The sequence below is a fragment of the Phalacrocorax aristotelis genome, chromosome 9, assembly GCF_949628215.1.
Source record: "Phalacrocorax aristotelis chromosome 9, bGulAri2.1, whole genome shotgun sequence".
Classification (NCBI taxonomy): Eukaryota; Metazoa; Chordata; class Aves; order Suliformes; family Phalacrocoracidae; genus Phalacrocorax; species Phalacrocorax aristotelis.
The window spans coordinates 30593140-30696412 of NC_134284.1; the positions used below are offsets into that span (position 1 = coordinate 30593140).

Genomic DNA, 103273 nt, shown 5'->3' on the forward strand with positions numbered 1-103273 from the left:
GGACCTGGCTCAGTGTATCTGTGTTCAAAGCCTGGTCAGCCACAATAAAGGGCAGAAAAGGAAGAAACATAAAGACCCTTAAATGCTTTCCACATTAGTCATATGTGGATCCCATTGAAATTTTCCATTGTCTTCATGAGAACTGAAATGAAGCCAACATACAGCATCTTTGAAAATCCCACCCTAAAATTATAGTTAGAAGCAGCAGGCAAACACTACATTAAGGTCTGCACATTCTGGAAGGAGGTGGGAATCATGCTCAAAGTTATTTTTGTTAACATATTTTCAAAGTTAAAGAGTTTTTCACCATTGACCACAGTTCATATGACTTCTGCTTGTCACTCAGTGATATATGGGTTTTTGAGCTCATTTTCCTCTTACAATAAGGTTCTGACTCTTTTTGCTGTTTGGGTGGGGTTCCTGAAGCTGCCCAGGAAAAACAGATTCTTGTTTACATGTTTCTGAAAGCTTTAACTGAAACCAAGAAAAGAGAATTTTAAGATTTTTTCCATCCTAGTTATGGATGTCCCCTTAACATCTTAAAATGATATTTAAGTTTTAGGAACAAACTGACTAATTGTGGCTTTGGGCCCTGATTTTGCAGCTCTCCCCCAAAGAAGAAGTAGGTGCTATTCTATTGCATTCATTACTTCTAATCAGTGTTTTTGTCCCAGCTTTTCAATGCAAAAATATTTCTATTCATGTTTTGTTTTGATAGGTGAAGATGGCTGAGATCACAAGTCACTACCGAAATCAGTGGGAGGCTTTTTCCTGCTTTCAGAGGGTCTTTATTCACTGGCAGGAAAATAACCATTAATAGTAGAGATTTGTTTTCATTTTTATGCAGAGCTCAAATGTGTCTAGAAGTTATCTGACGTAGGTCGCTCCATGCTCACCTCCTGTCACAGCAGATGCTCCTCCAGTCCTATAGAGTTGTGAACCAAGAAAATGTTCTGTTATTTCCAGATACGTGTTTTTTTTTTTAATATAGGATAAAACACATTACACATCCACTTCAGGGAAAAGGAAAATACAGGGGGAAAGGCACGTGCAGCCAGATTCCTGTATTCTACCTGTTTATTGAACAAATGGTCCCTCAGCCAACATAAGCATATGTTGATTGCTTTGGTGGAGAAGACAAATGTGCTTTTAAACAAGCCTGGCTTTCTACAGATTGATGCCACTGCAATTCATTTTTAATCCAGATGAAGTTTCAGTATGGTGAATCAAGAGGTGTTTGCTGGGCCACTTGGGAAAAAAACCTACGCAGAAGGTCATGGACTGTAAGCAAGCTATGTAAGCAAAAGGGCATCTTTCATGCCTGAATTAAGGAGACATTTTTGTAAGGTCATGGGAGCTTGCATGGTGAAGACACCTGCTAGACACATATTATTTGTGTAATTGGCCACTGTATCTCTACGGCTGTCTATGAGGTTGGGTGTGATGAGGGGAGGCAGCAATACAAATTGTTTACAAAGACTTCTGCAACCTTTTCCAAGCTCCTGTACAGGGTTCTCAGGCTGGATCTCTGGAGTCTTGGGACAATATCCTGGATGGGATCCTGACAGCTTGCTGTTGATGGGAAGCGAAGCCCATGCATCCTTGTCAACAGACATTCACCGGTAGTGAAATGTTGGTTCCCTGTTGCTCTGTTTGCTACAGCGATTTTCCCACCCTTTGGGTTGGTTTTTAGCCACTTGCCTAGAGTTGCATTGCAAAGATCATTTCTGGGGGAGTTCTGCTTGGTTTGTGTAGTGACACACCCAGGGCTTATCTCCTTTCCCATCGCATTTCTTTGTTCTTCTCTACCGTGCTTCCTTGGAGGTGGCAGATACCAGACAGATAGTGGTGCTGAGCATGATGGAACACCAGGTGATTTGTACTGTGGGTGAGGAATGGGCAATCACTGCTTTTTGGGGAACACAGGCCACCAACACTAGATCAGCTAGAAGAGATTTTGTTATATGTTAACCACAAGGGCAGGTTACCAATGGCCATGTTCAGCCTCCCTCATTTACATGAGCAGTATCACTGGGATTGAATGAGACATGAGGAAGTTGGAGACAATTCCTTGTGAAGTAGGATGCTCTTCAGTATGAGGAAGACTGCCAAAATCCCTCCCCTTAATAAAAATATTTAGAATAACTTTATTGTGTATTAAGATGCAATGCTATATTTCATTCTGTGTTTATTTTGAACTGAAGCAGTGCTTTGAGAAAAGATAAAAGGTGAGAAATACCAATGAGAGCTGCTGAAATGATTGTTTTGATTGTCATGCTGGACTCAGAGTGAATTCTGCAGTTCCAACCAGCAAGAAGAATATTTGCAACAGGACCAGCACCTGTGGGAGTCAAGGGAAAGATTCACATCATGCCTAATTCAAGGCAATGTGAGGCAAGAGATTGTAGTTGGTTGCTCTTCATAAGCTACATACTACTGTAACAGGAGATATTCACAGGGCAGAGAGAGGTGGTCTGTGAGCATTTGGCACATAGGAGAACCAGGGGGGAGCTCATCTTGAGAACTGCTGCCCACCACTCCTGGAGGATACAAGCATATGGGACTTATACCTGGTTAAACAAATGCTCCTGGATGGACCGTCATGGGGTTGGAGCCTTTTTTCTGCATTGTTTTCAACTTTTCTGAGGTCTGGGAGGCACAGAACAAACTGTGGAAATCTTTGTGGGACCTCCTTCAGGTCATGCTAGAAGTGGTGATACAGCACAGGATTGCCCCACTTCCACTGGCCTGGTGTTATAGCAGCACTCTGAGGGGCAGAGGCATCTGAAGGTTGTTTTAATGTAATAATGTCTTGAGAGATCTCTCTAATATCACATACCTCTGATATCTTCTTGCAAGAGTTTGCATGAAAACCCTTTGGGAACTCTGTTTGAAATTACAACTTCAGGTTAACAACTCCTGGTAGAACATTAAGGTTTTAGAAGAGGCCAAAGGAGATGGGTTTTACAGGATCTAGCAGATTTCTTGTAAGTTGTGAGTGCTTTTGAAATGATAGCACACTATTAGCAAAGGCAGCTCTGTCAGGAAAGGTTTTGACATCAGTTGCATTAAGAGGACATTGTCAAGTAGGTTCCTGGGATGGTTTATAGCCTTTATGACTCCCCTAACCATGTTCCTTTGAAGGTGAAATTGGGGTCTGATTTCCAGCTCATCTTGGGTGAGAAACCCCATCTCCTTTCACTTGGCAATCCTTTATTGATTTTCTTTTCTTGTTACTAATGGTGCTTGAAAATAACTCTAAGTTTATAGCCGTTGCCCCTTATGCCTGTGCTTGCACTGCGTCTGGTGTTTTGATGTTTCTGAAAATAAGATTTGCTGCCTGTTCACACACCATCTGTTGGCTTTTAGAAAAGGTATTAGGTATGACTTGCCAGATAGTCAATGAGTCTCCTTACATCTGCCTACAATCACTTTCTAAAGCCTGTACTATTAGTGCCTCCCCAAAATAATAGTGTAACAGGGCAGATCCTTGATTAATTAAGTGCCACATTGCATGGATAAGTGTGTATACATAACCTAACATAAGAATAACGATTATGGGACCTGCATTAACCATGGCTATTTTTAAAACAAATGGAGAGCAGAGGCCATTTCTCAGCAGATTGTGACCACCCTCCCTCCCTTGCAGCTCCCAGATGTCAAATTTTGGTCACAATCAGCTTGGAAAATTTGAAATTTTACAGCCTCGCAAACTTGATGTGCTTGGTTTTGTAAGTTCAAATAAAACCCTTGCTAGTCTTAACGGTTTTTTGTATGCATATTAATACTTTTCCTTCTGCTTTCGCTGCTATGCAATGATTTGTGTAGGGTGCTGCAGTTTAATGCATTAAGGCAGTCGCATTTTGGTTTCTACATCACCATGTTTTTCAGTTAATTTTCCTCAAACCACTGCAGTTATGTTAATGCTACAACTTCCTATTTGACTTTTGGTTTTATATGCCTGTCCGATGCCATCCCATTAGTATTAATAGATACCCCTGATACTCGGTGACACACAAATATACCATCTGATTATTTGAGTCTTTCTCTGATACATGCCAGGAATGCTGTATTGCGCTTTTCCAGTGTGCTCATTATTTTATGATAAGCTCAGCTGTCAGTCTGGATTTCTATTTCCTCTGTATTTTGTGAAGCTCTAAGAATATCTGGCAGCTCCAACCTGAGTGTTCGCATTGCGCTTCAGCTAAAACAGACTTCACTTACTTTAACCAGAGACTTGTATATAGGCTAGCGCTCTACAGCAACCTACTTGAGCTAAAACAAAATAATCATCTATTTTATTTCCACTGAAGTAAATGGCAGCACAGTGAAGATCTAATTTTCACTGAAATCCATTGAAAGTTTTTTTTTGTTTTGTTTCAGTGGATTTCTAGTCATGTTGTAGGCCAACAAATATTACCTAAATATTTATTTATTTAATCCATTCCTAGTTTTCCTCATAGTCCCCTAATATCTCTTTACACATTATAGTTCAGCTGATTGCCAGTGTCCCAGCTGTGTGAATACTCACTGCTACGTATGGGGTTGGCAACACAGCCTCTGCTGCACGACATGTACTCCTTCACTAGGCTTCAGCACTGCCCTCGCTCTGAGCTGTGAGTTATCGGCCAGTCCATTTGAAGGAAATGGCTGGGACATTATAAAACCAGATATAAAATATGTGTAAAGAATGCCAGCAGTGAAGAAATCTTTCTTTTGTCTGTCTTTGATTTAGCACAACTCTGTTTTCGTCCATGCTTGTGTGTAGTCGGAAAGAGATGCTGAGTGAAAGCCTGCTGGGTAACAGTAACACGGCATTTGTCTTGAATTTTATCATGTTTGGCAGAGCGAGCTGTTGATTTCTACCTGGAAATATGTTGGGGTGTCAGATCTGGTTTCTATGAGTGTCTGTGGCAAACAGAATTTGTGCCAAAGGAGGAGCTTGGATCCATGAGCCTCAATGACTGCAGGATGGGGCACTGCATCATGCTCGTCCCCTTCTCTGCACCAATGGCACAGTTCCTGTGCTCCCGCTGAAGCCGCTAATTGCTCTGAGTAACACCGCATCTATAATTCCGCACTAATCACGAGGGTTTTTCTGGTTGCATGTGTGTACTCAGCCATGCTACAGTGCTTCTGGAGAGGAGTGGGCTGGAAGTCCCCTGGCGTGGGGTGTGGGGGGCGCAGGGCATGTGTCCCTGGGCTGGGAGGGTGCACTGCTGTTACTTGCTTATTCCTAGCACTCCTGGAAACGCTGACTACTGACACTGCTTTTGTAAGGAGTTACATCAGAGGTCTTGAAATCTATATTTGCTGGCACTGTGATTTTCTGCTTGGGGAATGAAATCCATAACAAGACAGTCTCATCGCATTGCCAGGGTACCCGAAGGCAGATGCAAGTAACAAGATGCCCTTTGAGTTCACCTCTGAGCATTTGTATTGCTGTGATGTGCAAAAGTACAGGCTCCCTGGAGAGGCTTTAGTGAAAAGGCATGCTTTCTTCAACAGCAAAGAGAGCAAACAGGCAGCTTCCTTTCCCTTCTCTGTGCTATCAGCTGCAGCCCATCATCTGTGACTCGTGTGAAAGTTCACTGCTAAGGACTGCAACCATGCTGCAACTTAAACAGCACTCACAGTAATGAAGGTGGGAAAACAGGAGCAAAGAAAGAAGTAATGAACGGGAGGAGGGAGATTACAATAAATCGACAGGTTTACAACTCCACTTCGATGAGTTTCTTTACATGAGATACTCCATTAAAAAAAAACCTTAAGGCAATTGGATCACCTTAAAGCACTTAAAGTCAGTGTGACCTTTGGCTTTTTGGTTTTTGCTCTTTTGATCTGCTGGGTGAGATGTAGATATCCAGCTGATCTATAAGGTAAATTTTCAGTTGCCATGGCAATGTGTCTCATTCATGTTCTCAGTCTGGAAGAGAGATTGCTCCACTCCGCTGCTTCATGTTTAGGGCAATAATCTTTGGTGGCAGATTTTCTTTGTTTCAGTACATTGATGCTACAACTCTGTTCTTCCTTTCCCAGCTTATGGAAACATGGCTCAGCCTGAACATTCCCTTGTTAAAACACAGTTATTTGCATTTTTTTGTTGTAAGAACATTCCTTAAGTCTGGAGGTAAATGTTGATCCATTTTGATAGCTTGGGTGCAGCAACATACTGACGCTGTGAAGTTCCAATGTTAAGTGAAAACGAACTGGAATCACTCCACCTTTGCTTCCATGTAGTTTGAACAAAGTAAAGTATATCCTGAACTAGCGAGTCTTATAAAAGAAATGTAATTTAAAAGTACATCCTACCTATAGTGTATATCTTACATATTAGATTTCTACAGATCTCCATGTGCTTTCAGTCAGTTCAGATTCAATTCCTAAGTACTGCAAACTCCTAATTTTGATCAATTCTTGCTTAAGGCCACAAATGGAGTTTCTCTTGTTTCTTTTACCACCTTTAGTTCTTTGTTTTTTTTTACACACCACCTTCACCTTATTCCTAAGGTGAAGAGTCAAGCAGGAGCAGGCTTCCTGGTTTCTGTTGGCTCAGTGCAGTCTGCAGTAGTGGGAACAGGCTGCATACAACTCTGGAGGATTAGGAAAGCACATAGACATGGGTTGGCCTAGCATGATACAGCTTGGAGGTTTCACAGAATGGAGGGCTCCTATATTTGGGAAAGAAGGACCCCTTTCTGGTCATGTTCCCCATTTCAGTTGCATGTGACCTTCAGAGCCTTTCTAACCTGCTTGGTTTCATTGAACTCATCTCGTTTTTCTTTCCAAGTGACTTCACACAAGGGTGCAGCAGCTGTGGCACTTTGCACAACGCTTCTTCTTCTTCTTGGGGTGGAAAATGGTCAGGATTGCCTCATCAAAGACAGTCTTAAGGCCTTTCTGCGTGAGGGCTGAGCACTCCAGGTAGCACTGTGCTCCAATCTAAGAGAGAAGAGGGAAAATGTGAGTGCCCGCTGTTGGGAGATACAGAGCGACCCTGTTCCAGCATCCTTCTACGCACATATGTGTCCAGTGACGAAGGGAAGCCCAGAGGTTTAGAAAGGGGATCAGGTTGTTGCTCTGTTTTGTATCTGGCTGCCTATGGGATTAAGGGACGAGCTCAGGTGGTCATCCTCAGTGAGGGATCATGGATGAGCATCAACACCAGTATCCCACCACAGTGGGTTAACGGGCAGCAGTAATTCCCTGCAGAGAGGGAGGGAGGCTGCACCTGTGTATGAGAGCTGGATGAGCAGCTTGACCTTTGTGCCACTGAAGGGTTTCAAGGAAATGCTGGGTCATCAGCTGAGCCCCTTCATATACTTGGCTCTTTTCCCCTGACCTGTCACCCCTGTGTCCTGCTTCTTCATCCTGAGATGGGACTCTCCTGAGGTTGCTGGTATGACACAAACACACAGTGGCCTGGGAAAGCAGCCTCAGTTTATTCAGCAACCTTGTTGCTTATTCAGCTTATTCTGCAAATGGGTGCTTAAACTGGCCTTTGAGGATCAGGGCCTGTGATAGCATTTGCATCATATAAGTGGAAAAGGCTGGGTCTAGATGCCTGCATTTCAGGGTTTGGGAAGGGCTTTTATCCCCCTCCCTTCCCAGGAGAAGGGTGCAATAGCACAGAAACCCTGGGAGCTCTTTCTCTGCTGCTTGAAGTGCAATGTGTAAGTGAGGATCAAGTTGTCTGTGTTTTTGTAAGGGATAGGGATGAGTCTGGCAGGAAGTGCCTGCAGGGAGGGGTTTGCCACACATACCTCCTGGCAGAAGCCTGAACGAGAAACACTTGATTTAGGTAAAGTAGGCAGTAAAATCTGTTTTGCTGCCCATTTGCCACCTGCTGCCCTGTGTACCTTGCTGCTTTGCTTAGAGCTCCATTGGGTATCGCAGCAGAACAGCAGGCGCGGGAGCCGCAATCTGTGTCTGAGTCCAGCCTGTTTGAACAGAGGCTTTAATCTCTGGCTGGAACGAACCAACATGCCTTGGAGGAGCTCACCTTGAATGAAACAAACCCAGTGAAAGCTGTGACCAATCGATTTCATGGGACCTCAGGAAATGCTATTACCTCCTTTGCTAGCTTCACTCCGTGCTCGTAGGTGAGTGGTTTCTCCTTCATGTAAAGCAGCCGCGCCAAAGTTTTGGGATCATCCCGGAGATCAATCTAGTAGAAAATACACAAACCCTCTGCTCAGTACTGCCTTACTGCCTTGCTGTAAATCTTGAGACAGATATTCATAGCTTTACAAACTCAGTTATGTCCTTGCATAAGAGCATCTGTCCTCCTCACCTCAGATGATACTTCAGAAATGAATTGCACATGTGTTTTCCTTTTTTTTCCCTTTTTTTTCTTTTCTTTTTTTCTGTTTAACATGAATTAGTTCTCTTTGGCAAGTTATAGGGCCACAGCTCAGATAGCTGAGGTACAGTAAAGCTGTGGTTCTCGACGGCTCTCACAATGCATCTTGGAAAATGTCGGTGGAATCCTGAGCCACATTGGAAGGGGAGGCTGCTGCGAACCTGCAAAAAACACCCTGACAGGCCAGACAGATGCAGCTCAGCCTGACTGACTTGAAACAAAATCTTTTATTTCCATGGAAAACATCAAAGTCAAGCATTCTGGCATTTCAAACCCATCCAGAGTGTGTTATCCAAAGGGTAATACTTTTATTTTAAAATGGGTGGTTTAGATTATTTCAGTGTGGAAAACAAAGCCAGTGTTTGAATGACTGGACATTCCTATGGCATGAAGATTTCGGTTTTGACCAGAATTTGATCTGTTTCTCTAACTTGGCTTAGGTTACTGTCCGGTGTTCGGACATTTTCCAGACAGTCATATCCCTACTTCTCACAGTCTCTAGCCACTCTGTGTCTTGGAAGCAAACCCATATTTAAGGCATTTTTATTTCATTGACAGATTCTTAGATTTTAAGGTCAAAATACAGTGGTTTGATCGTTTAGTCTAACATCCACTATAAAACAAGCAGGATGGTGATCACTAATTTCAATGTTGATGTAAAAGGGTTAAAGGAGGCTATCTTTCCAGTGTCTCTAAGTAATTTGGTTAATTATTCCCATTCTTAAAATTTAGTTTGAAGTTTAGCTTCTGCTTCTGACTGTAGACTTTGATGAGTTTATTCCCCTCACTAAAGGTCTATCAGAAATCTTTTCTCCCTATAGGAATTTATGTCTTTATACTACATTAATATTCATTTGAATAAAAAATGGGATGAGTTTTGCCAGTTGTGACTAGCCTGATGGGTCAACTGCATGTTGGTTTCCATTCCCAGTCCCTGAGTTTTCCTCCAATGGTGAAGTCTGGCTGCATTTCACATAAGAAGATAATAGGAAACCTTTCCAGAGAGCTCAGCCTCCAGCCACCCCTGGGAGGAGTAGGAGCCCCCTCACTCTGAAGACCCCCACGATGGCCGGTGGTGTCCTGGAGGACGGTTACCTGTGTTCCTATGAGGACATAAGGTACGTTGGGCATGCAGACTTTCAGCTCGGGCACCCATTCCTCCTGGACGTTGTGGTATGAGGCGGGGTTCACCACTGAGAAGCAGATCAGGAACACGTCCGTGTTGGGGTAGGACAGGGGTCTCAGCTGGTTGTAGTCCTCCTGCCAGGGGGGAAAACAGCAAGTGTGTTATGGGGTGGGAGGTAACTGCAGATGGGGGTATCACGTTGGCTCTGGATGAACTGCTCAACACTTTCCCTCCATGCTCATGCGCTCTCATAACCTCTGGGGAGCTGCTGAGCAGAGTCACATCTCGAGGGCCAGGGCTGCTCTTTTGGCAGCACCTTTACCCAAAAGTGCTAACACATTCTGTTTGTGTGTGTATTATCTGTGGTGATGCTCATGTAGAGGGTAATGCTAAACAGCAGCCATCTCTGGTGGTATAATAAAAATTGACCTTGAGGCTGCGTGTACTGGCCTCAGCCCTCCTGCAATATGCTACCATCCTGGGAAGTATTATTTGACTGTCATTGCTAGCTAATATTTGCTGATGACACACAGCTCTAGGGCTTTCCTTTTAATATTATGGACTTTCTATTCCCTAGCAGGCATTATAGACATGACCATATACAACAAACATGGGTCTCTGGGCTACCTGGTGCCATCACAGTCATGTATGGTAAGCAATGTGTCAGTCAGCAGAAGACACTTGAAAGCACAAAGCAGATCAAATCCATCCTGCAGCGGCTGGGTAAATCACTGGAGGTGATTTAGTATTTCCACAGGCCCTGGACTGGGGAAGGAGAGATGTCTTCTCTTTGTGCTAGTTGTGAAGAGGATGAATTTTCAAACAGCTCAAAGCACAGCTGTGTCATGTCATGAGCTGGATTTGATAGCTGAATTTCAAGGAAGAATGTGGGTCTGTTTTCAAGCTTGAGATGTTGAGAGTGAGCAAAGGTTCTGCAAGTTGTATAAAAGGGATAGAGTGGCTCTTTCTGATAGTGAGAGTGACTGTAGCTGTGCCTGGTTGGTATTTTTCAATGAAACCTGTTAGAAAATTTCAGTACAATGAAACAGATGCTTTTAGAGTGGATATACTTGTTCTGAAGACTTATTTTTGGGAAAGGAACACAATGGTGGGGCGTGGGAAATGATAAAACATTGCTGTCAAGCCTGACTGAGACCTAGGTCTTTAGTTCACAGTTTCTGCACTTTGGGCAAGCCTCAAGTCTCTGCAGTATGGTCTTTTTTGGTTGTAACTGTCTGAAATTTCAAGCGGTGCAGTCCTGCTTTGCAGATACTAAAATAGTTAATAACTCTATGAAAATGGAAAAAGAAAAAAAAAAGAAGATATCCAGGTGCTGTTGCTCAGACTTGAGAACAATTATTTGAGGTAAGGAAAACCCACATTAGGGGCATAGCAATGCAACTATTGTCTGTCCTGCAGGAGAAACTGATGCAGGACTGTATCACTGTGTGCCCAGATTAGATGGTGTCTTAATTCAGTCTTTCTCCGTCTTGCTTTGGTTGGGTTGTGGTGGGGTGACCTTGGCTGGACACCAGGTGCCACCAAACCACTCTATCACTCCTGTCCTCAGCAGGACAGGGCAGGGAGAAAATGAGATGGAAAAAAAAGACCTCGTGGGTCAAGATAAGGGCAGGGAGAGATCATTCACCAATTACTGTCACAGGCAAAACAGAGTGGACTTGGGAATATTAGCTTAATTATTAGCAATCAAATCAGAGTAAAGTAATAAGAAAATAAAAACTAAATCTTAGAACACCTTCCCCTCACCCCTCCCTTCTTCTCAGGCTCCCCTTCACTCCCAATTTCTCTACCTCCTCTCCCCTCAGCGGTGCAGGGGGACAGGGAATGGGGGTTGCGGTCAGTTCATCACACATTCTCTGGCACTCCTTCTTCCCCGGGGGGGGACTCCTCACATTCTTCCTCTGCTCCAGCGTGGGGTCCCTCCCACAGCAGACAGTCCTCCACAAACTGCTCCAACGTGAGTCCTTCCCACGGGCTGCAGTTCTTCCTGAACTGCTCCAGCGTGGGTCCCTTCCCCGGGGTGCTGCAGCCCTTCAGGAACAGACTGCTCCAGCGTGGGTCCCCCACGGTGTCACAAGTCCTGTCAGAAAACCTGTTCCAGCATGGGCTCCTCTGCATCCCAAGTGTCCACAGGTCCTGCCAGGAGCCTGCTCCAGCATGAGCTTCCCATGGGGTCACAGCCTCCTTGGGGAGCATCTGCCTCCTCTGGCGTGGGGCCCTCCACGGGCTGCAGGTGGATCTCTGCTCCACCGTTAACCTCCATGGGCTGCCGGGGGACAGCCTGCCTCACCATGGTCTTCACCATGGCCTGCAGGGGAATCTCTGCTCCAGTGCCTGGAGCACCTCCTCCCCTCTTTCTTCACTGACCTGGGTGTCTGCAGAGTGTTTCCACCCACATATTATTTCTCCTCTCTCCAGCTGAAGTTGCTGTTGTGCAGGGCTTTTTTGCCCTTTCTTAAACATGTTACCCCTGAGTCGCTGCCACCATCGCTGATGGGCTCGGCCTTGGCCAGCAGCGGGTCCATCTTGGAGCTGGCTGGCACTGGCTCTGTTGGACATGGGGGAAGTTTCTAGCAGCTTCTCACAGAAGCCACCCCTGTAGCCCCCCACTACCAAAACATTGCCACGCAAACGCTGTATGTGGGTCAACAAATAAGAGGGCTTAGTAATGAGTTGAGACTGGTAAATCTCCTTTCCGAAGTCTTTTTTTCACTGAGTATGCAGTGATAAGATGACCCAGCTTACTTCTGAATCAACACTAGTTTCCAAAAAACACTAACAGATTACGTAAAAACAGTCTGCTCCAACCTTTTCTAAAAAAAACCCAACCCTCAATTATTTATTCTGAAAGGAAGTATAAGGCCAAATTTAGCTCCATCTCATTAAAAAGAAGTTTAAAGAAACATCCTCAACCACAAACAAAATGTTTTGTTTTGTCGAACTGAATGTTCATTGTCCCAAACCCACTTCAGTAGGAAGCGTAAATTCCCAGTTAGCACCCCCAGCCCCACAGCCACAGTATTTGGGGTAAACCCAGATTATTTGTCAGCTGACTTATGTCTTTCCAGTATCATAGAAAGTATTGATCTGAAGAAGGATTTATATGGCAAGAGGAGGTGTTTGGACATATCAGTCAAAGAAAGAGTGGATTCTCCACGTTCAAGGAATGGCAGGAAAGAAAACTCAGAGACATTTGTGGGAACATCAGCGATAGAGGTCACGAAGAAGCCAAGTCATTGGGAGGAGATTTATACGAGACTCTGGAGATGATACCTAGCTCCCACAGATGAGTTGCTAGAGGCAAAGTGGATGCCAACGCGATGGGAGCAAAGGAGCAATTGCATTACTGAAACCATTTTATGTGGATGCTGTGGGTGAGGGAGGCCTGGCCTGATGCCTGCCTGATTATGGGACATTATCTTAGCCCAGAACGTCAAACCTGATCACTTCTCCAAGATTGTGCCACAGTGAACATGGGCTGATACTAATTGCTTGGCAAAGGCAGTTTCTGTGTTTTCACTTTAATTGCTGCAAATCAGCCTCCTAAAACACCCACGTGGTGGCAGCAAGCCCTCGAGGAATCGTGATTTAGGATTTTTGGAAAGAAATTGGCTAAATATAACCAGTTTCAATATTCAGACGTGCATATTTAGAGGGGCTGGAACTTACTGTACCATTAAAATTACAAACTAAAAGCCACGAGCTCTCTGCCTGGCAGTGACAGCTACAGCCGTGTGCATTTCATTTTATTTTGCTAGTTCCTTCAGAACCCCTAGAAAATCCTTTTTCAGGAGGAGTATTCCCGATTCATGTTAGCAGCACAGAGCATTATATAAACCATAAGGAGGGACAGCCATGCATCACATAGCAGAGGTCTCATCTGTCAGGGCACATGGAAGCTTGCACGGACGTGTTAAAGCACAAGCACAAACATTATGGGTAAGAGTCGATAAAAGCTCCCGTATTTCCCTGTCTTTGCGGGCTGGCAAGAGCCTCCAGACCACATCAGACAAAGACCCTGTCTCTGTTCATACCTGCTCTCTAGGAGAAGGCTATAAGACCTTGCAACGGACCATTATGAGATACAGCACGTCGGGTTAATTTCTCATTCAGAGACAGTTGGTTGTTGAAGTCAAGCAAATAAATAGAGTAAAAAAAAAAGGACTGGACATTTACATGGGTATGGGGCATATCCAGAGGTGCTGCAGCTAGTGAGTGTGGTGTTTGGGAAGTGATGTGAGTCCCCATGGGGTTGGGGTGTAGCCAATCATTAATTTGTTTCCCTGGCTCATGTTTGATTTTGCTGTCTATTATTTAGGCAGTGAAAGGCTTCCCAGTTACCCTGCCTGGCCACTGGTTTGGCATGGAGATGCCAGCACCAGACCTGGCCTTGCTGAATTACCTACCTATGTAATAGCACATAATTATGTAATTAAGGCCCCCTTGATTTGCATCAACTGGTGTTGGTCCCTCCCTGCTCTCTGATTGCCAGCAGCCTTGCAGTGCTTGGGCTCAGAAAGTACAGCAAAACTTGCTTTTTTAATGTTGCTACTGTGCTGATCTCACATACGGTCCCTGCCATGTCAGCCCATTAAAGCACTCCACACCTGAGTCCAACCTGGGGAAACAAGACCACTGTTTTTTTTCTCCTAGGACTATCTGTGCCAGGGATGCAGAAAACCAGATACCCCAGATCTGGGGTCTCTGCCAGCTCTCCCTTCAAGCTGACAGAGGGTCCTGCTGCAGGAGTACATTTTCCAATTGTTTTTTCATTAGCATATGTTTTATAGCACCATAATGTCAAGTGCTATTTTTGGCTATGACTTCACACCAATGCTTTTGGAAAGCCACACAGCACAAGGAGAAGGAGGGAGGAAACAACCCAGATGATCTGTTGTTATAGCTTGAGCATGTGGGAAGCATCATCCTCTCAGCCTCCATGGTGCTTGGAGGCAGGTGGTGCTCTGGCTAGTTTGAAGCAGAAAATGGCAAAATGATTGTGGAGGAATGGATGGAGGGGTGAAGTTTGTCAAAGAGACGGCTTAGTGTTTCTTCTGGCTCAGGAGGACAAATAAGAGGATGTGTTGCTGAGGAAATGTGTGGCAGGTGGAACTATCAGCCCTACAAAACAAGTAGAAATATTAAGGCACTGGGTAAAATCTGACTGAGAACTGGATCATGAAAATGAGATTATCCGGTCTTGAAAAGTTCTCAAAAGGAGAATTCCAGTCTCATTTGCAAAGGCTTGCAGTGCTGCCGGAGCACGACAGACATGCTCCGGGCTCTGTGTTTGTGAGCACAGAATAGAGAATTGAACATGCATTGAACATGGGACAAGGACTTGGGTTATATTTTGGGACTGGCTTTTGGATCATCTGTTTGCACCATGTAAATAGAAAGGAGGGGTGGCTCTAAGTAACACCAAGCTAGCTTTGAAGTGGCCATTGCTTCCTACAGACATGTGATAGGAATAAAATTTTAAAAAGCAAAACCCAAAGCATAAAAGCCCCAGTGTTGCTGAGTGCAGGTTTTTCTGGAAGTGGCAGTCTGTCCTGATATGGTTTTTGACCTCTCTGCGTACTGCTGCAAAGTATGTGCTGTAATAAGTGGCCTTCTGCAGACAGGAGGGTCCCCTTCTGCATTGTTCATGCATTTCATAGCAGTCAGTTATAGCCAAAAAAAAAGCACAGCCAAGAAGTGCTCCTGAAAGCAAAGCCCAGAATCCAGAGCTGCTGGGTCCCAGAGGCTGAAGCAGGCTCCCAAATCTGCTTTCCTCTCCTGCTGCCTCCAGTGCCAGCTCTGACTGGAGGAGCTGGTGGATGTGGGTTCCAGCCCTCCCAGGGTGGGAGGGACACAGGACCTGCTCCCTCTCTTCTTGGCAGGTGATTTTCTGCAAAGTTTCTGTGGGGATGGCGGTCCCTTAATCTGCCAGTTGCTGGCAGCTGGAGGTAGGAGAGGGAAATTTCACCATGAAAATGTGTTGCTCCCTGTACCCTTTTCTGCCCTTCTACTGGCAGAGCAAGGCCGTGAGAAGTACCCTCTCCTCCTCTCCAGGGGGTGAAATCAGCCCATAGACCAGAGCTCTTCGGCAAACTTTTAGTATAAGCACACTGTATCAGACTGTGGACAGTGGAAGAAAAAGTAAAAGCATTATATATGTAAGTAAGCATGGGGTACAGACTCTCCTGTAATGAACACCCTTGTCCTGGGAGACGGATGCACAGATGGGTGCCAATCTGGCTGGGTTATCATTTAAAATGTCAACAGCTGGTGACTGATAGGCTGATGCTGTATTAGATTAGTTTTCTCATCTTGGAAATGGGAATTATTCTCTGTATCTTCAATGCCACCATGTGGTAAATGTAAGAAAACACTGACTTTACATGAAACGTCATATTTGCAGTAGGAGGTGGATATATGGGAGGCTGAACAGCCTACTCAGGCTTTAGTTTTTTGCTTAGACAAAACGCAGTCTTAGGGATGAGTGTATTTGTGTGTTTTGTTACTGAATCAGAACAAAATCTCTATGTAGAAAATAAAAAGGAGAAGCTCAGCAGTTCAACCACTACAACTCACAACTGGTTGTTAACATTTGTAAACTCCCCCTCCCCCCGCAAACAGCATGAACTACAAGCTCCATTAGATGGTAATAATAAACAAACCATAGAAAAGGAAACTTATACATGTTTTGCAGTAATTTACCTGTCCTGCAGTGTCATAAAGTCCCAGCAAGTGTTGTTGTCCTCCCACAGTCACAGTTACTGGAAGAGAGAAACAAAAGATGTTATTTAGGCACAAGCCAGTGGCCTTGTTTTTGTGTGTTTTAATCCTAAAATGCCAATACACCCCTGTGCTAGACCCATTGGCATGTTCATCCTAAACCGAGCACATAGATTCAACCCAAATGGAAGGCAGCCTAAAGTCGCAACAGAAGCAAATATTTTATGCCAAGCTCTTATTTCTTCACAGACAGAAGAGCCACGCACCTTGCTGCTATCAGGGACCCAGAGACCAGTGTGCATTTGCTACTGCCTCTGCAGCCGCCCGCAGCCCCCAGGAGGTGCTAGGAGTTGAACGCACAGGATTCCTGCCTCTCCGCCATAAGCTTTGTGTAGGTTTGTCAGGGCAACCTGTCCTCTCCTGTGCTGTGCAACGGCAGGTGGCAGTGCTTAACATATGGGGCTGTGTGGTGGATGCTTTGAAGGATGGGAAGGAAGAGGAGCACTAATATTTGTGGGGATGTTGAACAGATTCTGTTGCAAATGAAGGAAAGCATGGCTTAGTTTATTGATCACACTCATCATGTTTACTCCGTTAGTACAATTCACTTTGAACTTCATTTTGAGCCCACTGACACTGATGGAAATGTTTTCTCATTGCCTTTGGATGAACCTTGTTATTAGCTGATCTTTGTAATCAGTGCTGTTTTGTGTAAAGGGTATGATCTGTGTTAATGACATTTAGTTAACCAGTTGATCTGCTTAAATCATTACTACTCAACTGGAAAGAGTGGGAGGGAATCCAGTTCTACTCATTAGTCAACACGAAGACCTTAAACATTCGTCAGGAAAGTTTCTCAAAATAATGGTATTCTCACAGCCCGTGGACTATTATTTGTTTTAAAGCATGAGGGCAAATGGCTGGAATGAACATAGAGCTGTGGCTGGGGTGGAGCGGGGCTAATACTGGTGCCCATCGGCTGATCACAACTTGCCACTAATGAGGGCTGGAAAGATTAATAGTTACTTTTGGCAAAGAGGAGGCTTGAAAACATCACACAGGTTCTTCCTGATTTTTTTGAAAGTGACAAGACTTTTGTAGGAGAAAAGCACCCACCAGTTTATAGAAGTTAATAGCTCCTGCACTGGGGAACAATGTCCTGTTTGGAACCTCTTAGACTTGAAGTCTCTGTTAGTGTGGCTGGACAGACTGATTATTCAGCAGCTTTACTTGCTTGCAAAGCGACACGGTAATTTTGCTAGCATATAAACAGAACAAAACTGACATCCTGAAGGTACAGAGGCACAGCATGGACCAGACTTGCTGATGAGAGCCGGACGGGCAGCACTCAGTGGCTGGTGGGGCTGCCTTGTGATGTGCAGGGGAAAGAGAAGTTGGGAAAGGGGGCGAGAGGCCTCCTCCCGCTCCTCAGTTCAGGAGGTAGCTCGTACACAGTGCAGCTCCCAGGGGAACTCAAGATGGGGTTGGCTGTTGAGCATGGATGTCCGGGGTGGAAGAGCCCAGGAAAGAGCAACCGGGGTGGGTACCAGATGGGTACCAACGCAGACAGGAGAGAGTTCAGCTGCCCCATCCCTTTCCTTCAACCTGACTTGAATAAACAAATTTAAAAAAACCTCCCCAGAGCCCTGGTTTTCAGCTCTTTGTGGTGTAGGGAGTCTCAAAATGTCCCAAGAGTGGTATGAACTGTATAAGTCTACTGACAATACACTTGCTTTTCTTAGCTCCCTTCTCAGAAGCAATGGGGCCACAGGTGGCCCTGCACAGCTTATGGGAGGCAGCCGGGAGGTGTGAGGTTTTTTCTAGTTGCAACCCTGCCCAGCCTTCAACCTGCCCACATGCCAAGAAGTGCAGGAGCCAGACCTGTTCTGCTGATTTTTCTCTGCTCAGAAACTGACTGAGGGAAGATGTACCCTTCAGCTGAAGGCAATTTTTGAGCTGCAATGCATTAGCTATGCAGTGCTCAGCTGGCCAAGGTGGTCTTTGGGACTGCACAAGAGCATCAGTCCCACTGTCAGTCCTTGGCTGGATTTGTGTGGAGTCTGTAGAGCACCTCCAAAACAGGATGCTCAGATGGCAACTGTGTGGCCATGGGGTGCACGGAGGTGCAAATGATGTAATGTGTACGATGAATATGGAAAGACTTTTGCCATATGTCAGTACTGACAGTTATCCAGCTTTGCCTCTCATGCTGGCTAACTCTGAGTGCAAGCAAACTGAGCTGGGCCCTGCTTGCAGAAGATCAGCTCAGGTATTCAGTGTTTTAAAAACTCAGAAGTCACACTGAAATTTACTCTGTCCAGGCTCAGGCTGCTGTGAAGCTTTGCTGGCCCATCTCTTGGTGGCACCTGACTGACTGAGCTACACTAGCAAAAAGCCCTGGTGCAGATGCAAATTGCTGTCTTGTTCCAGTAGTTAATAGGGTTTGGAGATAATCTGTTTGGCTAGAGGTCCAGTCTGATACAGATGCGCTATGCTTTGCTAGAAAGATCTGCTGCAGCAGCTCCTGAACTATTACCTGTGCTCTGTGGGCCATGAAGTTAAGGTGGATATTTTGCAACAAGCCTGTGGAGCCACACACTGAAATTATTGATAGTTTGTACTGTTCAGTTTGGCTTTTGGTGACCTCTGGGAGATGCTGAGGAGGAATAAAGAGGCTGGCGGTGTCCTACCATTACTCTTCACATACACAAGGGCTAGGAAATGCAAGAGCTTTTGGAAAAATACACACTGAGTCTACCCAGCTTGCACATCACATTGTAATTCTTACAGCATCCTGCCTCTCATGGGTCCTGCTGTGAATTTCTACATGGCACCAGTCTTTTTTTTTTTTCTTCCTTTTTTGTGTTTTTTTTTTCTTTTTTGTTTGTTTGTTTGTGTGTTTTTTTTTGTTTTTGTTCTTCTTTTCTTATTTTTCTTCGTCTTTTTCTTCTTTTTCTTTTTCTTTTTCTTTTTCTTTTTCTTTTTCTTTTTCTTTTTCTTTTTCTTTTTCTTTTTCTTTTTCTTTTTCTTTTTCTTTTTCTTTTTCTTTTTCTTTTTCCTCATCAACCTCTGTATTCTTTCTTCTTGTGATTCTTTGAAACTATCTCATCATCAGAAGATATCCTTCCTGTCCACATCACCTCTTGAAGTTTACAGGTACCACCCAGGGAAAACTGTCTTGTTGGCTAAACTTCAGCAACAGGCAAAGTGCTGTCTTTGGATTCCTGGCTCTGAATGCAGTGGCTCACACTGACAATTCAAATAATCACTGGTTCTTGAAACAGCAATGTCTAGATTAATGTATTGGTGCTGAAATTTCCACCACACTCATATGCAGGCAAAACAGATGTCAAAATAAATGGCTCTTGGATGTGAAAACATCACGGTATTTTTATACTAAAGGTTTATCAGTCCACCTCTGTCAGGCAAAAGGCTGTTTGGCATGTCCACTTGGTAGGTGGTATTTATGAGCTGAGACTGCTCTGCTAGTTTTGTAGGCCTTACTTTTGGCTTTATCTCAGTTTACTTTTACTTACTGTCTTACTTATCTTTTCCTGTTCTCTCAGTGGCCAAGCCTATGGGAAGCCAACACGGAGTTCCTTCCCAGTTACTGGGGGTAATGCAGGCTCCTTTACAGGCTTGTGAACTCTGCTTTATGATCAGTCTTAGAGTAACAAGATAAATATGAAATCTCCTTGCCATTTATTGGCCATATTGATATACCGATTAAGCACTGAAATGACATGGCCTTTAACACCAAGTGCAGTGGGGACTGCAGTAAAATGTGGCTGAATACTTGCACAGCCCTGGTTCTCATTTGGCTCCAGTCTGGGTTGCATCAGACTATGCGAGGGGGCAGATGTTTTCCTCATTTCACTAGGTGGTTTTAACCAAGTGCAGGATGTGTAAAACACTGCTTTAAAAATGTTAGTTAGATCATAAATTAGCTGGGTATTGCTTGCTAGAATTTGAGTAACTATTTTGGGTCACCTCCAGGGCTTTGCCGCAGGTCTGTGTGCCTGGGGGTTTTGCTAGTGGGCTTCAACACAGAGCTCTGAAACACGCTGTCCCGCTTGAAGGCCACAGCAGAAAAGCAAGGTGCTAGGTGGAGTTATTGTGTGGGCTGGATTTGGGGTGTGGACTATAAACCGGTCTGAGCCGGGAGTTCTGTTTTTAAATAAGTGATTAGTTTGTGTTCCTGGGGACAATATGACAATTTTTGTTGATATTCTTGTTGCACAGGTTGCCCTAGATCCACCTGTCAATGATCAATCTTTGCCAAACTCTTGCCCCATTGCATTTCATTTGCTCATAGCAAAGCCCTGGTAACTCTGTGGGACTGAATTTTCCCTTGGAAGAGCCCTTCAGCCTCACAACAGCAACATTCATGGCCTGCACTGACAGAAATAAATTATCTGCTCCTCTGTGAGATCCTCTTATCATTGATTAATAGTACAAAGCAACATGTAAGTCTCCAGTATGACACCAGACTAGGATGCAATAGCTCAGATGCACTTAGCCGTTGTACAGGAGCGTGGATATGCACATCATGGGGAATTTTTCCATGCCTGTGAAGAAGTGCTTGCAGAACCAAATGACTGTGAAACCATTAGCCAGAATACACAGAATAGCTTAGGCAATGTTTAATGTGATACCACATGGGAGAAGTCATCCATTTATTCCAGTGCCTTTCTGCTAACAAATTAAGGTCCAGCTATTTTGGAGAGAGATGCCAGGAGTGTGACAGCAAGCAGAGATGGTAGCACCTCCCTGGATGCAAAGGCTTTCTCTTTTTTTTTGGTCACATTAGTCTGTATCAAGCCTCAAACTTTCACAAGGGCCATCTTCTGCCCTTGTCAGCAAGCTCTGCGAAGTTTGTGCATTCGTCTGTTCGCTATGATTACATGTTCCAGATGCATGTTACTTAACACAGAGGAATGGCCACCAATATAAGAACAACTGCAATTCTGGTTTACCTGCTGGCTGTAGAAATGCCAGAATCTGTTTCTTTTTTAGCTGGAAAAAGGGTAAAATCAGAAGATGCACAAAAGAGCAGTTTTTGGCCAGCTGCAGTGGAGGTTAGATGCCAGCTTTGGGTTCTTACTTCTTTAAGGGATGGGTAGATGCTTGACCAAATTTTTCATTTCTAGGTAGAAAGCTCTTTACATGTGTGCCTTACAGATTTCCTTTCACTTACAAAGGTACTTGTTCATACAGGCCTCACTTAAGATGGGACAATACTGGTTTAAACTCCTGGCTTCAGCTTGTGCCCAGTTCTACAACGTTACTTCAAACCAAAATTCTTTGCTCCTGCATGTATTTGTTGGGTGCTTTACATGAGACTATAACTGGTTCTGATCAGTGTTAAATACAGATCTGCTACTAAGGAGGGAGGATAGTAATGAGAAATAAGCTAAGCAGTGTTTTTGTCTTTAAAATATGTTGTGCACGCGCGCACACAGAGGAAGGTGATATCCCTTCTCCCTTGTGAATATGGCCAAAATCTGCTGCAATACCAACCTATAAGATCAGAACATTTTCAGCAATGCCTGAACAACTTGTTCCCAGTTTCCTCCATGTTCTTTACCAGAATAATTGTCAAGTCATTCATATAGAGTCCGCCTGCAATTAAGAGGGTTTTTTTTGTGTGTTTTCCTTGGCATAGACTTGAGGTTTAATTTGAAGTCCTCAGGAGGATGCAATGGTCAATGATTTCCCCAGGGGGTTTTACTCCTTCTCTGATAGGGTAATCATCTTTGCGAGGCACGACTCAAGTCCAGACTGTATCTTCAAGAACAAATGCATTGTCTGTGGACTGCAGCAAATGCCAGGGCATCTCACGGGCCTCGGGTTCCTTCCTCTGGCACCTTTCAGAGCGATTTCTGTGAAGTGACGTTTTCAGTATGCTGAATGTGGTGTGTTCGCCAGTAGCTGATATCCCTGGAGATTCTGACGATATGTTTGCTTGCTGGGTAACATTTTCCTTCCTTCCTGAATATAGTTCTGTGAAAGCTTTCATAATAAACTTGGAATCCCCCTCCTCTTTGCAGATGCCTGCTGCTCTCTGGGGCTTACCCCAGGCAGGACAAGAGTGTTTTTGTAGGAGTTTGTTTGAAGAAGAACAATTTTAAAAAATCTTCTTTATAAATTGTTCTCTTTTTGTACCGCATAGGGTCTCTGTGGCTGAAATGTAAGGATCCCTGTTATGTTCCATCTACGGACTGAAACTCAGACATGCCTCAGAGACATTTAGGTCTCTAATTCCCTTTTGTTCCCCTAACAGTCAGGCATCTAAGTAACTGAACTGGAACTATGTATGCCAGGCTTTAAGAAAGAGCAGCTTTGAATATTCAACAGGAAAGTAAAGCAAATGTGGGCAGTGCATTTTTGTAGCACCTTCTAAGTGCTCCAGGTGATTTATGAATCCTACTTTGGGTCATATTTGTGTTCAGAAATATCTTTCTTTGGTTGCTCCAGGTGAAGAAAATAGGGATAGGGCTGCCAGGGATTAATCTCTCACATGCTGCTTTGATTCTGGTTGGGTCAGTGTCTGGGGAACTTTATTTTAGCTGCTGTGGACCTGTCTTCGTGAGATGTTACATGGCTGCAGCTGAAGCTGGGAATGCTCAGGAAACTTGCAAATGCGTAGTGATATGGCAATTTGGCACGCACCAAAGGAAGCTGGTCCAAAATAAAAAGTAAGAAAGACCTTAATGACATGTCCCCATCATTCAGACCAGGAGTGACAATCAATTCAGTTGAGCTCTAATGACTGTTTGCTCCTTTAGCTAGAAGACTATCCCTGAAGTGTTTCTCCTTGGAAATATTCCCTTTGCTTTGACTAAATGCAATGCTACATCATGTGGTCAGCACTCCCAGGGCCAATAAAAGCTGGTATTATAGGACCCTTGGCTCAACCAGGATCTGCAAGTGCCCTGTGACTCAAGCCTGGGCTGTTCTTCACTTCCACACATGAGGGTCATCCCCAGGAAACTGAGTGAGTCACACGTTGCTCATGGCATGTTCCTCCATTTCCTCCTTCATGACAAACAAGATTTGATTACAGCCAAATTGATTTGCTACGTCAGACTTATCCTGCAGCTTAACTATATTCTTTCTGAAAGAAAAAACAAAAATGTGCTATTTTGCCCTGTAATTGGCCTAAATATGTAACTTTAGATTTAAATTGTGCTAAATTCCTTTCTTTAATTGGTCCTGTAATCATCTACCGCTAGCTCGTACAGGCCTCTGATAGCCAGCATTTTTCAAAGGAAGGGCTCTGTGTAAACCTCACCATTTTCTGCCACCTCATCAATGGATGAGATCTATGTTCTGCTGAGCAAATACTTTTGCCCATCTGATACTTACAATATCTGAAAAACATTTCCAGTCTGCTCCCCACGGTGGGAGCAGAGAGGCCTCCGGGGCCTGGATTCAGCTGATTTCACTCAGTGTAGCTCTTGGTCTAATGAGGTGGTGAGGAATTTGCTGCTTTGTCTTTAGGCCACAGACATTTAGTGATTTTAAAGCCAGATAGGATTCATAGCATCATTTATTCTGCTCTAAATAGCTTATCTAGTGTCTTCCTACAAGGCATATTTTCTTGTTCTTAGATCATTCTTGTACCTCTTTTCCAAACTCTTTCAAGCAGTTGCTAGGACTAGACAGAGAGGTCTAGAAATGGTTTCACTAATGATCTAGCCAGAGGTAACATGATTTTCCTATTTCTACCTGTCATCCCTCAACAGCTGTTCTAAAGCTTGCATTTGTTGATTGTTCTCATTATTTAATGAGTCTTCCAGTAATTCATGCTTTTCTTAAGTCAAGTCATTCTTGCCTTTTGTATTTGTAAGCCTTTTTATTATAGTCTTTTTAACTTTACGGTTGCATGGAAAACATGGAGACTGTAACTCAAATGCTCACTGAAGGTATCTCACATAAGGGGAGACGACTAGTCATGCTCATGCAGCACCCTCATGGTATGGAAGTCAATGTTAAAGACTTTTGGAAGTCTGGGATTGACTATGCAGAGACAAGCTTTTGAAGCAGGGCATTTCAGGTACTTTTGGAAGCATCAGAGAACTCTTTTCAATGTCTCCTTTCCAGAAACTCTCCATCGCTTATAGGGATTGCTCTTCACCTTGGACTCTTATTTCTCATGTGTGGCAAGGGCAAGGGGCACCCCCTCCCCTCTGCCTCATCCGTACAGGTTTGAGGATTCCAGTGGAATTGGTGGGAAAATGCCAACCTGACTTGCGTTGCAGCCGTGTTGGGGAAGCAGGCTGACAAAAGATGACAGCTCTATAGTCCCATTCTGCAACAGGAATAGATTCATCTAGACAGTGTCATCCTATAGGAAGATTCATGACTTGTACTATGTGGGTTTTTTAGCATCTTGAGAGCAAAAAGGCTACAGCTCTTCACAGCTGCGTATTTGCTATGCAGAGACAGCAAACAGAAGAGATGTACTAGTCCACCAGTCCTGTTTATTCAAGCAGCTGATACGAAATGCTGTAAATCTTTCAAAATGCATTGAGAGGTCAGACTTCAGCATTGGCCAGCTTACATGACAAAGAACACAAAAACAGTGGAGGTGGATTAGGAAGATCAAGCAGAATAAATCTGGTCCAGAAATGGATGAAAGAGAATGGAAATTCCCAAAGCTTTCAGAACAAGCGCAACAGTAAAACATGAGCCAGCTTCTTCCCAGCCTGGGACATTACTTATTTATAGAGAGCATGAATGAAGTTGATTTATCAGAATCATTGACCTCATTGTTTGTAAAATCAGCACTGGAGGATTTCCCCTGCTTCTTTGTGAGTTACTGCTGTGCTAATCAATCCTTGAACAAATTCAGCTTCGCTGATAGCAAAGTCCGAGGAACCTTGGGGTCTCTGTTTGCAAGGAAAGCTCTGCCCAGTTTCTCCAGTAATACAGTCCTGAGGGAGCTCTTGGGACCTTAACGCTGTGCAAAGCTGTGCTAGATGGAAAAGGCTAACATGATTATAGTGCTTGGGGAATTGAAGGACAATTGACATTGTGTCCAAGACAGTGCTTTGTTAGATTTCATTCTGTCTTAAATAGAGGGCTGTGCACTGCAGCAGACTGGGAGGTGCTTCCTGAGAGTTTCAGCTCACTGTGCACCATCAGCTGTCACCATGGAAGGCAGTTCTGCTCCTGAGGTAGAAATTAATAATAGCTGCCTAGGTAAATGCATTAAATTTGCAGGCAAATAGACTCTGCTGTGTGCATTTCAATAATACTCTAACTGAGGGTATTTTTACTGAAAGTAATAGCACTAAATCCAAGAAAATGTTAGACAGAGGAACAAATGTAGCACTAATACAGATAGATAGAACCTGAACTTATTATTAAAAACATTATGGTTGTTCCTAAACAATGAACACTATTAGATATCTTCTTAACCCCAATGGAAGGGAAGTGCCATTCCTGAGACCACGTGATTGTTTGTGGCATTGAGATGCATGAAAGAACAAAACTTTGGCTGTGACTGCAATGTAAGCCTATCCAAAAAATGAAAGGTAGAATGTGGATTATTATTTATATCTATATTTTTAGCTCTTCTAAATATTTTTAAAGCTTCCATCACCATAGCAGAATGTCTAGGAATATGTTCATCTAAAGCTGGGCTCAAGTCAATAGCAAAGGTGGTAGGTCTTTGAGATTATTAGAGAGTAACTGATAATTGGAGTGTTTTAACTATCTATGTCGACCTGCAAAAGACCAGATGCTACGGCATTTTCAGTTTATTTTAAGACAGACAAAGTCAGTCAAGGCTCTTTAAATCAACTGATTACTGAAACCCAATTATGTGAAAGATGCTTTTAGAATCTTCTAACAGTGATGCTGGGGTCATGCTAAGCAGATCAAGGAGTGTGAATTTTACTCCACGGAGAAAAACTGGGAATAAAGGGAGCTTTTGACCATTTGCCTAGCCCATCTCTTCTGCCCGTGTAAGGCAACAAGTCATTCCTCCAACTGCAACCGGGTGCTGGGGAAAAGACTATCTCCAAAGTTATGTCAAGCATCTGGTTATCAAGGGAACACGAGACTTGGTAAATAGCATCAGAATAATTGGAAGATTAGTCACAAAATGAGATAAATCTCACTGAAATATGTCCAGGCAATCCGCAGGGCGTTTCACAAAATAAGTCCAGAGCGTGGGAGGACAATGCTTGCTGCATGGTTGATGGGAATTAAGGCAGCTCCCCCCTACTTCTCTCCTTGCACTGCTCAAGGGTCAGAGCTAGGTTTTGGGATTTTTTGCCTTGAAGGGAGAGGAAAGCAGTCTGGAGCAGCATTGCTGCCTAAGAGCACGGGCTCTTCACTGTAACAGTGTCTTCCTAAAAACTCTGGTGATCGCCTTGGTCTGGGTTAGATGGTGGTGGGAACAGATAATGTTGATGGAAAGGCACGGAAGCTCTGCTCTGCAGTGGACAGGTTGTCCTCACTGCAGGCTGGATCTTCAGATGATGGAGTAGCTGTAGTGTAGTGGCTTATACTGGCAGAAGACCCTATGCTTTGAACTTGACAGAGGTCCCAGGTGCTTGGTGAGAAAGAGACCTCAGCAAAAGCATTTTAATCTTCAGCAGCTATGACTTTAGTGGCTTGAATTCTCCGAGGACTTTGAGGCTGACAAATTGGGGACATTTTGTTTCTTGTGTTCCTGAAGAGTTCCTGGCTAAGAGTGGCTAAGGGGTCTCTTGGGCAGATGGTCTGTGCTGGCCATGCTGGTTCTCAGTATCGCCCCACATTAATCAGCATTGGTAATTGTGGTAGAACAGCCATGGAGTGAGGGACACGGAGCTAAGATAAACCTGTCCTGGAGGCTGCGTCAGAGTGGGGGAGGGATGTTACCCCAGCAGCATCACTGGTGCTACAGCTGTCAGGGTACTACGGCACATCCTGCTGCCGCTGGACGTGATTTAGGGGAAAAACAGCTTCTCTGTTTGCCAGCATGTTCTACAGAAAGTACAGATGCCAAAGCTAGAAAGGAAGAAAAATTTATCTATAATGTACACAGAAGGGGACAGGAGTGTGTTTTCCATAACAGCCTGATATTAGGGGAAATATAATTGACGTGCAGGAATATAAACCAGGAAGTAGCCACTAGTAGCTACCGTCTGTGCAAAAAGCCTGGGTTTCCTATTCCTTACATTCAGGTGCCAGGCAAGCTGACCGAATCTGCCCTCAGCTAGCTGCTCTACCTAATGCAAATATGTGGCTAGTGATGGGCCGAGGTGTTTTGGGTGGCACATTTTGTACGTGTGTGTCCCCCCCAGGCACTGCCATGTGCATTTGAGCAAGCCACCTGCAGTTGGACCTGCTCTCCTGCTCAGAGAGCAGGATGGTGCCTCGGGTTTAAGTTACGTGTAGAGTAGCTTCAAATAGCATCTGATCTGCTGAACTGTGAACTGCTGGGGCAGGGGCACATTTGGCACACTGAACTCAATCTAGCTGTCTCCAGTGTGATGCATTCCATGGCATGCTAAGGTAAGTGTGAGAACTCAGGAGCATTAGGTTTGCCCAAACTCCAGTGCTTCCGTATCTGACATTTTACGTACCGTCAATCCTGTTTTGGGTAGGGGAAAGATTAAATGACATTTTGAGGCCCATTCCAACATCAGCCTCTCTGATGCTTTGTCTGCATCTTGTTTAGGTTTGACCTAATGCTGTCTTTTTTTGTGTGTGTTTCGCCATGAGGCATTGCTTGAAAGGGCTTTAAAAGAAAAGTACCTGTTCCTGAACCCAAGGAGGACCAGGACAGAAATTCTGCTTCTGCTTTGCGTTTCCCAGAAACAGAATCAGGCCTGTTGTACTTAGCACCAGGACCAAACTTCAGCTGCTATTTACCCTGCACCTTGCAGGGATTAGCCAAACATTTGTGCAGCAGCTCTAAACCTATATGACTTAGGAAGCAGAAATGTTAAACACCGCAAACAAAAATCTTGGAAATATTTAAAGTTTTTGATAAGAAAATCTGAAGTTAGGAATTTTTTTTTCTTGGCTGCCATCAAAGCACTCTTAATGCTTTCTCTACGTCCTGCTGAGAAGCCTTCCACTTTCCTCTCCAGTGTGGCAGCCGCTGCAGACAATGAAGTGATTGTAATGTTGAAAAAGCAACAGATGCAGATGGATGAAATGCCTGGTCTTAACCCTCTGCGTGTTTCTGTGTGGGCATGTGAAAGGGAGAGATGGTGAGTGCAAACCTGAGCATGGGATACCCTTCTCCTTTATTCAAGCATGATCATGCAACAGCATGATCTGGAACCCATGATCTAAGAAGGGTGTTTTCTACCACCATGGATGATTTGGTGGCCTTTTCAGCACAGACTGGGTCTTGCAGGAGAGCAAAAAGCTGCACGTGGGCTTCAGCCCAGCCCTGGATGTGCAGGAGAGGTACTGAAATGCTTTGAACAGAAAAAATAAATCCAATTTTCGGCTAGAAAACATGAGATTTCTACAGATTCAGAAGATACCATGGGAAGCTGTCACTTTCAACAGAAGAGTTCAGAAGTTTCCACTGGGAGAAATTAAGTGAAATGATGTGAAATAACTGACCCTGGCCTGAACTGTTCCCTTTGTTGAAAAGACCTGAACCAGTTTATGTAAAGCTGTTTCCCTGCCATAACGGTAACACGTGCTGAGAGGGGTGACTCCTGCCCTGGGAGGAGTAACCCCTGAGGGGAATCCAGCCCCACAGACCCAGGACACCAGGGGGGCACCGTGGGCAGCGCGGCAGGCGGTGGCTTGCTGGGCAATGGGCAGTGCAGCCTGGATGGGGAGTGTGGCAAAACACGAGTACCTGGACCCACCTGTCAGCTGCTATGGAGTGCTTTTCATAATGGTGAAAATGGCATTTAATATAGAGTCCAACATTTTCAGGTTGTTTCAAATGCATTAAAACTAAGGCTGCCACAGCTAGGTGTGACCACCACTTTGATTTAAAAATTTTGGAGTGAAATATTTGATTCTTTTTTCAGTGGATCTATTTATTTACTATTTTATTCACAGGAAGTTAGCCTTTATGAAAATGTTATAATTTTTAAACTTTCACCTTCATGTACAATGAAAATTAATTTTGAAATGTGAGCTTTTCCAACTGACAGGAATTCATAATGACTTTGTGCTCTAACCAAAGCTCTTTAAGTTTCTAACTCTTAAGTTAGCATTAATTAAACTTTTCTGTTAATCATTCCATGCTTGAACACAATTTTTTGAATCAAATCTAATGCTTTAATTCATTCTGAATCTCCTGAATGTCTTGCACTCCCTGTTAGCTGTAACTCCATTTAGACTGTATTTACTCTTGAAAAGATTTATTAGATTTCATTCACCTTTTCTTCCACCTTGTGAACATCAGAGGCAGCTCTGCTGAGCTCAGAGGAATTACTTTTTGTTGGGAGAAACACAAATCATAATATCTTGTAGCTGGAAAAAGAAGTGAACTCATTTTGAAACAAGCAGTATATATTTTAATGTAAATTGCTGTTAAAATGTTTTGATCTTATAAAGCAATGGTCACTAGCCACAGAAGAGCAGAAATTTATGATGAAATGATTATTTTTATAACATTTCCTTTCTTCCCTTAACAAGAAAGGAACATAATCAGCAAAATACAGGATAACAGCATATACCTCAATTAAAAATCAAAATATTAGGCAATATGAAATTTGGCATCTCTGCAAATTATTCTTTTATCTGGCAGAAATCTTATTTATTTTCCACCTAGCTTTATTTAAGCTTGTATCTGCTTAATGATTGACTGAGATACACAGCTCTTAAAAGAGGAATTCTGAGAGACCATTTTAAACATCATGCCTGGTAATTTTCTCTATTTCACACTGCTCTCCAGAGAGCAGATCAGTTCATTCCCCCTTGTTTTCTGGAGCTTTAATCTGTATTAGAAAATCTTGACACATTTCTTTAGCTACATGAAAGTGCCATTAATGGGGATCACATCTGACTTCAGAGGAAAGGGACTTTGAAGAAAAATCACAGAATGATGCAAATAAAGGAGAAATGAATTGAAGTAGAAAATCCACAGCTACATCCTGCAAATGATTACCAAGTCTGATTTGAATTGCGCCTTTGATTTGAATTACTGGTTAGCAGAGTAAACGGATTTTAAGCAGCATATTTTACACAACCAGAGACATGAAAAGCCTTGTTTTTAAGAAGGACATTGTTCTCTGTTTCTATTTTTACAACGGCAACACCTCGGATTACGACTCCATTGTATTAGGCCGGTGCAAACAGGCGGGCAGAGGCCAGCCCGGCTCTGCAGAGCAAACACGCCAACAATGAAGGTGGAGAAAGAAAATTTCCTGTCTTGCGGTAAGGGAAACAAGGTGCACAGAGGGGACGTGGCTCTTTGGGGCCACACCAGGCAGCGGGGGGCAGCTGGGGAACAAAACCCTGACCCTTAGTCTGTGGCTTTGTCTCAAAATGAAGACGTCTTTGGGTTTGGCCATCGTTGCAGGCAGCGCATGCCCCTGGGTGATGCTCAGAGCCTGGCTGTCGTGTTCTGCTCATCCCTGTGGGACCGTCCTGGGTCCTTTGCTCTTGCAGGTGCGTGGAACAACAGAGCACAGGGCATGTTGCCCACACATGCTTTTGGAAAGCAACAGCGCCTGCAATATTTTATTTGAGCTGATTTCCCTGACAACAAGATTAGAGTTGCTAAACATCGCTGCTGCTGGAAATGGATTTCGAACATCAGCAGGGCAAGTGCTTACCTCGGCCACAGCTGCTTGACAGGGATTGCTTCTCTTTAGTGGCTGGGACATTGCTGACTTTTCAGGCATGCTGTAATTTTATATTGAATTTTAATGAAACAGTGTTGATGCTTGTATAAAGAGGCACCTCGGGGTCTTGTGCTGACTTTGTCCAGAGCTGAACTCATCAGGTAACATTTTTCCCTGGTTCCTGACCTGTCAGAGTAACGTGTCTGACAGACTCCCAGAAATTAATTCAGAAAGTATATCCACAAAGAAATCAGATTTCCAGATTAAGTAAAACAGATATTAACTCAGACACCTCTAAGCTTGGCTGAAGCAGACTCTTTCACATGGAGAAAAGCTGAGTCGTGGAAAACATTCTTCCTTGCACATTTTTGGCAGTTTAAAAGGTGTTTGAGTGTTTCTGTGCATTATTATAGTGACAAATTGAGAAAACACTGAGAAACCCTCAGCTTTGGTTCCACAGAAAATGGAGCAAACAAAATAGCATGCAGTGTTTCAAACAAGTCCAGCAAAGAACCAGTGGTAGTTTGAAGGGCAGCAGCAAACCAGGCTGGCTTATGGCTGAGCAAGCACAGATCCATAAGGTCATTTCCCTATAGCAGTGGATGAGCACTCTATTACCTGACCCTAAATGTCCTCATGGTAAAAGAATAAAAAAAAAAAGGGTGGTAAAAGCAAGCTGTGAGATTCTTGGGTGGGTTTAGCCATTTAGCACTGCACCTCTTGCTCATGCCAGCATGCACCAGCAAGCTCTGGGGCTGAGCGCTCGTTCAGCAGAGCTGTAAGGGAGGGAGCGCATGGCTGCATGGATCATAGCAGTGCCAGGGCTCTCCTGTACGAACCCTAGCCCTGATTTCTGAGGTCTTTGCTGCTCCACAGACTGGCGTTATTAAGGGTATCTCTTTGGCTGCTTTCAAATCCATCCATATAAGGAAAGCTGCCACCAAGCTGCATCAGGAGAGAAATGCAAGGAGGAGGTTGGTGCTGGTCCTAAACCCTTTCTGACGCTGCCTGCGGGAGGTGGAGGAAGCATCCTGTACCTCTGGGATGTGTAAATCTGTCTGCCCAGCTGCCTGCTAAGGCTCTGATGCAATGGGGAGATCTGCTCTGCAATTAGTGACCACATCGTGTGCTCAATTATGGCTTGTGGCAAAACACAGTGGAAGGAAAGAGGAAGCAAATGTGGACCACAGAGCTTTGTCCAAAAACCTGAAAACACTGCTAAAAAAAAAAAACAACCAAGCACAATTTTTGTTTTAATTGCTGATATTTTTAGTGCTTTGAGCAAAGCACCTTTTCTCTTTTCCTTCTATGTTTTTCTGTTCTTGTTTCAATCCAATGTCTGTCACAGGGAGGCTGGGTGGAGATCTTCACTTTACAAAATGCCGAAGGTAGAATAAACTCAGCTGTTTTCACCTAGTGCACTTTCTCTGTCTTTCTGTCTTTTTCTTTGATCTCAGGGTTATCCAGAGCTCCTGCAATCATAGCAGAAGCAGGACAAAACCAATGCATAAAACGGTGTCTTCATTTTGGTTGCAGGTTTTACGCAACCAGGCAGGGAGCAGATGCAAAGAAAGGGTTGTGCAACCTTGACTGCATGGGAACAGGGAGCAGGAGGATGAGGAAGGTGCTGCTTGGTGCATTTATTACAGGGTCAGGTAAACAATCTCTGCCCGTACCTGAACTGACCCAGCGCTGCCTGACAATGAACCCTTTACACAGCCCCTTCATGAGGCCACCAGGCAGAGCAGACTGGAGAAGACCCTCTCCTGGAGCAGCTTGCCAGCAGCAAGCTCTGTGTGCACGCACGCAGAATTTGCTTTTGTGTGATGTGCTCCTTTGCCAAGTGACATTTTCCACAGATGCTGGCTGAGATCAGTCTGCACCTGCACATTTGTGTGTAACTGAGGCTGTGATTAGCCCGTTTGTTTGAACAACTGTGGTTTCAGCCCTAAGCTCTTTTTTATTTTTGCCCGTATGCTTACAGGTCCCATTTCTAATAATTTGATCCCCTGCATATACCAACTATATGCAATAGTTGCACTGCAATTACTGCCCTCTCCTACTGTACAAACCAAACTTGCTGTTCACCTCTTTCCCCTCTAGCATCCAGACACTTTGTTTGTTTTCAAAGCATTTATCACCATAGCCAAAAAGTAAGCTGTAGTATCTGGATGCTATACCTTCATTATTAAATAATGCTGAGAATACTCATGGAGAGCAGGGCTCTCTCTGGCTTGACACACATACCTTTATACAAGTGACAGGGTTGAATTTCATTTTATTATGGTTCTTAGAGGGATGCTAGAGCAAATGGACAGCTCTTTCAGTGAATATAAATATGACAAGATCAAAACACTTCCTGGTCTTCCTGGAGAATGACCATTTGGAGACAGAAGTCTGGGAGTGACTTCCTGGGTTATTTCATCCTGGAGTCAACTTAGATTGGAGCTAGAGGTGGTCATGTAAAGTAATTGATTAAGTGACTGTTGAGATATGTAAGGATTAGGGATCCTTTGTAAATCAGAACCAGGATTTGGAGGAGGATGGAAAAGAGAAAGCACAGGTGGGATTGCAGCCTTCTTGCATTTCAGAATCTCCCCCTGCCAGCTGACATAACTGCATTGCTTTAAAACCAGTGCAAGAAGCGTGAATCACAAGCAGTGGTGGAAATCCCTCTGCCCCAATCCAATAGAGGCAGCAACTACGTGGCAGAGGTACGTGACAGAGCAGCCTGGCATGGGAGTGGGATGGATCGCGTTGTCTCGCTAGCCGAGATGCACAGTGCTGTTTTTGGCAATTTAACTGCATGGTCAGTGGTGAGCCTGGTCTGATGCAAACTGGCACGCTTCACTGCTGAGGCTCATATGGCAAACGCTGCTGTCTGGTGTATATTCTTGACTCGTTTCCCTCTTAACTTGCCATACTTCTGTCTTTGCTAGCTGTTTTTAATCCTGTCCACATGCAGTGAGATGTCTGCAAGGCAGTGCTGCCAGTACCACTGGGAAGGAACAACACTTCACCCTAGATATTGAAATATCGGTACATCTCCTGCCATCCTAAAGAGTTACGCAGCAGTTCAGCCTCAAAAGCAGGAGCCTGCTGCTAGTCTGTGTGTCTGGGCAGGCTGGCAAGGTATTCTGGTCCTGGTTTCTACACTATTTTTAGGAAACTCCTGCTGTGGTGTCTTTCTCCCTGCCTAATATAAAAAGGTAACGCACCTCTAATCTGGTTATTAGAAGATCATGCAGCTCCACAGGTCAATGAAGAGTCAAAAGCATCATTTAATACTTGAACTTTGCTGCTGGCCCCTGACTGTGGCTGGTGCTTGCAGGGAATCCAAAGCAGCTGTGTGGAGAGTAGCTGTGATGTGTCTGCGTGAAAGGCAGCCGAGGGCCAGAGGCCAATTGTTTCTCTGAGTCGGTTGCATTTTTTTCTTCCAGGAATTTTGCTGCGTTGTGAATTAAAGGTCATCTTTCTCTTGGCCAGGGAAAGAGGCTGACCCTGATCCCACTACTGCTCTGGGGTCTTCGCTCAAAGGGACTGATCTTATGATATGGGTACAGAGAAGGAGAGGGGGACACTTCCACTGGATTCATTCCCAGTTCAAAACATTACCAAGAAAGGCCTGATAAACCCCTCCTCAAATGCTGGTGTGTCATTTCCCCCATCAAATTCCCCACAGGGTTATCATTGGCGTTAATCTTGCTCTGGTGGTTCACGCTGCCCTGGCCCGCATCCCTCCCCGCTGGGGAGAGACTTCCTGCGTCTGAGTCAGTCCGGCAGCGGGACTGGAGTGAGCAGATGGAAACAGAAATGGGCTCTGCTCACGCATTGCACCCTCCCTGCACGCACCGACACAGAGCAAAGCTCTGCCCTGCTCCGCCACAGCAACGCAGCCTTTTTCAAACACCGCTGCTCCATGGTGGCTTGCAGCACCGAGGCTTGTGTTTAGGGAATGGCAGGCTAACTTCCAGCATGGGGATCTGCAGGACTCATATTACAGTGCTTAGGAAATACCCATAAAATATCAGGTCATTAGGCACACTTGGTAATGGAGGTACATCAACAATGAGTCAGATTTGCTGTTTGTCATTGCAGCTTGCGGTTGAAGCACTCTGAATAATGGCATGACTTCCTCAGCTGCCTGTGTCCAATGGGAAGAGGGAAACAGGGAGGTGGTTAATGTGCTTATGGCTAGGTCTAATGCGGTCCACTTCAAGCAACATATCTTCTGAAGTCCCTCCGACCAACAAGGTTCCCAGAGCACCGAAACTAACTCAGCAAATGAATACTGAAAAAATTCTTCCCGTGTCTTATGCGGGCTTTTTATAACATGTTCTTTTAAAAGAATGGCCATTTCCTAAGAAATTTCCTTTTAAATGAAAGCCTATAAAAGTGAATGTTGTATTTGAAAGGTGAAATGCGTTCCTTTTCTCTAAAGATAGACAAAGGAGGAGTTTTAGGTGTTTCTTTGGAAAATAATGAATGGCTACAATTATAGGGGGGGGGGGAAAGGAAGCCTGGTTTTAATCAGCTCTGTTGAGAGTTGCAGCTAGCTTAATTTCTTTTATCCATGCCTCTGAAGGAAGGAAGAACATCTTTTGGTCCTGGCTGGAAGATATTTGATGCAGTCCAAATCTCATTCATCAGCAAACTGCTTCTATGGGCATAAACTTTAAAACTGGTCATACGAAGGTTATGACACATGGGGACTTGCAAACAGCTGATGCTTTTGCTGACAGGAGAGTTAAAAGACAGTGAAATGTATCTGACAGGCGCATGCTTTCCTTGCACAAGACTGAAGAGATGATAGCATTTATCCAAGTGGATATGGTGCTTGTGTCTCTGGATTCACATGGTTACACTACAGTCTTCACAGTTGTGTGACTGACCGTGGTGCACTGTCTGTAAAAGATCTTTTGTCCCTTTAAATGTCACTTACTATCAAATTGCAGAAAAGCCTAGAAGTGAGTGTTGACATTCATGCAAACAGATCTAAATAAATTTCTAGTAAGGTTCCACTGATAAACACTTTGGCCCTAATGTTGTGGTTGGATGTGTGTGGGCAGATGCGTGTGTTCCTGCGGAGCCTCTCTGACTGCTGGGAGAGGACACATGTGTTTTTAAGTCAGCTATTTGTCTTGAGTTTTTGCTGGACAGGGTCTTAGTGAGGGATTTGGAAAGGCAGCTGAATGACTGAAGAGCACAAAGTCACCGATTCTCACTGGGAATTGTACTTCATAAGTGGCTTGGGCTCTTTTGAAACTCTAACATCACTTTATTATTTAAGAAGTATTGACTAAGTCTTTCTAATTTTCCATTTCTCCCCCCCAAACATTTACACTCTTCCATATCACTAAATCCTACCTTGTTACCAGTCATGGGGGCCTGAATTTTGCTGTCAGCTACTTATGTAACCCCCCAACTTCAATCAAGTAGACACCAAGAAGTTGAGGGATTAGTCTTGCATGGGAATACACAGATCCATAGGGTTTGCATAAGCATGTTGCATATGCAGTGAATCTTGGAGGATCCAAAAGTGAATAAATTACCTAAAAATAATAGTATGTCTAACCGAATCTTGATTTTGACTCAAATCTTTTTAATGGCAAGCCAGGCATTAAAATAGTAGTTGAACACTTAGTTTCAGATACTAGGACTCATGTGTGTGTGCACTCAAGTTTTTTTTCTTGGCAGTAATGAGAACTGAGTGAACACAGTTCCTGTAACATGTGTGACAGTGAATTTTAAGTGACAACACACTAATTCTGTCTTTCTTAAAGACACTGCTTCTAGAAAATGCCTTAGAAGTTTGTCCTGCCAAAAAGGCTGTTTGTCCTTCTGTCAGCTATACACGTAGGAGCTGTGCGCTCAAGAGACGTCTGTTCCTAAAAATCTCTTCCCTTTCAGGCTTTCCAAGGTCATGCTTCAACACGAGACTTGAAAATCTTAAATGTCAGCAAACAGTAGGACAATCTGTTAAGCACGCTCAGAGTCTAAGTAAATTGTCTTTTTTTCCATGGCTGTGTAAGCTTAGAAATGTAGAGAAATTCCATCAACTTTGCTACCAAATTTAGTGTTATCCAGCCTGCTCTTCTCCTGTTGCAATGACTTCTGCATATACACGAAGATCACCCAGCCTATCACTCCAGTTATGTTTTCTGTACTTTGGTGTTTCAGCATTTCTGAAGCCTGTCTTGGGTTGAATCCCAGTGAGTCAATGGAAAGGTCCTATTGGCTCTACTGGAAGCAGGAACTGGCTTTTAAGACTCTTTTCCTAGTCTGCAGTTGACACTAACTGTAACTCACAACATATGCAACTAGAAGGGTAATAACAGCCCAGTAATGAGGGTTAACTGTCACCCTTAAAAGTGAAATTAGTGTGCAAAGTGGGTATGTGTGCACATCCCCTCTGTACTCCATTAATCTCTGGTTTCAGAGACCCTTTAGGACAGTAATGATACTTTGCCCAGAAGGTTTAAGAGCTGCTACTTTGAGTATGAAAAAAATATCATAAGCCTTGTCGGATGGTTTAAACCAGTGTTCAAGGTCAGCCAAACCAGAAGAAAATTATCATCTGGAGTCCAGTCTTGTTAATAAATTATGGCAGCTTCGCACTCATTAGGTACTTGCTTGATATGGGCTGATGCAGCTTCTGTGGCTGTATACAGATCACCTCTCAAGTAGCACATGGCTGGTGTGATCCAACACCAAATGACAGCCAAAGTTTAGGGCACTGCTTTGAACTCTCAGATCACCAGGGCAGAGTTTGCCCTTGCTCTGAAGGCAAGCTCACAGTCTGCACGTAATGATGAATAAAGATGATTGTGACTAATCTTGCTGGCTAGGATACTCTCCTGGCTTCAGCCCAGGCACAAGAGATGTTGCTCATCTCATATACATGGTTGAAGAAAGTAGGGGAAAGGAAAAAAATATGCTTCAGGAAGATTTCAGAAGTACTAAGTGCTGGAGAAAGTGAAGATTCATTTTCACTTCAGAAACGACGCAAATCCTGACCATATGCTGTATACAGATGTGTGCATACTGCATCTGGAATATAATGGAGACTCCATCTGCTGAGAATAGCGAGGGTGAACTTTGCATGACGTGAGGGCCAGCCAATGCCTCCACTGTATACAACATAGGAAAATAGCTCTGTTGTACCCAGATTTCCATATTTAATAAAAAAAGACTGCATTGTCCTTTCCAGGCGCAGTCTGAATGCAAATTCGTAAATACGGTTAACGTGGCTGTCTTGCTTCCACAAGTATTTTCTTACAGTCCCTACTTACTAAAATGTTACTTCCTTAACTGAAATTCCACCTCCAGTGGAACAGCCCTCCATCAGCTGTCCCCGGGAAAACAGAGTGAGCGATGACAGCAAAAGCATTGTGATGAGCTTTTCTATGCTCTCCTGGTGTTTTTTTGAAAATTTTCCATTATTTTGGCCAAGAGGTCAATGCTGCTCTGGAAACTCAGTTGTGCTTTTGATTCTCCATGATCAAGCAAAACATAACATCATTTAAAACAACTACCAAAATCAGAAACCAGTCCTTGGATAGCTTGGGAAGGGCCTGTTTTAATAATATTTTTTTTTTCAATGATTCTGTGACTCAAGCAGCAATGTGTTACCATGCCCATCTGGCCATATATTTAGATATAAATTGTTTTCACAGAGGAGAAGATTTGCACATAATTTTACAAGAAGGGGAGGAGGCTGTTGAGTTTACTTGCCCTCCTCTCTCCCCCCTCCCTGTCTCTTTAGATTTAGTTACTATTTTTTGTCCTTGTTCCTTTGACTAATAACCTTTAAAAGAAAGCAAATGCCTTTGGTGTTGAACTGAGGAAGCTCTCAGCTTGCACAATGTACTTCTCTAAATAGAACAATGTGAGGCTGGAAGATAACTTCAGGTATGTCCATGAGAAAGGGTAGAGTAGAAACAGGGTCCCAGGAAGGTTCCTGACTGCATCTTTACCTGCCAGTTCAGGGCAAGCCATCGGAAACAGGAAAATGGTAGATGGGAGGAAAAAGCCAGACGGCAGATATCTCCCAGATGTGTTGACAAGTAGTTCAGGGTCTAACAGTTGGCACACATATAACGTCTTGTGAAGATATGAATGCCTGTTGTATTTCCTCCTCAATGTGGCAAAACAGAATCTGCCATAGAATCTACCATGGATCTGGTTAACCTTGTATTTGTTAGTGTATTTATGGGACTCATTTGCACCAATAATTAGTATTCTAAAATTCCTGGGTTTTTAATAGGCGCATATTTATATACACACACACACTCACATGCACATATAGAAAGACTTTCAGACAGACTTGGCAGATTTACAGCACTCTCTTCTTGTGTTCCCCAGCATCGTTAACAGTGCTTTCCCGTGCTCGCTGCCGTTACTGGCCTTAGTCACCAAGACACTTGCCCTAAGCTGACTTTGACCCCTTCTCTGACTGTGAGACTCTGTCACCATTTGAAGAGACCCACCTCCCCCAGGTTTGACTTTGGTGGAATTGCTCTTGGTTTCCACAGTTTGAGGCAGGCAGTGATATTTTATAGTTCTGAAATTGATTGGGGCGAGGAGGAGGAGGAGAGAGGAAGAAAACACAAACGCAGAGGGGGAGGAGGTAGGCAATACAGCAGACAATGTGGACTGTTTCCTAGCATCATTTAACGGCTTCTTTGAATGGCCGAGAAATGACACCAGAAGTTTTACAAAGGCAGAATATGTGTTTCAATGTATAATTATATGGTTACAATGTAGTGATATGGATAATTATCACAATTTTAAAAAACCCTTTAATCGTCTCTCACTTCTTTATTTTTTCTTTTTGGTATTACAGCTATTTCATGGATCATAAAGTATTATCCACTACAGGGTTTGGAAATTACTTGTTTTGTTTTGCTGTAGTTTTTTTTTATTATTTTCTATTTTGCATCAGTCTCTACAGGTTGCCACTGTATATGCGTTGAGAGCAAGTACTTACTCGCAAATAATATAGCTGAAGATCAGAACAGCTCTACACCAAATCCTGATGTACATACTGGCCACAAAGACAAATGCACCCGCAGCCCCAGGACAGGCAAATGCTGGCCCACATGGCTAAGGCTGTCAGGGTCTGGCCCGGAGCGCAGCATTTCTTTCAATGAGTGGCAATCTCTCATCTGATCCATGAGGACATTTTGTGAAGCAAAGTCCTAAATTTCAAGCCTTGTAACCTGCACATATGCTCCTGCAACCCACCAGGGACTAGTAGGATTCCAGTTTGAACAGGCACTCTTGATTTTGCTTGCCTTGTACTGGGAGATCTATGAGCGTGCTTGTTTATGTGAGATCTGGGAGAACAAAGGCCAATTAAATCCCACCCTTCCAATAGGATATATATTTTTTCAACCCTGAAGCAAATTTGCTATGTCTGTGTGTTTTGGCTTTTAAACTTAGTAACCTGCAGGCATCTGCCACACCAGCAAAGAAATGGAAAGCTCATTATTACAGTTTAAGAAGGTTTAAAACTTACAACCAGAGGCTATAACAACAGCAAATGCGGCATCAAAGACGTGCCCTTCTACTTGAGCTTTTCACTGAATTCAGGCTGGAGGGATGCTGTGAAGGTTGTTTTACTGTGCCTGTGCACTCTCCAAACATCACAGTATGTTGAGGGTATAATGGCTTTTTTTTGATATTATTGTAGATTCTTATTCGACCAGAGAAACAGAACAAAAACAGATAGTATGATTTTTGGAGGTGAAGACGTGCTGCTGGGCCCTGCCCAGCCTTGCTCTGAACAGTGTATCTGCAGTGACTGTGCCACATGAATTTCACAGGGCAGTTTATTCCATTTTACAACTGGCCCACAGATTACAGTATGCATTTTATTAAAGAACTATTAAATTTAGGGCTATTGGAGGTCATTTAGGCTATTGTGTATGTGTGACCTCCTTAAACAAAAGGCTCCCTTCTGCCCTGATCTTCCTATTCTCTGTTCCTCACTGGTCCCTCTGGACTGTTACCTTGCTGCTCTGTATTTTTTTTTCACACAATCTCCAGCCTTGATGTTTGCAATACTGGAAGTTTTTTCCTACAGACCTTATTTTCTAAATCTTGTATTATTTTTGTGACCTTCTGGGATACTTCCCATTTCAAGAACATTCGTTGGAAGTCTGATTTGATACAAAGTGAAATAATTCCAATCCGATCTTACAGGACATGTGTTTCCACCCTGATGCCCTGTCTTCTTACCCCTGCAGTATCCTTCCCCATGCTCACACAGGTACTGTGTGCGGCCCTGGTCTGCGTGGTGCTTTCTCAGAGGTATGCAGGTCGGTCGCAGGGTCATGGGGAGTGCTGTTTCTGGACTAGTGAGGATGCTGCCACCAAAAGCGAAATGCCTGACTGCCATCAACTGTTTCTGCGTAAGCAACAGTTCTAAGGCTTTATCTGCACATGTATTCTCTGAAGGAAGTCTCGTGTATCCCACACAGTTGGTTTCCTAAGAGGAAAAAAACCTGCTTGGAGCAGATCTTTTGGGGGATTCAAAGTTCCCTCGAGGAATGCAGCCCTGAGCCAAAAGTGTCAGGTGCAGCTAATCCAGTAAAGCTCAGAGCTTACAAGGGGCTGAGTCGGTTGAGGAGGTTGGAAGGATTTCTGGCCAGGAGCCAGGCCAAGGCAGGCTGGCGGCTTATGGCACTGTCCTATCTGCACTGATTTCCTTGATGTGTAATGGTCGCTGATGTGTGCGGAGGGTAGTCGAGGGCTTTGGTGGTTAAACACAAACCGCAGGTATAAAATCTGAATTGCAGAAGGGGAACATTTTCAGCTGCTGGGCCTGGATATACCGGAACCACCAACATTCTGCATGGTTTCTGTGTGCTCCAGACAAGTATACTGATGCTATCCCTTAAAAGCCAAACCCTAGAAAGCATGGCTGGCCAGCGTGGCTCCCATAGCCCTGCTACTTTAGCATTTTGCTTCTCACAAGTGAAAAACATGGTTGGTGCTTAGGACACTTCTAGAGTAAACATCAGCAACAGCCCATGTGCCTTTGATTTTGAGACGTGGCAGTTGTATTTAGAAATGCCTCAGTCCTAGTGAGAGAGGCTGTGGGTCAAGGTACTGTTTCCCAGGGTTTGTTTCTAACCCTGCGGATGTCTTTTAGGAATTGCCGTGTGCCCTCCTGAAGTTCCCAGTTTAGGTCTGATGGGGCCAGCCATGCTAGCTGGTGTCTGAGCCTACACAGAGGGTACAACGCTGGATTGTTACAAATTAAACTTGCTGGTACCAAACAGCACAGGGATTTTGCATCATCTGTTAAATACCAGGAATTAATTTTCTTTTTACTTCCACCCACCACTGAAAGAAACTTATATCTAAACCTTCAGCCCATGGTAGTCTTGGTGGGCAAACCATGTATAATTCATGAAAAACCAAAGAGGGAGGATGATCATTTCCAATCCCTGTAGGCTGGCAAACAAAAAGGTTTGGATTGCTTTAATAGGCCCTGATGAGAGACAAGAACAGCATCATTTCATCTGTGGCTGAGTGCTTCAGCACAGACACAACATTGAATTGATGGCAAAAGTGTGTGGCAGCAATTACTGCCATGAGAGTTGCTCTGGAAGGAAACACAAAAAATTCATTTAACTCCCTTACTCACCACTGTAAGTTAATTCGGACGTGCTATATTCCCAGCACAGTTAGAAATTTAAAAATAAGCGCATCCAGGGCTGTAGCTGAAGAGGGACTGGATGGCGTAACAGATCAAAATGTGCTCCAGAATATACTGGAGTGTAGTTTACAAAAAGCTGCCTTTTAAATCTTATGCCCACAATCTATTTCTTTCTGGAACAAAATATGGTGCTTCCAGCCTACAATATGAAGTGAGTCATAATATCGCCATTCTGCTCCCAGCACAATTGGAGCATACCTATGGTATGAAGTGGGAGAAATATTTGGCCAAGAAGAAAGCTCCAGAATTTTTTATGTACTGTCAAGACATGCTTAATAAATGGAGAGTATTATTTTCATATTGCGTAATTCAGACTTTCCTCATTCTGGGGTTGTTTCAGCAAAACACGCAAGTGTGTGCTTATCTGGAATTAGTGTTTAAGGCCAGATGTCTGTTAACATACTTATAGGAAGGATTTTCCTAAGGATTGGGCTTCCTGACAGGCATGGAGGGAAACACATGCTTACACCTGCATGGGGGCTGAACGAAGCCTTGCAGGTAGATATGGAGGGCAAGTATTAGTGGCAGAAAGCGTGTGAGCTTGCAGTGGTCTGTGCTCTGTTATCCTGCATTTCTGCTCTTTCCCTCAGGACAGATTTCAGTGGTCTCCAACATCACTCGTGGGCACAGACTCAGCCAGGCTGTGAGAAACAACCTGAAGCGGAGTAAACAGAAAGCCTGGCTGCCCAGCTGGAAAGGCTTTGGGACAGAGGATGAAATCCCCTTCCCGGCCATGACAACAGGCATGTTGCCTTGAGCAGAGTGGGTTTTAATCCGTGTCTATGAGCAGATGCTGAAACCTTGTATATGGCTGGCTGGGAAGTGTTTTGGCAAAGGAAACAGCTTAAACATTGAACTCTTCCAGGTGAAAAATAAAGGCAGGATCAACTTGTGTGCACACAGGATGGTGGGGGGGTGGATTGTGGGTAAAGCTTTGGCCCATGACACTGATGATTTGGCCATGATTCCTGGCCCTGCAGCTCTGTGACCCTCCCAGTGCCAGTGTTTCCCTCCTAATAAACACAACCATGCTTTTATATAAAACCCTTTAGCTCTCATATTACTATGCTTATACTAGATACTGTTTATGGGTTGAACTTAATGTTTACTTAATATACCCTTTTCCTTGATATTAAATACTGTTACTATTAACTGCTGTGATGCCTGCTGCCCACAGAGCTTTAATGATCAAGATCATCTAAAACAACAGTGGTTCATTTTATTTTTAAGCATTCAACAGTGTGCAATGGATCGTTTAACATTAGGCAGTGTATGCATTATTATGCTGTGCTTATATATGAAGTGTGTTTTTTTGACCAAACAGCCCAGAAATCTCTCTTGCTCTTGGTAATGCAAGCACACAGAATCAGAGAGCTGATGAACATTTGAACCCTCCAGAGTGTGAAATAATAATGTCCAGCTGGTGCCATTTCAGATGGGAAAGCAATGAGCAAATGGCAAAGATGTGAGACGTAAATCTTGTTCATACCACACCACTGAGGACCACTAAGAAACTGTTTTGGATTGGCTTTAAGAGGATTTCAGAACAAAGAGGTTTCTCAGAATCTCTGTCCTTTCTGAACAGCAACTTTCCTCTCTACATGCAGGATCTTCGGACTTGGAGTTTGGGAGCAGATTCTGGAAAACAGATGCATCTACCGCTGCTGAGGCCCTCTGGAGAAATTAACATGAGAAAACCATCAGGAAATGTATGCCTATATAGGTCTTCAAACTCCTTTCCTTCTGTTAAAATGTGAAGTTGTTACTATGTTCATAAGTATTCCGCCAAGTAACAAGCGACAGGGCGAGAGGAGATGGCCTCAAGTTGTGCCAGGGGAGGTGTAGATTGGATATTAGGAAAAATTTATTTATCAAAAGGGTTGTAAAGCATTGGAACAGGCTGCCCTGGTTGACTCACCGTGCCTGGAGGTATTTAAAAGACGTGTAGATGTGGTGCTTAGGGACATGGTTTAGTGGTGGGCTTGGCAGTGCTGGGTTAGCAGTTGGACTTGATCTTAAAGGTCTTTTCCAACCTAAATGATTCTGTGATTCTATAAGGCATCCTGGGGTATCTGAGCAGACTCCCTGTTGTTTAACAAAGAGATTGATAAATTAGAGACTTTGCAGGATATACCTGGTCAATGACAGATTACTATCCAGAAAGCTAGTGCTAAAGTAATCTGGGGGCTAGTTATGGAGAAAGTATATGTCTTCTTGTAATCAAGGATAACACTGGGGACAAGTTAATTTGATCCTACATATCATTCCAGCTTCATAATCTTACTATTTCTTTTGTAATTCTTCAATAAGGTGAAACAATATTTTCAAGAATAGTCTCAGGGCCATATCCTTTTGAGCAGTCCTTCAGCTGGTGTTTCCATGTACGCCTACGTCCACGCAGTTCCAAAATGCTATTTTCTTACTGGATGGTATGTGGATGATGGCAAACTGCAATGACAGTGAGTTTTTTTCTAGCAATTTTGCTTTTCCTCATAAGCATTTTTCTCTGGAGTTTCTCCCACCTCTGTTCCTTCAGACATATTGATCTCCGTAGGCTTACTTCTTCCTGTTTTAAGATCTGTTTTCTTTTAAGCCAGCTACATGTCTGGGAAATATACACTCTGGTGTTCCAAGAGGGCAAAGGGAGATATTTCTAGAAATAGCAAGATGACAAACAAATAGAGAGAAATTCTGGTCTTGGCTACCTTACTATAACGTCAGCTCATAGATCTTTTTTTTCAGAACTGAGGTTTCCCATCTGTCAATGGGTGGATATAAACCCCAGCAGATGTTGAAGAGACATCTGGAGTGTATCCATTGCACTCCCAGTGTCAGTGATCATCAACCAGTTACCGTATTTTTTTGCTGAGCTAAGGGAATTTGTGGTCTTCCCTCCAGATCAGTGATTGCAAAAATTGTGATATGTCTAACATCCTCTTCTACAGCTACTAAAAGTCTACGACACCAAGACCCAAGACTCCTGCTTAATGCTTGTGTTTCCATAGCCAAAGGTTTAATGAGCATCTAAACAAACCATTTTTATAAACTAATGGAGTGGGTGCTGTGAGATGGTCTTGCTGCCATCCTGCAGACAAGACCATGTCATCTGTGATAGGACTGCTGGCCTTGGAGGAACTGGGAGCCTTCAGTAGCTCAAGACTCTGAATGAGGGGATTTGAACCTCTTGGGAATCAAAACGAGAGGAGGAGATTTTCCAAGCAACCCAAAATGCTTATTTTCAAATTGAATTTGAATGGGGTCCCCAGCTCTACAAGGTAGCTTCGAAAACCCCAACCTAAGTTTTCTTAAGAGAGAGGGATGAAAGATTTTCCATCCTCTCACATCTGGCCTGAGCCCAAGGTGCCCAGACAAGACAGAAAATTCTTCCAGTCAGCTACACTTTCTGCCCCAAAAGCAAGTCCGTTGTACAGCATGAATGCCAGGGTCCAGGTTCCTTCTGGGCTTTCTGTGTTTTTGAAGTTGGTGTTTATCTTTCCTGATCTGCCCTGACTTTCTAGTTCCTGTTACTGTTCTCTCCTGTTGTTGCTGGTGAACTCTGGCCTGTCCTGTGATTACGGTGAAGTTGCCTTTTATAGGAGGTATAAAGCAGATTTACCAATAGTGGAGTGCCAGGAGAAAAGCAGGGGCAGCACTGTTTTGCTTTTCCATCCCGGCCTACCCCTCATCTCCCGCTCCCTCTGCTCTGGGCTGTGTTTCACTGGCAGCTGTCCTCGCACTTGTGGTCGCTCTTTGCCCATTATTTCACGCTGGGGCATGGAGCAGCCAGGCCCCTGCCCCATATAGAGGTGGCATAGGTATTCCTTTGCTGATCAATGCCTTTTTCTTCTGTATGTGCAATTAAAAAACATGGCAAGAAATAAAGCTCATTTACTTGCCCCTGTAATTAACAGGAGTTGCAGCTGTGAAATGGTGAGTGGCATTAGGACACTCATCTTTGCTTCACAGAAGGCATCTGTGCAAATGATTTGGAGGAAAATTCCATCAGTTAGAAACTATAGGCACTTCCCTAACTGCTTATATAAATTAATATAGCAAAGAAAGAAATTTGGGAAAAAAAATCCCCAAACATACATCTTCTTTGTAATCTAATAAGTCTTTCTTTGACAAAAAAAAAATCATGTAGTTATTAATATATAAACATTTCCTTGAATGTCCTGCAAATATATAAGGGGAAAACTGATATATGATTCTTGAGAAATTATCTTTTGTGTGCAATAAATATCTTCATTCTGATTTCCTGGAAGCTTAGCAGTTTGCACAGCAATGCATTAAGGAAATTATCTGCTTCTTCCACTTATTTTATTCATCTACTTGTTGGACTTCTATTATATGCCACACATTCCTTCACTTCAAGAGTTTCCTGACTTAGATTTGCTTGGCCCCAGTTCTGTGAATCTTCCAAAGCCAGATGAACCCAGCAGTTTGTGTGAGCAGAGCTAACCTTCAAAAGGATTTCCTGAAAATCTATTATTTCATCAGTTTTCAGTATCAAAATGTATTTAACATGATTTTCTCATACTGAAGATCACCAGAGTAAAAGCTATGTATTACGGCAATAGGCATAAATATTTACAACTAATAGAGACTGTATCTAATTTTAGGCACCCACACCCACCATGCTCACTAGGAAATGAAACCACTCTCTTTCAGGTTATGCTTCCCGCTTTTCTAAGGAAGAAAATCCATTAGGCGCTGTTGGTAGTGCCTTCTCATTACCTCTGATGGCTCTGTTTTTATTCTTGCCTGGCAGCTCACAGCAGGAACACATTAAAAAGGGTTGCCCATATAGGAAATCTGAAATTCAGTGGTCCTCAGACATCCCAAATGAACTTCCTTAGGTCAGATGTAATTCATACTAAGACAGGATTATGAGCCCTCTGCTGAGAAACTCCTGGGAAGGACAGACTGTTTTAGCTTCTGGCTTATGGAATTAATTCTTTCTATCAAATAGCAGTGTCTTGGTTTGTTAACATGACAGATAATAGAAGTGCAGCTATTTGGAGGGGATCCTGAAAGTGACCCAACAGTAAGTGATCTCAGAAGCTGGAATATATGTTGAATTTCAAGTTCAAACTGATTACACAACCCTAACCACGATGGCATCCTTCCTAACTTAACATGGTGTGAGCTCCCAGTCAGGTCCTTTATTGTATATTTTCTCCATAATCTACAAACAGCATTACTAAAATGTGGCCACAGACACTTCCCTCCATGTCCGCTGGGTATCACAGCTGAAGTCCTTGTTCCAGTGTCACTAACTTGGGGACTCCTCCTCACTGGTGCAAGATCGTGTCTGGCAGATGGCAGAGGTACTTCGAAAACCTTTGACAGCACTTGGGCTAACTTCCTTCTTTGGAAATCAAACCTCTGTGGTCTTTATTAATTACAAATATGAATTTATTAGACAGTAATATGATGCCAAAAGTCATCAAAGGAGAAGAGAAGATGAAAACACTCTGCAGGTAGCCTATACCAGAGAGATTAAAGACATGATGAGTGACACTGTTCAAAGACTCTTCTCTTAAGTGCTTGCCTGGTCCTGCCGTTAGGTTTGCCAAGGCATGCAAGGATAGCCAACCTCTCCCTGCAACTGTTACAGCTCTTCATATTGAGAGAGACTAAAACCACACCTGAGCTCATGCTATTTGAGGCATTTTCCTTGGAAATTTTTGTCTTTGTTACATAAACATTTCTTTTAGAGGAAGTGGGAGTAAGCCTGCCCTTAGATAATAGTGATTACAGTACAGTAACTGGAAAGTGGATAATAACAGTAACCAACTCGAACTGGCCAGGGGGATGATAATTCAGCTTTGCGACAACTTCTGAGGTTTTACAATTTGTTTTCATTTTACAATGGAATGAAAACAAAACCTTCAGATATTATGTTTTCAATTTAGGTCTTTCTTGCTGCACTGTCAGAAATAACCAGAGGGCCCTGGACCTCAAGACTTTGTTCTTCCAAGTATTTAAAAAATGCTTCAACTTCCATGAATCAGCATTTTCTCCCGGTGGGATAGTTCATCAAAAATGCTCTGGCCAGAACTTTTGCTAACCCCAAAAGTTCAAAATCATGAGTCAAATCCCTCAAAACATAGTTGCTGCAAATCACTGGTTTTATGATTTATGGATTGTTTCTGGACTGTCTTCTCTTAAACACACCTTTCCCCTCCATCCTCTAAGGATGTGCATTTCTTTCCCACCCTCCTCCGTTTCTTCTCTTCTGTTATCTTGGGCTTTCTTTTGTTTCTCATGCAGCTCCTTGGCTCTTTGGCCTTCCCTAGCTTATGCACAAGAAGAAATGCTGAGATAATGTTTTTATGGTATGCTGTGGCAGGGGTTTGTCAGGAAATACATGGCTGCTGGATGGTCTCTGCAATGGATAGTGGTCTCTGCAGGGTGGTCCCACTACATTCCGCAAAGTCCTCTCTGGCTGCTTGTTGGTTTTCACTCATCTCAGATGGCATTTTCCATTGAGCAGAGCTGACATCTGTCAGAAGGTAAGAACATCTGCTCTCATGCCCTGGCTGGCTGCAGCCCTTACCAGCTCAGCAGCGTTTGAGGAAATCAGAAGGGACACATGGTAATAATTATCACTCAGTGCTTGTGGGACAGCCACTGTGTGTGCAATGTCTGTGGTTTGATTTTGGACCCAGATGGCTCAGAGATCACAGAATCACAGGTTGGAAGGGGCCTCAGGCATCATCTAGTCCAACCCTTCTCGATGGCTCTGCAGGACCCATATCTAGTTCTGGCCAGCTCCATGACCCATGCAGCACCTAGGCATGTTTTGGAAAGACAAACTGTCTTTCTTTTTTTCTAACATTTTTGGTGAGAAGACCATATTTGTTGAGAAAAAAGCAACATGGAAAATAAATACTTAGAAAGATGAAGGAAACAGCAGAAAGGGGATCAAGACCTGTAAGGACTTAACATGATGGAAGATATGAGATGCTCTCTAGCCAGGTGGTCTTTGTATGAATTGTCTCATGCACCTCACCATGACAACGTACTGTGAATGTACTCAGCAAGGGATGAGGTTCCCTTGTGTCCTCAGGGTTTTCCAGCCTGTTTGATCCAGTCTCAAAATCCTGTTTTCCTTTTTTCCTTGCAAAATTGTCGCAAGACTTGCATTTTTGGTGTGTGGTGGTTTTTTTTTGTTTGTTTTTTGTTGTGTGTGTGGTTTTTTTGGTGTTTTTTTGTTGTTGTTGTTGTTTTTTTTTTAAATCTCTCATGTTCATACATTTAGATAGAGGGCAGGGGGAGAGAAACCCAGTTGGGAGCACCATATGGAGACAACACAAGTTATTCTTGTTCCACCATTTTTTTGGCATAGATTTCCTCTGTCAAACATTAATTCAGATTGGGGACCTCATTCTGCATTCACACTCCCCATTGCTTCTTCCTTCCATGGAAGCATCAGGAGGGACTTATGGTATTGCTACAAGCAGCTTTTTACAGGAAAATAAATAAATTGGGCAATATGCTTCAAATAATGGAAGAATGAATTATTTCACCATTTTAGCAGTTTCCCAGGAGGCAGAGTAGAGGGAGAAAATGCACTTAACACTCTAAAATATTAAAATAACAAGAGCCACAGCAACCTCACCCCTCTGGACTTGAACCAGACTGAATGGTTTAGGTAAATTCGCAGCAGATCTCTGAGTGGCACACTCCATCAGAGACTATTACTATGCATGGCAAGGAAAATTCTCCGTATTAATGATATAACGAACTGGCTCAGCTGATTTGGAGTTCTTCTGTAAGGCTTGGATTCTGGCAGGTTAGCTGAATAGTTTCTGGAATATGAGCTCCTCTTTTAATACTGAGCTTAATCCTGTTTTCATGTTTCCTGGAAAATTAATTTCTTAAAGCTGTATTTCACTTATATATTTTAATGAGCTATGTTACTCCCTTGTATTTCTGGAACAGGCTTAAAATATTGCAAACAGTAAATAGAAGGCAACAAGTTGAAGGGAATTGTACTTGATTTTTGAGATATACTGGTTACATACACAGAACAAAGCAGCACTGTGAAAGTAAAGGGTCTTTCTAAGAGCTTAAATAAGTGCACACAAATGCCCTGCTAGATTTTTTCATGCTTTTGCTGAGAATTTTAATGGCAAGTTTTCAGAGATCAAAAATGGAGTTAAACTAGAAAAAAAATTACAAGCAATTCTATAGTATCCTTTGTGTTTTAATACAGCGGAGAAGGTCTATGTGTAGCTATAGCTAACCAAAGATAAAGACACAAAATCTGTATGTAGCTAGACCCTGAGCCCTCACTGAAGTTTGTGTGCCTGTATGGAGCCATTAGGGAAGTGGGATCAGACAACCCAACCTGTCAACAGCAGCTTTGTCATCCAAGCTTGAATGGACAAAACAAGTCCTGGGCATTAGTTCCATGTCTCAGAGGACATTTTCAATGTGAGTTTGTTCAGAGCTGAGGTCCCTGATGGAAATGCTTCACCTTTTAAATGAAAAATCTGGTCTCTGCATTTCTACTGCTCATGGACAGGGTCTCAAGCAAGTGGGCCTCCAAAATTAGAAAAAAGACATTGACTCTATGCCTAGTTATAGGAGGAAAACACACCAATGTAATCTAACTGGTTTGAAATGGAGCTGAGGAGATTGCTCAGGAACCGAGAGTGTCTGAGACAGGGAGGGTCTGGCCTTTAAGGACAGAGCTGCTCACAGCAGCTGGATGGCTGCCTGCTCTGGAGCTGGAGCATGAGACACTTTGTGAACTTAAAACACATTTTCCAATCTTATGGGATTTTCCTTATGCTCTGTTCTCAGCAAAGCAGCATTATTATCGTAAATAGATTCTCTTTTTGTCCCACCTCCCAGGGGATAAAAATTGATGTTATATTTGAACATTTATGTTTTCCCACTCATTGCTGAAGCTGTTCTTTTCCTTAAAGACTGCAGAAAGCTAACCATTAGCAAATGCTGTTAATATCATTACTTCAAAGTTATAGCTGGATGTCTGTGCCAGAGTCTTTAATAAGAGACGTGGCCTCCGTCCCCTCAGAATTGCAGGGGTTGGAAAGTAGTTTTAGTGAGTCATCTCAGGCATCCTCCTGCACTGTGGCAGGCCCTTTCTGTCCAGCCCCTCTGCACAGTCCTCTTTAACTCTTTCAGATGCCTAAGTGCTGGCTCCTGTGCTCATCACCGGGACTGCGATTTCCATGATACACTTCCATACTGTCCTGAATGAGGGGTGAGGATCCTGGTATAGAGCTGTGCTGCTCTTCTGCTCCCAAGCCATCACCCTCCTGACTGTGCCTACTGTGCCACTGTGCTTGGGAATGTTTTTACAGCTGTCCACCTCCCTCCATTGGGAGTTTTCTTTTTTCTTTTTTCCCCCAGCGCTTCTCCTGTCAGTGAATGGTTTTTCCAGCCTTCTCTTTCCCTGAGGCTGGTTGGCATGTTTCATGTTTATGGATTCATTGCTGTGCCAGTCCCTGAGGCAGAAAGGCAACCCTGGGACAACCCCATCGCTGGATTTGCTGGTGCACTGGACCCACACCAAGTGTGGGGAACTGTGCTAGCTGAAATACCAAGCTCTCATGCCTTCCCCTTCCCTGGGATCCCAAATACACCACTTTGGCTATGGGGATTAGCTGGGACACCACTTCCCAGCCAGTGCCACAGGGTGCAAATGGTGCCGTGTCCCCCAGGACCCTTCTGAGCCATCTTTCCTACTATGATGACTTTTCATGTCCACAATGATATCTGCTTAAGAAGAGGGTTTTGGTCTTAGTCATAAAGCTATGACTATGTATGCTAAGAAAAAATATTAAGGAAAAGCCCCCACTGCATAACGAGATCTGCATCTGTTTCAGCCAAAGGTGGTAGCAACCACACGGCTGGATTTTATCTTTGGTCCTCCCTCATGTTATACCCACCTGGCTGTGTCCTCACTGCTGAGACATGATGGATGGTGCTTTGGATTGCAGTGAGGTGTAATGATTCATTCTCAGATCTGGAAGAGCTTTCCTGTCCACCTGGGTACATGGGAAAGTCATTGGATGATGAATGGTGCTTGAGCATTTTAGCACATGTAGAAGTTGCATGTAAGGTCTAGTCCCCACATTCAGCCAAGGCTGCTGATACCATGGCTTGTCTTGGGTGAGAGATTTCTGAGTTTGAACGTGAATAATACTTGGCAATAAATAGGGTAAATTAACTTATTTTTTTTAAGCTTTTAATTATTAGACATTATTTTAAAACCCATTTCCCCTGATTCTATTTGGGGAAAAAAGAGAGATGAATATCAGTTCATCAATCTAGTCTAGAATTCATTCATTCAGTGCCTCTTGGGATAAAACTTGGGGTGACAATTCATAAAGCTTTCATTCTTCAGTAACTTGTTCCCTGACTTAGCTGTAAGACCTATAGCTTAGAATACAAGAGCAATATATCTGACAGGAGACTGGTGAGTGATCACTCTTTAAACCAGACTAGAAATATAACTTGGATTTTTTCATTGCAAAGATAAATAATAATTTGACAGGAGATGTCATTACTGTTTAATGACTTTGTCTGACAGAACAATTGAAGGAAATATGTTTGCTCTTCCTCATCCCTTGCCATTTCCATGATGTCATTAGGTCTGGCCATAACAACTGGAAAGTTAGAACATAGGAAAAGCACTGCCTGCAGGCAAAATATACACAGCAATGCACGGCAGCAATGATGTGTATCACTAGTACAGGCATTAAGTATCAAGTTTTGTCAAGACAACAGAAAACGAGAAGGAAGTGGAGGCCTTTTGCATTGACTTAATTAGTTAACTAAGCCGTCGTAACAGTGACTTAGTGAAAACACTGTCACATCCTTTAGAAATGAAGAAGTTTGTACATGTCTAGGAATTTTGGTTGCTTAGACTTCTTTGCTAAGTTTTTGTTTTTATTTCCTACATGTGAAGCATCTGCTGTTGAAAAGCATCTGCCTGGCTGTCAACATGTACCTGGTCTGGCACCACCTGTAAGTGGTTTTGCTCCTGGGCTGGCTGGCTGGCCACATGGACTGAGTCAATTATTTATTTGAAGATAGTGGCTATTATTGTTAGTTCAAGTTGTAGAGATTGCCTTTCAAGAGCCAGAGGCCACAGTTTCAGGTTTGGTTTCCTCAGCTGATGTCACCTCCTGCAATGTCACGATGATTAGAAGAGGAGGGAAAGGCTCAGACTGACTGTCTTGGAGTAGTGGAGGAGAAAAGGGTCATTTTCTCATCGCTTCCCCGTTAGCCCTTTTAGTGCTCCAAACAAATCCCACCCTGTCTTTTCTTAGCAGTCCATTGCAATATAAGCAAAATTTGAATATCTGTTTGCCCATCCATGTAGCAGAAGAATAATTCCAAAAAATCCCTTTCTACAACACCATCTGAGTACAAGAGTGCTGGATTGGGCCAAACTCATAACCCATGGAGTCAAGTCTTCATTTCTGATGTAGCAGTGAGCAGATTTAACATAATGTGCCATTTGACAGACCACATTTAGGTCTTATCTTGGCCTCTAACAGAAGGTGGTGTCAGCTCACATCTTATTATGTCTTGCAGAAGTCTTTTTCATTAGCTTATGATAGCACTCAATATCCCTGATATCTAGTCCAACCTCCCTTTTTGCAAACCTTGTTAAAATTTTGTCCTCAGTAACTTCTGTACAGTGATAAGTTCCTTGGTTTAATCACATACCGTGCAAAGAAATATTTCTTTTTAAGACATTTGACTTTCTCATCTTTCTAACCAATTCCCTCAGGACTGTGGCTGACCTTAAAAATTACCCATAATTCTACATCCGAACAACCAATACACATTCAAATGGTCTAACTCCTCACTTAGTATTCTCTGTGTTTCCTATCGCCTTTCAAACACCACACAGCTAAAACAAAACAGTAGACAGAGGGGCTTAAGTGGAATTTAGGGTGAATAAGTCTGGTAAAGTAACATGGCTACTTCATCTACTCCTCTAATTCCTGGCACTATCCTTCCTGACGTGCATTGTAATTTGCTTATCCTCTACCTCTAGTTTTTAGACTGTAAATGTCATTCATGTTGCAGCGTTGTCCCCTGCTATGCTTGACTCACAAGGACATCCATTGACTGCTGTTACTGGATGAAGAAATCAAGTCTCTGTATTGGGCTGCAGCAGCTTCTGGACTGTGAGTTGAGCCCTGGGTGATCAGCAAGATGCCAGTGGGTATGGGAGGGATTGGTGCAGAGGTCTTTTGTCTCTCTTTGTAGCATAAAGCTTTTGTCAGTGTAAAATCAAACCAGGAATGGCAACAGTACAAAGAGAAGCTGTATAACAGAGCCAGAGGCAAAGGTAGGAAGCAGCTCAGGTGCTGCAGGCTCCTCCCCAGCCACAGCTGCATTTCAGTAGTGCCAGGGGACAATGGCGACTGTCACCACAGCGCCCAGAGCACTGCTGCAGAAATGATCCGCCCTGAGTAAATAGGATCACAAGGCATGCACACACCTCTGTCTCATGGGTTTCAAATGGCTTGTGCACCCACAGGACAATACAGGGATGTGTGTGAGGAAGAGAGATATGAGCGATAGTTATCTCAAGTCTTCACATACCGTAAAACACCTTCAGAAGGAAAAGCGTCTTAAGACGTGCTTGTGGGTGTATATGGTGCCTGTTTCATCTGAGTGTGGAATAACCATGGTGATTCAGGCAAAAAGCACCTTTTCAGTACAAAGACTGACTAGGCTTCCTGGGTGTGAAAAAGCCTGAGGATCACTAGATCTCTTCTGGTTTATGTGACACAGGACACAGAATTAAACCTTTTGTGGGGAGCCTAGAATTAGTAATTTTGTAAAACTTATCTTAAAAAAAAAAACCAGCCATGAAAACCTTTGAATTTGAATTGTGGGTTTCTGTTGTGTCATACCTTTAATGCTTTATTGAGATCCCTCGTTTATTCTGGATCATACCAGGAAGATTGGCAGAGAAGTCCTTCTAGCTCCTGAGAGGAAAAATGAACATATCTGTTCTGTGGCTGCTAATCTAAAGAGCCAGATCTTAAAAGAGTCAATGCTTTCTTGTCCAAAGGATAAAGTTCAAATCTGTATGATCAAAATTGGATGAACATTAAAAGGAAAAAAAACCCACTGCAAACATCCACGCAAATAAACATCACAGCTCTCTTTCAGTGCTATTAATAGCTCTTTCAGTTTAATGACCCCAAACATTGCATGAAGGGTTTCTCTAATGTGCTACCAAGACTGTATATAGGAGACAACTGTCTCAGGAATGTGGTAGTGTGAAGACTCCCACAGCAGCACCCATGCAGAAATTGCAATTCTTCTTGGGCAGTCTCTTCCTATCTAATAAATTTTCAATGGGAAAAAAAGTCATGATATGGGGCTTAAGTCATTGCTTACACACCATGGCAAGCAGAGGTGGGTTGAGACCAGTGTGCATTAGCAATCAATTAAAAATAACTAGCACATGTAAAGTGTCCCTGTAGCTGGAGAAATTTGGGATGTTACAGCTTCCATCTTCTTTCTATCATGTCTTGTCTGGTGGTTCCTCCTGCATGGGAGCACTGAGCAAAGCTGCTTGGTGCGTGCCCGTCAGCAGTGTCAAGGCAGTCCCAGTCTCCCTTGGGTGCTCCTGCCTGCCCCAGGACTGAGAGTGGCCAGCCATGGGCAGCCTCATGATCAGTGACAGCCCACTTCCAACCACTCTTTTTTGTGGGAGGACAACAGGAGCAGGGATTTGAGTCAGTGCTGTGGCGTATGGGCAGGATTGAAGAGATTTTTGGATTTGCAAGGTACAAGGTGGCTGCTTTGGGCAAGAGCAGTAGTACCGCTTCTATGCTAATAACAATGACAGAGCAGAAGACTCTCCCTTCCCACATGGCTTCCTTGGCCTGCAAGGTTAGGACCACTGTTCTGTGAGACTGGTGAGTGCTCCAGCCCACTTCAGTGTGAAGTCAGATAGATCAGATTGAATCATCACTAAAGAACAAAAGATGTGTCTCCTAACAGTAATTAACGTCTGTCTTCTTCTCTATTGCTTTTAATCTACAGAGCTTCAGTCATGGCTGAACTATTGTGTATGCTATTCATTAGCTGATCACATGCCACTGCTAATTTTTTTCAAATGGATTCACTATTTATAAATGTTCACCAGTTTGTGCCGACACATGAAGGGAGGGAGGGACATATTTATGCCATCTACTTTATGTCTTTAGTGCAGATGCTTTGCAGTTCTCCTTTGGAGGGACTCTTGTTTACCAAAGATGAAACTGTGGCTCCTAAAGCTATTTGTTTGTATGACATTCATCTATGTCCTATGCCTGAACAAGACAGTTTAAGACTCACCACCCTCTTCTCCTTAGACTTCAATCGTCTGAGGCCATTCACCTTTGTCTGCACAGTGGGCCAAGTTAGTTGCGTGGCATTGGTACTGCTCCTCAGTCATTAAGGTTTATTACGTTAAAAAAATGCACTTTAGAATAGAATAGAATAGTTCCAGTTGGAAGAGACCTACGATGATCATCCCGTCCAAATGCCTGACCACTTCAGGGCTGACCAAATATTAAAGTATATTATTAAGGGCATTGTCCAAATACCTCTTAAACACTGACAGGCTTGGGGCATCGACTACCTCTCTAGGAAGCCTGAATATAAATTTTAGGGTGTATAAATTTAATGTTAAAAATTGCTGGGTTTTTTAGGGTTCATGAATATCAAATGGGATGTTTGGTGGCTGCCTAAGTAACAAATAACACACATCTCCCTTTTGTATTTCACAGAGTAAGACAGTTAATTTTGGTACTATTAAACCAACTCTGGTAGTAGTTGAATTGATTTTTTTGCTGGTACAACCTCAGCCCTTATTAAACATTTATGACCTCTCATAGCTAGACACAATACAAGTCACTCTGGCTGAGAGACCTTTGCTCATGGAAAATCATCATTTGATGTTCGAAAGATGGAATGGAACCAGCATGTTAAAGCATCTACTCACTATCCAAACAGTCCCTATTGTTACGGTTATTGCCAGTAATATCCTGTTTGTCACTGCGATAGCACTTTGGTTCGCCTGCCCTAGAAATAGCCATTTACCTTGTGGCTAAACACTTTCAGAATGCAACTTGGAATTTCACCAAAGGTAAGGAAACCTACTCAGGGCTCTGGCCTCCAGCAAAACCTCTTCAAAATGCCTTGAGAAATTAGCAGACTCATAAACTTCCACACACCCGACAAAAGAACCCAGATTCATCTCCAAATAACAAATTTGCCTTCCCCATCTGTCTGGCATCACTGCTACTTTACATCCATCACATCCCAACTGTGGCAACAGGCCCTGAACAAATTCATTTTTTGTGGACTGTGGGTGAAATCTGTGGCAGCATATTACTAGTCTGGTGCTAATAACTGGTTTGGATTTTTGTACAGCGCAGCTGCACACATGGTGAAACACCAACAGCCTTTCATCCCAGGCATCACTGTATCTCAGTTGTAAATGCTGTGTGAGTTGTCTGCAGGAAGCCTGTTCCTTCCCTGGGTGAAATCCATGTATTGCCTTTGATTTTCTTAAAGGCAGGTTGGACCCAATTTTTATAACGTGGTTTGAAGCCCTTTATGTGAAAGGCACTGCATAAGAAACATACAGATCTAACACTGATGGAGCTCAGCCCTCTGAAAGGGCTTCCTCTGAGCCACCCTTCTCAGTATGTTCACCCATTTCACCTGTGCCTTTCAAACCTGCCCCAGGTAGGCAGCTAAAAAGATGTAATGCAGCAGAAAAAGTAAACATAGCTGGTGCTGCGGGGCCATGAATGGTTAACGCCTTGGCCACAGCAGTGCTGCATCTGGAGCTTTTCCCAATGCTGGGCTGGATAGCATCACTGTCTCCCCTGAGTCGCTGGAGTTGAGGCAGTGAGAAGCTGCTCTGACATCACCACTGGAATCCTTGATTTTAATGCTTCCCCCCCCCCCCGCCCCAGCTTTTTCCATTAGAAAGAAGGAAATTGGTAAATGCCCTGGGACTCACAACCAGGTTGTGACCCAGTGAGGCAAGAGGAAGCGCTTGCTAACACACCGCTGCTGGTAATAATGCCTGGATGAAAACCTTCAATGGAAAGTGCAGCTTTGCAAAAATCTGCAGCAATTAATTGCTTTTGAGCATTTCCAGCACAGAAGACCTGAATCAAATGGTTTCAGCTTGTTTGGGAAAGTTGAAACTGTTGGTTTTGGCAGGGGCAAGGGCAGGGGCAGAAAAACCAGTTCCCTAGGGTAAATTCAAATGTGATTTTCCAGAGCCTCAACCACCCTGCATCTGCCCATGTGTGAAGCATCCCTGTGTGCTGTGGTGCCAGCAGCATCACCATGTCCATGGTACACTGTGCACATGGTACAGCCATGCCGTCTCTCCTCTTGACCACGGGCTGCCAGGCAGATAGATGGGGAAGGGACTGTTGCAACAGAATATCCTAAAGTCTGTAAGCTCAGGGGTAAGGTTGCCCCAAGTGGGCTCTTTTCTCTTTCAATACTCACAGTATTTTAAATAGGTTATGTTAGACTTTACGCCATGTAGTATTTTTATGTTTTATGAGTGGGATTTTTTCCAGCGCTGTGCTCCAGAAGTCATTTCCACTCCTCAATTCTGTGTGCAGTTTTGTAGTGAAATTGGTTTAAAAAATGATGGGGTTTCTGAAAAGACTGAAAGTCCATTTTTGACTAATGCTAGTTTTGACCACTGTTGCTGGACAGGGTTTGTCTCAGAATAGCATATTAATATACAGAGCTATTTTTTCCCTTATCTTTCTGAACTTTCTCATTGAAAACGTTCTTTGTTTATATTTATGTTCTATAATAGTTAAGAAGCCAAATAAGAATAGATGGAGATATTTTAGAGGTCTAAATCTTCAAACCCTGAAAATGTAGCTTGATTTAACCATGCACGCACACTGCTTTTGCCTGGCAGCCTAAGAAAATAAGGATTATACAGTGACACTCTTTATCTTCCCATCCTTCTCTCAGCCCTCCTTTCCCTCAGGAACTTTTGAGGCCACTGACAATTTCTACCACTTATGACAGAGAAGAAATTAAATTAAAGCAAGTCGCTGAGAGTAACCTGCAGCTGGGTAGGGAAGAGAAACTCAGAATGGTGCCCCCACCGGGTGCCAGCCTGCCATCAGCACCTACGGGTGTGCACACACGCGTGCCCCCTCGCTAACACCAAAACCAGCCAGCCCGCGTGATGATGCATATGTGGTTTGGTACCGGCTACCATATGGGTTTTTCCATATGCAGAGGTATTTGCAGGGCATGGGAGAGAGTGAAGGGCAGCAGATGTTGCAACCCGCGTATTGCTGGGAGGCGAGGCTGTTAGGGACAAGCAGATCTCAGCTTATCATGGGAAAGTGGGTGCTGTTGCAATATAAGACATAAATTCATGCAGCCAGGCTTCCTTAGGGTTTTTTGCTCATGGAAGTACCTTTTTCCACCATGCAATATTCTTATATCTTGTCTGGGTAAAGGCTTTTTTCTAAAATCTTCATTTAATCTGTCTGGTGGGAAGGGTAGAGGAAAGAGAGCGTTGCTTGCATTAGAAGTGATGCTGCCCACTCTGGTGGAGGAAAAGGTCTTCACATTTCCATGGATCAGATTCTGCAATTACACAGCTTTCTTGTTTGGCCAGTTCATCTGCTAAACCTGACACGAAGCCAGAATGAAAACAGAGATTTTTCCCATTACAGAATACCAAATCTATGATAAGCCACGCCATGAAAATTCATTTTTTAAGGAGGTGGGGAGAGAAAGAGGGAAACTCCAACTGCTGCTGCAAGATAAGCAATGAGTTTTGCAGTGCTTCTAGAACCTGTTTTTCAGGGATCTCATAAACAACAACAACATCCATAAGCCAGAGGAGCAGTGAGAAAAGAAAAACAGCAGAATTTTGCATAGGAAAACCTAAGCAGAGGTTTAAGCAACAGTTTTAGCCTATCACACTACCTGTGTGATAACTTTGGACACAGCTGGGTAAAGTAAGTAATTGCTACAGAAAGAGGCCTGTGAATATTGTACTTAATCTGTGGGTCTCTTTTGCACAGCGATGCAGTGAACATCATCGATGATCTTGTTTATGTTCGTATCTTTTTCTTATGCTACAAATTCCCTCGCTATAAAGTACTCAAACCACTTCTGCTTTCCCTACCACCAATTATAGTATTAAAATGTATTTATAGAAGGAGTAACAAATGTCTCTGAAAGAAGAGTTATATTCTGACAGCACTGAAAGAGACTATACTGATTTTCTCAAAGATCATTCCTTAAATAGGATATAAATATTGTAATTTATGCATCATTTTCTATGGGGCACAAGATCTCTAATAGCTTATATTTTTATGTGTGTGTTTATATATATATAGTCTTCATCATAACTGCAGCCTGTGAAGTTCAGAACTTCAGAATTTCAGAAACAAAGCAAGAATAGAAATAGATGGCAGCTGAATTATATTTGTTGTCCCCAAAATCCAGTGGATTTAATTGCATCCCTAATGCTGTTTATTTGCCAAAGTCAAAATAAAAATCAGAAGAAAACAAATAAGTTCCCTGAATAAATCCTGCATTGCCCCAATTGTATGAGCTGCCATCTAAGCTGCCTGGCTACTGTCGAGGCCCGAATCACACTCCCGGACAAGTAGTAACCCATGCATCACCTTTGAACCGTCCTCTTCTCTCCTTGATCTTCCTTTACCTCCCACCTGGCCCTCCTGCAGCTCTCAATTACATTTCTTTTAAAGTACTTTCTTACCTGCATAGTGGTCAAAAACAGTGGGGACATACTCCTCCGGGAAGGCATCATTGGCATAACTCATCAGCAAACAGGTTTTCCCAACTGCACCATCCCCAACGACCACGCATTTTAACATCTTCTTCGTGTTATTGCTGCTCCCGTCAGTGCAGTTGTCATCTTCTTCCTTGCAGTTCATTCTTGCTGCTGCTGCCGCTGCTGCTGCTCTTGCTGCTCCCAGGACTTCCAAGTGCACATGAAGGAAAAATGAAGTGCGATTGTATTGACTTTTCCTGAGTTTTGGGGGGGGGGGGGCAGCAAATCTCAAACTCAGGAAATCATACTAATGTTTCCAGGCTGTCACAGCCGCTTCTAACAATTACCAGATCAGTCAAGAGAATCATCGAGGTGAATAAATTAAACATACAGAGAGGAATATCATAAAAAAGTGATCTGTCCTTTCTCGTTTGCCCGAGTCAGGAAATCCTCATCCTGCCCCAGAGTTCTCAGTATTTATTGCGACTTAAAAAATATCAGCAGCCTGCTTCTGATTCGCGTCTCCCTTCCTCCAGCCTGGCTGCAGGAATCAGGGATTCCTGTTAAATCCACTCCATTTTCCATCTCATTTCTAACATGGAGGAGAGCCTGGAGGTTTTTAATGGAGTTTTTCCTTTCTTTCTCCAGCTTGCTGTGTGTCAGGAAATCATGGGTTTCCTGCTGAATTCCATATTAGGATCAGTGGGCTTGTGAAGGGCTGCAAACAATGGGAGCTCTGTGTGTATTTGTACTTTGGAGGAACTCTGCCAGGACATGGAGAAAGAAAAACACTAGAGGTCTCTCTGCAGACCGAAGTTTTTAGGCTTCCTGCTCCATCCCGCGCGCAGGCTGCTCTCTGGGCTGCCGGCACCGAGACCGGCGAGGAGGATTTCGGAGAGGCTGTGAAAGATGCGGGTGTTGGACCTGCATGGCCAGGTGGGGTACGGGGCGGCTGCGAGCTGTGCCCATGTCGCAGGGCTGTCTGTTGTTCCCAGGCACGATCTCCTCTGACCTTGGGATAGGTATTTTCTTACATTTGGCGGGGGGGAAGGTGGGAGGTGGAAAGGCAGACAGGAGGTGTAGTGGGTACGTAGAGTTTAATGTCAACTTTCTCTGTGTCTATAGTTCTTTAAAGAACTTTGTTAAAAATAACAAATAATTGATTTTTCAATTCAGCCACTCAGAAAGTATCTCTTGCATGTCCCCTCATCCACACAAAAAAAAGAAAAAGAGGGATTTCCCCTCCCACCCCAGTGTAAATACGTAAACACAGACAGAGATAGAGGAAAAAAAAAAAAGAGGAATTAAGAGTTACAGGAATTAAAAAATAATAATAAAGAAATAAAACCACCTCGTAGCAGCCTGCAGAAAACCAGCTTTGAACTGTATGATTCCTGCCCCCTTGCTTATTTTGTTCTGGTGCTTCATGTGCCTCTTAAGTCATCTCCCAATTTAACTTTATAACAGTCTATATGCACATGAAGGGCCAAACTCCCTGCTCCTTCCTCCACAGGAAAGATTTTGCAATTTCCAGCAGAAACGAGCCAGACATTAACATAAACCCCAGTACAGCAGCCCAGCACATCCTGCTGGCTGCATTTCCCTTCCATGAGACTCGAAGGCTTTGAAAGGGGGGAACAACCAGGGAAGCACATCGGTGCTAAACGCTTCTCCCACCTTGCTCATTCCTGGCTAGAAAGAAATGCCCCAAAGCACACGCAGGCTTGGAGCGATGAACCCCTGAAAGTGTAAAGACCAACACAACTTTAAAACGGAACTGTCTTAGCGCCAATCAGCATAAGTAAAGACAAACTCAACCTTAATGATGAACCTCCTTAACCCCAAACTGCATTTCCTTCAACATTTGCAGTGAAGGGGCTCAGCAGACCCGTTCGCAGTCTCACCTGGACAGGCTAAGCCCCATGTCTGTCAGAGCTCTTCAGTGATTTAACTGTGTGCTGGGTCAGCTCTCAACACTTTCTCCAAGAGGTGGTAAGTGGATAAAAGTTGTGAACAAGGTTGAGCAAGGTTTTCCTGTTTACCTGGAGAGTCCCAGGGCTCCATTTGCTATCTTTTATCAGGATTGTTGGCCATTCAGTAATTTGTGCACCATGCTCCATGTTCTTCATCTTCTTCATGTCCTCCTCCCTGTTGACAATGGGCATCTTAGTAGGCAGTGTTAGGCCCAGCGTAACACCTGCTCTCTCAGGGCATAACTAAAGGTTTTCCCCAGTTAGGAGTTCAGGTGGCATCCTATTAGCTTCAAAACTATGTCCCAAAGCTGAGGTTTATCCAACAAAACTTGTGAGCTCTGGGCACCTAAACCACCATTCTCCAAGCATTTACTCTGCTGATCATTTCCACCATCAGCAGAACAGCTGAGGCATCCTGGGGGGCTTCAAGCAGGGTTTTGTTCTTTAAGCTTCTTTCTTGTTGCAATTTGGGCAAACTCCAAGCTTGTGCCTCTGTTTGGTTATTACATAGCTAAGTAGCTGCACTGGTACCCCCTGTGCCTTTGCTTACCAACCTAGTCACCTTGTTGCTAAATAGATGAGTAAGTGCATGTTGTTGCAAGGTAACAACAGAGCCTGAAAAAGCAAAAAATTCCAATAATTCATGGTTCAGTCCCCCATTACATCTATCAGACAAAAGCAACAGCTATCCCACTTCCCATTTTATGCAGGCATAATCTGTCTGCAGGCTTTTTTAACATCAGACATACCATAGTTAAGGCAAGCCTTAATGCTAGTTAGGCCAGATTTAGGTCTACACAATAAGCCCCATGGCTTATTCCTCCATGCTGAGCAGGGCTGTGTTGCTTTGACCATAAAGGTGGGCAAGTCTCAGCAGGACTGTGTCCACCTCAATTTTTTTGCAAGCGGTTAAAAAATGAAATTCACTTGCTGTTTCTCTAGAGGCTTTAAGATACTTTATTATCCTCTCTGCCTTTTTTTAAAGGGTCTTTCAAAATTGCTTAAAGGGGTTAGCTTTTGTGATACTCACGCTATCAAGGGCCTGAACCGCAGGGTCTTTGCAGACCTTTCCAATTCTAACCTCTGATGTATGGGAAGCTTTCTGGGGAACCTCTTTAGTTAAGAGGCATAAATAAAAGAACCTACACCCCTTAGCATGCATAGTGGACATGTAGCTACACTGTTAGAACCTATTTAAAGGCTTGCCTGGAAGAGGCCAACAGGATGAGTTTATCTTGAAGGTGAGGGAGGCTGACATCTTGCCTGTACAACTCAAATTCAGTGCTATGTTTTTGCTTTATCTATATAGGTGATATGTACAGCTTTACAGGAGTTACAATAAAGTAATAAAATAAGACCTGTATCTGGACTAAAAACATGTGGTTTTTTAATCTCATTATTTCACTTGGTTTGGCACCATACAGATCAGCTGGACCAAAACATCTTAAGATCTGGTTTAATTGCAACAAAGTATAATCACATTGTTTTACACTTTTCTCCCAGGAGACTGAGACAACATTACCCCTCTGCTACTCTGGGTTTGTACCTTTTACGTGCAAAGTTGGCCCGGAATCTGCTGTGTGAATTGACAGCCCGCCCTGTCATCTAGCAGTCTACCAAAGTTTAAATCCTGTTACATTTTACAAAACGATTTCTTAACCTGCAAATTGCACATGTCAGTGTTTTAGGTTAAGCTGACCCTTCTGCAGTTGCTGTGCAAGTATCAACTCCCCTAAGAGTGCTTCTGCATAAGCAAGCTGCCTACGAGGCCCAGTGTGGAAATTACAGTGTTATTGGTAATGATTAGCAAAGCTCAGAAGGTCTGGTGATTTAATCTGGATCCAGGGTTTTTTTGCTCTTTCACTAATCAGGTTAGAAATGGTCAGATTTGCTCACAAGATCTCAGCCCTTACTATCTCACAAATCCAGTAACAGCAGGCTGGTTCCAAGCCATGAAGTTTGGAAAGACATGGACGAAGTAAGAAAGCAAACCCAACTGGTCTGAATGCTTGGAAAGCTTGATTGAGTGTATGTGATTATCTGGTATCCAACCCAGTTTATTTCATACTCGTTTTACAAGCTTCTAGCCAAGACCACCATGGCAAGAAGGGAGGCTAAAAGAGACTGTAATAGATGCGGGCAGGTGCTATTAGCACTGTGGAGTGAAGATGTCACCTGAGGCATTTTCTAGCAAAGTTTCTCAAGCAAAGAGTTCTGCTCTAGCTGAAGTGCCTCTGAACTTTTGTTAATTAACAAATTAACTGGCAGCAGATCTATTCCTGGGACTGCAGGCTATCTCCAACTCCCACACACCCATGTGGAAGCATCAGCTTCATCTTCATCAGCACAGGTCTGACAGGGCAGTCCCTGGAGCTGCTTCCTTGGGAATTAGCAAGTTCAAGGCTGGTGCAAGAAATTTTGTTGAGAAAATCTGTAGGAGATGAAGGACTTGCAGATTTGTTAATTATCTCTTCAATGAGCAAAATGTTTGCCAATTAACTCTGTTCCATATTCCTCTGCAGGCTTGCAGAGGGAAAAAAAAGGCTATGATGCTGTATTGCGCTCTACCTGCTTTCTTCATAGAATCATAGAATAGTTTGGGTTGGAAGGGACCTTTAAATGTCATCTGTCCAACCTCCCCTGCAATAAGCAGGGACATCTTCAACTAGATCAGGTTGCTCAGAGTCTTGTCCAGCCTGACCTTGCAGGGATGGGGCATCTACCACATCTCTGGGCAACCTGTTCCTCTTCCCCTGGCCAATGCATCCACTCCCATGTTTCTCCCCAGCACCTCCTGCAAGGTAGTGGTCCTCCTTTGTACAACCTTATGAGCTTAAAACTTGAAAATCAGAGGAATTTTCTCCATTAACTGTTTTCCTCACCAGACCTGACTGCCTGGATTCAATAGGGTCCTCATCTTTCCTTAGGTCTTGTCCTCCTAAACCCTCTCCATCATCATCCCTTAGCCTAAACTGAGCACATCTGTTTTCTCCATTCTCATCCACAAGAGGTAGTTCCATGGGGTGGGGGATTTTGAAGGTGATTGCACTACCATGAAATTTTCTCCTCACCTCTTGGTAGTAGAAACAGCTTTGTCCAGCCTCTGTCCTTCCACCTACCAGCGTTAATGTGGGAATGAGGCTTCTGGCATTGCTACTGAACGGTAAATTGACTTCAGAAAAATTTTCTCATATTTTTTTTCTTATGCTTTGTTTACTCTGTTTAGATTGTCAGAGCTTTTTAGGGCAGGGATTGTGTCTATACTGGAATGAGCATAGCAGAACCATATTAAGCCTATCACTGTGCTGTTCAAACCCAGGTTTCCCCGGTCATCAGATTAGGACCTTTCCTGGACTATGATATGGTAAGAGGCAGACCCTTAGAGTTAAATGAATTTGGGACTTTAAGACATCCTTACAGTCATCATATTCTCAGGGGAGACTCCTGGACAGCTCGTCCTAGATAGAGCAGCCTTGGGGTGGTGGCTCCTCTTTGTTCTTGGGTTGCTTGCAAGGCCCTCCATATTGCGCTATGAATAACTGAAATGAAGGCACTTTTTCCTTGTTCTCTCCATCCTCTCTTCCCCTTCCTTGCTGGCAGCCCCATTCATCAGCCTCCCACCCCAGTGAAGTGGTCATTGAGACCTCAAGTGAATTTGATGTATTGAAAAGCAGAAGCATCAAATGAAGGACGAAAAATAACAGTTTAACAGTGACCACAGGAGGGGTGGAAGTGCTCTGCGTGAAGCCTTTTTAGAGGCAGCTTGCTGAAGGGCAGGTGCTGAGCTTCACCTTTCAGGCATGTTGAGTGAGAGCATGCCTCTCTACAGCCATCACACACCACCAGTTGCGCTGCCACCATCACCACCACTGCGGTGGCCCATGCCAGCAGCAGGGGGTTCCCTGTTTCATGCTGCTGCCCTGGATATAATTAGTGTAATTGGGTTTCCCTTTAGAAATATGTCCTTATAAAACAAATTACTTTTGGGAGATGAGGTCAAGCAAAGGATGATTCATGTCCTATCCATCAGAGTACCTTCTTTCTTCCCAGAGACAGCTGCTATATAATGAGAATTGCACGTGGTGTATTTGTGTGTTCATGGATGGGGAGGGCTGTTTCCAGCTAGGAGAGATGGTGATCAGCTTGTTACCTTACAATTCATTCTGCATCACTGACTGTGGCTAGTGCTGTGTTACTTACCCATACATACAGCTGGTGGTACTCATCCAGGGTCTGTATTTCCAGCTGCTCTGTTCACAGGTATTTGTATTTGGACTTTGAGGATGAGTCTTCCTTGGGGGTGTGAAAGTTGCTTCTGGATGGTGGAATACGTGCATCTGGCACGTAGTCTGCCCCCCATTTGCATCAGAGTTCTCTTGTTTCCTTCCATAAAATTGTTGGCCACTGCCTCTGCCTTCTCTCCTTTCTGGTTTTGTTCTTGCATGACTGTTTCTTTATAATTTTTTTCTTCTCTTCTCTTCTCTTCTCTTCTCTTCTCTTCTCTTCTCTTCTCTTCTCTTCTCTTCTCTTCTCTTCTCTTCTCTTCTCTTCTCTTCTCTTCTCTTCTCTCCTCTCCTCTCCTCTCCTCTCCTCTCCTCTCCTCTCCTCCCCTCCCCTCCCCTCCCCTCGCCCTCGCCCTCGCCCTCGCCCTCGCCCTCAGAGAGCTGATGGCTAACAAAAGCTGTTTACCCCTCTCCCTATGACAGTGGAGAGAAGTAGTCTTAGGTAAGCGTTCAGCCTGGGAGTTTCATAGCAGGAGAAACATCACTTTAGGCAATTTCTTCCTCCCTACCTATGGTGTTTTCCATATAGCATTTTTTCCTAAATTACATTTATTTTAGGATGAGCAATACAGCAGGAGGTTAAACAAGGGGGAACCTCATCTATGCTTCTTCTGCATCTTGAAATGGCATTTGCCTCTGCAGATGGTGGACTGCTGGGAATGTAAAAGGGCTGCAATCAGGAAATCAAGCTGCACTGAGGGCACCAAAATTGTGGCCAATTAGCACCGTGCGTGCATCCACTCAGTGAAGTCATTAAAGGGACAAATCTATTTTGTTCAACTCTGAGTAATGCTTGGGACATAATCTGCAATTTCTTTAAAAGCAGAGAAACTTCCTCAAGTTAGATGTGACCAAATGTAATGTCTCCAACGGGGGGAAAAAGTTTGTGTCTAAAAACATGCCAGTTGGAATCTGCAGGTTTTCAGCTTCCCCCTTTTCAGGCCAAATTGCTAAGCTGGCTTTATCGTTGAAATGAACACACGGCTGATTCATAAAACATTCATGCAGAGTTTTTACTCTCTTGGAAAGAAGGGAGCGGGCTGCTTCCAAGGAGGGAATGTGCTTTTGTGCTTCATGTGATCTCTCTGCCTCCACTCAAAAATAAGCAGAAGGCTGGCGCTGCCTCCACATTCCAGGAGCAGGCAGGCGGGGAGAGACCAAGGTGGAAAGCAAAACGATGTCAAGATTGCGATGGATGGTTTTTCTGCAGTGTCTCCTTGCTGAGCCTTTCTCAGCAAAGCCTTGTGGCAAAGGCACTGCAATGAGACCTGGGAGCACGCTGTTTCCAAAATGCTGCTCAGACTTGCATAAGCAGAGGAGATCATTTAAGCAATGCCCATATCTCATGGGTAAAACAGGATTTTTTTCTGTCTATTTATACTGCTAACCTTCAGGGCAGGGACCAGCTTCTGCATTGTTTGAAGGATGTGGGTCCATGGCAGAGCTAAACCAGCTTACTTGCTGATTGTCACCAAGAAAGTGTGTGGTATCACCTAATAGAGAGCTTGTTAAAGGAGAAAAATGTGTAGGAAACTCTTCTACCCTTTTTTTTTTTTCCCTTCTTGTTGGTTTTTCTTCTATCTGAACACCCCCAACTTGCTATAGGGACAGCTTGGCTTTCCACCAGTGACAGAGTTAAGGGAGGAGTACTGGCAGCAGCAGGTTACTTTCCTCCTTTTGTAGCAATTGGAGGTTTTGTTTGCATCACCAAATCATCCTCTTGCTTTAAAGGTGTCTGGGTGTGGTGGTAAAAAAAGTGAGGAAGGTGGGCTCCCTACCTAGGCTGCTGAAATGTGTGACTAAAATTGCATGGGGCCTAAGGTTAGAGCATTACATCAATGCCTTTAGGACCCACAAGTGCCTGAACATGCAATGGAAGGGGGAGAGAGAGGTGGAAAAATAGTCAAAGTCTTAATTTGCAGTGTCTGCTGGCTCCTCACAGGTAATTTTTACAGCCACAGCAAATGCAAGGGTCTTCTTGGCAGCTCACCACTGGGGGGGAAGGGGGGTCAGAGGACGTGTGTGGATGGGCTGATAACTCAGCTCAGTGGCTTGTAATCTTTTTGCCCTAATGAACTGCATGCCAAGATTTTCTTGTGGCCAAAAGCTATCAGACACATATCAAGAACCTTGAGCTGTGGGAGAGGGGTAGGTAAGAGCTCCAGGGGGTGGCTGTAGTGATTCTCCAGAGCTCCCTGCAGGGGGGACAACCAGATGCCATCACCTTCAGCAGGTCTCGGTGGTTTAGTCTCTCTCTATCATGGAGGCTCATGTTACTGACCCAATGGCACTAGCGCAGCCCTGCACCCCTCCTCAGCTGTTTGTGAAGGGTTTACAAATTGCACCTAGCTCCAGGACAGCCTGGGCTCTCTGAGCTCATGCCATAGAAAATGTGTTCCTATGCTCTCTGAAGCGTATACCCCAGTATTTTCCAAGAGGTCTGTGCAGGCTTTGCAGTGCTCAGTAGAGCTTTTGCTGCAGGTAGCACAGCTGCTAATGTACCTGTGCTAATGTATTTGGTTTGTATGTGGCATAAGCTGCAGTCACAGCTTTGCAGACATGCCACAGTAGGCGTTCCTGGCTCTCTCAGGCTGATCCAGAAACTCTTTCACCCATCTGTGCCTCTTCTTTTTCTTCGCTGCCTGGCTCATTCCTCCTCTGAGAGGGCACTGACATCTCTCAGGAGGACGATCTGCTTATTTAGCAGTGGCCATTTGTGAAATTTAGGCATAGTGTATCGTTGGGGAACTGTGAGTGTTAAATGCTGCAGTATGGTGCTCTGCTCTGCACTCTGCTGCAACCAAGTGATACAGCCCCGCAAAGCTTTTAAGGGTCAGGGCTCCATTTCCCTGCTCCCCCTTCTCTCACAGTGGCATATTTATGTAAAATGAGCCTGGCTGCACATTTGCCACTGTCTCAGAGCTCTCTGGGTTTGCTTCCACTGTCTGCCATTAAAAGGCAGGACTCCCTGTGGGTTGTTTTCTTATATCCAGAAGCACTTGAGACCATGCTGTCTTCATTAAAGTGTATTTTGCAACGGTGATGTCTCAAGAGATTTGGCGGGCAAAGCTGACTCCCAAGAATTTCCAATCTTGTTCAACTCCACAGTCTCATTGGAGTCAAAGGTCCTGTAATTCATCAGAGAGGTTGTGGAGTCTCCATCCTTGGAGGTATTCAAAAGTTGTCCAGACGTAGTCCTGGACAACTGGCTTTAGGGGTCCTGCTTGGGCAGGGGGGTTGGACCAGATGACCTCCAGAGGTCCCTGCTAGCGTCAGCTACTCTGTGATTCTGTGGTCAGATACACCATGCAGCTTGACCTCTTCCTCTGTCCCAATGTACAAGGAAGTGCCATACATATGTATTTTTTATGCTTCTTCCCACATGTACCTCTGAGGACCAGCACTGCAGCATGCTTCAGGAATTTGTACAGAACCCTCTAGCCACAAAGGAAATAATGACTTTTCTATCATTAGGATCTCATGAATATCATTGTTTCTACCAAAACAAAAAGGTTGTAGACTACAACTACAGTGAATAATACGGGGATCAGTTCCCAGTGAACTGTTATTGACTGAGCTTGACTCCAGCATAACTTCTTTGCTGTCTTCATGACATGCTTGGTAATCAGATACAGGTTTTTCTTTGTTACAGCAAATGTCTAGGAGGCGATCGGGGGATCCATTCTCTTTCTTGTCTTTCTGATTTGCACGCTGTAGGCATCAGACCTGATTATTTGGCTCATGCTGGGATGAAATCTACATTTTTGGATATGCAGAGAAGCATGTACCTTCTCCTCCTCACCCATGGAAGTGGCTTTTGCGCAGAGGCCTCTGTGTCCTCTCTCAGGAGGGGATCAGTACAATATGGAGATGAACAGATGTTTTGAAACAAGTGGGTTTATTTAACATATGAAGCAAAATATTAGAGGAACTAACTTGAAAACAGCCAGCAGCTGATAAGCATCTGTAATTTAAACTTCAGACTTCTTTGATGGACTCTGCTCATCGGTGACAGGAGCAGAACAGCCCCAATTTACGTGCTTTAACTAACGCAGGCGATCTGGAGACACAGGCTGCTCTCAGTAGGCATCACCCAGTAGGACTTTTTCTTGGAAAAGCTTTTCCCAAAGCCCTGGGCCTGCTGTGCTCATCTGAGCCCTATGACCATATGTTCACTGGCTTTTGTCAGGGGACCCAGCTGTGAAGTCTTCCTTTTGTCATAGACTGACGACTTCTTTTTCCACTCAAGCATCCAGGCAGCCTGAGATCACAGTGCTGCAGGAACCTCTCCGTAATCATACCCCCAGAGCATTTAATCTTTAATGCCTTAGCCACAGAGCTTGTCATGATGGTGAAGCACAGCCATGCCCTCACATCCAGGCCGGAGCCCACCAGCCTTTGTCGCCGTCATCAGGTAAGCTGAGAGCCCCATGCGGCACGCACTGTTTAGGTATGCAATAGCAAAGATCCTGATGGCTTCCAAAAGCATTTCAGGCCTTCCTGTCCTCTCTGCAGGTCTACCAGCCATGTCTCATCCATACCAAGGGAAAGCACTGGAGTCCTGGAAGATGTGTCTTTCCCACTGTCACAGGTGAGAGCTCTCTTTGTTTCTTTGGTGGCAAAGGAACATCAGGAATAAGACATTTCATTTCAGCCTGTTAACATTACACTGTTTGAAATGCTCCAGTGATTTTTAATCCTTCCTGTAGATCATCTTCAGACCTTCATCCACTTTCAAAATGGCCACTGAGACCAATTTTGCTTTGTTAGTTACTGGATAAATAATATAAATAATAACCCCTAGTTAAAGCAATTCACTAAACATCTGAACAATGTCATGGTGCTTATATACATTTCTCCTCTTTCTCAGGTGTCTTGAGCACTGTTAATTTTTTTACCAGATTGGAAGTATAGCTCAGATTACCACCACGTATTTCAATACCTCTTTCAATTTCACCTAGACCATCTTGGGCCATATTTTGCTTATTGATGAAAGAAAAAGAAAGAAAAAGGAAAAAAACAGAAGAAAAAAAAGAAGAAAAAAAAAGAGGAAACTTCATTGGTTTTCCCAGAGAAGGAGCTGCCAAGCTCCTCAGAAAACCTGTCCCCATGAGATTTCCCAACTTTTTTGACTAGGTTCAGTTATCAGTTCTTTTCCAAATTTGCACTGAGGTAAGGGGAATTGGAAAACAGTCCCTTGGGAAATCATATGAGAGTGGGTTCATGTGACAGATATGTCTGTGACTTGTCATGCCGTGAATAGCAGAGCAACAGCCTTTCAGCCCTAAACCATGTCACTGCCTGCCTCACTTTTGATGGAACTGGGGTGAGTGCGTGCTTGTGGAAACAAGGAAAAAGCTAACTAGTGCTTTTTATCTCAGTAAAAGGTCTGGTTTGTGTTGTCATCAATGTTTTCAAAGTATCTTAATGTAATTGCCCTCCACTTTCCGTGGCCCCTGCTCCAGTTGCTCTGTGCTGGCATGTAGGATCTGTGTTCAGCAGCACTTTGAAGACCGCAGTGAAAACATGTCCCTGTTACATTAAGCATTGTACAAAGGTACAGGGAAACTCAGCAGCCCTGGCCTCATGGCATTTGCAGTCTAAAGGTGCAAATGACAGTAGGGGAACCAGAAGGGAAAGGGTTGTCCAGCTGACGTGTGAGGTAGTGATGTTGCTAGAAATAACACCCCATGCCCTTGACTCATAAATCAGTGGTTATCTCCTGTTAAGTCAAATGCCTTCAAGTCATGTGATATGCCTAGGGCAGGTTGCTCTGAATGCAAGACAGGGGTGAGACTAGCTGTTTATAGCATTTTCCTGCTGTGGGATCTGTCACTCTGCAGTGTTTGGTGAGGACTGAGCGTAAGGTGCTAAAACTGTCCTCCGGGTGCCACTTAGCTGCAGGGCAGACAACCCATGGGCTCAGGCTGGGACTCCTCCGAGTCTCTCCAAAACAGCAGAGATGTTTGCCTGAAAATGTCGGTTGGAAAAGTATATTCCCCCTCCCAACCCATCTGTATCAAAGACTGTACAGACATAAGCAACGAAAATCAGATGACACACAGGCCTTTCCTTAGTTCAGCTCTTTCAACTTCCTGTTGTTGCCTCTCCCTGTTGAGACCATCCCTGTTGGCTGGGCTTGAATTTTGATTTGAAGTTGCTGCATCACACGGCTCACACCAGCTGCATACCAGCTGCCCAAGGGGCAAAGTCCAAGTCTGGACACTTCCCTGCAACTAAATTTCCTTGGCTGGCAATTCCCTTGGCTCCCAGCTGACACAAATCAAATTGGGAACGAACAGGTTGGCAAATCTTGGGTTTTGAGAAAAGTGCATTCAACATAGGCTTGAAACCCAAGAGGATATAACAATATAGCTATGATATCTTCTCAGTTGCACAACTGTATCCCACCTCTTCTGCCTTCCAGAGCACAGAAACCACATTTACATCTGAGCAGGACACGTCTGATCGGGCAGGACACTTCACATAACCATGAGGTTACCTCTCGCAATAGGCAGCTGCTCACAGCTGTTGTTTCCCACTGTGGATATATACAGCTTTGTTTTTATGATGCAGGGGGGAAAATTGGGCTTTCAAACCCTAACAAGCTATTTGCTTCGCTTTCTGTCTCCTCACACAGCTGACCTCTGCATCCAGCCGTGAAGGCATTTTCTGGTTTAAGAGTACTGTTGAGCAGAGTGCCAGCAGGTGATATCCCACTCTGTAATTAGCAGCCCCAAACATGGAGCAGTGCCTGACCCTTTGACACTTTTTTGCTAAGGCTTTTATTAATTTGACACTAGTTTTCATAGCAGATCACCAGGGAGCTGTAACAATCATTCGGCTGTACCTGACAGAAAATGGTGGGTTTATCTGCTCAAAAGGTTATACTGAGCGTCAGAGGCCAACTGCAGTTTGAATCCTGGGGAACGCTCCAACTGTTTGATGGAAAAAACATGGAGATTTAAAGTGGGAACACTGCAATTTAAAAGCAGGATTTGTGTCACCTTGAGCTACCGAGCTCTGTTATCATGGTCTATCAAAACTTCTACTCTCTGGGGAACAGGTAGGTAGGAGACTTTTAACACCCCTAATATCACTCTTCCTGAGGAGACGCTGCCTTGTCACGTGTAAAGTGACTTAAAATGAAGGGTTGTTTCATTCATCAGCTGATGGAGAACTTTTTCATCTTCTGAAGTGAGCCCTTCTATCATTTCCATGAAAAACTCTTCTCAGTGCTCTTGTGATCCCTTTGCTCCTGCTCTGCCCACTTCTGGTGTAAGCACACTGCTGCATGGTAATGCTTGGACACTTCAAATTATCTCTTTTTTGGCCAGACACTGTGATGATGGCCATGGAAAATGCAAGTTTGGGGATTGTTTTTTATGGTGAACTTACAATTTTGGTTTCATGTGTTGTTTTGTCTCAGGGTCCTTTACCTTAATGCAAGTTGAGGGCAATGTTCACCCAGTGTATGATCTATCTGGGCAGGGGGATGTCCTTTCATCCTTTCCTTGACACACTTGAAATGCTCCATCAGAAGATACTTTGTTCACAGGGAATCTCTTGACTTTGCCCCAAATTCCAGTCATGATCTCGTTACTCTAATGCAGGACTCCATCCTCCCCATGTTAATTCTTTACTCTTCAGTAATTTGGACCCTATTCTGCCTTTTCTCTGTTGCCTATTTTGCAAACACCTCCTTCATCTTTTTCCCCTTTGGCATGGAAGAGGGCTTTATTCTACACAAAAGCATCATTCAGTGCTATCTAGCAGCTCAACGTTGTACAGTATGAACCTCCATCCAACAGTGGATACTGTATAACATTAACCAATTTGTTTCACACATCCCTTGCAAGGCTCATTCTCCCCCTCCCCCCATCTTCTGAAGGTGGCTTTAAGATATCCATTCTACTACCCATATTTTCACCTGTTCTCAGCTCATACCTTCATTCTTCTGCCTAGGAATTTCTCCTCCAACATAAATGAAAACCTCTAATTCTTTTGGCCTCAGGCCATTGCTCTGTGATGTTTATCCTCTGAATCTTGAGTAAAACCCTGATGGTTTCTGAAAAGCTTTGGATGCACTGGACAGTTAGGTAACACACCATGTAAATTGTCAGTGTGTTTAGGAAGGACTGTAGTTAATGCTGTGTTCCCCCTATGCAGATTTAATAGTGGTGGCCCCAAATCTGTACATCCTACATTTTTACTATTGTTGAAAAGATAAATCTTCCATTTAAATTATCTTGAAAACTCATTAGTTTTTGTCTCAGATCTACTTAAGATCTTAGTGAAGCTTCCATAATATGGCTTGTGGTTGAGACAGGAGCTCCTTTCTCTCTCACAATCTGTGGGGACAGCATATATAGTCATGTGGGCCTGTTAACTGCAAGTGGTCTTACAGTGGTCTTCAGCTCACTAACACCTGCTGCAAATTCTGGTGAGTAGGTAAATAGGCCCATGCTGCTATTCTTCCCTGGTTGCTTCCATCTGCAGTGAGGTGTAATTTGAGGGACTGCAGCTTGCGCTCATTTGCAAAGCAAAATCATTCCTAGGTGTAGGCAAGTTTGGGATGAAGGAAGGGACAAAGATCATCCAGACATCATAAAGCAGCAATCTGTGTCCAAAGCATACAGTAATGCAGTTTCACAGCTGCCTGCAGAGAGGGATAGCCAGCCATGTAGACAACAGCTGCATTGCCAAGGAACAAAATTACAGAGCCAGATGTTCCTCTTGGAAGTACACTACACTGAACTTGGCAGATGAGTGCGGTAGCTGCCAAGTACATCTCTTATTTGGTCATAGGTAATGATCCCTCTATCAGAGAATGTGGAGGGGAAAGACCACACAGAATATCCTCGTCAAAATGTTATAGTTGAAACATTAACTTCTCCTGGACCAAAAAGATTTGGGAGCTCCATGGCAACTTTCACATCTTGTTTGAAGGATGATGTTGTTTACTACCAGGCATGAAGTGAGAAATTTACAGTAACTGAAGCCAAGTACTCTCAAGGTATTTGTTACTGAAAGGTGACTAAGAGGCTGAAATAATTTTTATAGCAACCACAGTTGTTTGTGGGTACTGTTGTAGTTCTCAGCTAAGACTGCAAGTGAGAAAGAGAGCTTCTGGATCTGTTTCTAAAGTAAATACGAGGAGTTTGGGTTTCTGAGGACATGTCTATGTTGCAGCCATGTCCGCGATGCGGAGTGGTAGAGACAGACCCAATCTAGGTTTAAACCTGCCACCTGGGTGTGAGTAGAGACTAGCTACTGCAGTGCAGTACACCTTCATCAACCCACTGCTTGAGTATCTATCGCCATTGGAAATTTTTGAAGCCTGATGTTGCCTGTATTGCTGCCTAGAGCTAACAGCGCTAGGGTCCATAGTACTCTGCAATGGCAGCACGTAGACATAGGCCCAGATTCATGCCAACTAGTGGGATGCAATTCATAAAAGTGCCTGACTTGGGGGTCTGGCTCTGGTGTTGCCGATGGAGAATGATTGATACCTCCTTAGAGAGAACCACCCCTCCAAAGACCTCAGACACCCCTGTAAGTACTTATCTAGTGACAGCTTAGGTGCCTGAATCTTTGGAAATAGGTAATATTAGCATCTCTGAGGTGACTGAAGAGACAATGTCTTTTGTCTCTTCAGTTGTCTTTCTTAAACTTTCTGAATTTCGTCCTTCTTTCCTGGCATTCTCAAGTTGCAAACCCAATTCTTTCTTTAAGTACCTTCTATTTAGTAACCAAAGAAACTAACAATAGCCCAAATCCCTCTGCCAAATAAATCTCTCAGTAAGGAACTTACCCCTAAAAGTTACTTTGGCTCAACATTTCCCATGTGCAATATTAAACTCACTCCTGGACCATCAACAGATTTAAGATCCGATATCCCAGGGATTGCAACAGAGCTCAGAAAAGCTACAGATCATAAATGAAGCTTGCAGATCATATTGAAGGATTTCTTTTCTCTGGTCACATCTAGTTCACGGTTCCCACCATCAACTGCAGCTGAGGGAGGGAAAAGGTCAGGTTAAAAGCTGTGGGTTTGGAGCGAGAACGCGCTGCGCTTCTTACACGTTTTCCAGGGAGTTAGGGAGACTAAGTTTCTCTCCCCACCTAGTGGTCATTAAAAGACTTTTAACAGAGCAATAGCCTAAACCAGGGTGCTTAACAACCTTCTGAGTGATGCATTTTGCATTTTTTCCCATGCCAGCACAGGGAGGAGATGGTTGCTCCCTTTCTTGTAGGTAATCTACCTGAGAGGAAAGCAGAGAGGAGGATTTCTGGAGATTCCCTTTGTTTCCAATACACTCTTAATCAAAATATGACAAGGGTAAGAAACTGAACTGATAGTAGGAAATGATTGTAACAAACAATCAGGCAGTGGCCGCTAATTTTTCTTTCCTCTGTAATCCTCAGTCTGTGGGTTTTGCGGTGAGTGAGAGCAAGTTTGAAAAGTGACAGGAACAGAAACATCTTCATTGCTCGACAGCCTGTTTGGCCTGCCTGTGGTTAATTCTTTCTGCAAACAATGTGACATTGGGGGAGGGAAGAAGAACGTGAAATTAAAATGAATATGGATGTTAAGCAAAGCTGATACTGACTCTTCTAATATTTGAATAAGGGAGCTAGGAGAATAAGTAGTGAAAGCAAACAGATTTGTTTGAATTCTTCCCATTCCAGTGCCCTAAGATGTTATCTCTAACATGCGAAAAATATATATGAAGGAAAAATGTGGTCGTAATATTAACACAAGACGTTCCACTACCTTCCCTGAGACTACTCATACAAACACAGCCTGCAGGTCTGTTAAATGGGGAGCGGTCCTTTTTGGGAAAGCAGTGCTTTTTTTTGCTACTCCCCTTTAAGAGCAGGACATGAAACACAGCAAAGAGAGCAGCCCCAGTGGTACCTCACACTGACTCTGGGTTACCCATGGATGCTCCCTGCCTCAGTGCTAGATGATCTCTCATCACGTTTTCTACGCTTCGTTGTAGTTTTATTATTCTGTAACTGTGGAATGAGGATAATGATATTTTTCTTTCTGTGAATAAAACTTGGAAAATGAAAGCTGAAAAGCATAATTAAAGTCTGCAACTGCATCAAAAGTCCTGGCTGAGGCTTATTACTTGCAGGACAGCTCAGGTGTCCTTCCCTCCAGCAAGACAAGCGCAGAGGAGACCCGGTGGCTGAATCCTCCTGTCCTCCATGCGGAAGCAGGGCTGGGGCAGGGGTCCCAGCTCATGCTGCTGTTGTTTCCCCCAATGGACAAACTTCCCAGAGGACCCTTATAGAAAATCTCTGGACCTTAAGGCTGCATTGAGCTTTTTGTCCCTTACCTCTGAATGCAGACCCAGGTGACCCGTGGGGAGACTGGGTGGAGGAAGGACTCAGAGGTTGCTTGCTTACAGTGCTGCTCCACCGTCTCACCAAAGATACCCATTTCAGCTCTTGCTGAAGAGCCTTCCCTCCTGCACAGGAATAAAGCCTTTTAACTGAGATTTGTACTGCTCTGAGCTCTAGCAGATTGAGACAATCTTCCCTGGAGAGGAGACAGATTTTTCCCCTCTTAGAAAAGGGGTCCCCATTGCCATGGACATCCCATGAACTGCCTCATCTATCTGACTGAGTTTGCTTTTAATAAATCCCCAAAATAGGAAGGGAAACTGAAAGCTCCGTGGCACCATGGCAAGGCATCAAATTGTCCTGTGGCTCAGATGAGGAGGAGAAAAAAGTCTGGCAGAGTTTTTCCATATGTGACACCACCTTTCTGAAAGGGATGGTGGGATGAGTTTGGGGTGGAAGAAGTGCAAGTTAAATATATTCCTTATATCAAACCTAGTTACTATTTTCTCCACTTGACTCTACAGAGGCCTTTCATGCTGTGCCTTACAGTGGTATAATAAAGCAGATGGAGAGAAATGTGTGTCTTCCCTCTAGCTGTCTTATCAATACCTCTGTACAACAGTAAATAACAGGAAAACGGAGCTTGCTTGTCAATGTTACCAGCTGCTGTTGCTTTCTTTAAACATACAGTCATATATTTATTGCTGTCTTTTCTGAAATAAATAACAGCATGGGACAAGGCTGCGGACATATCGTCGACCTAAATAAGATCTTAGTGACAGCCAATGTTAGCTTGGGTTTTTTAATTTTTATTTTCAGTAGTTTCCTTTTCTGAGGGTGCCAGAGAAGCTAGTCAAAGGCAGACTAGGTCACTAATTAATTGCAAATTAAGTTGACAGCTTACCCTAATTTACACCTTGGCATGTAGAAGATATATTTCTAGGTGTATGTAGGTGATGCTGCATCATTGGTCTGGCATAGCTCTATAAGCATTGTAAGGGATTGCATCCCCTTCCCCATCAGCGTCGCCTTTCCTGCCCCTGCCTGGTCACAGCTGGTTCTGGTTTGTCTGTGGCCTCTGCTTGACCAGACATCACACTCACACACCCACATTCTGCCCTCCTTGGTGGGTAACAACCTTCTTAACTGAGGCCACCTGCATGTTCCTGGAGGTTTACTTTCTATCATTAACAAGATAGATGGAAATGTTGAGTGCAACTGAACAGGACGGACCACGTCAGAAGCCCAGTGGGAACACGTGCTGTCTGCCTGAGGACAACTTGTTGGGACACATTTTTGCAGGCAGGTGCTCCTGGAAACCATGCTTTCCTAGTTTCTCATGACTGAAATCAAGACATCCAACACCTACCACCTTCCCCTTTCCCAGTCATCCTGTCAAAGAGGGAAATGAGTTTGGTTTTGGTACAATGTGTTCTTGACGCATCCACTCTGGCTTTTTAAGCACTTTATTGTTCTCCTAGTGTTTATAAATGGATTGTTTAATAATTTGCACTATTCTCTTTCCAGAATAACAGTTTTATGGTTCCCCAGATTCTCATTTTCCACTGTTAGAAGGGAGAGGTACTCTGTCTACCCTCCTGCTATGCAACACAAGTGATTTCATGAGAAGAAGCAGCGAAATGATATTGCATTATGACAACTATTTTGAGTCATCCTGAGGATTAATCAGAAACAATGGCAGTGATGGGAACTGAACATTCAGAGCAATAACAAGGCAGCAGGAAGAGGCCGTGCATGTAGCATTGTCCCACCTTGGCATGGGTGTGTGGCAGCAGCAGGGACTGAGGAGAGCCAAGCAGTGGTGGCTTGGTCAGGAGAGGTTGCAGAGAGAAAAGCAGCTGTCAGACAAGGATTTCACACACTGGCGTATCGCTGGTATCCAAACACTTGGGTATTTGGCTCCTGGTACTTTGGTGTTTTAGAAGTACAATGTTGACTTGGTGAACAGATGTCCATCTCCCAGCGTGGAAAAGCCAAACTCCTTTTCCAGCACACACTGAGGGCCTGAAAGAATTGAAGGGCCAGCATACAACATGTAGCTTCGATCATATCCACATTAATCCCTGGTGCTCAAAAAAGGGAAAGAACCCTATAGTTTAATAAGAAATGTATTAACTTCCCAAACAGCTTATTTTAAAAAAAGTTTCTTTATTCCTGGCATTGTTTTATTGACCTGTTTTGGTGGATTAGGTACCGGGACATGATGCTTATTTAAACTTTCTCAATAAGCTACGTTAGGCACAAACATCCCTTAAGAAAACTATCCTATTCTTGCTGCTGATAACTATATCCTTTTTATTATTCAGAACATGAGAACACAAGGCAAAAGAACAGAGAATCCAGAAGATACCTGTATAATTAATAACTTTATAACTTTCCCTTTGTCTGTCTTTGCGTTTAAGAGAGAAAATGTTTAAATCAAAGTGTACCATTCCTAGTTTAGATCTGTGTTTATAGTGTCTCTCAAAGCTTATAAAATGAAACTTTAGGTAAATCCATCATTCCGGTGACAACAATTTTCAGTTTCTAACACCCTTGATGTGTAACATCACGTAAAATATTTGTTCATTTAACACTGAGCAGGCACTGTGTTTGTGCTGCTTCTTAAGAAAGCTTCTATATAGCGTAGGATTGTGGCTCAGCCTTATCCCCTTGCTATGAAATATAGGTCCTATGCATGGACATACAAGTCAATACACTAAAGAAAAAGGGATGACTGAATTCCTGAAGGCGGTGACATATTTAAGTGTTTGCAGGATCAATCCCATAATTTCACATTGTCATTTCAGAGTAAAAAGTGAAAACTAGCATTGTTAACTACAGTACACATTGCACTGTGTTGGGCTACTGCCTACAAAGTGAAGAAAGCTACTGAAAAGACATTTCTATTTCTAATTATCAGTTTTATCTGTATAGAGAAAAAAATCACAGACAAAACCTTTTATCTCATAGTAGAACCTGGATTCCCTTTTTCTTACTTACTGTAGCAAACAGAAAGGAGCTACCTGCTTTCATACTAATTATTTGAAGAATATAACATTATTATTTGCTATTTCATGTTGGGTTGCAGCACAGTTTTGCATGACAGACATACTACGTTTCTGGTATAGCCCCTGGAGAGACATGTACATGGTTTGTGTCTGTCATGTTCTTACTGTTGCTTGTAAATCTGCCCTCCTAGGTCATGCATGGAAGAGTATTTGGGGCCAGGTCCTCACCTGGTTTAAAGTGGTATGATGGGCTGAGGTTGTGCTGAAGTTGGTGGATGTGGGGTGGTTTATGTGAGCTGAAGACCTGTCTCTCTCCTCACCCATCTACTCCCAAGCACCAAGCACTTCCACCATGATGGCTAAAGCTCGTATGCCCTCTCCCTTTGGCCACCCCCACTGTGTCCATCTCCTCACCAGCCTCTGGCACCTCTTGCTCTGTGCCCTCCGGCACTACCTGCACCCCACCAGTCCACTTTGGGCTGCCTCTGCTTTGCAATGAGTAAGGCATAAGCAGACATCAACTGCACCATGCAGAGCTCCCCTCCTGAGAGCTGCCAGCAGGAGCATTTCAGAGCTTGTTGGGCCAGCTTGCCTGCGTACATTGTTGGAGGTGTTGAACTGACAATGAAGAGGGTAAACCTATGCTGAGGAGTGATCAAATCCCTCTTTTAGTTCTGCCATCGCCTCATTTCCTTTGTGCCATGAGTTTTAAGTAATCTTTGCTGATGGCATTTAGCTTAATTTCCCACTGCCTTTCTGCAGTGCTTTTTTACTCTACAGGCAAAAGCATTTTAAAATAATTATTTTTTTCTCAATACTAAAGCAGCTGCATTATGTTCTTGAGTTGAATACCCTGATTATTTAAGACAGATCCGTTCTTCGTTTCTTCAGTATTTTGTCAGCAGAAATTAAGTCAGCAGAAAAATGTGATGGTCACAAAGCCCAGTTTCCAAATATTTCCATTACTGAGAGCTCTCTGTCAAGTGTCTGCAGATGTAATGAACAGGAACTGCAGCCAAGTTCATAGTGTATGAGAGACAATATAAAGGAGGCTCACAGGAGAGACTGCAGCTCATTTGTGTTAGGTATACCCTTTTTGTCCCTTAAAAGTACTTAAAAGTGGAAGATTTGACTGTAGGGTCACTAGAAGTATAGAGAAAGGAAAGTCCTTTGGAAGAACCTATCAGTATACTGGTGTGCAATAAATGGTTGGGGGTCAGCTGCAACATATACACACCTTGGTTCATGGGGACGGGACCTATAGGTAAACCTGGAAAAATCAATCCTCTGCTTCAAGTGGGAGCAGGGTTACTGGCTTCAGTATTCTTATGTCCTGTTGTTCCCTGGTAATGGAGAAGTGGCGTAGGTCCCCGTGGTTGGGAATGACTGTGATCATAGCAAGATCTATTTTAGCTTTTAACAAACCATAGTTGCGAAGATATCTTGCAAGACATACACAGTCACCTTCTTCTTTTGTGGCTGATAAAATGGCCCTGAATGAGGAAAAAAAATCTTGCATCCTCAGAGTGTATCTAAATAAAAGTAAGGTAAAAGTGGGCAATAACAGAGTGTTGCCATGGTGGCACCGGCACGACTGGGATTTTAGGAATACCCTGGGGTTGTTGAACAGCCTTTGGTGTACAGATTCCTCTGTTTTGGTACCTGATCTTGCTAATTTAGTGGTGCAACACTTTTTGAAGGACTCAGGGAAGCATCTGTCCCTGACAACATGAAACGTCAAAAAAATAACAGAAATCAGCCATGGAATTCTACTTGAAGATGATGAATTGACACTGACCATGCAGAAAGAGTGGTGACTGAGCAAATTATGTTATGAAAGAGGCTGTTGAAAAAGCTGCAATATGTGTAATCTTTCCTACATGGGAGAGAATATCCACCCAGATCCTAAGTCAATGAAAGGGATGGGAGGAAAAGGTACTTTTTTTTTTTCTTGGTTAACTGGGTTTGCCCTATCCCATAGAGTTTTTAAAATCAAGCCTAGCTAAGGGATGTTGGTAGTTGAGCAGGCAAGCCACCTATAATCCAGGCTGGCAGTTTGCTAGCCCTCTGAACCTGGCTTAGGAAGGTACCTATGGTATAAAATTGACAATCTACAGCGGAAAACTGAAGGAACTTTTCTCTCTGGTTTTGTGGAGGCAGAGAAATGCACAGCCCCACAATAACCTACAAAGGACATGAAAACTAAAGCCTTCTCCTTTGCCAGGGGCCACAAATCCATTAGATGCCTCATGAAGGCAGGCAGCAAGCTGTTTGCTGGACTAAAGCGTTGCTTCATTTTTCCTCCCTTTGATGGAGTTGGTATCACTGTGAAGACCAAGAGGGAGCGCTGGGTAGGAAAAAATTTAAAAGGAAATTCTGTGATATATTGAAATGCTAAAGGGTGGTGTCTGAGCCAGAATGTGTTTAAAAGGGGAAAAGGGGAAATGTGTCTAAGAAAATAAATGAGTATTGACTGAAGATTTGAGGGGAAGGACTAAACTGACCCGGGGAGTTATTTCACTGGCTTCTTTTGTGTTGCTCCTGGGACGAATTTGGCTCAAATTCTATAAATGTCAAAAACAGGTCCAAAGATAATTACCTATGTTATCTGTACAGAGCCTTGCTCATGGTGGTTGCTGTTCACAGCTAAGGCTCCTGAGTGGTTTAGTAATACAACTAATGAAGAATAATAATGCAGGTAAATTGTTTTGCCTCTGATGTAGAGGACTATTTTTAAAACTGTAATGATATAACTGGGAAATCTGTGCTCATTTTAAAGTTCCAGATGGTTTTAGAGTTAACTCTGATTTTCTGAAAAAAAGCTTCTGATGCAGCATCTTCAAAACATCTGTATTTAAATTGTGTCTGCCTTGTCACTTATCATGAGCAAGGTATGTGGTTTCCTCTACTCTTCCAGGAAATGTGAGTTACAAATTTGTACTGTGTGCTGGGAATAAGAAAAGGAGAGACCGAATTAAGTCAGGAAGAGGCAAGCTTGGGTGCTGTGCAGGGACAGGGTCCAGATTTGGTTAATTGCTTTACACTGAAGGGAATGACCACTTTAGCAGTGAAATTATTGCCTTGCATGCTATTTGGCAGGTCTCCTAACAACCAGTTCATACACATGAACTGAACTTTTGACACCACCTGTCCCCCGATGACTGGGGGTACAGGGGATATTTTCCCTCTCGATCCCTATTTTCTACATGCACATCATGTTCTTGGCTGGTGCTTGGGATCTTGGTAAGATTCAGGCTGAACTTCCTTTCAGCTTACTGAGTTCCCCCGGGAAGGAGGGGGCAGGCAAGGAGAGAAGATGAGACTGCAGAGCAACACACCCTCATCTTCCTTCCTTCAGGCTTTTTTCAGGGATTTGATATGGGGATAGGGAACACTCCTATGCTGCCTTTCAAGAACAGTTTTTTTTCAGCACTTTTTATGTACAGATTCCTATAGTTTTTCTGTGAAAGTGCATTTAAATGCTCTAATGTTAGTCTTCTCTTTCTGCTATTTTTGACCCCTTAAAAATTAACCTGCAGGCCCTGGGCAGCAAACTGAAAGCCACCAGCCCAAGTATATCCCATACCACGCTGCTTGAAGCAGCCAACATCGTATCTAAGTTTGGCATGTCCTTTCCGCCTCTGAGCACCGTGCAGCATTACAACTCTTGGCCTCTCATGGAGTAGAAAAAGTGTGGGCAGATCAGTGTTTTGTTTAGGTTGGGGTTTTGTGAGCATATGCATGTAAAGTCATTACAGAAAGTTCTTCTCTGGAAGCCAACAGCGTGTGTGTGAGATACACATCCAGGAAAGGACTTGCAACAGATTTCCTGGTGCTCCGGTTCTTGGGCCCCAAACACCCTCACCACTGAAAGAAGGGTTCTGTGGGAACTCTGCTTTACAAAACCCCTGGATGCCTCTTTGCCCTCTTGACGTTAGTTTACAGGAAAGCTCAGGGTGGCCCTTTGTAGTATTAGGAAGTTGTGTTGATTAATACTAGTTACCTGTGTGTTACTTTCAGTTTGATTTCCATCCCCACCTGAAGAATGGAAGAAATTATTGCAAGGAGACTAGTAAACTCCTATAGTGTAGCAAACTGCAACCAGCAAGTCACAGAGCTTTTAAAGCCAAAGTTGTGATGATCAGAAGGTAAAACCTCAGGTGGAATAGCAAGAAAAATTTCCCAATGGTGTGTTGTACCAGGCCTTTGAACAATCCATGTAAATCGTGTCAAAAGTCCGGTAAAAAGAGTTATTTGGTCCTGGGTGAGAGCAAGCTTAGTGAGCCGGCACCAGGGACCAGCCCGGTACACAAGGATGTAACATGGCTTGTGCCTATTTCTGGTGTGTCTGATTTCGTTTGTGAACAATGGCTACTGAACATCTTAATCTTTGCTTAATTCTGGTTATTATTAATGATTTCTTCTCTGTCATTTCTCCAGGGAAATGTTAAATTATTCTTTTTTTGCCCATCTGTCTACTGGTTTATCTCTTCCTGGAAGAAATCCAAGTTTTCTAATTAAGGCACTGGGAACAGTAAGAGGTTTGATCAGTAGATAAAATGTAATTATAACAGATCTGTGAGTCTCTCTGCAGTAAGTGTTTTAACACCTTGAGCCAAATCTTCCATTAACATAAACAGAGTTATTGTAGATCACACTGTCTTTCACCAACTGGGGATCTGTGTAAAACTGCACAGACAGCTCTGTTGTGGTTGTGTGAGAAAACTTAAAAAAAAAATTACCTTAGGAAGATGGTGAAAGATGCTGTGCCCAACAGGCAGTTTGGATGAAATGTGGGTTGTTTTTTTTTTTTCACATCCTGTGACATACACTTGCGTATCTTTTTCCCATGGCTCTTTTCAAATATCCTGAAATAGAATTTTGCCTGTATGAGTAAAATTTTCAAAACTAATCTCTTCAGTCACAGTGGTGAGTATGCTTTGTCTCATAGTTGGATTACATATATTAATTAGGCAAGTGGTGTAACCTATTCCCTAATTTGGGTGCTTAGCTGAGGGTTTGTGGCAGAAACATTTAATAGACAAAAATCACCTGAAGATTATTTTGGAGAACAGCATCAAATTGGCTGAAAATTCCCCAAATTCCACCATTTCTGGGTATCTTATTTACCCTCCTGCTGAAGTCTGGAGCAGGTTTCCATGCCATAGCTACTGGCAGTCATTTTTCTGGCCTCCCTGACCTCAGAAAATGCTTTAATGGGACACTGGCCATGGTCCCCAAGGTCAGCTGTGAGCCCTGGGAGAGCCTGAGGTCAAGTATTATTCACTGAACCTGTAAAGTACCTGATGTTGTCCTGCCAATCCCCGACCCCCTGGGCTTTGTTGAACACTGTAGAGGGACATGCGGGAAGGTGACCTGCCACGGACTTGGGATGCGAAGGACCTTTGGGTGGAACAACACCCCCGCATGTGATGGAAAAGTTTCCAGGGAGACTGTACAGATGAACCATAACACAGATTGAGAAGCTGCCCCCACCCTGGGCTGTGTTGACAGTCCTTTCAGTTAGTCAAGGCTTACATCCTAAAGGATTTGAAGATTTTACTGCTGAACAAATAAAGAGAGCTGGTGGGGAGGATGAGCCATGCTGCTGTCCCCACAAGTGGCACTTGTTATCTCTCCATGATGTGTGCTAACCAGTGCTGCCAGGTAGAGAGGCTGACAGGTTTCCACTAGAGAGACCTTCACTGAAGGAAGGGAGCTGAGCAGTCAGTTTGCTGCCTTGTCACAGATGGCCTTTACGGGGCTCAGGATCACAATTAGAAGTAGTGATGGGATCTCATACAAAAATAAGCATTTAACACATTGCATCAGTCCTGCTTCAAGCAGTCATTTGCAGAAATGGCCTGATGAATATTTCGGAGGGTGCTCTCCATCTGATTGTATCTCGCTCCACAGGGGTTGTTCAGGAACTAAAAGGCATCAAAAGCATGACAAAAGAAAACAAAGATGAAAATCAAAAGGGAAGTGAATTTTAGGGCCATGGAAGCCCTATTGCAATTCCTGCTTGCCAAAATGACGTAGCACAGGTCCTGCAGGAGGGGTCATGCAGCAAACGCAGCAGCAGTTTGTTGGGAACAGACAGTTTATAACATAATAAAAGAAAATAATTCCTCAATTTGTCTTGCTTCAAAAGCAGAACCAATAACCTAATGTCTTCCTAATAATGACAGCTTGACTAACACAATAAAGAGTTTAAAGAAAGCATTGAATAAGAATGTAACATTATTATAATATGAAAAATGTAGTCTCATTGAAATGTTATGTACTGGCTCGATCCTTTAATGAACAGAGGTTCCAGGGAGCCGAGGGTGAAAGCTGAGTCTATAACTCTTCCTTTATTAATATATAATGTAATAGAATATAATTCAATATCATATAATATAATTCAATATCATATAATAAGGCTTATTTCCGTTCTCCAAAACTAGGGTCCAAGGCTCAGCTGGCCCTTCTGGGTGGCCTCTTTCCTTACATGGAATTGATATGAAAATTCTTACCTCAAGTTTATGTCTGCACTGTGTGTATGATCAAAGAGTAAACCACAACGATCTTGAAAGTCATCAGATAGCCGCATGTCTATAAAAGAAGTATTTCATTATGATTCAGAGATGCCAAAATTATTATTTCCCTTTAAGGTTTGCCAATTCATTTGAAACAAGATGTAAAGGATGCATCTGTGTAAAGGCTTGGAGTTATACAGCTGCAAAAGGGGGAAACCAGTTGTTTATCCCTTCAGAAGGCTTGTATTTGCAAAAGTAAACAATGCACAGATTGGAAAGGATGTATCCCATACCATACAGCAACGTCTGTCTACGTCTAGCTGTGAGTGCTCATACAGGAAAAGCTGTGGTTGGCTCTGACCATAAGCTTTTGGAAGCAATAATGAGAAAAGCTTGTGGCAGCACCAGCGCATCTATAAAACACAGTGATGTTCCTGTAGAAATATGCTTCTGTGGTTAAATACAGATCAAGGGAAAATATACCCATAGAGATTTTTCTTGATCAGCTGGTTTCTGGCAGGGGAAAACAATTAGAAGGAGGTATTTTCAGGCATAGATTAACTTTGTTTGGGCTGCGCAGCATTTGTGAGGTAAGAAATGTAGAGCCCAACCATGCCAGATGCTCAGCTGCCCTTGGTGATTTCATTGCATTTCATTGGTGCAGTGGCTGTCCCAGGAGGAGTCAGCAGTTGTGGGTTACCTGGGTTTTGGGGATCCACACAAAATTTGTTCGTTTTGGGAACGTGAGTTTCACAAACAGTGAAGAAATATCAGGAAACATGAACTGACATGATATCTCTGACAACCTTCATTTCTATGGGATATTTTTGTCCTATGAGATAGAGCTTGGTAGTGCTGATTGAAATGGGATGCTTTTTTGTTGAAACTAAAACCAGAATAAACTGTCTGCAATTGTTGGGGGGTTTCAGGATTTTATTTTCCCATTAAGCCCAAAGATTTTTATTGGAAATTGCCAGTAGGAGCTATAGGAAAGAGTCTTGTTATTTACACCTTGTTATTTATATGTGTAAGAGTTATCTCTCTGGCATGGTTCAATTTGTTATCCTGGAATCCAAGTGCATCAATAATGAGATTTATTATGCTTTTTTTTTTCCCCTTAGAGTCAGCCTTGATGGCAGCTGCTGCCTTTAGATTAGCTATTACAAACAAAACTTTTGGTTCAGATATTTGCCTCAGTGTTCAAAAAGCAGCTACAAAAACTCATGGAAGAAGAAGCTGCCTGTAGATACTAAATGCAGAGAAAACACCTCTGGCCTAGGAAGCTCCTGGACTGCAAAATATCACAGCTTTGCAGAGTAACCTGGGACTATATCTTCATATGCCTGCTATGTCCTTGTATTTCTTCTCATACACCTGTTCTCAGCCAGTGTTGGAAACAGGACACTGGGTCTTTCATCTAAGGTAGTACCTCGGTTTTTTGTCCTCATGTTTTTATTCCATGTCATAAAACCACAACAGCTTTGCTGTTTCTAACATGTTTCTCAGCAGCAACGTGGCTGATTTTTAGAGCTACTTTGGCTCCACATCATGACAGAAAATAAAACTGCTTGTCCAGCTTGTTGATATGGTAATCTGCATGTCAAAGGTTGGGTGTGAAACATAAAAAGAATGGGGTGTATTGAAACAGAAAGGTGGTGCAGTTAGGTACACCCCTCATGTAACTCTGGAAAGTGTTACATTTTGAAAATAATCATTAAAAATTAAAAAGACATGTCATAAAACCTCATGGAAATCCCTTGAAAAGCTTGATACTGGTTCACATATTTCATCAAATAACAAGCAGAGCAGTAAACCATTTGTGGTTGGGTCTGGTCATATGAGCTCATTTGTGGCTTGACTTTCTCTTGATGAAATTCCTTGAGAGACCTGCTTTCAAAGGCAGAAAAACCAATAGGTTAGTTTCATATATCTGATTTAATCAGATTGCCCAAATTATCATTTTTCGCTGCTGCTGGGGAATCACAACATCCCTGTGTCCTTCTCCTCAGTCTCAAGTGTCATTCTGGCACACGCAGTGTTTGGACCAGGTGAGCGTGCAGAAGCATGCGATAGCAGGAGTCCAGTGGAAAGTTTAAAGAAACATTTCAGACCGCTACAGCACTTACATGGGATCCTAAGGCTATGTCAGTCTTGGAAAACTTCAGATTAGAAACACTCGGTGGACCTCCAAGACGTGGTGATCCCCAGCTGAAGCGACTTGCCAGTGCTTCTCCAGCTCCTTGGTGCAGTCACTGGCAGGACAAACATCTGCCCCACTGGTAGTGCTTCAATGGGGGTTCAATCTGGCTAAAGAATTACCCAGCTGTTTGTTAGGAAAGAAAAGATGTCTCTGTAGAAGGCTACATAATCCTGTTCAACAGTACTGAGAGGCTCTTACCCTTACCTGATGCTATTTGGATTAGCCCTGTTCACATTGATGGAACTGAAGTAGGGTATTTGCATGCTGTCTTGTTTTAGCCTGCCTGGAAAATATCCCAGCTGTCTAAATGAACTTATACATTATTCTGGTTCGCTTTTCTTTTTTTCTTTCTCTAAATTTTATAGTCAAAGTTTCAAGTTTGATAAGTGAAAAACCATTTAATCAAATCACCTTTCAAAAAAGGAAGCTACAACACGAAAAGACATGTTGCCTTAACAAATATCTTAAGTTAATTTGAACTGGGCAGTGGCTTGAGGAATCCCAGAAGAACATAAAATAAGGCTACATCAAATTTTCACCAGCACCCTCCAAGCAAGTTTACCAATTCTTCTGTTGTTTATTCAGGTCTTCTGCATTCTTTTACAGAGAGCCACTCAGCAGGAAGCAGTACGCAGCCTCTGCCTCCGATGGCACAGGCAGAATCATGTGCTGTCTTTGACATACTGGTCCCTTACAGCCTGGGAAAGCAGTAAGAAATATGAGATGTCCTGCAGGAATGTGGAAGACATCGTGTGTCTTGGAGCTTGGTAAATTTCCGGCAGAATTTATTTATGCTCCACATTCATATTAATTCCTCAAAATCTGCCATCTGAAATGCTCCAAGTTAAGAAAACTGGAGGAAATTGAAAATCAGCATAGACCAGTATCACCCTTGCACACAGGGTCTGAGTTATTTGGGGCCTCCTAACTGAAGAGAAAAGCTTTAGATATCCCCATGAACCTAGTGAAAATGCCTCCACAATGCAAAGCAGCTGTGAAAAGCTAACAGCAGTAAGAAAGCTGCATTAACAAGGGAATAGGGAGTAATACAAGTCTGGGGGCTTGACAAGTTAATCAAAGCTGGGAAGCAGTTTAAGAAACCTCAGAGGATAGAAACCAGAGCTGCTCAAATGATTCCTACCAAGAGCTGCTGGATGGATGTAAGTGCTACAAGCAGTTGTGTTGTTTCACCTCCAAAGGGGTGGCAGGTTATATGTGAGTGCTGGGGGGAGGGAGTGGAAGTTGATTTATAGCACCAAAGAGAAACAAGGGGTGCTGCTCTGGTCCTGTCTATGAAGTGGAGCTACTGTACGAAGGACAGGGGATGGGGAGGGGTTAGATCACGTGGGGAGGTTTATGGAGCTGAAATGGGATTTGGGAAAATGAAGAAAAGGAGGTGTGTAGGGATGTTTTCCTAGAGAGGAGATAAGAAAAACAGGATGAAGAGAAGTTTCTGGAAGATGGGTGGAGGAAGCAGAGGCATATGTGAAGATAGGCTGGTGGAGGAGGAGGAGGAGGTCTGCAGTTGGATTTGGAGACTGAGGAAGCAGAAAATACATTTTGCAGCTGATCCTTCTTCAGCAGCAAATAGCATTAGCAGACCTTGCTGCCGTCTCAGCAGCTGGTGAATGAGAATAAGAGAGCTTCACTTTTGAAACCCTAGCACAGCCTGCCAGCCACAAAAAAGCATTTTCAGGACTATGGGAGGGGAAGAGAGGAGGAATGGCAGGTGAGCATGCGAAGTAGGCAGCAGAGAACCAGATCATGAAGCTGCTGTGACAAACCCCTTAAGGACTGGGAGCCCCCTCAGATCTGGGATGTTGCAATGTGGTTATTCACTGTTATCTCGAAGGGATGTTTTACAGGGTATAGTTTTCTGGGTTTATTACCATGAACATGGCTTCAGAACATAAGGGTGACTTTAAGATGCAGGATTTGAGAAACAAATTAAGTAGGTGGAGTAAAGGAAAACATAGAAGAAGATTTGAATAAAAAGAATTGGAGCTACTACTTTCTACATTGAGTTGCTATTTGAACTACACAGGGTGGGATTAGTAAATCTTATTCATTAAAAGCAGAGGTGTGTTATTTGCTTTTCAATTAGTGGGTGGAATTCAGCCTCCCAAGCAAAGGCAATGAAGTAACTGGAGACACCTGCTCATGCTACAGTTACAGCTGCTCTACTCTCTTTTAAGGGTGTTCCTCACTGATGCAGCTCCTTTCTGACCTGTCTGATTATGCCAGCTCATGAATCATCTCGGTGTATTTACATTTCTAAAACACATAACGTCTAAGATCTTCTTGTAGTTGGAGATAGGTAAAAATAATCTTCAGATCCTGATGGCTATTACTCATTATATACAACATGAAAGGCAGGAATGTGTTTCTTCCTTTGGAAAAACATCCACCTTGGTTAAGTTTGGTGGTTCATTCAGCTGCAATGCTGTTTTCTGAATCCATTGTGTTTATCTGTTCTGAATCTGTTCCACCATTGGAAGCGGCAGGTGGAGGATTTAAGTCCAAGAACAAGAGTTTAAGAGGCAAGAGATTGGGAGTTTGGGTTATGAAAAGGAGGAAAGCAGAAGGAGAATGGGATGGGTAGGAGCATGAGGTGGAGGGAGAAAGAAAAGGCTGCAAAGGGAGGGAAAAGCAAACATACTCTGTGTGAGCCAGGAGGATGAGGGATCCGTTGGAGCCTGGCAGAGGGAGCACTGGTGTCGGGTGAGGGCTGGGACCCAGCAGTGAGCCTGAAATACAAGGCTCCGGGAAGCAGCAGAGCCCATGATGGTAACCATCATGTGCACTTGCTTTCTTGTGCTCAGTTCATGGGACTGGGCTTGGGCAGCTGAAATCATGGAAACACTTAAGTGTTAGAAATTGATTTAACGAGGACAAAAGAATGGTTTAAAAGAGGCAGATAGTTTTCCTTTACAGCATAGATCATTCTGATTATATTATGTTTTCTGGTTTTGTTGGCAAAAATCTGCCAGCAGGAGACAACAAATGGCTTTTAACCTATTGTTTTCTTGAAGGAAAGCATTATTTTTTTTAAAGATCTCTTCATTAAATCTGCATATACTTGGAGCCTGAAGAAAACAATCTGATGGGTGGGGTGGGGGGGGCCAGTGGAAATAGAACAGCTGAAAATCTATTTGCTAAGCGCTGCAATGGAGAATATATATTTTAATGTGAAACAGTGTTGACCGGAGAAGCTTTAGACAGCTTCAAAGCAAAAGCATCCAGGCAGTCAGTCCTGCAGGACTTCAAAACCTTGTATTGAGACAAAGCTTTTTGTACATCACAGTTTGAAATTCAAATCAAGTGGAGAGCGAGCCAAGCTAACTTTGAGCATTCTGCATTTCACTGGATGACCTTAAAGGCTGCAAGCGTTTATCGTTTTCTTGCATCACATGCCATTTGCAGTGCTGCTTTGCAGGTGTTTCTTTGCTCTTCCGGTTTTGTTGAGCAGTTACATAGAGTCGTAGTGTAGCACATGTGTTTTTTAAAGCTTTTGTTCAGTTGGATTCTCCTTCCCTCCCTCCAGTCTCCAAAGCAGATTTACAGGAATCTTTTAGAGATATGACACTGCATTATTTTAAAAGCTTTGCTCTTCTTATCTTCATGGTCTTAGGGGTCACAAAGGACTACATATGAAGATAAACATCAGGTTTCCCAGCATGGAATAAAGTCAGACTGGATTACACAAAACACTTTAACAGATAAATCCAGATACTCTTCTCTCTGCCTCCCCTCTCTCTATTACTGATGAGATTTCCTAAATTTATTTTAAAATGATGGGGGGGTGGGGGGTGGGGGGGGTGCAGTGCCAGAAAGAGCAAATGATCCCCAAACCTCTATCAGAGAACCTGAAGTAACACTTTAATTCTATCCAAATAATTCAAGAGCTAGTTCCAGAGTGGCTCAGTACAGATATTTTTATGTCAAAACCAGCAAAGGAACAGTGTTGGCTAATTAATGATAGGGTTTGTATTTCATTAATGAATGTCACATAATGTAAATCATCTAATGTAGGATGCTCTCAAATTAAGGGCAGAGAGGAAACTACATTTGCTTTTGTTGAAGGAGCAACTGGATATTGCAAAATCATTTCAGTGATGAGGCTTTGCTGGATTTGACTCAAAGAAATTATGAAAACTTGGTTCTATCTTGCCCATGTTTTATATCATAATTTCAGTCATGTCGTCTTTCTCTGTGTGCTGTTGCAATTAAGGAACCTGTATGTTTTATCACTTATGGTTCTGGCACAGCTCAGCTATGCCAGAGATGAGGAATTGGGAGACTTTGGGTAAGAAATTTGGCTTTGGCCAAGCCCAGCAGAGGACCAAGGTGACTGGAGGGTGGGTACTCCAAGGCTTTGCTCACAGGCATTGGCTTCCAGGGTGCAATATCAAAACATGCACCAGCTGCCCCTCTGATCTAGGTAAGATGAGATCCAGGTGACCAAGTGAGCACCAACCCACCCTTCTCCTGGGCCAGATGTGCAAATAATAAAAATTGGACAAATAGGGCCTGGTTTTGCCAGTGCAGCAGCAGCTGCATGTCCCATTGCAGCATAGCTGGTGCTGGAGCCTACGGAGTTCCTGAGGGCATTTATGCCCAGGGAGGGCGTCCCCATGCCACTCTGGTGAGGGCTGCTGAGGACACACAGAGAGGCACAGCTCTTTCATAGTCAGGAGGAGTTTCAGTGCCTCTGGTCTCAGGTGACACTACCAAGTCACTCTGCAGGGCACTGAGGGGGTGGGTGGCGCTTGGGGGGCTCACAGGCTCTCATCCTGGGTGCCCAAGGGTTTCAGCACCGCAGGGACCTGCTGTGGATGGATGCCGCTTACAGCCTGGCACGAGGTGAACTGGGTGGCTTGAGAAGAGCTGTACGCAGCATGGGTGAGGAGCAGCTCTGCCAGCCAGGTGTGGAAGCTTAAGGCAAGCAGCAAGAAATAGCTCTGCTGTCCTTTATGCAGGACAAGCCAAAGGTACTCGTTTTGGCTGTGCGTGGTGTAGCTGAGGGAGATGAGGTTCATTTGAGTATGCGATTGCTTTCCTTTTTTTTGGAAAGGGCGAAGGGCCCCGCCACGTTTGCTCAGCTATAGGCATCTGCTGGGCTACCAGCAGTCACGGAATGCCTCCTGGTGTTCCCCTGCATTTCAATATTCTGCCATTTCATAAACAGTTTATTTCATACCTCTCTGTCCTAATGCTGATATCACTGGCATGTTTCTAACCTGAAGACAGCAGCGAGGCTATCCCTCAATGAGAGGCAGCTACTCCAGGAGCTAAGGTAAGGGAATGAAATGGGATTTATACCTCCTACTCCTGACTGTACTGTGGTTTCACAGTGTAATGCTGAAAGTCACTTAGGCTCTGTGCAGTTTAGCCATCTGTATGGTGTAGACCAGATGTATCTCCACGAGGACGCTGGCATTTGCTGATACTCAGCTCTGGGCTTCCTTTTTGATGGGCCCAGAGCCTAGCATCTTAGACTCAAAGACCAGGAGACAGCATAGCACTCCTCACAAATGTAACTATTTTAATGGCAGTATTCGCAGCAAAATGTGAGAAGATGGTAATTCGTGCTGTACTTCTCCAATTCTGATGCTGTTTCCAGGTCAAGACAAGGAAATGGTCCTTGCATTTTACTCTGTTGCATAGGTCTGAGCTATTTGTTACTTCTGTACTGAGCAGTGGCTTTCTGAGGGACAGACGCCCAGCCGGCTATGGAGGATGGGTCTGGCACCCTCCTCTGGATGTGGCTGCCAGCTAGGAGGGGCAGGTAGCGTTCAGCTGTGGGCAGCTGGCAGTAATCTCTGCTGAAAGGCAAAGCTACAGAGACGGGCACAAGCAACCTCCTGTCACCTGCAGAAGTGATTCTCACCTCTGAAGGGTTATTGGCTCTGTTACTGCTCCTGAGACTGCAGGTAACAGGAGTCTCTCGGCGTCTTCTGCTGTCCAAAGCTAAGCAAAGCACTTCATTCAACTTTCAGTCAACAAAAAAAGTGCTGTTGGCCAAATAATCTTTTGTTGAAAAAGCTTCATTTAACTTCGGGCATTTTTATTTGCTCTTGGGGTTGGTTTTTTTTTTAACAAAGGGCAATTCCAAATCTGGGATAAAATTACTTCAGAAAACTTAACCCAGCTGAAGATGATGTTAGTTTCCAGTTTGGGTGCCTCCTCAGAAACTATTGAAATGTGTTATGGAAAAGATAAAAACTCCAAAAATTTTTTATTTTAAATACCTGACCCACAATTAGCATTTTGGTTTACTCTAACAGGTAACCCGGAGGCCCTAGGCTATATGAGTTCTGATTGCCATGTGCAGTGTTTGTGCCTGCAAGACAGGTTATCGCAGAGCACTCTTGTGATTAGGGCTAGCTTTGCAGACACAGAAGCTTCGCAGGTACCAGGATATGCCTCCTTGCCTGTAGAGGAGGTGAGAAATGCATCCACGTGAATCTGGAGTATAATCTCTGTGCCCATGTAATATTTTAAATGTTCTGTACAATGCTTTTGTTAGCAGTCGGGGATGCAGGCATCCCTACATGCAGAGACTGTTTTTAGCTATACATAACCAACAGGGGGCATTAGGTTTATGCTTATTAAATGTGTATTTCTACTCCTAGCAGAGAAAAATCTCAAAGTTGTTTGATTGAAAACAGCAGGATGGGAATCCTGTATCCTACAAAAGATGGATGATTCTGTTTTTCCAGAACATTTAGTAACTGTAAGTCTGTTCTGTTTTCTTTAACTCTAGCTTGTGTCTGTTTTGAAACGAAGATAAGTGAGATTAAGATCCAGATGATTTTTGTGTGATCTGTAGCTCAAAAAGCACTTGAAAAACGTAAGTGTTTCTGGTTCAAATTTGTTTCTATTGATGATTTTCTGTTTTCTAACCAGAAAGTAAAGTAACGCTGCACTTATATCTTTCTGATAGAAATTAGATTCAGCAGTACACAGTCAACTGCTGCTCTTCATTATGGAAGAAACCTTGCCCTGAGTTATTTGATTACTGAATGCAAAGGAATTTAGTGAGGAGTTACAGTGCAAGCACAAATTGCGGTTGTCAAAAATGAAAGTAATATTTATTACAGAGATAATTATGGCTACAACCACTCTTACTCCTGTATGTGGGACTATTCCTATACACATTCTGAGGGAGATGTGGCTTTTTATATTTTAGCGCTGACAGTAGAAGCAACTTTTTTTCTCTTTGCACATGAAGTTGGAAAGCTGTAGCCTGCTCTGCACTCTTGTCACAGCCAAGCAACAGGATAAGTGTTCTAGGTGAAGTGATTTTTACAATCTCTAGTTAACTTGAGCTGTCTTTGGAAATATGGAAATAGATCAAGGAGGTAGAGGTTAAATAATTAGGTGATACAGCTGAAAAGAACTGCTTTCATAAAGCGATGGCAAAACAAATTGTTGGTGAAAATGTACAGACGCTTCAAGTTTCAAAAAGTTGATTTCATTACCTGCCTTATGTTAAAATGGGTTTTACATAACCTAACAACTTTAACTGCTTCCAAAGTAAAATAACATTTATGATTTTGAAATAAAGTAAACAAATGAACAGCCTCTAGCAGTTGCAGAGCTTTCTGCCTGCCAGTGCATCTGGGACACTGTGAGCAGTTCCTGGTCCCCCACAGTCGGAGAAGAGAAATTCTAGTTGCATCAGTGGCACACAGTGTCTCCCTCCCCCTGAGTCCTCCTCATATCCCTGTCATAAAAAAAGGCAAGAGGAGTCTTGTTCATTTTTATCTAGGAAGAACGAAGGTGAAGGGAATACAACTGCAAACAGCCAGTCCTGTAGCAGGGCCATGCAGAATTAAGAGAGTTTATAAATAAAGCATGTTTGCCTGACAAAAACGGCTATAACTTTGCAAACCTGCAGGTGACAAGGGAAGGCATAGTTTTTGGCAGGCCTCTTTAGGTGCTGCCTGAAGTAAGGAGGGTTGGACACTTCCCAGGCAGTTGTCCTAATGGTAAGTGCATTCAATCAGTGTCTTCCCCAGGGTGCCTAACCCCAAACTGCTCTGTTGGAAGTGCCTAGTCGTGGCACTTCTCAAATGCCTGGGTTGCTCTGATGTACTTATTGGCCCCACTGATCTTCGGAGCAGGGGCTGTACCACCCTCGCACCACTCTCTGATGGGGCATGACTTGGCTCCATTTGGGTGCCCTGCATGTGAGTACGGGTCAGAGGGCAGCATTTCTCAGCCTTGCTGGCTGGAGGAAATCACAAGAGGGATACGAATGTTTGCATGTGCAATATGCTGCTGCCTGGTGTTTCTGACCTCTGCCTGTTGCCCAGTTTGTTGGATCTTAACAGACAGCTCTGCGTTATTAAACAGGTTGTGGGAGACATCCCAGAGCATGGGCTCACCAACAGTTCCTTTAAGTACCATGTCCTCATGAGGACAGCCCAGACTCCTTTCAATGCACTCTAAGAAGCAGCTTAGTTTAATTGTTTCTATCAGATTGTAGGTTTGCCTGAATGAGTAAATGGACCACTTAAAGATGTCAAAGTTACTAAAAGGTAATTGCTACAATAGCTTCCTCTCGAAATCTCCTCCTATTTCTGCATGTATCTGACTATCTTCTTAATGTCAACAGTAGGATTTTTTTCCAACTGAAGTCCAAATGCTCAGAGGTGAATTTCCCATTCAAGTCTTCAACACAGAAGCAGCTTCTAATTTGAAAAAGTAGAGTCATTAGCCAGGGAGAGGGCTGGATCAGATTCATCAATAGAAAGAATGCTCACGTATTCATCTCTTTCCCCACCTCTCTTCTCCCTCCCCACTGTATGTTTTCTGCATCTATGTTGTGAACTACTTACCAGCCATGGAATAAGTTTTATTTTTGCCCTTCCAGGATAACTTTCCTGTAGTTCGCACTGCTCATCTCCTGCAGCCTGGTACTTGCATCAGTGAGTGGATGGTGCTAGAGTGCAACTTGTGTGTAAAATTTCAAAGCCTGAAAGCTTGCTGTGGGTGTATGCTAGTGCATTTTAAAGTTCTTGGTTGGGATTTCCAAAGCATGGATCATGGAGAGCTATATACGGGTCTGACTTGAGCCCAGGGCCCAAGTAACAAAATTAAACCCCAACTTTGCTTGCAGATGGCTTTGGGTTGCTCTGGCCCAAGCTCAGAAGCAGTTCCCTGTGCTTATATGTATGTGTGGGTCTCGATGTCTCATTTTGTGCCAGATTCAGAAGCAGTTGTGATATCTGTGGTGCAGGTCTCTTGTCACTTTTGTGCACTTTTCTAGAGCAGTAAGAAGGTCTTGAGGAATGGTTAGAGATGCATGATAGCATCTGCAGTTTCAGCCCCTGAGTGGTGACAGCTCTGGTCTCTTAAGTGCTGGGATGTGTGTCCTGGTCCAGGAGGGGTCCCATAGTTGCTCCAGCTGCAGTCACTTGACTCTGAGGGACACCACATCTTAATACTTCTTCCATAGTCCAAAGGCACTGCAGGCAGTACAAGGTCTGTAGGATTCAGACTGGCCAACCACTGTGAAAACAAGTGTGTTTTATCTTACGTTGCTTATCTGGAATGTTTGTAGTCTTGAGGGAAGCATCTAGAAAGGTTTTTTGAAATTTGCTTGATCAATGCCCTGGCACATGCTTCCTGCTCATAAAGCAGAGTTTAGTGTCCTTCAATACTTAATTCAGACTGAACTGCATTTTAAACAGCATCTCATCTGTTGGACCTGCTTGTGTTAGTGAAGAGTTGTGTTATTCTGTGTATCCAATAGAAGAGCAAATTAGGGACACCTTTTCCATGCCAATCAATTAGTCATGTAAGATGTTACTGCTTTCCAAAGAAGTGCTGGAGTAGCAGCTGTGTTACTTGTTATTAAAGGTTTGTGTGTCAGCAGATTCTGCACCTATGTTATGTTTTCTGCAAAGCCAGCAGCAAATCCTAATAAAAACGTGAGAAAACATTGCCAGTGAGGTGATAGGTTGAGATTAACAGCACCAAAAAAAAATGTGATTCTGTGCAAAGTTTAACTTCTCTGAAGAGTCATTATTATAAACATACCAATTTAAGGACTTCTTTCTGCTTCTGTGAAAATCAATATGAAAACTTGCACAGAATTAATCTAAAGAAGAAAATGCGGGCAGCCCACTACCACTCATCCTAAGCCTGCATAGCTAAGCTCTGCATAGGACACATCAGCACTGAGCTCAGCAGAAAACTTCCCTGGTGCAAAAATATTTAGCTTAATTAGATGTTTACTGGGGAATCTATGTTGTTGTCCTGCAGATCTTTTGCCTTAGTAGTTAGGAAAAGGGACTCAGAACTAATTTTTTTTTTTTCCTATTGCAGTTAGGCATAACATGAAGGATAACGTGTGGAAGGGGCAATGTTCGGCTGCCTTCCAGAGTGGCATGAATGGTCAGTTCCTCTGTCATGTGATGTATCCATAGGTAATTGGTTTTGCTGTACCATATATTGAAATTAAGGTTTCTGTGTCAAACCATTTTCTGTGATGGGAAAGCATATGCGAGCAAGGGTTGGTGCAGATGTGCATCTGGTGTCATCCTTCTCCCTACCTGAAAAGGAGTTTGGGGTAGATGCATGAAGCATCAGGCTGGTAATAAGAGGATTTAAGTCTATGGTTGGACTAGATGATCCTAGAGGTCTTTTCCAACCTTAATGATTCGATGATTCTAATCATGGGCTCTACCCTGATTTTTTTGCTAGCTCAAATGTTCTGTCTTAGTGTGCAAACTACAGAACAATATTTTTTGCCTGTCTTTAGCTCAAACTGAACCATGTAGCTACATGTACATGCAGGTATAGCGTCTTTGTTGCCAAAACTTTCTCGCTTTCCAGTAACACAAGTTTTAACAAGTATGTTTAAACTCAGTAATTAGCCCCCTGCTGAGTTCTAACGACAACTTCTAAAAAAAAAACTTGCAGTTGAGCTAAGCCCTGGTGTAACTTCCTTCTCAAAGACTTTTTTATAAACAAGTGTATATAAGTAGGTTTAAAATAAAAAAGAAAAACGAAACCCCTTGTTTTTAACTGCATCACTGTTTAAGCGTTTTACCCAAAATATATAAAATGCTTAGCTTAGACCGCCTATATTAGAAGCAAACGTATTTAATGCATTTTTCTGGTTTTGGTTTTGGTTTTGTGTGTGTTTTTTTTAAGTACATAATTTTTAGGACAATTTAATGGCATCCACTTATGTCGATGCTGCAGCTGCCAATAAGTATTGAGATTTTTTTCTAGTGTACTTGGTGCACAGTCCTCAGGTTCACAGAGGCATTCTTATAACAGTAAAATATGGTGAACGCAGTGGCCTTTTCATTCTGGAGAAGGCTTTTTTTCTGTAGCTCCTGCACATTTCAGAAAAGGGTCTAGAACCTGACATGGTTCTCACAAAGAAAAGGGTCCAGAGGAGGTGCCAGATGTGAGAATAACTTAGAATCAGAATGTCCTGAGTCGGAAGGGACCCACAAGGATCATCGAGTCTAACTCCTGTCCCTGCACAGGACACCCCAAATTCACACCATGACTCTGAGGGCACTGTCCAAGAGCTTCTTGAATATTGTCAGGCTGGTACCGTGATGCCTCCCTGGGGAGCCTGTTCCAGTGCTCCACCACCCTCTGGGTGAAGAACCCTTTCCTAATATCCAACCTAACCCATCCCATGGCACATCTCCCTGCCATTCCCTCGGGTGCTGTCGTTGGTCACCAGAGAGAAGAGATCAGCGCCTGCCCCTCCTCCTCCCCTTGTGAGGAAGCTGCAGAACACCATGAGGACTCCCCTCAGTCTCCTCTTCTCCAGGCTGAACAAACCAAGTGAATTTAGCCGCTCTTGTACAGTTTCTCCTCTAAACCCTTCACCCACTTTGTGGCCCTTCTCTGGACACTCTCTACTAGCTTTATTACCTTAATGTACTGTGATGCCCAACCCTGCCCACAGCACTCGAGGTGAGGCCGCACCAGCGCGGGGCAGAGCAGGACAATCCCCTCCCTCGCCCGGCTGCAATGCAGGGCTCGATGCCCCCCAGGGCACGGTGGGCCCTCCCGGCTGCCAGGGCACGCTGGTGGCTCATGTTCATCTTGCGACCGACCGGAACCCCCAGGTTCCTCTCCACAGAGCTGCTCCCCAGCCTCTCATTCCCCAGTCTGTATGTACATCCAGGGTTGCCGTGCCCTGGGTGTAAAATCTGGCACTTGCCCTTGTTAAACTTCATATAGTTAGTGATTGCCCAGCTCTCTGGTCTGTCCAGATCCCTCTGCAGGGCCTCTCTGCCCTCGAGAGTGTCACAGCTCCTCCCAATTTTGTGTTGTCAGCAAACTTAATTAGCATTCCTTCAAGTCCTGCATCCAAGTCATTTACAAAGAGATTAAAGAGTACCGG

The 103273-nt window shown here is 43.6% G+C and overlaps 1 protein-coding gene across 2 annotated transcripts; it reads right to left on the reverse strand.

The window, feature by feature from the left end:
* Positions 1-5713: 5713 nt before the first annotated feature.
* Positions 5714-62200, reverse strand: RHOJ (ras homolog family member J). 2 transcript variants are annotated; one of them, XM_075104142.1, is made up of 6 exons: positions 61528-62188; positions 52655-52753; positions 16212-16270; positions 9458-9622; positions 8072-8167; positions 5720-6942 (listed from the first exon to the last, which is right to left on the reverse strand). In XM_075104142.1, the coding sequence occupies exons 1-6, from the start codon at positions 61703-61705 to the stop codon at positions 6796-6798; spliced, it is 744 nt and encodes a 247-aa protein (XP_074960243.1). In that variant the 5' UTR covers positions 61706-62188; the 3' UTR covers positions 5720-6795. The 2 variants fall into 2 exon arrangements, with proteins under 2 accessions (XP_074960244.1, XP_074960243.1); XM_075104143.1 differs by lacking the exon at positions 52655-52753 and having other exon boundaries at positions 5714-6942; positions 61528-62200.
* Positions 62201-103273: the final 41073 nt, after the last annotated feature.

What these genes read in the sequence shown, in the direction of transcription:
- RHOJ (XM_075104142.1), bottom strand. Translation starts at nt 61,705, where the DNA reads ATGAACTGCAAGGAAGAAGATGACAACTGCACTGACGGGAGCAGCAAT. An exon ending in TTTATGACACTGCAGGACAG is followed by an intron (nt 9,623 to 16,211) that starts GTAAATTACTGC and finishes CCCCCCTGGCAG; the next exon opens with GAGGACTACAACCAGCTGAG. An exon ending in ATGTCCTCATAGGAACACAG is followed by an intron (nt 8,168 to 9,457) that starts GTAACCGTCCTC and finishes ATTTTCTACTAG; the next exon opens with ATTGATCTCCGGGATGATCC.